The 144,179-nt window shown below is 39.9% G+C and overlaps 1 protein-coding gene and 2 long non-coding RNA genes across 10 annotated transcripts; 1 reads left to right on the top strand and 2 right to left on the bottom strand.

Moving 5' to 3' along the window:
* Positions 1–42,120: 42,120 nt before the first annotated feature.
* LOC131251948 (uncharacterized) lies at positions 42,121–51,972 on the bottom strand. Of its 5 annotated transcripts, none has more exons than XR_009174061.1 (6): positions 51,153–51,972; positions 50,766–51,068; positions 50,537–50,641; positions 42,761–42,964; positions 42,479–42,600; positions 42,121–42,339 (listed from the first exon to the last, which is right to left on the bottom strand). It is a non-coding gene; the product is annotated as an uncharacterized LOC131251948 (long non-coding RNA). The 5 variants fall into 5 exon arrangements; XR_009174068.1 differs by having other exon boundaries at positions 42,121–42,600; positions 51,153–51,245; positions 51,336–51,971; XR_009174067.1 differs by having other exon boundaries at positions 42,121–42,600; positions 50,766–51,019; positions 51,153–51,245; positions 51,336–51,969.
* Positions 51,973–52,471: 499 nt separating this feature from the next.
* LOC131252908 (uncharacterized) lies at positions 52,472–54,498 on the bottom strand. The gene is made up of 3 exons (XR_009174752.1): positions 53,281–54,498; positions 53,059–53,150; positions 52,472–52,789 (listed from the first exon to the last, which is right to left on the bottom strand). It is a non-coding gene; the product is annotated as an uncharacterized LOC131252908 (long non-coding RNA).
* Positions 54,499–66,236: 11,738 nt separating this feature from the next.
* On the top strand, positions 66,237–141,628 carry LOC131251914 (dihydrolipoyllysine-residue acetyltransferase component 1 of pyruvate dehydrogenase complex, mitochondrial). 4 transcript variants are annotated; one of them, XM_058252909.1, is made up of 19 exons: positions 66,239–66,501; positions 84,689–84,745; positions 85,101–85,155; positions 85,234–85,267; positions 85,519–85,571; positions 86,305–86,349; positions 86,861–86,934; positions 89,317–89,386; positions 89,638–90,051; positions 116,978–117,038; positions 117,117–117,161; positions 117,276–117,359; positions 135,351–135,427; positions 135,897–135,959; positions 136,530–136,600; positions 136,728–136,788; positions 140,851–140,911; positions 141,014–141,094; positions 141,183–141,628. In XM_058252909.1, exons 1-19 carry the CDS (start codon positions 66,392–66,394, stop codon positions 141,239–141,241), a joined length of 1,575 nt encoding a protein of 524 aa, XP_058108892.1. In that variant the 5' UTR covers positions 66,239–66,391; the 3' UTR covers positions 141,242–141,628. The 4 variants fall into 4 exon arrangements, with proteins under 4 accessions (XP_058108903.1, XP_058108892.1, XP_058108909.1 ...); XM_058252915.1 differs by having other exon boundaries at positions 66,244–66,501; positions 85,522–85,571; XM_058252920.1 differs by lacking the exon at positions 84,689–84,745 and having other exon boundaries at positions 66,237–66,501.
* The last annotated feature ends 2,551 nt before the right edge of the window (positions 141,629–144,179 follow it).

Genomic DNA, 144,179 nt, shown 5'->3' with positions numbered 1-144,179 from the left:
ACCTTTCATTTTGGTGGATAAGGAATCTCCACCTTAGATTTTGATTTGGTGGTCCCACATGTAAAGGGACTCACTCGATGTATGATTGAATGCATGAAAAGGGAGGGCCCACAGTGCCAGGGTCCCTCCATCATGCGTGTCTATTTCTCTCTCTCTCCCTCTCTCTTTCATATTTTTTTTGGTGTGATGATGTGGCCATGTGGCCCACCCGGATGAACCCCATCTTGATGTATGTCTTATCCACACCACCTAGCCTTTTGGTGGCCCACCTGGACAGCAAGTCTATAGGTGGGGCCCACCTTAAATGTATGTGTTATGCCCAAACCGTCCAGCGTCCAGGGATGCTGGACGTGAACTGAAAACAAAAATATTAGCTTGATTCAACAAGCTTTGGGGAGGGCCACTCGTGCAGTCCCCACCCTGATGTATGAACCTTATCTACACTGTCCATTCCATTCCCCATTTCATTTTACGCGTTAAGCCGAAAAATGAAGCAAATTCGACTATCTGGTGGGCCATATCATAGAAAGCAGTTGCTTTACCAATGAAATTCACTTTGATACTTCTATACACCGAAACATGCCGAATATTGGGCTCCTTCGAACTGTCTTGAGCAATAGCATCCAATGGGTGGAGTGGATCCACCTAATGCGGGCCCTACCATGGAAAAACCTTTGAAAAACATTTTTTTAAAAAAATTAAAATATATATATATATAAGTAGCAGGTGCTGCTGCTAACGTCAGGGACACGCAGCAGCATCCTGCATTGGGACGTCAAGGGAGAGGGCAGGGACCGTGGGTCCCAGCCGTGGGCCCCACCATGATGTGTGTAGAACATCTACACCATGCATTAATGGGGCCCCTTTTGTTGTGGGGCACCCCCCAAAAATCAGCCATATTTGGAACTCAGGTGGCCCACACGGCAGGAAACTGTGGGATTGAGCATCTGTCATTAAAACCCTTTTGGGTTATCACAGAAGTTTTGGATCATCATGAAATTTGTTTTTCCTCTCTATCCAGGTCTGTGTGACCTTATTAACAGATTGGATGGAAGAAAAACATTATGGTGGGCCCAACGTGGGACCCACCTCTGTGGAATGGACTGGTTAGTGTACCTTACACTAGCTATATAGCTACTATACTTACGAAGCAAGTTCTGTGAGTATGGTCACGAGGTATGTGTTTCATCCCACCGTCCATCTGGACGGTGGGTACCACCTTGATGTGTATGTTTTATCTACACCGTCCATTGTTTGGACGGTGGGGTCCACCATGAGGCAGTGTTATTTCCACCATCCATTCATTTGGTGACGTCAGAAAGTTTTGTGGACCCCCACTGTAATGTATATTTTGTATCCCACGCCGTCCATCTGACGATGGGCCCCACCATGATGCATGTGTTGTATCCATACCGTCCATCCTTTTGGCAAGCTCATTTTAAGGCTTGAGGCAAAAACAAGATAGATCTATTTATCAAGTGGACCATATTGCACAGTGAGGATTGAATGTCTACCACTGAAATTCCTTAGGAGTGTAGAAGTTTTGGATCAGTAAGAAATTTGTTTTTCCTCTTAATTCAGGTCTGTGTGACCTTATGATCAGATTGGATGGGAAATAAATGTTATGGTAAGCCTTGGGAATTTTAATGGTGGAAATCATTATCACCACTATTATTTGGAGTGCAGTCCAGACAATCTTTCAATATAACTCCTTTTGGAAATGCACTAAAATGAACTCTACATGGGTTATGACCCATTGCAATGTATATAAGGCCCATTGATTCGGCCCATTTGGTAAGGCCTGTTGTTGAGGCCCACCTTGATGTGTACAAGGCCTGTTGTTGAGGCCCACCTTGATGTGTATAAGGCCCATTGTTGAGGCCCACCTTGATATATATAAGGCCCATCTTGATGTATTTCTAGCCCATTGTTGAGGCCCACCTTGATATATATGAGGCCCATGTGATACGACCCATTTGATGTATTGGAGGCCCATGGGTTGAGGCCCAATGGGATGTACATAAGGTCCATCGTAATATGTGATTTCACCATGGTTTATGTAAAGATGTTTATGGCGAGCTATGCCTTGGGAGCAATGATGGTTTGACATCCACATTGTAAGAATAATGTTGGTTAAATGTCTGCATTGTAACTCTTCCTAAGGCCCATTAATAGGCCCATACTCGTTGTATGTAGGCCATCTAGGCCTATCCTCATTGTAAGGACAGTTCATCACCATATAACATGGCTAGTATAACTCCATGATTTATGTCCATACACATCATATGTATGCTTGATATGAGGAATTTTGATCATAGCATAAGCGGTTGGGCTGAGACATTTATGGGACTCCTTATGAGACAGAGTGCCCCACATGATCGCGCAGTACGCGCATGACTGCTGCAAGACTGGACGGTGTGAATCATGCATATATGTGACATGATCGTTGTATGCCCTAGCGACATCAGGATCGTGGCCTCCACAGGCATGTCGTGGATGGCTAGATAGGACACTGAAAATGTTTGGTTCGAGCATCTGGGCACTTTGGATGTCCGTGGGTGAAAGTCCTTAAACCTCCGAGGCCAGGAGACACCCCAACGTCTAAACCGAGTGGATACAAGAGCGCCCGAGTGCTGAATACCAGTAGGACGCATATCCCACTGTGTCGTGGTCAGTTGGGAGGGGGTGTGGCCTTATCCGCCCGAGTGAGGGGTCTGTAAGCTAGGCTGAGTATGACCAGCTCGTAAATGGCTCCGCTATCGATGAGCCGGGTAGGTATTGAAAAATTGCTGGCTAGGTGAATAGTGAGGTCTTTTTTACTTGCTGGTTATGTGACTAGAGAGGCAGCAACCACTGTGGAGTGTACTAGATCCCGGTAATGATCCCAAAGAGGAACCGTACTGATATGTGGACTTATTGAGCAGGAATTGCATACTCATTCATTCATTCATTCACTATCCACTCGGGCTGGTGGTGCGTAACTATTTGTTACGTGTACCTTCGCATGACTAGGATTTTGGTTGGGTGCGTGACTAATCTGAGATCAGGAGTTTACTACATTGAGTCTGACTATCCAAATTTAGGTATGAGACTAGTTTGAATAAAAGTCCCCTATGATGGACCCCGTGCCTGTGATACTATGTACTGTCATCCCGACCTCACACTCCAGCTTGGTCATTTCATTCACATCGCATATTGCATCTGCAAGCATATGGCATTTTGGGTTGTTATGTTTTCTGTACTTATATGGCCTAGACAGACTTAGCAGGATCTGCATATTGCATTGCATCCGTAGTATATGATATTTGGCTCATTTTGATCTGCATTGCGTACTCTGATATTATATGACTAATGGACGTACTAGTATATTTCCACTTACTCTGATATCGTAAGATTCATGATCTTGCCAGTATTTTTGCTTATTCCGATGATGTATGATTTATGGGCTTTATTGTATACTTAGCACTTACCTTACACACACTTTCACCACCCTCTCAGCTTTTTATAAGCTTATGCATGATAGATGCGTGCAGGTGGCGTTAGGTTACAGCAGCATTGAGCATGGAGTGTGCAATGGTCTTCTGGAGCTTTGATTTCGATATATGTATTTCCCTTTCAGCACTGTATTCAAATGTTTATATTAGTGGATATGTGATGATGATGTTGCCTTTGTGATTTGGGTAAACTTGTGGTTATGCTTATTATAAGATAAATGTATGTTGGAAAATCCTCCTTGTAGGATCCTAGGATCGAAATCTGGCGTATGCGCATTGGGAACCGAGAATGAGGTACTACAGAGGCTGTCGGCACCGGATTCGGTGATCGGGAATTTTGTGAGCCCGATTTCTGGGTTTGGGGTTTGACAGTTAAAGACAAAATAAACATTCAGCTATTCAAAATACCAACTAATATAGGTGTAGCAATACCAACTAAATTTGTGAAAACAGAATAGATCAACCATTTCAGCTAAATTAAGATTTCACTGAACCTATGATTTGTCAGTTCACTTGATGAATAAAAGTTCAATAGAATGTGTAAAGAAGACAGTCCCTAAGGAAAATTTGCAAAGAGTGTGAGAGAGCAGCAAAAGTATCAGGGTGATAGGTAAAATAAAATTAAAATAATCAAGTATTTCTAATATTTGAAAATCTGTTTGTTGTATTTGAATTGTAGTAAACCTTTTCATAATGACAGTCCATTTTATGATGAGGTCTGGTCCATCAGAATTTTGGAATGAACCCTGATAAAAATGATCCATGTAAGACTCGTGTCCTAGTCCGTACCGTTCCGTTAGTTTCCACGGTCCTTCCGGTCAAATTCTGGCAACCTTCGCACCATATCCGATGATTGTGCGCGATCCTAAACCAGGTCCCGCATGTCGAAGTCGGTTCGAACTGAAACTTGTATCTTAGCGACTGCATCATCACCGCGGTTCCAACGCAGTGACTCGTGCACCGAACCGATACCAAGGCCAGGAGATGTAGGCCAGCGTTTGTTTCGAAGAAACGTCGCGCGTTGCGAATATCGAAGGAATCTCTACGATATGTCCCATCAATCAATCAATCAATCAATGTCAAGTACAAGCCTTACCTCAAGTACAACAACCCATCCCTACTTTTTTCAAAAGTCCACTCTCTCTCCACCTCACCATTCCTCTTTTTCCCATTTTCAACTACAACCATACCACTTTTACAAATTTTTAACCCAACCCATCACCCATCACACCTCACCCATCCATATCACTCCCATCATCTCTCTCTCTCTCATTTCTCAAATCTCCCAAGCAACTCAAAGCCTCACACGTCCAAGCATTCCCAAGTTTTCCCAAAAAACATCAAGTGTGGCCCACCCTCTCATCTCTCATCCACACCATCAAAATCTCATCAGCCACCATCAAAAGGTAAGGTAAGGAGCATGAAGGCTAAGGGAGCAAGGAGGAGGCCTAGAGGTGGGTGATCTACTGTTGTTTTCGATTTTAAGGGCCACTTGTTGTGGGACCCACATGATGTATGCATTATACAAGAGAGGGTCCATTAGTGGCGGGGTCCCTCCCCCCTCACATCTCTCTCTCTCTCTCTCTCTCTCTCTCTCTCTCTCTCTCTCTCTCTCTCTCTCTAGCTATTTTGATGGGAGTGGGCCCCACAAATGTGTGTTATAGATGTCCATCAAACGGTGTGGCCCATCCTATTACAGGTGGTGGTCCACACCATCCATTATTTGGGAATGTGAAAGACCCCCACAGTAGACTAAGGGTATATGTCATATTATATTAATATAAATATATATATGTGTGTATATATATGTACACATATAGGTGGGCCACATCCAAGTGGGACCCACCACAATGCTTGTGCTACATGTAGACCGTCCAGCGTCTCTGGACGTTGGACGTGGTGTGGTAAACAGAGAAGCGTAAACTGACACTGGTGCACAAGCCAGCTTAAAAAAATAATAATAAATAATATATTTTTTGGGCACTCATGTAGGCCCCACCTGGATGTATGTATAAAATCCAAGCCATCCATCCTCTTCCTCAGATCATTTTAGGTGTTGAATCGAAAAATGAGGTTGATCTGTTTTCCTGGCGAGCCATGGTATAGGAAACAGTGTTCCTACCTTTGATTTACTCCCTGATGCTTCTGTATATCAAAAACAGCCCAATATTGGACTCTATGGGATTGTATCGAGCTATAGGGACCAATGGCTGGAGTGGATCTTGCTGATGCGAGCCCCATCTACTAAAAACCGCAGAGAAATATTAAAACAAAAAAAAACAACAGACAGCAGCAACTACTGCTGTCAGAGCACGCACAGGCACTGCCTGCGGCGCTGGCGGACGGGCAGACGGGCTGGGCCTCACGACCTCAGCTATGGACCCCACCGTGACGCGTTTTGAACATCAAGTCCATGCATTTGATGGGTCCCCTCAGACCAGTAGGCTGCCCCAAAAATCAGCTGTATACGTTAGTGTGGGCTCCACCATGATGCATGTGTTTCATCCAAACCGTCCAACCATTTTGGAGATTATTTAAGGCCCATTGTTGAGGTCCACCTTGATGTATTGGTGGTCCTTGTTGAGGCCCACTTTGATTTGTATAGGGCCCATATTATGAGGCTCATTGTGATGTATGCAAGGCCCATGTGACTAGGCCCATGTTGATGCATTTGTGGCCCATCATTGAGGCCCACCTTAATGTATATATACGAGACCCATGTATGAGGCCCATTTGATGTACTGGAGGCCCATGGGTCAAGGCCCTATAGGACGTACATAAGGCCCATTGTAGTATGATTCCACCATAGTATATGTGTTGATTTTATAGCGAGCTACACCTTGGGAGCAATGATGGTTTGATGTCCACATTGTAAGGATGATGTTGGTTAAATGTCCTCATTGTCACTCTCTCCCTAGGGCCTATTAATAGGCCCATACCTGTAGCATATAGTCCGTCTAGGCCCATATTCATTTGATCAAAACCCATCACCACATAACATGCTTAGTATAGATTCATGATTCATGATCATACGCATCATATGTATGCCTGATATGAGGATTGATTGATCATTGCACATGCCTTTGGGTAGATGGTTTATGGCCTCCCTGATAGGCGGAGTTGCCCTACATGAGCGCGCGGTACGTGCAGGATTGTTGCATGTCTGATGGTATGATTCATGCACTTACATTCGTGTGATTGCGCTCATTGTATGCCCTAGTGACATCAGGGTCATAGCCTCTACAGACACATCGTGGGTTGCTGGATTGGATACCGAAAATGTTTCGTTCTAGCATACGGGCACCATAGATGTCCCTAGGTGAAAATTCCTAAAGTCGATGGTACTAGAGGATGACTCCAACGTCGAGACCGAGTGGATATATGAGTGCACGAGGGCCAAATACCAGGAAGCTGCGTCTCCCACTGTGTCGTGGTCGGTTGAAAAAGGGTGTGACCTTACTCGCCCGAGGGTAGGGGGCAATACTAGGCTGAGTTTGACTAGCTCGTGAATGGGTCCGCTATCGACATGCCGGATAGGTATTGGCAGATTATTGACCAGGCGGATAGTGAGGTTTCTTACGCTCACTTGGACTGTGCAGCTTGGAGAGCGGCAGTGCTTCTTGGAGTGTACTAAACCCCGGTGATTATCCAGAATGAGAACTATACTGATATATGATGAAGATTAGCATGCTTGAGTTGCATCTTGCATCGTATGACCTGTTATGGCCGATAGCATTCATATCTTGCATCGCATAGCCTTGGTATGGCTGATTGCATTCATGTACTCATCGCCATGATTCCGCATTACTCTGACCTTGCATTCTGAGCACGCTTATATTGCGCACACACTTACACCACCCTCTAAGCTTTCTATAAGCTTATGCACGATTGATGCGTGCAGGTGACGCCAGGACGCAATCGCAGCCATAGTCTCGCCATAGTTGGAGCGTGCAGCTGAGCTTCTAGAGTTTTTTTACTTTCGTTACATTGTATTTTCCTTTCATACGCACTGTATTCAAAAGTTTTTGATCATAGTGGATTTTGTGATGGTATTCTTATAGTTATTGTTCGTGGGTTATGCTTATGGTTATGCTCATTACAATTAAACTGATGATTTGAAATCTTCTTTGTAGCATCCCAGGATCGAAACCTGGTGTATGGGTGCCGAGAGCCGAGAATGGGGTACTACAAAGGCTGTCGACGCCAGATTCGGCGATCGAGAATTTTGTGAGCCCGATTTCCGAGTTTGGGGAGTGACAGTCCACCAATCAACATATCTTACAAAGAAAAGCTAGGGGACATTTGAGAACACTTGAGAACATTCATGCCACAGTCTTCATTTAAAAGGTAATTTAACTCCCATCCTATAAAGGAAAGCTAAATAAATTTGACAGTAGCATACCTTAATTGATATCACAAAATGACCTCCATTTTTCAAAAAATATGAGGCATTCAAACCTAAGATCCTCGCCTGCAGTTGCAAACTCCCATCTGACCACCCCAAGAACCGCGCATTGCTTTCATATTGCAAAACCAAACTTCATCAACATACATCAAGTGTGCAACAGTTATGCTAAAATGCAAAAATGCAAAATGTCAAAGACAATCCATATGTTAACAATATATACCTTCAGGTTGCTCAGCATTTTCACAGTAGCAGGATTAAAATACAGCTGTATAGAAGGAAAATTAGGTAATTAGATAGCAGGCAAAAAAGAAAAAGAAATAGGTAGGAAGCAGGACTAGGAGCCAGAGTCTAATGCACAGCATACTCAGGTAGGTAGCGTTGTTCTTCTTTCACTCAGACTGGGAATTAGAGGGCCAGGTGGTTCTAAATTTACCTAATTAGGAACTAGAGAGCCAAGTTAGTAAGTTTTGTCAACTGCATGATGACGAACAGTAACTCTAGCTAAATCTTCATCTATAAATATTCTCTCATTTCCAACAGTTCCTCCAAACATGATACCCGCTGGCTTTGGATATGCTTCATATCTCCCCGTAGGATGCAGGTGGCTATATATAAAATTCTTGTCCTTCCCAGTACAGTGACAGAATAGATGCTCAGTTGAGCTATAGAATGCCAGTACAGGTAGAAAGAATTTGTTCTACGTACCAGAAGGTGGAAATACATGGGAAATTGGGCTTATAGCATAGACATATGCAGAGCTTCCATAGTAACCTTCAATGTTAGACTAGAATCTATTTAATCCCTTCCCATGAAGAGAAGACCTAAAAAAAAATTCAATCAAGTATACGTTCAAAAATAGAACTCAATCAAGCATGAGAATCACAGAATGGTTATAGATTCGATAGAGAACTAATGATTAATGATTAATCTAATACGCCAGCAAAGACTAAACAATCGTTATGGCTAAATCCATTAAACTAATTTTATTTAACCATCCATCTTGAACCTCTTATTCAATGGCAAGGATTTTCAAATCGACCTGATTTTTTTATACGGACACCTCCATGGTGGGCCTATGTGATGAGTAGCTAGCATCTTGCACAAAATAAGGGGAGAGAAGATCAGAACCACCGGAACCCTCTTCAGTAAGGATTTATTTGGGAGATGGCAAAGGACTGAAATGCAATTTAGGGCAGGCCTGCAAGTACGACACCTAAACTCCGTATTTATAAAAACCTTGTGTTCCACATCAACTCAAATGAGAAACTGAAAATTGAATTTAACATTTTTTTCTTTCTTTTTTTCTCAATATTCATATAGATTAGATATGGAAACAACTGCGCTGAGATGGTTCAAGATGGTTCAAGATGATCTATCATAACTTATACAAAGTAGGATCTATCAAATAGATGGTTCAAGATGATAATTGGACTTATTTTGTTTATCTACTCAATCTTAACTGTCCATTTTCCATGTTATTGATCAGATGCTTGGGATCATTCTTATGGCGTGATTTTTTCACATGGTTAGTTGTATGAAAGAATGGTTGGTTCAAATTGATGATTGGTCCTCCCATGTGTCCATTAAAAGCTTTGGGGGCATTGCTCACGTACCCATTAAGGATTAGTGTGCACTTTATCGGTAAAGAAAAAGAGTGCTATCTTTTCACGGGATGATACCAACATGCTATTTTCCCTTTCAATAAGCTATCTTTTTCAATCCAAGTAAAATACATCTAGGACCCTTTGTTGTCTCTAAACACCCTTCTTCTCTGGGATGCCTCGAGTGAATCATTAAATTTCTTGAATAAGCTATAGATACCCAACCTGGGGTTCTTTCCTTGTCAATATAAATAATATGCAAACTATATTTAATGCAAAAAAACCATGATGCTCCGATGTTCGAGAACACAAACTATAAAATAATGCTGCAGTTTTCATGCCAGTGGAAAATTCAGATTATCTGCCACTGGCTCCCATCATTTTTTGGTCCACTCGGAGAGTGAAGCATTTCATTTTTTGTAGGAATATCAAAATTCATTAAATTAGATTTCATAATAGCACTTGCATGTTCAAGAAAATGCAGATAATTCAAACTAACACATTTCTTTCAAACATAACTGGTCAACCTGGAGGTTTAACAACGAAACTCAGGACCCAATTAACAAAATTGCCCAAGTTACTTAGCAACTCGCTGTTTAGTTTGTCCTGCAAGTCTGCCCATGTAAACAGTGTGTCTGAAACCTGATGCACACATAAGCAGTAAGCATTTTCCATCATTCCAACACATACAGCAATGTCAGCAAACAAGTAAAAGGCAAACCAAACTGTATAGTTCAGTGATAGAACTTGCCTCTAGCCTATTAGTCAGTAAGTAGTACCACCATACTTCTGTTGGAATTTTTTTTCTTTTGCATCATTACCAAAAACTCCCACACCCTTGCTCGTGGAGAACTTCCCTACATATATGATTCACAGCAGGATGCCAAAGAGAAAAAAAAACACTTAGGAGACTAGAAAGTCAACAGACACAACATGGATATACTATGTGGTTAAAACATTCAAACTATAACATAGCAGTCAATACTGAAAAGGGAAGATGACAGTCGTGACACTGCAACAACGAGACATAATTTCTCCATCTTTCAAAAGTGAAAACCACTACATTAGTGCCAATGCTGAGAACAATGACAGAATAGCTAAAAAGATCTAATTATTTAATGTAATCTTTTAGAAATCCAATTGAATGGTGGAGTGACACTACTAGACAGGTTAGATGCCATTTATTCCTAATAGTGGACGCCACTGCCTCGCATCTCAAACAGAAGAGAGGTGTTTGTAGTAATCCAAAACAGAGCAGAGGTAAGTATAAGCACCATATAACAGATGACATATAACTATAGTACAGTTGTACATGATGTTTGAATAACCGGCCTACTCCCCAATGCCCTGGCCGTGTCCAGGTCCTAGCCCTAATAGGACTAAAAAGTCACTGGGGCTCGGGCCAGATACATCTAAAAGAGTCAAATGATCAAAATTTGAAATGGTCTAAACTTAAATTTATTTATTTTTATTATTATTATTATTATTTGTTTGCATTCTCCATCCATGGTCATGCTTAGCATCTTCATCATCCATCGGTGATGAGTCCCTCACATAAATGGTTTGGATCATTGAAACATGACCCTAATTCCAACGCATTGAATGGGAGTTGCTAGTGCCCTTAAATTAACCACTCATTACAGATAATGGTGGCCCACTTGATGATTGGATTGGGCAATTCACCAAATGCAGCAGCCCTAGATTTCAAGCCCGAGCCCATAACCCCCTTACAAATAGTTATGGAGAGAGAGAGAGAGAGAGAGAGAGAGAGAGAGAGAGAGAGATCCAAACCAAAGAGAAAGACATCAAGGGTAGTGTTGGGTAAGTATTCATGATGAGTAGCTTCTCCACTCCGTCAATGCAGCCAAAAAAAAAAAGCCTCACAAGATTTCTATGTTGAAGTTTTGCAATCAATCCTACTTCATTCTTCAACTCCTCCAGGCCTTGTCTAGAGCTTCTTAAAAGCCTTTTTACTGTTATTTCCTTGCCATCAGGTAACACGCCCTGTTTGAATTTTCATGTAATAATTCCTTGTTAGGGAAGTTAGATTATCCACCAATGATGGTATTAACCAGTCCTTGCAAGTTAGGTTGAAATTTTTATTACCTTGTAAACAGGGCCAAATCCACCTTGTCTAAGCTTATTTGCCTCCGAAAAGTTATTGGTGGCAAGTCGTATGGTTGCCAAATCAATCCACGACAATTCATGACTGTCTACTTAACTTTCTCCATCCATCTGTGCATGTGTGCTATTTGGAGGGCCCAAATCATCCAACAAAGCTCCTTGCCAATGTCCCTGCATTGCTGGAAACGACAGCAACTATCATTGCAAGTTTGATTATGAAAAGACTGTTCTTCTATTATAAGAACTAGGAAATGCGATCCTTTGGTACCAGTATCCCTAGTATTCTTATAATTAGATTTTTTCAGTAAAAAGAAAAAAAAAGAAAATCTTTTTAATAATCACCGATACCATCAAGGATGAGAAATCACAATGGTACTTTACATGTATGTGAAATCAATGGCTATTCATTTTTAGCAACGAGATTGAAACTGAGCCATCCATTTGGTCCATTATAGATTGAGATCTTACAAATAGAAATAACCATTGATGCCTTTTTAATCCCCCAATAAATTAAAGCTTGTTATGGATGTTTTTTTTTCCCCAAATTTTTTATTTTTAAATATACAACTATATGAATTTTAACATGTCTTGAAGTTTTACTGAAAAAATCCCAACATTTTTCCTTCTCTAATGTTTTTCTTTTTAATATCAACGATATTGATACATGTAAAGATACAAATACTATGAAAACTAGCGAGTTGCAATATTCAAGTGCCCAACATTTGCCACATGCATAAATATGTGCATGTGTTATAAATGCTACATATGCCACCATTCACATTAAGCTCCACACATGCGCTACAGTTTATCTTTACTTGTGCTCGAGGGGATTGGTGCTTAACACAGTGAACATAATAGTCAGTTTAGGATAGCATGACTTGGGTAGCCTGTATAAGACATGCAGACACAACTTTTCTGCATCCAAACAGCCCCAAGAGTATTTCTGACTTTAGGGCCCACCTGAGGAGTGTGCTACTCTGCTTTTGGACTCAGGGCATTTACAGCAAGGTCCATTTGATGGACAGGCTCAAATGTTCCATGTATGCCATCCATATCATTTCTTGTGTGGGTGAGTTCATGGCTAGAATGGACTAGTATCCATTCCACCATTTGTTTGGAGCAGCCTAAAAGAAGCCTCCTCAAGTTTTTTATTTTTTATTTTTAGGAAGGTAAGTAAATTTATACAAATTATAGGGAAATGGCATTTCCATAATACAAGAAAGGTTGTGAAGACCCAACAACCACCAAGGCTACCACAAGTTCCACCTAAGTGCTTCCATCTAATCTCATCAACCCTTGGTGTGGAATCATGGGCTTTCCCGAGAGCTCGCTGATACATCCATGATCAAAAAATCATAAATTCTCCATGATAGAATCTGGCAATTTGTTAGATTCAATATTTTCAAACCCCCTCTTTTAAAAGCTCAAATCCAATGATCTTTCAAACATCTTTGTGCTAAGTGATTTGACAATAATGATCATGACCATCGATCCGGTGGCCCCACAATCATAGTGATTTGACAATGTTGGCCACGAGATCATTGTGACATTTTGTTTTTCTAGTGGGAACTATGGCCCATCCTTCTACTCAACTTTAATGTGACTATACATGTGCAGCCCACCATTGGATGGATGCCATGTTCTGATTGCTCTGATTTTTTCGGCTAAGGTCCAGAAAACCAATGGCCTTGATCATTAGATACAAGTGTCAGATATACAGTCAAGATCTTTTGGTGCACACTTAGCACAAAGGTAGAGTGATTAAAGGCTTGTGTAAATACTAAGCTCCACTTAATACATTGGTGGAAATACTTTCAGAATACACTACAAGAAATTGGCCTTTTACCGATGAACTTTTTAGTGACGAACTAAATTTCGTCAGTAAAAAGGACTTTCCCCAACGAAATATGATTACGTCAGAAAAAGATCCCCGCCAACTTATATTGACGAAATTATTTATCGTAGGTAAAAACTATTTTACCAACAAAAATTTTTGTCAGTAATGAGTGTTTTGAATTTTTTTGATAAAATTTTATTACCGATGAAAATTATTTTTGTCGGTAAAGTTGTTTTTACCGACGGACATAAACCGTCAGCAAAAACCTGATAAAATGTTATTACCAACAAAATTAATTTCGTCGGTAAAGATGTTTTTATCGACGAACATAAATGGTCAGCAAAATTGCTGATAAAATGTTATTACTAACAAAATTACTTTCGTCGATAAAGGTGTTTTTACCAATGAAGATAAACCGTTGGCAAAAATCTAATAAAATGTTATTACCGACAAAATTATTTTCGCCGGTAAAGATGTTTTTTCTGACGGACATAAACCATCAGTAAAAATCGACATACAGAATTTTTTGATTAAAAAAATAAAATTTAATAAAATGTTATTACCCATGAAATTATTTGCGTCGGTAAAGGTGTTTTTACCAACGGAAATAAATCATCGGCAAAAATCTGATAAAATGTTATTCCCGAAAAAATTAATTTCGTCGACAAAGGTGTTTTTACCGACGGACATAAATCGTCAGCGAAGAAGTTTTTACTGACGGCCATAAACCGTCCATAAAAATCAGCATATTGAATTTTTAATAAAAAAATAAAATTTGATAAAATGTTATTACTGACAAAATTATTTACGTCAGTAAATGTGTTTTTACCAACAAAAATAAATCGTCGACAAAAATCTGATAAAATATTATTCTCGAAGAAATTAATTTCGTTGGCAAAGGCGTTTTTACCGACGGACATAAATCATTGGTAAAGGTGTTTTTACCGGTGGACATAAATCATCAGCGAAAATGCTGATAAAATGTTATTATCGACGAAATTATTTTCATCGGTTAAGGTGTTTTTACCAACGGACATAAACCATCCACAACAATCTAATAAAATGTTATTATCGACGAAACTAATTCATCGGAAAAGGTGTGTTTACCAACAGACATAAATCATTAACAACAATCTGATAAAATATTATTACCGACGTAATTAATTTTATCGGTAAAGGTGGCTTTTTTACCGATGAATCAAAACCGTCGGTAAAAATGTTATATATTTTTAAGTGGAAGTATTTCGCATAATGTTTTTTTACTAATGAACACACTGTCGGTAATAATATGCATTTTACCGATGAACAAAAACCGTTGGTAATAATGTGCTTTTACTGACAAACAAAAACCGTTGGTAATAATGTTTTAAATTTCTAAGTGGGAAATTTTCGCCTAATGTTTTTTTATCGACGAACAAAAACCGTCGGTAATAATGTTTTATATTTTTGAGTGGGAATTTTTTGCGAAAAATTTTCACCTAATGTTTTTTCCGAGGAACAACAACCGTCGGTAATAATGTGCTTTTTTACCGATGAATCAAAACCGTCTTTAATAATCTAAATATTTTTAAGTGGAAGAAATTCATATAATGTTTTTTACCGATGAACAACCACCATCGGTAATAATGTGCTTTTTTACCGACGAATAAAAATCATCGATAAAAATGTTATAATGTGCTTTTTACCGACGAACTAAAAATGTCAGTAATAATGTTAATGTTTTTAACCAACAAACAAAAACCGTCGGTAATAATGTTATATATTTTATGTGCAAAATTTTTGCCTAATGTTTTTTACCGACGAATAAAAACCGTCACTAAATAGGATCGGAGAGGCTATTTTAGGGCATGGTAATGGTAAACGCCATTCTCAAATCATATCTTTTCTTAGCTCCCCTAATGAAGTGACGTCACTACTTTCCTTGGGCGCCACCATGATGTATGTAATGTATCCACACCGTCCATCCATTTCACGAGATCATTTTAGGACATAATCCAAAGAGTAAGAAAGATCCAAATTTCAAGTGCACCCCACTGCAGAAAACAATGGGGATTGAATGCCTACCATTAAAACCTCTTTAGGCCACAGAGGCTTTCGATCAAGTTAATATTTATGCGTCACCTTATTCCATATCTTTTTTAATTGTATGGGAACAGACTTTTGGCATTCAACCAATTGTATTTCACCACGTCACTTCAGTAGCCAATCAAGCATTCAGTATCTAATCCGCTCGTCACTTTAGTAGCCAATCAAGCGTTCAGTATCTAATCCGTTCCCCAAAATGTAGGCGCGAGTCAACTTGATTCGGTGGGATTTGTCACGCCCCGAACTCGAAAACCCGGCTCACAGAATTCCCGATCGCCGAATCCGGCGCCGACAGCCTCCGTAGAACCCCATTCTCGAATCCCGGCACCCATTCACCAGGTTCCGATCCTGGGATACTACAAGGAGGGTTTCAAATCATCAGTCTGATTCATAATGAGCATAACAAAAGCATAACCCACAAACAATAACCACAAGAACACCACCACAAAATCCACTATGATCAAAAACTTTGTACAATGCGGCAGAAAGGGAAAATACAATATAACAAAAGAAACAAAACTCCAGAAGCTCGGCTGCACGCTCCAACTATGGTGAGACTATGGCTGCGACTGCGTCCTGGTGTCACCTACACGCATCAATCGTGCATAAGCTTATAGAAAGCTTAGAGGGTGGTGTAAGTATGTGCGCAATATAAGCGTGCTCAAAATGCAAGGTAAGAGTAATGTGAAATCATGGTGATGAGCACATGAATGCAAGCAGCCGTACTAAGGCTATGCGGTGCAAAATACGAATGCCATCGGCTCATATATCTCAAACCATGGGCTCATATATCTCAAGTGGGCCTTAGTGGGCAGGCCACAAATACATCAAGCTGGGCCTAAACACACGATTCTTATATGCTTCACAATGGGCCTCATAATATGGGCCCTATACAAATCAAGGTGGGCCTCAGCAATGGGCCTTAAATCATCTCTAAAATAGTTGGACAATTGGATGAAACATATGCATCATGATGGAGCCCACTCTAATGGAGGGTATGGTTTATAATACATACATAAGTGGGTCCCATGCGAGGCCTACCATAATGTTTATTTCCCATCCAACCCATTGATAAGGTCATTCAGACCGGGGCCCACAGTAGTGTTTATTTTCCAAGCCACCTAGGGCCCAACATAATGTTTATTTTCCAACCAACTGTTCATAAGGTCATGTGGACCAGGGTAGGGCCCACTGTAATATTCATTTATCATTCAATGTATTCATAAGGTCACGTGGGCCTAGATAGGGCCCACTGCAATATTTATTTTCTGTCCAAAATGGGCCCACTGTAATGTTTATTTTCCATACAACCCGTTGATAGGGTGGTGTGGACCAAGGGCCCACTGGAAATCTTTATTTTTCATACAACCTGTTCACAGGGCCACGTGGTGGAGGGGCCCACCGTAATGTTTATTTTCATCCTAACCCGTGGATGAGTTCACGTAGGCAGGGAGCCCACCGTGACGTTATTTGGCGTCCAACCTATTTATAAGGTCATTGGACCTTGGGGTGGATGTGGGGCCCACCGAAATGTGGTACACAAATCCAGCCCACTCATTATGTGAGTCCCACCTGACTAACGGTCCATACCAAGTTTCAGCGACATCCAAAACTCAGGTAGGCCCCACCAAGTGTTTTATATATTTAGGCATGTCTTCACATGATTTTAAATGGTGTGGTCCACATGAGTTCCGTATAAGTCTGATTTTTGGTATGGACGGATGGTCCGTGGGGACCCATCAAATGCACAGTGTTGATGGTCGAAAGGAACCAAGGTGGGGCCCACAGCTGGGGGCCATGAGCCCAGTCCGTCCGTCCGTCAGACGGTCCAGCGCAGGCAGCGCCTGCGCCCGTTGTCAGTGGCAGCAGTTGCTGCTGCTGTTTGGATTTTTTTTTTTTTTGAAATATCAGTTTTTCTCAGGCGGGGCCCACATCAGCAAGATCCACACCAGCCATTGGCCCCTGTGGCTCGATACAATTCTATCGAGACCAATATTGAATAGTTTCCTGATGTACAGCAACATCGGTGTGTATTTCAATGGTAGAGAACTTGTTCGCTATACTATGGCCCACCACAAGTTCAGATTGAGATCATTTTTCGGCTCAACGCCTAAAATAATCTGGGGAACGAAATGGACAGCTTGGATTATGCATATACATCAAGGTGGGGCCTGCATGAGAGGCCCACCACTTCATTCTCTTTTTTTTTTATAAAGGTACACACCCATGCCAGTATACCAATCCATAAGGGGCTCGCCCGTCCAGCGTCCAGTGACGCTGGACGGTGTGGATAAACACATGCCTTGTGATGGGTCCCACATGGACGTGGCCCACCAAATATATACATATAATATATATATCATATTATGTATATAATACATATTATGTTATATATATTATATAAAATATAACATATATATATATACAAAAAAAATGCATTGGGCCCATCCAAACAGTGGATGGTGTGGATCATCACCTGTACTAGAGTGGACCACACCGTCTGATGTAGATGGACGGGGTAGATGTAACACATATTGGTGGGATCCACACCATCACAACGAAAGAGAGAGAAAAATACGGTGAGATAGAGAGGAGGGACCCCGCCACTATGGGCCCTCCATTGATACAACACATACATCAAAATGGGTCCCACAACAAGTGGGCCCTAAAGATCAAGATTTAACGGTGGATCACCCACCTTATCTTCCTTCTTCTTGGTCCCTTAGACTCCAATGCTCCTTAGCTTCAACTTTGATGGAGGTTGATGGGGTTTAGATGGTTGAGATGGAAGATGAGAAGGTGGACCACACTTGGGAGGGAGAGGAAAGCTTGGATGTTTGAGAGGCTTGAGTTGCTTGGAGATTTGAGAAATGAGAGAGAGAGAGAGAGAGAGAGAGAGGTGATATGGATGGGTAAGGTGTGATGGGTGATGGGTTGGGTTGAAAATTTTGTAAAGGTGGTATGGTTGTGGTTGAAATTTGGAAAAAGAGGAGTGGTGAGGTGGAAAGAGGGTAGACTTTTGAAAAAGGAGGAAATGGGTTCTTGTACTTGAGGTAAAGCTTGCATTAATGGTTGATTGATGGGACTAATTGTAGAGATTCTCTCGAAATCCATAACGCGCGGTGTTTCTTCATAATAAACGCAGATCGGCATCTTCTTGCCTGGGTATCGGTTCGGTGCGCAAGTCATGGCGTTGGAACCGGGCGACGACGCGGTCGCTATGATACAACTTTCGGATCAAGCCGACGTCGGTGCGCGGAACCTGGCTTAGGATCATGCGCAAACGCCGGATACGGTGCGAAGGTTGCCGGAATTTGACCGGAAGGACCGCGGAAGCCAACGGAACAGTACGGACTAGGACACGGGTCTTACAGCTCTCCCCTCCAAATAAAAATTTCATCCTCGAAATTTACATAATCATCGCAACCAGACTTAACTCATGATAGAAGAGGAAACAAGGCATCATCATATAAATATTAGAGACAACATACAACATACAACATACAATCAATCATCAAAAAGATGAGGATAGCGCTCTCGAATCTCAGCCTCGCGCTCCCACTATGCCTCATCAACAGAATGGTGACCCCACTGAACCTTCACCAAGGGAATGACCTTGGTTCGGAGGACCTGCTCCTTCCGATCAAGGATACGAACTAGCTGCTCGATGTAAGAAGCGTCTTCACAAACTTCCAACGGCTGCCAATCGATAATAGGAACGATGTCTGACCCACACTTCCTTAACATAGAGACGTGGAAAACGTTGTGGACGCCAGACAACTGAGATGGTAAGGTAAGCCGATAGGCCATAGCGCCAATGCGCTCAATGATCTCGAAAGGTCCTATGAATCTCGGGGCAAGCTTGCCCTTCGCTCCAAATCTAACTACGCCCTTCATGGGCGAGACCTTGAGATACACATGGTCCCCTACATCAAACTCCAAGGGACGACGCCGGCGATCAGCAAAACTCTTCTGCCGGCTCTGAGCTGTGCGCATCCTCTGCCTGATGATATCAATAACCTCTGATGTCTCCTGCACAAGCTCGGGACCTAGGAGACGCCGCTCTCCAACCTCGGTCCAACAACTCGGAGATCTGCACGGTCTCCCATATAATGCCTCAAAAGGAGTCATGCCAATGGTCGCCTGATAGCTGTTGTTGTATGCGAACTCAGCCAATCGCAGATGCTCATCCCAGCTACCACCGAAGTCAATCACGCAGGCCCGAAGCATATCCTCAAGGATCTAGTTGACCCTCTCGGTCTGGCCATCGGTCTACGGATGATACGTGGTACTGAGCTGCAAATCAGTGCCCATAGCTCTCTGAAAGCTCCTCCAAAACTGAGAGTGAACCTCGGATCTTGGTCAGAAACGATCGAGACTGGTATGCCGTGCAGTCTCACAATCTCCTCAATGAATAACCTCGCAAGCCGGTCCAAGGGCCAAGTCACACGAATCGCAAAAAAATGTGCCGACTTCGTCAGACGGTCCACGACAACCCAGATGGCGTCATGACCACGCTGAGTCCTCGGCAAACCCATAATAAAATCTGTAGATACGTGCTCCCACTTCCACGTCGGGACGCTCAACGGCTGCAATAGACTAGGGGGTCTCTGATGATCGGCCTTGACACGCTGGCATGTGTCACACTCGGCCACAAAACTGGCAATCTAGCGCTTCATCCCCGCCCAAAAGTACTGCCTCCTCATATCGCTGTACATCTTCGTCGAGCCAGGGTGGATGGAAAATCGCAATCGATGTGCCTCGGTCATAAGATCTCTACGCAACTCAGGAATATCCGGGACACACAACCGGCCTCTAAAGCGAAGTCCACCATCAGCACCAATCTGTCAATCTGTCTGACTCTCAGATGCCGCTTCTGCTCGGTAATCCTGTAACGACTCATCTGTCTGCTGAGCCTCGATCACCCTTGCCACAAGAGAGGGTTGAATCGACAGGCTCGAAAGCTGAACGATAGAAGACTGCAGACCAAAATCAAAGTCGTACTCTGCTATATCCTCGAGCATCCTCCACTCCTGAATCATCATATGTGCCACCAGGCTTTGTGGCTGACGGCTGAGGGCATCCGCCACCACATTTGCCTTGCTTGGGTGGTACTGGAGGTCAAAATCATAATCCTTCAGAAGCTCCATCCAGCGTCTCTGTCTCATGTTCAGCTCAGACTGAGAAAATAGATACTTCAAGCTCTTGTGGTCAGAGAAGAGCTCGAACCTAACCCCATAGAGATAGTGTCTCCACACCTTCAGTGCGAAGACAACTGCTGCCAGCTCCAAATCGTGTGTGGGGTAGTTCAGCTCATGAACCTTGAGCTGACGAGACGTAAATGCTACAGGTCTACTGTGCTGTATCAGGACAGCACCCAATCCAATACGCGAAGCGTCAGTAAATACCACGAATCCATCACTCCCAGAGGGAAGAGTGAGGACAGGAGCGGACGTCAGACGGTCCTTCAACTCCATAAATGCTCGCTCACAAGCGTCACTCCAAATAAACTTTGTGCCCTTCCGAGTCAACCTGGTCAACGGGGCTGCAATACGGGAGAAGCCCTCAATGAAACGCGATAATATCCCGCTAAACCAAGGAAACTGCGGATCTCGGACGCAGTCGTGGGCTGGCCCCACTGATGCACTGGCTCAACCTTCAAGGGGTCCACTGCGACACCCTCCCTCGTCACCACATGACCGAGGAATCTCACCTCCTCCTGTCAGAACTCACACTTCTCCAGTTTCGCATATAGTTGGTGGGCACGAAGGGTCTGCAAGGCGATCTCTAGATGCTGCATATGGTCCTCATGGGTCCTCGAATATATCAGAATGTCGTCGATGAAGACCACAATAAACTGATCGAGATATGGACGAAAGACCTCATTCATCAACTGCATGAAGACTGCGGGTGCATTGGTCAGTCCAAAGGACATGACCTGAAACTCAAAATGACCATAACGCGTCCTGAAAGCTGTCTTCGGGATGTCCTCCTCTCGGACACGAATCTAATGATAACCAGAACGCAGGTCAATCTTCGAAAAGAACTGTACACCCTGCAGCTGATCAAATAAATCGTCTATCCTCGAGAGCGGGTACTTGTTCTTAATCGTGACCCGGTTGAGCTCGCGGTAATCCACGCAGAGCCTCAACGAGCCATCCTTCTTCCTGACGAAGAGTACTGGCGCTCCCCAAGGTGAACTGCTTGGACGAATAAATCCCAACTCACGCAACTCGTCCAACTGACGCTGCAGCTCTCGCAACTCCATCGGTGCCATACGGTACGGGGCCTTCGAGATAGGCGCGGTACCGGGCACAAGGTCTATCTGAAACTCAATATGACGGCGCGGAGGCAATCTTGGAATCTCCTGGAACACGTCAGGGAAGTCACAGACCACCGGCAACCGATCAATACACAAGGCAATAGCTCCTCGATTGCGCAGGACATCAAGCAAGACAACGGCTCTCCTCTGGGCTCGGCGATGAACTGGAACTGCGGCAAGCCTGGTATGCAGAATGTGACTGTCCTCGCAGAACAGTCCAAGATAGCGTGGTACTCGGCAAGCCAATCCATGCCCAAGATAATGTCAAAATCTGTCATCGGCAGCACAAACAAGTCAGCGGGCAAAAAGATATCACCGACAAGAATCGGGCAAGATGGACAGAAACGGCCCAATACTATGGTCCTCCCCAAGGGCATCGATACGGTCAATCCCTCACTAGTAGACTCTATCGACAATCCAGTCGATCGGCAGAAACCCTCGGACGTGAATGAGTGAGAAGCGCCAGAATCAAATAATACTCGGGCGATGCATGAAGAGACGGGAAGTATACCCTCGACGACTCCTCCGGATGACTGCGGGTCCTGCTGAGCCGCGTAGAACCTAGCCTGAGCCGGGCCGGGAGGTGTCTCGTCCCTCTCGAGGTCCTTGGTGCCGCTCGCCTCGCGGCCCTATACCGCCGCTCTGCCTGGGGTCTCGGCGGCCGAGGTGGCGTGGTCGCGCCGGTGGGGTCGCATCGTGGCCGGAGGATGCTACCGAGGTCGCCAGTCAAGGTCGCGTGGTGCTCTCGGCGCGTAGATGAGGTCGTTGTGATCCTCTCGACTATCGCAGATGAGGGCGAGGGCACTCGACTACGATGCCCCGTCCCACCACATCCAAAACAAGTCCCCGCAAATGGCTGCTGGGGTGGGCTGAAGACGCTTCTGGTGCTACTGGTGCTCTGGCAAGTGGGTGACTCCTATACCTCTGTGGTGACGCTGCCGGGAGCTACCGGAGGGGGTCTCGCCTCTTCGATCCCTCCTCCGATCTCTCGCTGTCGCGCGCACCCCACTCGTCCTCGTAGATCCGAGCCCTCCGCACTACACGAAAGGTCAAAAGCTCATGCCCAATCACACGGCCTCGAAGACCGTAACGTAGGCCGCTCTCGAAACGGCGGGCCTTCCGCCCCTCATCATCAATCATATATGGCGCAAACCTCGACAGCGCCACGAAACGAGCCGCGTACTGTGCCACGGTCATGTCTCCCTGCACCAAAGTCTCGAACTCTAGTGCTCTCTGACGTCGAATATGGTCAGGGAAGTACTGCTCCTCGAATCGATCTGTAAAATCATCCCACGTCCAGACGTAGTCAGGCCCTGCGACGCGGGTAACCGAGGTCCACCAGTGCTCGGCCTCGCCCTGGAAAAGGAACACTGCCAATCGAACTCGCTGCTCGGCCGTACATGACATGGTATCGAAGATCTTCTCCACATCAGAGCGCCACCTCTCAGCTACTATCGGATCTGGCTCGGAGGGTCAAACTGTCGGAACTCTTGAAGTAGGGCACTCGCGCGCTCCTGCTCTGCCTGGGCCGGTGAAACAACCGGGTGTCTGCTCTGCCCCTGAAGTGCGGCCATCACAGCCTGCAGCATCTGCTGTAACTGGGAAGCACTCACGGATACGGTCGGATCCGCACCGGTCTCTGGTGGAGGAGCAGCATCCTCAGGATGGGCGGTATGAATCTTTGGTAGAGGAGCGACATCCTCAGGCTGGGCAGTAGGAATCTCTGGTGGTGGAGCAGGAATCGTAGGTGGTAGTACAGGAGCCGCAGGTAGTGGAGCTGAAGTATCCGGTGGTGGTGCGGGAGTCGATCAGGTCACTCTCCTGCGCGCCATGTCCTACAGGAAAGAGCGAAGATGCCTATCAACTTTGAAAACTCTCGAAGGCACGCTCGTTAAGGGTCGGTAATAAAAGATCGCTAGGCTATTCGAACTTAGGACTTAATCATTCATAGCAGACATGTAATGTTGTTCTTGGTTATTCCCGAGTTATGCTCTGATACCAACTTCTGTCACGCCCCGAACTCGGAAACCCGGCTCACAGAATTCTCAATCGCCGAATTCGGCGCCGACAGCCTCCGTAGAACCCCATTCTCGGATCCCAGCACCCATTCACCAGGTTCCGATCCTGGGATATTACAAGGAGGGTTTCAAATCATCAGTCTGATTCATAATGAGCATAACAAAAGCATAACCCACAAACAATAACCACAAGAACACCACAAAATCCACTATGATCAAAAACTTTATACAATGCGGCAGAAAGGGAAAATACAATGTAATAAAAGAAACAAAACTCCAGAAGCTCGGCTGCACGCTCCAACTATGGCGAGACTATGGCTGCGACTGCGTCCTGGCGTCACCTGCACGCATCAATCGTGCATAAGCTTATAAAAAGCTTAGAGGGTGGTGTAAGTATATGCGTAATATAAGCGTGCTCAAAATACAAGGTAAGAGTAATGTGAAATCATGGTGATGAGCACATGAATGCAAGCAGCCGTACCAAGGCTATGCGGTGCAAGATATGAATGTCATCGGCCAAACACAGCCATGCGATGCGAGATGCAACTCAAGCATGCTAATCCTCAACATGTATCGGTACAGTTCTCATTCTAGATAATCACCGGAGTTCAATACACTCCAAATGACACTGTCGCTCTCCTAGCCGCACAGTCCAAGTGAGCATAAGAAACCTCACTATCCGCCTGGCCAATAGTCTGTCAATACCTATCCGGCACGTCGATGGCGGACCCATTCGCGAGCTGGTCAAACTCAGCCTAGTATTGCCCCCTACTCTCGGGCGAGTAAGGCCACACTTCTTTTCAACCAACCACGACACAATGGGAGACGCGGCCTCCTGGTATTCGGCCCTCATGCGCTCATATATCCACTCAGTCTCGACGTTGGAGTCATCCTCTGGTACCATCGGGTTTAGGGATTTTCACCCAGGGACATCTATGGTGCCCGTATGCTAGAACCAAATATTTTCGGTATCCAATCCTGCCATCCACGATGTGTCTGTGGAGGCTATGGCCCTGATGTCGCTAGGGCATATAGTAACTATAATCACACAAATGCAAGTACATGAATCACACTATCAGTCATGTAACAGTCTTGCGGTACCATGCACTTATATAGGGCAACTTCGCTTATCAGGGAGCCCATAAACAGTCCGCCCGAAGGCATATGCTATGATCGGTCACTCCTCACATTAGGCATACATATGATGCGTATGATCATGAATCATGGATCTGCATATTATGTGGTGATGGGCTCTGATCAAAATGAAGATGGGCCTAGACGGCCTATATACTACAGGTATGGACCTATTAATGGGACTTAGGGAGAGCAACAATGCGGACATTTAACCAACATTGTACTTGCAATGTGGACATCAAACCAACATTGTTCCCAAGGCACGAACCATGATAGAATCACATTGTAATGGACTTTATATAAATCTTGTGGAGCCTTGACCCAAGGGCCCAAATACACCAAATGGGCCTCAAACCATGGGCTCATATATCTCAAGTGGGCCTTAGTGGGCAGGCCACAAATACATCAAGCTGGGCCTAAACACACGATTCTTATATGCTTCACAATGGGCCTCATAATATGGGCCCTATACAAATCAATGTGGGCCTCAGCAATGGGCCTTAAATCATCTCTAAAATAGTTGGACAATTGGATGAAACATATGCATCATGATGGAGCCCACTCTAATGGAGGGTATGGTTTATAATACATACATAAGTGGGTCCCATGCGGGGCCTACCATAATGTTTATTTCCCATCCAACCCATTGATAAGGTCATTCAGACCGGGGCCCACAGTAGTGTTTATTTTCCAAGCCACCTAGGGCCCAACATTAATTATACATTTGCTTGGATTTTAGGATCCTTACATCCACATCTCACGACAAGAGGGACTTCCAATCTAGGTGAGGGATGTCCCACATGGCTTCTTCATTTCATTGAATTCCATGTTGTTGTTAAGCCTCGAGGGTAGGATAGTGTAAATTTTAATTTCATTCCTTTCAATTTCTAGTTAATGTTAAGAATCTTGAATGAATGTTTAAGGCCTCATTACTCTAAATTATTGGATAAGATCGTGCTTTAAACCTCTTATGCCACCCTGTGATTTCTCAATATGGGTACATTTCTATTAATTATAATATGAGGAGGAAAGTCTTAATTACATTCATAATAAGGAAATTCCCCATTACTTCCTACATTTGCTAGTTTAACTTTAAACTTGATAAATGTTAAAATGATTAGACTTGTAAGTTATTTCATTTCTAATTGTTAAGGGTAAACATGAGGTAACGTTTTAATTATTCAAATCGCATATTTATTAATCTTGGGAATAGAACTTAGCCTTATATCCATTATGTCAAAATTGTAATTGCATGATTTCCCACACATTCTTTTATTAATGATAACAACAGCCATGAACTCTCACTCCCTCGTATTCTCCTAAGTGTACAATGAAAGTTATGAGTGGAATGCCCTCCTTTATAAGGAATGTAGAATGAGTTTACTAGTAGTTGACTATACTTGATATGTCACATTGTGGGCCCTTATTGGGCCAGGAGAAAGTAAATGGACTTATATCAAGCTCGTGTTGGATGATTGATATCCTATTAAAGGACCACAAATTTTGACAATATTCATAAGAGAAATCTTTTTAATCCTATGGAATATACATAAGTATCCTATGGAATATACATAAGTATCATGGTGCATGACATCCACGCATGACATGTGAGCTTTTTCTAGTAGTCACACTCTGTCGATTTACTACGAGTCCTACCACTTCAGTTAAACTCCTAGAGCATGTGCATTTGTGTCACTTTGGGCGCTCTTTCTTTTCATGAGACTTTTTCGAGATTAGACACTCTCGAGCGTACCCCGTGTATTTTTCCAAGAGATATCCTTGGGCACACTCACCTGCATGGTCTTTTCCGGGTGGCTAGCTCTCCTTGGGTGTACCTATCTGTATTTTTTTGGGTGGCTAGTCCTCCTTGGGTGACCCTTTATTTGGACAGTTGGATGTGCATCCCCAGATTTGTGACTTGAACATACATTCATACACCCATACATTTACATTTAAGTTATATTATCCTCATCATGACTGAACATCTATGGTTTAAACTACTTTGGAATGACATGATATGCATGAATCCTTACGGGAAATTCTCACTGAGTTTTCACTCACACAATAGTGTTGTTGCACTAAATAGATACAGGTATGATGGAGGGAGATGGCGCCTATGATAGGACCCCTGGTGCAATTGAGGAGGAATATGGAGAGGAAGGACAGTATGTTGATACGGTTGAGCTATTGGAGCTTAACTGATGATATAGGATCTATTTATTTTCACATTTTCAGACATTATCTTCATGTTGCTTATTTTGAATTTTGTAATTAAAAATCCCCTACTGTGGGATCTTGCTTTAGTTCTTAATATTCCATTTATGTATGTTGAACTCTTCTTAACAGTTTATAGAATAGTTACATTTCGGTGTTATGAAATATGTTAAACGTTTGATGAATGGTTGTTATATAGTATGACGTAACCCCTTAGGATTCTCGTACTCGAGCGGTCATCCTAGGGTTATGAGATTCAGGGTGTTGCATATTCATTCATTCATTCATTCACTATCCACCCGGGTTGGTGGTGCATAACTACTTGTTGTGTACCTTCGTAATGGCAAGGATTTTGGTTGGTCGCGTGACTAACCTGAGATCAGGAGTCTACTACATTGAGTCTGGGTATCCAAATTTAGGTATGGGGGATAGAAGTCCCTTGTGATGAACCCCATAGCCTGCGATACTACGTACTATCATCCTGACTTCACTCCAGCTTGGTCATTTCATTCGCACCGCATAATACATTACATCATCAGCATCTGATATGTGGCATATTGTCCCCGCATTGCATAGCTGATTTATATTGCTTCATCAGTATATGATATTATTTTTGTTATATTTTTGCATCGCATAGCCTGGATAAGGCTGATGGTATTTATGGGTCTATCAGCATGTTTTCACATTACTCTAATATCGTATGATTTATGATCTTGCCAGTATTTCTGATATTGTATAATTTATAGCTTCTCAATATTTCCGCTTACTCTGATTACTCTGATATTGCTTACTTAGCACTTACCTTATGCACACATTTTCACCACCCACTAAGCTTTCTATAAGCTTATGCACGATAGATGCATGCAGGTGGCGTTAGGTTGCAGCAGCGTTGAGCTTGGAGCATACAACGGACCTTTGGAGCTTTGATTTTGTCATGTGTATTTTCCTTTCAGTATTGTATTCAAATGTTTATATTAGTGAATATGTGATGATGATGTTACCTTTGTGATTTGGGAAAACTTGTGGTTATGCTTATTACGAGTTAAATGTACGTTGGAAAATCTTCCTTATAAGATCCCAAGATCGAAATCTGGCGTATGGATACTGGGAACCGAGAATGGGGTACTACGGAGGCTGTCGGCACCAGATTCAGCGATCGAAAATTTTGTAAACCCGGTTTCCGAGTTTGGGGCGCGACAAAAAGTGTATTCTGAAATTCTGAAGTCTATTTTTAAAAACTGCACAATGTGAAGACTATTTTAATGAAACTGTGCAGCGAGAAGTCTATTTTGGGAAACTGCATAAATTTGAAGTGATTTCTAGAGTTTTCCAACTTTGTACGAAAATTGGAGTTCCCCACTTATAAATATGGCTTCCCAGGGCATTCCTAAGCATCATTCAAGGCATCCCAAAGTAAGATTTAGAGTCTTTAAAGAGTTTTTAATTTTATTAAAATTTTATAAGTTATTTTTTTATTTTAGATCTTTTCTATTTGCATTTATTTCTTTCTTATTGCTTTTTATTTCTTCAATTTAATTATGTTTTTCTAAGTTCCCTCTATTCCAAGGTAGAAGGGAAGCAAATGGGTTTAATTATTCTTTAAGTTATGATGATTGATTATTTTAATGATGAAAAGAATGGTGTATGCATGTTATCTATTGTTTAGGTTTAGTTTTTTATCCTAATATGAGATCCATATGTTTCCATCATATGAGATCTACATTGATGGATAGGCTTACCCTAGATCAATTAGATTTCCTAGATAGGAGAGGTTCTCAACCTGTTATATTTCTTTGATTTTCATTATCTCATTGATATTGAATTCTTAAAATCACCGGCGCTTGAGAATATATATCAATGGTGCAAATCCATGATTTTCTAATCTTTTATATCATTTATTAAAATATTTAAACTGTTTTATTTTCCGATTAGGCCGACCATAGTGCTCGGATCCTAGTTGTGTTATCCAAGTCATCATGATTTTGAAACATTAACCTATGTGTGGAACTTTGAAGCTTGGGTGTTGTTTTAATTCAGTTGAATTACATCTATTCAAAACTCCTAAAATCAAATCATCAATTTAGTTTTTTTATTACTTAGTTTGTTTTACATTTGATTTTTTTCATTCTCACAATTCATCTCCCTATGAGATCAACCCTGTATTCACGGGATATTACTTACGAACCTCTGCACTTGGAGGCAAGCAATCACTCCTGCGCAACTTGTTGCCTTCTTTAACTTTTTCTTCAATTTCTTTATTCTTCACTTCTATTCTTTCTTCTTTAATCAATTTTTATGCTCCAACAATTGAATCATATATTCATAATTCACATTTAGCTTATACTTTTAAAGCTTCATTTTGATACTATAATATTGACTTAATGATCATTAGAATGATAGGAATCAACTCTGGAGAGTCTGTCCATCATGTTCAATTGAAGAAGGAATATAAAGAAAAGAAAATAAAATGAAGTTGTACCTAGCTAAAAATAGTATTATCGTAAAGGGCTACCTATTGAAAATATTCATGAAAAGACTGTTCTGATATAGACAAAAAGAAAAAAAATGAAAGATGGTGATGAAGCCGCCGATGGAAAATTTTAAAGCTAGAAGAAGTGAAATATTGAACTATAAGGAAAGCTTTGGCTTAGGCTTTCGTTGATCTGTTCATTTTGCTTGATTATCAATGTTAACATGATTGTAAAGAGCTTAACTTTATTTATGAAGTCTAAATTCCACCGTGCACTCATGGAACTCAATGTTTGGATTTATTCAATTGTACGATTTATAAATTGAACTTAATTAGGACATTTACTAAGTATTAGAGTGTTCACAACCCCAAGTGCAGGGTCGCAATATAGTAATAACTTGGTAAGACCGAGGTCGAATCAACAGGGACTAAACTTATATGTATTCTGAAACTAACTAGAACTAGAAAAAGATCTAAATTGCAATCTAAATAATTGAGAGTAACGGTGAATAATGTTGATTAAAACTTATGAATTTAAAGGTGGGAACTAGGGTGCCAAGGATCCACTTGTAGCTATCAAGATACTACCTTACTTGATTCAAGACAATTGGAATTGGATTCTTATCCTATCCAATTGGAAAATAAAGCAATTTAAATCAAATATGAATTTTTCATTGACCTAATTCTCAATGGAGGAGAATTGTGAAGATTGGAAGGGATTCCATCACCCTACCATGCCCAGGAGACGATGATGAACAATGGGATTTACCAATCTCACTATCTCAAAACTGGAAAAGAAGATATTTAAAGCTATCACAGCATCTATTGTAATTTGAGTCAAAATAAATCATAGAAAACTAAAAATATTCCCTTAATATCAAACCAAAAATCAATAAAGTTCAATAAGAACAAGAATTAAAGCAAAATAAACATTAAAACACGCTACAAGCTTCACCTCTTAGCCTTAGCTACTAGGTTTAGCCAACCATAAACATGATTGAAACCAAATCTCTTAAATAAAGCACGAAAAATAAATTAGGGAAGAGGAAAAACTCTTTAGCAGCTGCTCCACCCTTGTGTATGCTCCTCGAGACCTTTTCAAACTATAGAAGATGCTTTGGAGCATCCTAGGAAGTCCTATTTATAGTTGTGAAACTCCAACTTTCGCATCGAGTTGGAAAAATCTAAAAATCGCCTCAAATTTACACACTCTGCATAGTTTTTCAAAATAGACTCAGAGTTTAAACCACCTCAAATTTACGCACTCTGCGCAGTTTTTCAAAATAGACTCAAAGTTTTAAAATATGCTTTTTCAGGATAATTTCAGGAATATGTTTGTTTTCATGACAATTTCGGGAATCCTCTTTTTTTTGTTAGCTTGTTAGTACACCCACTGTCAGTTCACACTTCGTTGTTAGCCACCCCCACTAGGGAATCGATACCAAGACCTCAGTTTTGAAACAAGGTATCTTTCACTCAGTCTACCACTTGAGTTATGGATTAGGGTGTTGAAATAAGGATTCATTTTCTTTACTTCAAATCTTTGATTCTCTTCATTCCTCACTTGGTTTTCTTGGATCTTTGGTATGTGAATTCTTCATTAATGACTTTCAAATCTTCATTTAGTAATCTTTTGAGTATAAATCTTTCTTTTGGGATCAATTTCACCTTATGCTCTCGAAATCACATTGCACATGAAAACATGCATAATTAAATTGATTAAGCATTATCATGTTTATAAAACTAAGGTATAAATGGGAGGAAATATGCAATAGTTCATACTCAACAGGGTGTTTATTTTGAAATTATCAATTTTTTTATCTTTTTGACTTTCTTCATCACATGAAGTCTTTTCTTCTTATAACATTCTTGATATTTTCACTTGTGTCATTATGAAGCCTTGCTTCTGTGAAGGAATGGTGTTGAGTGTGAAATATTGTATATTTCCCCAAGATAATTTTGGTTATTTTTTTATCACATCGAAGAACACTTCAATCCCATTGAGCAATATGCGAATTTTGAAAATTAATTGCTGGACAAAAAATAATTTTTTGCTTGATTCATCGAGTGGATCTTCAATGCTATTGACAAATGTTCGATAGGTTTCGATCCTATCGAAACACCTATCAATGAAAGCGTAACTCTGTAAATTCAAAGTTAGTTTGTGATTTTCCTAGAAGAGTGTGAAAGTTGCTCTAAAAAAACTATATAAAGGGATCCCTACGATGTTCCTTAGTATCAAGTTAAGGTTTTAGGGGTAATTTCAAGTGAGGCAAAGCTCTTCCAACATCGTTCTTCCTCCATTCATCCTCCATGATTTGTTTTTACTTTTCTTTTGTTTAAGATGTTAGCCAGGTTAGGCTAATCTCTTAGCTAAGGATAATGGATGAACCTTTCAATAGATTATTGATATTTAATTTATTTTTTATGAAAGTTATTTGTTTTTCATGTTGAATTGTGATTGGTTTTGATTGAATTATTAGATTGGAGAAGGAATCAATCTGTAAAATTGATTAATCTTTTGTTAACTTCAAGTATAATAGATGTTTTTAATTACTTATATCTTCATGAGAGATCAATGCCTTTCAATTCTCATATTGTTGGGTGATTGTTAATTGCTTTTACTGCATGATTTTCCTATTAGAATGGATTGGAATCGGGTTCTAATTAAGCTATCAACTTGAGAAGACGAATTGAGTTCAAGTTTTATCATTTGGGAATTCCTGGATAGTAAATGCTTTTAATTAGTTGTTTAGCCCTTTATTTTATTTTTCGCTGGATTAAAAACCTAGAAAACTCGAGTAACTTTCGTTATGCTCTCACCAATTCCTTGTGGAACGATCTCGGTTTTGTTGAGTTTATTACTACAATGCAGTCCTACATTTGGGATTGTCTAACATTTACCAATTAATTCAGTTAAGTGAGTCCTAGATCATATACTATAAAGATACAAGTACATGTGCAAAGAGTCTATGATGTAAGATAGGATAGGAATATCAAGTGTGTGCGCACTAAATTAAACACCTAGCATACAATATATTCATGCATCTATAATGAACAAATCGAACACAAGCATAAACAGATTTACATATACATAAATAATCGCAAACACAATGATATGTAGTGGTTCGGCTAAATCACTACTCTACTCCCAAATCACAAACTTAAACTAGAGTTTTTCATATTTCACTATCTTGATGGTTTTTTTATAGGTTCGCGATTAACCTTTATAATGGTTTTCTATAGGTTCACTACAAACATTTACGATCCTACACAAGGACTTACGTAGACTCTCACTGGAGGATCACACAAAGATTGTGTACTCCTGCTTGAGGCTCATATAGAGACTTTCATAAGATTTTCTATAGGCTCACTAATAACCTTTATGTACACATCTGCCGATGGCCCACACAAAGACTTAATCGAGTTTAGATTATAAACTCAACAATCAAATCTACACAATACTTGAACATACAATGGACTCTAAATTAAATTCTTACAAGTTTGGAAGAGTCCCATAGATAGTGCCTTTCATGAGATGATTAATATTGATGTGACTTCTCTTCAGCTCCCCCAATCTTTGATGTTGGTTTTATTCAACTCTAACGATCAACCACCTTGCAATGATATTCCTATTGAGTATGCCAAGGTAATGAGAGAGAGGGATAAGTGATAGAATCTCCTACAACTAAGGTATAGTTAGTTCTAAATGTGGATTCACTTAGATTGGCATTCTAGAGGGTAATAGATAAAAGGGTTTACATGTAAGATTAGTGTTTAACCTTTAGAAAATGCAAGAGAACATGTACATTTTCAAATGATGTTTGGAATGCTCATTAAAGTAATGAATTACAAGGAAGATGACATGAATCTCTTTGGATTAGATCCTCGAAGAATTGAAAAGAAGTTATATGCATAAAATCCCTAAAACCATAAAAAACCTCTTCATTTACCAAGTTTCAAGTGCCAAATTTATAAGAAAAGGCCACCAATGGATCTTTAACAACTAGTTGTTTAGTCGGACCTAAGAAGGTTCAGACTGAATGTATCTTTCGGTCAGACCAAAATGAGCTGAAGGTTTAATCGGTTGGACTGAAAATGTGCTAAATTTTCTGATTGCTTGGTGGACTTTTTTAGTTATTTACAGTTGGACCAAAAATGGTCCAAGTCGAACCAAAAAATCCTGGAATACCTCTAAAGCCTAGTTGATCTTGATCGAATTAATTCCTGAGGCTTGGGATGATAAAATAAGGTTTTCCTATCGAATTGAAAATCATTTAGAGGTAGGTTGTTTTGGAACTAAATAGGGTTTAAGGCTAGGTTAAGCAAGGCACCTCAATTTACCTGTGTCTTCAAGCCTTGATGTTGCTAGTCTTCAAGTCTTCGATCGTCTTTGTCTTCCAATGTGGGCTCAACCGACTCAAAACATACTAGCACACATTATTGACAAACCGAGACACTTACAGATAACCGTTGGACTTGATTTATGGATCTCTAATCTAGGGAACCACAGTCCGAGCCTATGATCGACTCCCTCCAAAAAAAAAAAAACCCTAACAGTACATCTTTAATAAAATTGAGCATAGGTATCACAAGAAACGTTAAAAGCCCAAATGAGGAAAGCAATATAGAACCTCGTGCATTCCCTAAAGGCATCGAACAGTTATGATTGGGAGATATTGACCCGACGCAACAAAGTTTTGAGCGGAAAAATGAACAACAAGGTTTTGAGCTAAAAAACTAACTCCTTAGGGGCTTGGAACCCCTTAAGCACGACAGAAAGCATATAAGGGGGAGAAGTAGACCGTCAGCCATCATATACCGATGATCACCTGGCATCTTTTTATCTAATCAAGATATTGCTCCCCTCTCTCAAATGCTGAAATCATGAGGGGACGAACAAGTGTCACACTATCGGCTCACCATACACTGATGGACTCAGTATAGAAATATACACAACAATTGTCATTCAAAAAGAGAAAGGACCATAGAAAGGCAGAGAGACAGAGGGAGAGGTCAAGCAATAAAGGGAGAAATTGAGAAAATGTTAGGATATGTCCTATTCTCCAAATACCTCAGAAACTTTTGCTCAACACCGAGGCCCTACCCAAAACTAGAAGTTAGCCTAGAGAAGGAAATAATCTACTAAAGAGTTAATGAGGTCAAAGAGTAGGGTCAGAATTAGGATATCTGGCGACTTTTTTTAAACAAAAATGGTGATTGATCTCTTCTTTTCTTTCTCACATCTTAGTTAAACTTAGATTGCACTCCAACTTCACACTTCTCATCCTACATATAACATTCAAGCTACACGTTCTCAACCTACCTATAACATTCAACCTACATGCTATTTTCTTCTTCCTACGTTTCTTTACTTTATTGCATTTGCATGCTCCGGTCCTAAACTCATGAAGTAAGGCTAGGTTTGCATTTTATTCTTATTTACTAAGCTTCCATTTTATTTTGCATAATATGTGCCTACTCAGGGTCATTTGGCTCTACGAAGTAAGGCTAAGTTCTTTTTATTTTTGCCACTCTTCTAGTCGGTTATGCAAAGCATGACTAGATACGCGTTGTAAAGCCATTGTTAAATCTCTCTGAAAGTCAAAAATCCCTTGGAATAGAGATGACACACCATGCGATTAGAAGAAGGTGCCTACCATTTTCCTCTTCTATCACTGAGACCTATACCTAAAACTTATGATTGCAAACCAACCATAAGAATTACTTGAGTAAGGGAACATCGTGGTTCCCTGACTCATAAGTAATTTTACAATTTCTAGTCGATCTTAGATTTTTAAGCTTGGTTTAACTCGTGATGACTTTAAAAATTAATTATACTTTTTATATTTTAGATACTTTTACACCGCATCTGTGCAATAAAAACGTAATTGGCTCCCGCCTCTCATGTCTTTAGTAGAGCTCGCTTCTTCCCTACCTACAAGCGCCCTATGCTGGTGCGGGTGAGCTTTGCTCCTTAGTACGCGCCTTTGCTTGTTACCTAATCAAGGGTATATGCTAGAGCTCTGATTTTGCTTGGATTGCAAGCTATTTCCTAATTTGGAAATGTGGGTTTTTTTTTTTTTCTTTTATTCTGTATTTGCCAGGTTTAGGCTCTTCATTGTTTTGGTAAAATATTTTTGAATTGCTAAAATTGCTATTATCTTCCAAAAATTAAAAACAAGTCCTTGGATCTCTCTCCCTACCTCTAATCACGTGCCATATCTCATGCTTAAATAAAACTATAAAGAAATTCTGACCGCGCAATAATTGTTTAATTAAAATAGTTAGTAGCCCTTTTCCAACTAAAAAAGAAAAAATGAGGGACACATATTAGCTATTGGGAGGTTGAGTGACGAGTCTTGCCCCACCGTTCATTCATTTGGAGAGATTATTTTATGGCATGAGCTAAAGAATAAATCAAATCCAAAGCACAAGTAGACCCACCACAGAAAATAGTAAAGAGAGTTACACATGCCCACCTTATAAACACTTCCAAAGGCCACAAAAGTTTTCGATCAGCTCATATTTATGTTTTCCCTCCTTACCTGTTTGTGTTTACTTATAAACAAGTTAGATCTCAATTAAGCATCGCGGTGAACCTTGGGAAGGTTAATGGTGGGCGTCACTTCTCCCCACTGTTTTCTGTGGTGGGGTCCACTCTAGTTTTAGATATGCCCCGTTCTTTTGATCATGCCTTATAATTATCTGTCCGTGTGGATGTACAGTATGGATACCATGCATACATCATGGTAAGCATCACATGACTTGATGACATCACTTCAGTAGTCTCGGTACTCAACCCGTCGGTAGCTAATCCGCGTCGGAGGGTGATTGGTAATGGATGGTCCAGATGGCAGTAAAACTATGCCACGTATACCGTGAAGAGACCATCGTTTTTCAAAATTGTGATTTGTAATCATTAGTTGTACCCGTGATCTAATACCGTACACTTGTAAAAAGGTCATTGGATAGGTCTGTGCGGCCATCCAAATGTCCCCTATTGATGACTGACAATAGATCCCACCTCGGCATTGAAAAGTTCGGTAGGCTAAAAAAAAACGTGACCTTAGAAAGGATGAACGACCCTTCCTCCATGTGTCAACGCTTGTACGGTACCGTAGGTTCGTGCGACGCGAATTTCCTACGGCCATATCCTGAATCCGAGTAACCGAAAGCTTCGTAGGGCTGATCGTGCTTTCTGTGTAAAATCTATTCCATCCATCCGTGAAAAAAAATTGGAATCGGTATGCCTACCATTGAAACCTCCTTGGGGCTCGCAGAAGTTTTGGATCAGGATGACATTTAAGTTATCTTTTCATCGTGATGTGAATCATCTCATGGACTGGCTAGATGGCATGTAAACATTAAAGTGGAATCAGAAGGGTTTTGAGTGTGGCCCACTTGAGTTCTGGAACGGCTTCATTTTTTGGCCCACGTCCTAACATGAGCTGCTGAGCTGACGGACGGATGGACGTTTCACGGACATTGCAGTAGCTCCACAGAGCTTTTGTTTTTACACGGACTCTCTGTGACAGGGTTTGCAGGCAATTCGCGTGGAGTTTGGTGAGCTCTGTCATGGATGCGGGTCAAACATTGTTAACCCTCTCGATGGTGGTTTTCAAAAAGACGACCAAACGTCCAATTTCAAGGAAGAAGCGGACGGCTGTGATTATCTACTTGGTAGCGCGGCTTCTCTGGTTGCTCAGTTCCATGCCATTAGTGTTGGAATCGGCTTGATTCAAACTGACCAACCCTACGCGGTGAAATAAGTAAACAAGTATACGGTTTGAATGTGAGAAGATCGGTCACCTATTCAACCACTTGCAAAATATTTATAATAATTATGTGGTGGTTAGATAATGGGATTCTTCTTGGAAAATGAGTTGTGCCCTACCTTTGTCTTTCACAAATTTTTTTTAAAAATATACTGGTGCAGTCAAACAAAAAAAAAAAACTCAAAATGGGAGCGACAACAATAATGAATCTCTTGAAAAAATTGTTTAATATTAGATAAAAATTTAACGGTTATGACATTTGAATCAGTTTTATAGATTCTTCGTTCATTTCTATATACATGTTCCTTTGACCGTTTATCTTTCATTTGATCGCTTTCTTAACTTTTCGACCGCATCTTACCTCTCACCACACATTGTTGGATGCCTCTCGATTGCTTGGTTTGCTTTTAAATACCTCTCATCGTGCCTCTTGATGTCACTCGGCCACTTATTTTGCTATTAAATACTATTGATATGAAAATCTGGTTCACCCTCGTCAAGCTCCGGGCACTCGTGTCGAGCCCTACAAGCCTGCATAGGAGAAGGACAAAGGAGACCCTAGCTAGAGTAGGGGACCCTCCGATGCCAAAGTCACGTAAGGAATCTAGGTCTAAGTAGTGTGGGTAGGTTTCGGGAGAGAGATTTTTCGTACCTGTTCCTTTGCATGAGTCCCCTATTTATACCTTTTAGTTAGACTGACCTCTTTAGGCAATCTCAACACGATCTCCTCCATTAAGTGAAGAACACGCGCCCATTGATATCTTCAGTTACACTACGAACGTGGAGTAATGGCCGATCTTATCGTGCATTGCCAGGTTAAGTCGAGTCGAGCTCGAATGGTCTAAGCCCATGCATAATAGTCGTGGGTCGGTGGTCCGAGCCCATGCGTAACAGCCACGGGTCGGTGGTCTGAGCCCATGCGTAGCAGCCATGGGTCGTTGCCATTAGTCCTTTTGGAGTATTTGATGCATCTAGTCGTTTGGCCGAGCAGACCCTTGAAGATCGCTTAGATTAGCTAAGTATCGATGTGGGTGTTTCAGATTGGCCTCGCTTGTGGTCAGTCCAGATTTTCCCATAACAGAAGCCCCCTATTCCCTGAGTTCGAGTAAATGACTCAGGAGATGGACCTCCGCTCCCTCCATGATGACAAACTCAGGGAGTAAATGACTCGAGAGATGGACCGCCACTCACTCCATGATGACAGGCCAACAAGGCTGAAACAAACAGTTGTAATCACTGCTCTCCATTATCAAGGCGTCGCACTTCGGTGGCAACATTTTGGGAAGACGCTTATGAATGACAAGCATGTGACGACGATCGGGGATTCGAATCGTTTAGGCAAGTAGGGTGCTACCGCATGGTCATTGAGAGGTGGAGGGTCGTTTGCGCATTGAATGTCATTCAGTGCTAGCAGCGTGTGACTCGGAGGGTGTCAGTTCGGACGAATGATACACTATCACGTATGCAGCAGGGCTCGACGTCACGTCGTTTCAGCTTCAGATACAGCTGTCTGCAATGATTATAACTGACCAACTAATGTTATAAAGATCGCTCTCTGCTTCCCTTTGAGTCCCCTTGCATTTCATTTCCTCAGAGCGTTTGCGTTGCAAGCCATCCCCCAGAGAACAATTTCCTGTGAGTCCCTCTCAACCCTTTCTCAATTTCCTTTAATGTACTTATGTCGAACGATTCAGACGAAGTTCAAGTAGTCCGAGCAGTCAGAGATGAGTCTGAGCCGAAGAGTACGGACTCCGGGCACAGAGGCTTGGAAGGTCCCTTTGAGGCGATACCCCTCCGACCTCCTGTAAAGAAGATTGCGAGCTCAAAAGAAAATGGTCGTGTCAAAGGATCAAAGAGAATACCTTGGGATCTGGCTAAAAGGGTCGTGGCTAGGCCTTCGGGAGGCCGGTCCACGGATGTCGTCCTCGGGGGCTCGGTCTTGGTCGAGTCCCAAATGGCTCAAATCCGTGCCGAGTACCAGATCCCTGACTCGGTGCACATCAGAGCTCTTTCCCCCCTTGACGCTCTAGGAGATCCAGCCAGTGGAGATGTTTCTATCTTCATCTGTGCCCTCCAATGCAGGCTTCAGTTTCCAATTCATCCTTTCGTGCACGCGATGACCGCATGTCTGAGGCTGGCGCCGGGTCAGCTCGTCCCTAATGCCTGGCGAATCCTAATCTCTTCGTACATCATCTGGTGTTAGCTCAAGAACCAGGATTTGACGCCAGACGAATTTCTGTCTATGTACCAAGCCAAGCATGACTCATCTGAGCCATGCTGGTATTATTTCTCAACAAGGAGCCAATGTACCCCAGGCCTCATGGCCAGGCTCCCTTCTTTCAATAAGGATTGGAAAGGCAAATGGTTCTCGGCCTCAGGAGAGTGGGAAGCACCTGCACCCGAGCTCGGGAATCTGCAGGCCAGAGTGCCCACCAAGTTTTTCAACCCAAGTTGAATCTTTTGAGATTCATTCTACATTTTAGATTTCTGTCATGTTCTTTGTTCTGATCTGTCTTATGTTTGTAGATTATCCAAAAGGTCCTCTGAATTATCTCCCTTCCTCCGAGCCCAAGTCGCTAGAGCCCAGGTACTCAAAGAAGAGTAACGTGTCTGGCACAGTATCATTAGTCCGGACACCCTTTTTCAATACGGACTTTGCAGATTCAAGCCCTTCCCCACTGCCCTGGGTAAGTCTCATAGTTTTTTTTATATACAATTTCAGTTTTCCTTGTAGACACATTTCTGAACTGAACCTCTTTGATCAAGTATGGCCTAGGCCTCTGATTCTAAGAGGAAGAGGGCGCCGCGCCCCCCTCTTAGTGTGATGATGACTTCAAAACCTCGTGTCAAGATCACGGTGAAGAAGAAGAAAACTATCCCTCCCGCAGCCGAGCCTGTTGTAGTTCCCGTTCCAGCCCCCGAGGCTCCTCCAACTGCCCCACACCTCCCACCCTGGATCGAGAAGGAGGTGGTCAGAGAGACTACTGCCCCGAGTCTCTCCCACGATAGGGATATCTTGGACGAGCACGTGGGCATCAACTCACAGCTGCTGAGGTAGATTTTTTGGCCGACAGAACAGACATCTTGGTCGGAGGTGCTGCCATGCCCGAGGTCGAGGCTCAGGCCTCAGCTGTTAATGGTGTCGGGGGAGCCGCTAATCCAGTTCCTCCCTCGGGATCGGAGGTCTTTCCGCCTGGCTATCACATGTCTCTCCTGGCCGACTGGGCAGCAAAGCATACACCCAAGACGTTGATCGCAAATACTCTCACCCACCTTCCCGAGTCATTCGTTAATGACTATACTTCGGTCTGTTACATGGTAAGCTTTCAACTTTACTTAACTTGCTGGCTCTGATTATCGTTTTGTATTTTCTAACCCCTTTCTTTCTCAGGCGTTGCCGATGTTTCTATTAATTCGGGAGAGACTAAAGGCGATGACCAAGATTGAGGGAGAGAAGGCGGAACTTAAAGGGCTCCTAAAGACCTCGACCGAGGAATAGGAGAAGTTGAAAGGTCTGGTCGGAGAAGGCCAGTTAAGGGAGCTGATGCTTCAAGGGGAGGTCAATGGACTTCAGCCTCGCTTGGACTTGGCTGAGTCCGAATTGACGAGCACAAAAGCTCTTCTTAAACGGGTGGAGGATCTGGCTGCACAACGTGCCGAGCTCGAGGCCTTGGCCACTTCACGGGCTGTCGCGGCAGTTGAAGAGTTCAAGTCTTCGGCAAAGAGGTCTATCGAGATAGACAGAGTCTATTACTGTGCCTATAAAGTCTATTTAGGTGATGTTAGAGGACTCTATCCGGACCTCGACCTTGATGTTCTGGCTACCGAGGAAGCTAAAGATGCTCTTGCCGTCGTCGCGGCAGAAGACACTCCTGGCGTTCAACCTCCCAACTCCACGGTCTATCCTCCCCCTTAGACTGAATGATTTTACTTCTTTTATGACTAAACACTATGGCGCTTTTGCACTTTATACTTTTAATTTGCTTTTTGGTTGATGATTCCATTGGTTGGTTGTGGATTGCATTTGTAGAGGTTGTCAAGTGACGAGCCAACTTCTTCTTTAAGAGTTAGCTCGTCGAAGGACTTCATTTCTGCATATGAGAAATGGCCCCTCGTAGCGTACTTACACTATAAGAAAAGGGGGTTTTAGCCTTGGTTCAAAATTGTGGCTAAAAAGGTTAAAAACTGAGGCTAAAGCCTTTAGCCTCAGTTTTGCCTCAGTTATCCAAATCAAGGTTGAAACCCCTGTGGCTAAAGGCTTTAGCCTCAATTTTACAAGTGAGGCCAAAAACCTTTTTAGCTTCAATTTTCTTGAAATGAAGCTAAATCAAAATTTTAGCCTCCATTGTTTTCAACTGAGACAAAATTCAAATTTTAGCCTCAATTGCCTCCAACCAAAGCTAAATCTATTTTTAACCTCAGTTCTCAACAACCGAGACTAAAGTTTTTAGCCACGGGAATTTCAACCTTGGTTATCAACAACCGAGGCTAAATTCAAGCCTCAGTTACAAATTGAGGCTAAAAATGTTTTTTTTTAAAATATTTATTCAATCCACTCATGAAACAATCAATCATGAAAGCCACAATACCAACAAAACAGTTAACAACCATCTATTTAAAGTTTAACTACTTTAAATCAATCAAACTGTTACACAACATTAGGTTCCACAAATAATACAAAGTCATGGTCGCGCCCGTCATCACCAGTGCCGTCGTGCTTGGCGGACCCTGAGATAACACTGCCCGTCCATCTTCTGCTGCTTCCAGGCCAATGTCATCATTACCTCTACCAGCATTCTCAATTTGAATTGTGCGTAGCAAGCCCCTCCAACCTCAACAGGTAGCTCTGGCCTGCTGGTTGCAAGACATGAAATGAAACTCTCAAACAAGAAAGGAAATGCAGATGGATGTGTATGGATGCATAGCAAGCCCTGCAACCTAGCTCATTCATTTGTCAAGGACTGAGCAAGACAACAAATGATTGACCAACCACTTACCTACAAGATGGGACTAATCCAATTTTGTATTAGTTTCAGTTTGGGGTTTCTTCATGATAAGAGGATTGAAGTCAAGTTTGAGATGATCAGAGAGTGATGCCCCCAAGAAAGCTGTGTCCTTAACCATTGCATTCGGTTTCACCGGCAAATTGATGTAGTAGTCATAACAAGAAATAGAAAGTGTAGCTATATTAATAATGCAATTGAAAAAAGTAAAGAACTATTTAAAAAACATATCTTGGTTAGTCACATTTTGGCCTAGGTATGATTCACCATACCTTTCTCCCAGATTTCTTCTGCTCCTGAATAAAAGACTCTGTCAACCTAGCTGGAATGACCTTGTCAGCTGTGCTGTACAGATACAGCTGAGGGCAGGGAGGCTTGTCGCTTGTGAGGATGGAGATGATCTTCCTCAACCTCATATTTACATCAGGCAAGTTCAGAAACTTGGAGAAGAACTTCTCTAAAATTGATAGGAGCACCTTCTCAATCAACAGGGGTTTGTTATTAATATCGAGTTTAGGAGTTGGTAAATTGTAAGTGCTATACTTTATATCCCTGTTTGTTGTCAAATTTGTGATGCCAAAATCACTGTTATGTTATATATAACCTGCTTAAGTGAAGCTCTCTCAAGGATCAACATACATGAACAAGCTAAGCTCACATCAAGCAAAGCTCTCAAGTACAAGACTCAAGATCTTGAATGACTCAAGATCTTGAATGAAAGAACTGCTCACAAGACTCAAGCTGAAAAGAAAAAGAAAGTACAAGGCAAGACTCAAGCTGAACTCAAGACTCAAGTTGAAACTCAAGCCACTTTCATGATTGAGCTACTTCAAGGTTTAGTCTACATCAAGACTTCAAGGCTCATTCTTCATGGTCTCTTGTTTCAATGTCCATACTTCATGATTGAGGTTTGTTTGACCATAGGATGACCTTAGAAAGTAGGTCATTTCGGATACATAAGTCGAATGTTATTTTACATGTGATTGGTCAGTTCTTCGACCATCCTAGGCCTTCTCCGACTAGTCCTAGACTTGCTTCGACCCGTCTAAGAATTTCCTGGATCGATCGTAAGTTTGTTACAAATTACGGATAAAATCTGTTAGCCTTCGACTAGTCAAGGAATCTATTCGACCAGTCGTAGGAGCAGTGTTTCTGCATCTTCGACCGATCGTAGAATCTACGACTCGAAGTCAGCGGTCTTTGCGGGACCTACGACCGATCGTAGGAGGCTACGACCGGTCGTAGAGCAGTCAAAGCATATCCCGCCGGATTTTCAAATATACTGTTAGAGCTTCGACTAGTCGTAGAGCACTCTAGACGATCGAAGACACGATCTTCTCACCTATAAATAGAGCACGAATCTCAAAAGAAATCATCGATTTAATTATAGTATTCAAGCCAATCTTCGTCGAACTTCCGAGAGATAATTTTGTGCTCCATCTAAGCTAAGTGTGCTTATTTAATATCTTCTTTCCTTAGCTTTATTTTAATTGATTTTGTTTCTTATCCAATTTGATTTGAAAAGAGGAATTGTTATTCCCTTTCTTTGGAATCAAAATCAATTAAGGCAAGCCCTGTTTGGTTTAATTTAAAATCAATTAGAACTAGAACCATTGTAATCAAGTACTGGACATTGAACTTAGACATTCAATCATCTACTTTGATTTGGTTCTACCGGGCTGCTACAACGAAGGAGATATTCGGGTATTTTACATATTGTAAATTCCTTTCTATTATTTTGGTTTCTTTCAAGATTTGCCGGAAAAATCTTGTTATATTGGTTATCTGAGGAGAGCCAGGAAAACTCAGAAGTGGGGGTTTTTAATTGTGTAAGCCCACATACAAAGACACAATTGTAAGGGTTTTGGGTGAACCTGGGAAAACCTATTTTTAGTGAACGCTAATATCCCTGTGTGAGGATATTAGGAGTGGAGTAGCTTTTTGTGTGGCTGTTGGATAACAGTTGGTGAACACACAGGCGAACCACTATAAATCCTTTGAGTTGTGGTTGATTGATTTATTCTTTTAATTGTTTTTATTCTTTTTGTGGGATGTATGTATGGTGGTGAATGTTGTAATTATTTCAAGCTTTGTGAGAATGTTGTAATAGCTTAGAATTTACTTTCTGCTATTCCTTTATAAGCTTGTTTTTCAATTTCATTTTGAAAGTTGTTCAGCAAGGTTGCCTGCCATTTTTATGGTGTATGGCTGTCCCTAGAACAATACATCTTTAATTACAAGTTATTTCAATTCGGTTCATATTTGTTTTTGTATTCCTCTTCGATTTGAGACTTGATACAAAGACCTTTCTAGAAATAAGGTTGTCCTACCATAAACTCTGTTTTGGTGTAAGGTTGTCCTTAGAACAACGTTTGTATCAACCTCTCAAGATCTGAATTTTGAGGTCATTTTAATTTACTATGTTGTGATTTACTTTGGCTATCATTTTCTTTATTATTCCGCTGTTATAAGTTTTTATTTGGCATTGTCCTATTCACCCCCTCTAGGACATATAGCTTGGCCTTTTCAAGTGGTATCAAAGCCTAATAGCTCCTTTTAATTCTTGGATTTAATTCTTCGATGATTATTAAAATCTAACTCTGATGTCAAATTTTGATAGCCTTTCAGTCACTAGGCCTCCACCCTTTGATGGCTCCAACTATGCTTATTGGAAAGCCAGAATGAGGATCTTCCTCAAATCAATGGATGAAAATGTGTGGCAAGCCACAGTGACTGAATGGAATCCTCCTATCATGGAAGTTATTGGGGTTGATGGTTCAAAGTCTATGAAAACCACACCATATTACCAATGGACCACCCTTCAAAAAAGTGAGAGTAGTGCAAATGCTAAAGCACTAAATGCAATTACTTGCGCACTATCACCGGATGAGTTCAAAAGAATCATTTCCTGTGATACTGCAAAGCAAGCTTGGGATACATTAGAAATGACACACGAGGGTACTACAATTGTCAAAAAATCTAAAGTCCAACTCCTCACAACCAGATTTGAAGAAATTCATATGGAGGAAAATGAGATGTTTATGGACTTTTACACTAGATTGAATGACATTGTAAACTCAATGTGGGGTCTTGGCGATAAAATCCCAGAAAGTAAAGTATGTGCAAAAATATTACGCTCACTTCCTGAACGGTTCAATTCTAAAGTAACCGCAATCCAGGAACTTCGTGATACGGATAATATGAGGGTTGAAGAACTAGTTGGTTCTCTACAAACCTACGAGTTAAACTTTAAAGCTCCTAAAGGTAAATCTATCGCGCTAAAATCTTCTAAATGTAATTCAGAAGAAAATTCTGATTCAGAAGATGATATGGCTCTTTTGGCTAAAAAATTTTATAAGATTTTCAAAAGCAAGAAAAGGGTTGATTTTCAAAAATCAAATGACAAAAAGAAGTTTAGACCCAAATCTCGAAAATCTTTGAAAGATAGTCAATGTTACAATGTCAGAATATGGGCACTTAGCAAATAGATGTCCTAAAAGGGACAAACCCAAGAAGAAGGGTATGTTGGCTACATGGGATGAATCATCGGATTCTGAAGGTTCTTCTAGAAGATTCTGAAACCAAGTCGGGCAATGAGGTCAAAGCTCTTATGACTCTAGCCAAATTCACATTTTCCAGATAATGACTCTACAAGTGAAGAAAATCTGAATAGTGAATGTGAAAATGAAGATGATCTTCAAGATGCTTACAATGCCCTATATAAGGAAAGTTGTAAAATTGCTGTCAAACTTAAACTTCAAAAAGAAAAGTTTTCTAAACTCAAAAATTGTTTTGAATCGCTTGTCTTAGAAAAATCACAAATTTCAGATAATTTTGAAAAATCAAAATGCGATTTGGAATTTAAAAACTCTCAAATTGTTGATTTAAAATCTGAAATTGAGAAACTTAACGCTGAAGTGTCCTCTCTTCTGAGTTTAAAGGACACATGGAAATATGCCCAAGGTGATCCAAAGTTAGAAAAATTGTTATCCGGATCAAGAAAATGTGGCGATCGATCCGGGTTGGGCTATGATAAAAATCAACCTCCTAAACAAAAGTATACTCCTCCTATGTTTGTTAAAGGAGAGTCCTCAAACTCAAAAGGGAAAAGTACTTATCAAGATTTTTCTAAAAATTCAAAAACTTTTCAGAAACAGCCATATCAACTTTAATCAGAATCGAAATCCACTAGCTGAAAAGATAGTTGATTTACTCAAGGAGCTATTAAAATCTAACTCTATAGGTCATTCCTACAAGTATACACAAAAGAAGACCAACTATGTTCCTAACCCCAAAACAGTTATGAAATGGGTTCCTAAAGTCACTTGCTTGGTTGCTCACACTGCTTTCAAAGCAACAAGTCATTCAAAGTGGTACCTAGACAGTGGATGCTCCAGGCATATGACAGGTGACAAAGCCTTATTCACCGATCTGAAAGATATGACTGATGGTTCAGTCACATTTGGTGATGGAAGCAACTGCAAGATTTTAGGCCAAGGTACGGTTCAACTTTTTAATCTTCCAGTGTTTAAAAATGTTTTATATGTTGAAGGCCTAAAGCACAACTTGCTTAGTATATCACAAATATGTGATAATAACCATAATGTTCGGTTTTCTAATCAAAGCTGTGAGATATTAAATAATAAGGGTTCTATAATATTAACTGGACGTAGAACGTCTGAAAATTGCTATATTATTAGTGAATCCAGCTCATCTAATCAAACATGTTACATGGTCCATACAGACGAGACTGATTTATGGCACAAACGTCTTGGACATGTACATTATCGAAATTTATGAAAATTCCTGTGAATGATGAGGGTATTCCAATTCATAATTTAACTGATAAACCCTCAATGGCTGAAAAACGCATGCTCACTAGAGACTTGTGTAATATGGATGTTCAATGGACTCAAAAAGGGAATGCGCTCCCCGCAAGGTATTTGTTACCCAAATACAGAATTCTTCACAGAATCTTTGTGTCTAATTTATATCCTCGATCGGGTAATAAATCTGATTTAACTTCATTTATGGTTCGTGTTATCCATGCTATCTCAAATGGTACTCAGATTTGTTTGCCTTCCTTAATCTGTCATTTCATTCTTCAGTTTCGACTCCATCCTGGTCATAGTGACATTCCATTTGCATACTTTATGATCGTATTGGCTACTCATATGTTAGTCGATATGCTGTTGATGAAGCACCAATCCATCATCGATCTTCAACAATACAAATATTAATAAGATGAAGTTGGATCTGCTTCCGAACAAGGTGGTGGTGGTGGTGGTGGTCTGATCAAGGTGGTGTTGATATTAATATGGATGACATTTTTGAGGAACCGGATTCGACTCGGCTAATGATCCAGATTTTGTACCATCGGATTTGATGCACGTCGAGTGCATTAGAAGATAAAGTTGAGAATATTAATGTTAAGTTGGAGAACATGTCTATTGCTCATGATTTGCAATTCAAATACATGCGCAAATACCTAAGGCGCTTGAACAAAGGCATGCACCAACTTGATCCTTCTATTCCTGCTCCATCTTCAAGTTCTAATTCTGACTAGTTTCTATGAGACTTTTGGTATGTAATAACTTTATTTCTTTGCTCTTGTTTGATTGAGTTTGAGTTGGATTCTATGCTGGATGTTTGTTCTTAATGTAATATTTATGCTGGATATATGTGATGCTATCTTGAGTATCTCTATGACTCTTTTGCTATACTCTATTTCCTCCTCATGTTTACTCTCATTCCTTTATTTAGTTCTCCTTTGTCATATTGTGACAAAAAGGGGGAGAATGGTTTGTTGTTAATGTGATTGTGAGAGGAGTAGCATTGGTTATGTTACTCAGGGGGAGTGGGGTGTCAAGAAGAATATATGTTAATGTGATTGATGTTGAAACTGGTTGAATGTTGAATGTTGAATATTGATTTGCATGTATTAACCGGTTGTTTTACTTTTGTTTGGTTTTGTGTTTTTTCACTAATTTGACATAGGGGGAGATTGTAAGTGCTATACTTTATATCCATGTTTGTTGTCAAATTTGTTGTGCCAAAATCTCTGTTATGTTATATATAACCTGCTTAAGTGAAGCTCTCTCAAGGATCAACATACATGAACAAGCTAAGCTCACATCAAGCAAAGCTCTCAAGTACAAGACTCAAGATCTTGAATGACTCAAGATCTTGAATGAAAGAACTGCTCACAAGACTCAAGCTGAAAAGAAAAGAAAGTACAAGGCAAGACTCAAGCTGAACTCAAGACTCAAGTTGAAACTCAAGCCACTTTCATGATTGAGCTACTTCAAGGTTTAGTCTACATCAAGACTTCAAGGCTCATTCTTCATGGTCTCTTGTTTCAATGTCCATACTTCATGATTGAGGTTTGTTTGACCATAGGATGACCTTAGAAAGTAGGTCATTTCGGATACATAAGTCGAATGTTATTTTACATGTGATTGGTCTGTTCTTCGACCAGTCTTAGGTCTGCTTCGACTAGTCCTAGACTTGCTTCGACCAGTCTAAGAAAATCCTCGACCAGTCGTAAGTTTGTTACAAATTAGGATAAAATGCATTAGCCTTCGACTAGTCACGGAATGCATTCGACCAGTCGTAGGAACAGTGTTTCTGCATCTTCGACCAGTCGTAGAATCTACGACTCGAAGTCCAGCGGGTCTTTGCAGGACCTACGACCAGTCGTAGGAGGGCTACGACCAGTCGTAGAACGGTCAAAGCATATCCCGCCGGATTTTTCAAATATCTGTTAGAGCTTCGACTAGTCGTAGAGCACTCTAGACCAGTCGAAGACCTGATCTTCTCACCTATAAATAGAGCACGAATCTCAAAAGAAATCATCGATTTAATTATAGTATTCAAGCCAATCTTCGTCGAACTTCTGAGAGATAATTTTGTGCTCCATCTAAGCTAAGTGTGCTTATTTAATATCTTCTTTCCTTAGCTTTATTTTAATTGATTTTGTTTCTGTTATTCCAATCTGATTTGAAAAGAGGAATTGTTATTCCCTTTCTTTGGAATCAAAATCAATTAAGGCAAGCCCTGTTTGGTTTAATTTAAAATCAATTAGAACTAGAACCATTGTAATCGAGTACTGGACATTGAACTTGGACATTCAATCATCTACTTTGATTTGGTTCTCCCTATTACAACGAAGGAGATATTCGTATTTTACATATTGTAAATTCCTTTCTATTATTTTGGTTTCTTTCAAGATTTGCGGAAAAATCTTGTTATATTGGTTATCCGAGGAGAGCCGGAAAACTCGAAGTGGGGGTTTTTAATTGTGTAAGCCCACATACAAAGACACAATTGTAAGGGTTTTGGGTGAACCTGGGAAAACCTATCTTTAGTGAACGCTAATATCCCCTGTGTGAGGATATTAGGAGTGGAGTAGCTTTTGTGTGGCTTGTTGGATAACATTTGGTGAACACACAGGCGAACCACTATAAATCCTTTGAGTTGTGGTTGATTGATTTATTCTTTTAATTGTTTTTATTCTTTTTGTGGGATGTATGTATGGTGGTGAATGTTGTAATTATTTCAAGCTTTGTGAGAATGTTGTAATAGCTTAGAATTTACTTTCTGCTATTCCTTTATAAGCTTGTTTTTCAATTTCATTTTGAAAGTTGTTCCAGCAAGGTTGCCCTGCCATTTTTATGGTGTATGGCTGTCCCTAGAACAATACATCTTTAATTACAAGTTATTTCAATTCAGTTCATATTTGTTTTTGTATTCCTCTTCGATTTGAGACTTGATACAAAGACCTTTCTAGAAATAAGGTTGTCCTACCATAAACTCTGTTTTTGGTGTAAGGTTGTCCTTAGAACAACGTTTGTATCAACCTCTCAAGATCTGAATTTTGAGGTCATTTTAATTTACTGCATTGTAATTTACTTTGGCTATCATTTACTTTTAAATTCCGCTGTTATAAGTTTTTATTTGGCATTGTCCTATTCACCCCCCCTCTAGGACATATAGCTTGGCCTTTTCATAAATATTAAAAGATATTTACAAACAGGGCCATCATATACCTTCCATCCGGTGATCGATGAACACTGAGAAACTGAAACAGATGCTTGCACTGAGGATAGGAAGGATTCTGATTATACGTGGCCCATATTAGGATGCAAGTCACACTACACAAAGTAGAAAATGCAAACACAGCAATATACTGTTCAAAAAACTATACACAAAAACTTTAATTCGTGACTGAGTAAGCTGCATTAACTGAGATCATCAAAAGATACAATGGTCGCTCACCTAAAGCTTTGTTAATATGTGTGCAATTGTATTGTCTCTGGCTAAACCAATCAGGACTCGGCATGCTAGAGCGCGTAGGCAGTCGAGAGAAGCTGGAGGTGTAAATATCCTAGGATGGAGAAGATGCAAAAGAACCTTTATACCATTATTGGCATGCACAACATCCCTTGCTTGGCGATATCCTAGTTCTAGCTGTGCAACAAGGCCAGCACAACCTGCTCCAGGACCTAAAAATATCCTCCGATCTCCAACTACTGCAGGAGCAATAATAGGCACAACAGTCTGTGAACTATTACAAGTGTCCTAAATAAACAAAGCAACATCAAAACCACACAACCATGGGATTTAAATGATTATGGAGGATCTTTTGTTCACTTGGTAAAATACCTTGAAAAGCATATACGGTGTTCCAGTTTCTATCTGTGATTTCAGAATTTCAAACCATAGGGTCTGTGCCTAAACAACTTTTTTTGCCTTGCCCTGAGTCCAACAAATACAAAGACAATTTGTAACATTTTCATTGAATGAAAGTACCAAAATTTTCAAACTTCAAGCTCCAGTCAAGCTTACCTCTCTTTCATATCTAGTGTACAGTTCTTCAAATTCCTCACCCCAACAATCAGATAAACTTGGAGCCTCATTTGGGCAAAACAATGACCACTTCCCATTGCCGTTCACCCTTTTCATGAAAAGGTCAGGAACCCAAAGGGCATAAAATAGATCCCTAGCTTTGTGCTCTTCCTGCAAGAATGCAGCAAAACAAACATTGATAAGGCAGCTCAGACCACCACAATAACCCTCCCAACAGTTAAAAAAAGAAAACTCCAAAAAACATTCATCAAAGCCTAGAGCAGTATGTGTAAAAGAGAGGGCTCTACCACAGCAGACTATCCAACTATGTAGCCATACAGATCAACATAAATTAGGTAGACAAAAATGCAGAATAAGTATTTCAAAATGAATAAATATACTTCTTGTTGAAACACAAAATCAGGCATTCTAATGAAGCACTTTGAACTGATATATCCATGCTTGTGCCATACACATTACAGGTGTCATCCAAAGTCAAAAAAACAACCCAGTCCACATGCAATTTTAAGTGCTGAAGTATCAAGGGCTCGACACCTACAAATTGAGTTTTCACAACAAACATACAATAAATTCATTATATTTGACTAACTAAATCATACAAACATTCAGCTCAAAAAATGTCCATCAAAGTAAATGGGTTACATAACCAATATATATATATATATATATATATATATGCAATACAGAACAAAAATGAGAACAATGTAGGAACAAGGTGAGTTCGGCAAAGAACTGAGATGTCAATGATTGATAAATTTCTACATACAATAACATGAGCCGACTCCTCGTTCACAACACTCCCATCTTTCTTCCGATGGGTCGTTATGAACAATGTTGCCCGATCAGGAGACTCTCCACCAAGATTCTTTGCCCGCTTTTTCCATGTAAAAACAAATGAGTTGGTAACACATAAAATATTTTTTCTTCCCACTTTCACCATTGGGGGAAAAAAATGATTGCAGGTGAATCAGTAATGCGTACAAATATAAATGTATAAAGCACACAAGAACTTAATTCAAAATCTTTTTTTGTATAGAATAGTTGTAAGCAATCCTTATTTTTCATCATATGAACTACTAGAACCTAGTGTGTTAAAGCAAAAGAAAAAGTGTAGAAAAATCCCTCTACACCACTTTATTTATAATGTTGCAGGTGAAAGAACCACTCTAATAATACAACCCAGGCCCACTTAATCCAGTCAAAAAAGATCCACAAATATATAATAAATAAATAAATTTATTTGCAGCAAATAACAACAATGATGTTCTTTATCTTCAAAACTTAAAGAGTGGAAATAATATTGATAATAGAACTTGCAACAGAGTCTATCTTCTGTACTAGTTGGCTGGGTGATGTTGGTAGTAGGAGCTGGTTCTTCTGAGGCTTCTATACTTCAGTTGCTGGATCATTTGACAATAAAAGGAGATGGAAACCTGAACATCAGGCGACACATTTAATTAAATTAGAGTAGACATTCTCAATTCACTTACCCTAATATTGGCATCGTCATAACTTCTTGTAAGAGAAATTCAGCATTTCTATCCGACAATTTTAAAATAGCCATATCACAGCATTGTCTAGTGTGTATGTGAATCTTTTTGGTATCACATAATTTTTTTTTAAACATAAAAATAATAAATAATAAATTGGCATTTGCAAATATTTATTTGGTTTGCTATGACAAAGGAAACCATGGCCTCACCTGACGAATCCACCAATATACATAAGTTGATATTTTGTACCCTTTTGAAGAATCAAATTTCTCTATCCCACACAGTAATCCAATCAAACCTCCTAACATTCAGAAAGGAAGTTAGCTGTGAGATGGACCCAGGAACAAAAATCTGTGTGGCATGTTAACAGTCTAGAAAGAGGAATAAGTTCAAAATGCATTGGAGATGGAGTTAGTGGTAAGAGGTATCACCTGAACAAGGACAGCCATTTCGGCCCCCATGTTATCATATTTTTGAGCAAAATTAGGGCAGAGACATAAACAGAGAGTCGGGGCAGGGAGAGAAAGATGGAGATACTATTGTTACAATGTTGGAGAACACAATCACACCCTAAAGAATGGGAACATGTAAAACAAGTCGCAGCTTGATGCCTTTTTCTTAATTCAAATGAACCATTGAAATCAATTACCTTAATTGGATTGACTCTATCATGTGATGCATTTTCCTGCATCCTATCATGTCTACTCAGCTGGTGAACATCAATGCCACAGGAAGCCAACTCTGAAGTAGGTGTTGTCCCCTAATACTCAAAATTGTGGCATGTAAAGCAAATTCTAGCCGTATTCAAACCTCTAAGAGCATACAAATCCCAATAAAGTGGTGCCTGAGAAGCCAAGTTTACTTATTAGAGGGGGGAAAAACATCAGAAATTATTTATGAAAAGGAACTAGTGAAATTCTAACTGTTGCCAGTGCATACAACAAACGCTGTTTGCCGGTCATGGCGATGGATTATATCTGGTTTCTTGCCAACTCGAAGAAGCAATTCAAGTGCTGCATGACTAAAGAATGAAAAATGCTTGAAATCATCATTCTCTCCATTAAACTGTCCTCTCCAGAAGAATTTAGCCAGATGATGAGGCTCAATGAAATAGATAGGAAGACCTGTTAACAATTTTAATCAACATGAATCATAACATCATTTGCAAATGGAAGCTAAGAATTAATGAGGAACTATCGCTGACCTTCGACTGTTCCAACCCAAATTTTATTTCGGAATAGCTTATCAGCTGTTGGAAATGAATCTGTTTCTAGAAGACGAAGACAGTGAAGAACATGGAATCAAAAAGCTAATGATGCGCCAATTTGGTCCCTTGCAAAGGCATAAGTAAAAGCATACTGATGAAATTCTAAAGACAAGATGGCAATATATTCTATATGAAAAGTAAAACAGGCCTACATAAGCAAACGCTAATACTAAACAATGTTGTATATTGGAGGCATTTCATTGTACCATTATTGTGAAAACCCAACATCATTACAAGAGGACCTTTTTTTACAAGTATGTTCAAAGATGATAGATCAATTGACACTTGATGTAAACTTAACTGATGATCACTTTACAAAAACATTATCATGAAAATTGCACAAAGCGGATGGGAAGAACACTTAGTATCTGGACTTCTTGAATGTAATGAAGCATGTCAAAATGCAATGAAGTTCAAATTCAAAATGCAATGGAGCACATAATGATCATTTAAATGAATGCTTGATACATAGAAAATTTTTAGAGGGAATGCTGCAAACCTGAAATAAATTTTGTCCTTTACATCTGGCCACAGCTCCTTCAAGAAAACAATCATCATGCATACTGGGTCTTGATACCTGTCCAAAGATAAAATAAGTAGGATAAGAAGAAGAAGTGAATGATTTGAGTCCTAGCTCATCTATTTTAGACTGAAGCATTCCTTTATAAATGAATAGGAAAGCTGAACAAGGAAAATCATGGAGCATGCAAGAGGTAAAGACAGGATGCAAAAGGCTCATGGATATTTCCTAAGCCGACATTCAAGTTAAAGTATTAAGAGAAGAAATTCAAAGGTTTTATAACAATGTTTTGACAGAATAACAAAACTATCAGGCTACAAGTTGAGCCCATAGACAATTACATGAGCAGAGAAATCATTTTACCCCATATTTGCATAGTTTCATGTTATTTCATCCTTGTGATAGACAGTTCTTCCAAAAACTTATTTCTTTAATATTCAAATTGGGTTCAAAGGTGACTATTACATGATTTGATTGATGCACCATGGTTCATGCTATTTCCAATTCCAGCAAACTATTGGAGAACATTTTTTTAGTGCACATAGGCAGGAGGATCTTCAAGTGCTTGGGTTTCATCTCTTTCATTGTTTCACTGTTTACCATAGTAATGCATGCCAAGAATATTTTACTAACATCTATAAGCTAAGAAGATATCGATTTAAAAAGTTCTAAAACATGAGATGGAGGATACAAGACTTGAAGGCACACAAGAGGGTTTGTCTGTAACAATCATAACTGTGACAAAAAAAAAAAAAAAAAAAAAAAAAACAACACGAACTGTCAGTATATTAAAGGGAAGACTCAAAATGCATGAGTTACCTGATAAAAGAAGACACTCTGCCTTCTAACAGCACTACCTTCTGAGAAAGTAATGTTGAAAGCAAGCTCATATGGCTCTTCTAGATATAGACTGATCCAGCTATGTTTAACAATATGCAACAACAAAACTACGGTGCATACATGAATATTTCGAGATGTTGAGGTAAAAAGATTGGTCCTGCTTTTGGTGAATTTGGTGTGATAAGAACAAATAACAGAGAGAATTCAGATCAGATGCCATAGCCAGTTACTATTTGTGATATGGGTGTTAAGAATTTTGATGGTGAGGATTTAACTTACAAAGAGATCTGGATAGACTTCATTGCTGATGCTCCTGTCCTTAGAGCATCTATAGTTTCTGTTGTTGCCTTTGCACCTTCAAGCATAATCATCTACATACAGGATGGTTATAAACATTGTTTCTGGCACAGAAGAAGCCCTTCATTGAGATTATGACATGCACCAATATGATTGCATTATCAGTAGTAGACATAAGAAGACGAGGAAGAAGAAATTAACAAAATAAATAAATGAATGAAATTTCAAGGAAAAAAGAAACAACACAATTGCTATCTTTAGAGAGTGCATAAAAAATTGGCAGAAGCATCATGATATAACTTACAAGTCGGTCACAATAAGTTTTTCTTTTCTTTCTTTCTATAATATGACTGTATAAAAGCTAAAATGATGGAGTTCCTTTTTTTCTCTTTACTCATAGCTAACAAGAGTTAAATGATTAGGCAACAAAATCACAAATGCTGAACATGGAATCCAATAACAATGTATCATGAATATAAAAGACATCCTATGCAAATGAATTGACTAAATGTCAGCTTGCCAAGTTTGAACTGCATGACCCATACATGTATGTAAAAATGCAGTATATCTGATTAATGTGTCAGGATTTTCCCTTAAGAACAGCTATGTCAAATGATCACATTAAGGTCTGGATTGTTGAGAGCCTTTGGGTTCAAACCTGGGAATGATTTTCCTACCCCGAGTTTGTTCTGTTCTTCTGTTACTTTATGCTCCAAAGAATTATCTGCTCAATTGAAAGAGAAACAAAGACTGTGATGAGGATTGCATATGAAGAAAAAGAAGAAGATGAAGAAGAAAACACCATTAAAAAACTCTCTCTGCATGTTTGTTTTAGGCTTAAAATGTTGCTCTGAAGTCGTAGAAAGAAACCCATGAAGATTGCTTCTTTTTTATGTTTAAATGCAGTTATAAAATAATTGAAAGAAACCAACAAAGAATTTTCTTTGCATGCCATTTTCAGTTTTGAAATCCTAGGAAATAGGAAAGTTCCATCATCCATCTGTTTTGGACTTAAAATGCAGTTTTGAAATTGGTAAAGAACCCACAGGATTTTTTTTTCATGCATGTTGCTTGTGGGCTTAAAATGCAGTTTTGACATCACAGAAAGAGACTAGTTCTTTCTTCTTTTTTTTTTTTGGGGGGGGTCTGTTTATTGGGATGTTGAAATGCAGTATTGAGTCATAGACAAAAACCATGAAGATTTTTCTCTGTTGGTTTTGAGCTTGAAATACATTTTTGAAACCATAAATGTTTGTTTGAGCTTACTTAAGAAATCAAAACAGTCAGCTGCTCTAGATTTAAAACGAATTCCTATTTTTGTAATCCGCACTCAAATTCAAATTCAACAGTATGTACAAACCCCCATAAACAATCACAAACCTTCAGAAACGCTAAATCTACAATCATCTCAAAGCAGAAACCCTATCACCGACTAAAGAAATGATAATTCATACCGATCATGCAAGCTTTCAAGTTTGTCTCCCTTGGATAGTTTATGCATTATGCTCGAGAGGGTCCGAGCTCCAGCATCGCCATCTGCTGAACTTCTAGATGGGAGAACCCGACCGGGGCTTTTCCGGCGGAGTCTCCATCCTAAAGACCTCCGGCGAGAGGTCTCTTGCAGTCGAAGCAACGGATTCCACTGCCATGGAAGGGTTCTGCTTTAGCTGCTTCGGCGGAAACTGCACCAGGCGGCAGCGTTGGAGAATCTCAGTATAGGAAGAGGAGCCGGAGCTAGGGTTTTCTATGTAAAAAAAAGGAGGGATGATCGAGGTGTGAAAATCCCAAGGGAAGACCCTAGAAAGAGAACAAAGATCTCTCTCACTCACTCGTAGCGAGTAAGAAAAGGAGTCGGGTGAAAAAGTGGCATGCCTGTGAATTTATATTTCAGAATTAGACTTTAGGCCTCGGTTCCTATGCTACCAAGGCTAAAAAGTAGACGTTGGGCCTCGGTTCCTATGCAACCGAGATTGAAAAGTCCGATTTCATTTCAACTTATTTATTTATTTTTTTCAAAATTTTCAATTATTTGAAATTTGTCAATTTAAAAAAAATTTCCAATTTTTTTCAAGATTCTCAAGTTCAAAATTCTTTTTTTTTTCAAAAATTTCAAAAATTTTCAAAATTCTTAATTATTTTAAAAATTCTCAATTTTTTTTAAAAAAATTCATACTTTTTCATAATTATCATTTTTTTATTCTTAAATTTTCAAAAAAAATTCTTAATTTTTTAAAAGTTCTCAAAATTTTAAAAAATTCTTACTTCTTAAAAAATTCAAAATTCAAATCTTTTTCAAAACTCTCAATTTTATTTTTTTTTTCAAAATTCTCAATTTTTTCCCAATTGTCTCCATTTTTTTCCAAAATTCTCAATTTTTTCACAATTGTCAAAAAATTTCAAAATTATTAATTCTTTCAATATTCTCGATTTTTTTTTAAATATTCTTAAATGCAGACTTTTGGTCTCGGTTCTTATGCAACAGAGGCTAAAAAGTAGACTTTTGGCCTCGGCTACTATGCAACTGAGGCTAAAATGTAGACTTTTTGCCTCAGTTCTTATGCAACTAAGGCTAAAAGGTAGACTTTTCGCCTCGGTTCCTATGTAACTGAGGCTAAAAAATAGACTTTTTACCTTGGTTCCTATGCAACTGAGGTTAAAAAGTAAACCTTTCGCCTCGGTTCCTATGCAACTGAGGCTAAAAAGTAGACCTTTCGCCTTGGTTCCTATGCAACTGAGGCTAAAAATTAGACCTTTCGCCTTGGTTCCTATGGAACTGAGGTTAAAAAGACCTTTCGCCTTGGTTCCTATGCAACTGAGGTGAAAAAGTAGACCTTTCGCCTTGGTTCCTATGCAACTGAGGCTAAAAAGTAGACTTTTCGCCTCGTTTCCTATGTAACTGAGGCTAAAGAGTAGATTTTTTACCTCGGTTCCTAAGCAACTGAGGCTAAAAATTCGACCTTTCACCTTGGTTCCTATGCAACTGAGGCTAAAAAGTATATTTTTTTTACCTCGGTTCCTATGCAACTGAGGCTACAAATTAGACCTTTCGCCTCGGTTCCTATGCAACTAAGGCTAAAAAGTAGATTTTTCACCCGGTTCCTATGCAAATGAGGCTACAAATTAGACATTTCGCCTCGGTTCCTATGTAACTGAGGCTAAAAAGTAGATTTTCCACCTCGGTTCCTATGCAACTGAGGCTACAAATTAGACCTTTCGCCTTAGTTCCTATGCAACTGAGGCTAAAAAGTAAACTTTTCGCCTCGGTTCCTATGCAACTGAGGGTAACAATTAGACCTTTCGCCTCGGTTCCTATGCAACTGAGGCTAAAAAGTAGACCTTTCGCCTCGGTTCCTATGTAACTAAGGCTAAAATGTAGACCTTTCGCCTTGGTTCCTATGCAATTGAGGCTAAAAGGTAAACCTTTCGCCTCGGTTCCTATGCAATTGAGGTTAAAAAGTAGACTTTCTGCCTCGGTTACTATGCAACTGAGGCTAAAAAGTAGACTTTTAGCCTCAGTTCCATAGCAACTGAGGTGAAAAATGAACTTTTAGCCTCAATTCCATAACAACTGAGGCTTAAAAACACATTTAGCCTCCATTTTTTCAACCGAGGCTAAAAAATTGAGGCTAAAGGCCTACTTTCTTGTAGTGTTAGTTGACGAGGGGATCATCTTTTAGGTGATCGGCTCGTCGTCGAGATCTTCCTTCTTAGAAGGAGTCCCATGTAGACGTCATGTAAAAAATAAGATCCTTTATTTAAAATGTTGTCATGACAAACAGTCCCGACCCTTACATTGTCCCATTTTACGAATAGTAGATCTTGAGGTGCTCGGCATTCTAGAGATGCGGCAGTGGTCGTCCTTCCAAATCCTCCTGGCAATAGGATCCCGGTTTAGTCGAGCCAGCTACTCGGTAGGGTCCCTCCCAGTTCGGGCCTAGGGACCCCACTCCGGGTTCCATTGTGTTCTGGAACACATGGCGAAGCACAAGGTCTCCTCTTCAGAATCGCCTCGTCTTCACCCTGGAATTGTAGAAACAGGCGACCTGTTGTTGCCGAGCCGCAACACGGAGTCCGACGCGTCACTCAATTCTTCGAGCAAGTCGAGGCTTGCCATAATCTGCTCGGTATTCTGTTCTTCTTGATATGATCGTACTCGAGTGGTAGGGAGTCCTATCTTGACTGGGACGACAGCCTCCGAGCTATATGAGAGGGAGAACGGGGTCTCTCCTGTAGTTGATTGAGCCATGGTTTTGTATGCCCACAGAACAAATGGGAGTTCCTCGGCCCAATTGCCCTTAGCCTTCTCGAGCTTTGTCTTGAGATGATTCTTGATGATTTTATTCACAGCTTTCACTTAGCCATTGGACTGAGGACGACGAGGTGACAAGTAGGCGTTGACGATGCCGAGCCTTTGGCACATACCCCTAAATCTGTCATTGTCGAACTGCTTTCCGTTGTCGAAAACAATGGTATGCGGGACGTTGAACTGGCAAATGACGTTCTTCCATACGAAATCCGTTATTTTCTGCTCGATGATTTTCGCCACAGGCTTAACCTCTGCCCATTTGGTGAAATAGTCCACCGCTACTATCGCATATTTAGTTTATTCTTTACCTTGAGGCAGGGGCTCAATGATGTCAATCCCCCATTGAGCAAACGACCACGATCCGCTCATGGGGGTCAGTTCCTCCGTCAGTTGCCTCGGAACAGTAGCGAATCTTTGACACTTATCGCATCTTCGGACGAAATCCTTGGAATCCTCTTGGATCAATGGCCAAAAGTATCCCTGACGGATAATCTTCTGAGCTAAGGCCCGGCTGCTAGAACGATTCCTACAAATTCCTTCTTGCATCTCTCGAATCACACAATCCACCTCATCAAGTCGTAGACATCTTAAGTACGACTGGGAGTACCTTTTTTGTACAAGGTATCTCATATGATCATGTACTGAGCTACTCTGACTCTCAGACGCCGAGCTTCCAGCTTATCCTGGGGAACCTCACCGTTCGTGAGGTATCCGATTATAGGATTCATCCAACTCATAGTCGTATGTACTGGGTTGATGGTCTTTTGGTCGGCTCGATCAATGCTTGGCTTGTCCAGGAACTCCATAAGGACAATCCTCGGGATATTACATTTAGTTGCCGAGGCCAGCTTTGCAAGGGCATCGGCCCATGAACTTTCGGCTCTCAGTATTTGACTCACGATGCATTCCTTGAATTTTCCCATGATCTTCCGCGCCTCGTCCAAGTAGGCTATCATCCTAGCTTCATTTGCCTCATACTCTGTTGACACCTGATTCACAATGAGTTGGGAATCGCACCGGACATCAATGAACTGGACTCCTGGGGTAGCAGCTAACCTGAGCCCAGCTAACAATGCTTCATATTCTGCTTCGTTGTTCGATACTTTGAAGCCGAACCTGATCGCATACTGAATGGTGGTTGCATTGGGTGTGACTAAAATAATCCCTGCTCCTCGTTTTGAGTTGGATGACCCATCCACGAATAAGATCCATTTATTAGTTCTCATCTCTACCCTGGCATCCTCAGGGGGTGAAGGAACTTAGGGAACATTAGGATTTGTTGCTGAGCCTGTAGGCATCCCTGGATTAGGTCCTCCGAGCTTGTAGTTTTGAATGGGAACTCTGCTATGAAATCAGCCACTGCCTAGCCCTTGATCATAGTCCTTGGTCAATACTGTATGTTAAATTCCCCAAGCTTAACAACCCACTTAGTTAGGCGGCCGGATACTTTAGGCTTCTGGAGCACCTGTCGAAGTGTTGAATTAGTGATGACGATGATGGAATGTGCTTGAAAGTATGGACATAGTCATTGCGTAGAGACGACCAAGCCCAAGGCAAGCTTCTCCATGCTCAGTTACCTCGTCTTTGTCGGGACCAGCGCCTTGCTGGTATAGTAGACAGGATGATGTTTTCCCCCAGCTTCTTTGATAAGAGCAGAGCTGACGGTCGATGCAGAAACTGCCAAATAAAGGAATAAGGGCTCTCCTTCCTCTGGCTTGGACAACAGTCGTGGTGACCCTAGGTACTGCTTCAGCTATTGGAAAGCCTTCTCGTAGTCTAAAGTCCACTCGGCCTTCTTGTGACCCTTCAATTGCTGGAAGAAAGGGAAGAACTTATCTATGGCTCTAGAGATGAAATGGCTGAGTGTGGCGACTCTTCCGGTGAGGCATTGGATTTCTTTCACTATCCGAGGCGAGCTCATATCAAGGAGGGCCTTGATCTTGTCAGGGTTTGCTTTAATGCCTCTCTGACTAACTTAAAAACCGAGGAATCTACCTGATCCCACGCCAAAGATGCATTTGGCCGGGTTTAGCTTCATACGATACGTCCGAAGGGTGGAGAAGGTTTCTTCAAGGTTCAAGATATGATCTGATGCTCTGACGCTCTTTGCGAGCATGTCATCGACATAGACCTCCATGGTTCGGCCGATCTACCAAGCAAACATCTGGTTTACCAACCTCTAATATGTTGCACCTACATTCTTTAGGTTGAAGGGTATAACTCGGTAACAGTAAAGCCACTTGTCAGTGACGAATGTCGTCTTCTATCTATCTGAAGAATGCATCGCTATCTGATTGTAGCCAGAATATACATCCATGAAAGTGAGAAGCTAGTGCCCAGCTGTACTATCAACCAGTTAATCGATCCTGGGGAGAGGAAAACTATCTTTGAGGCAAGCTTTATTCAGGTTCGAGTAATCCATGTAAGCCCACCATTTCCCATTAGCCTTCTTCACATGCACCGCATTTGCGATCCAATCTAGATAATGAACTTCTTTGATGAATTCGGTGCTGAGGAGTTTAGTGACCTCATCAACGATTGCAACATACCTCTCAGGCTTGAAGGCTCTTCTCTTCTGTTTGACTGGCTTATGCTCTGGGTCCACGTCCAGCTTGTGAACCATTATCTCGAGAGGGATACCTGACATATCATGATGAGACCAGGCGAAGACATCTCTATGCTGCTTTAAAAAGTTGAGCATTAGTATCTGTTGACTATCGGATCGCGACGATCCGAGCTGAACTGTCTTGGCAGGATCCGTGTCATCGAATGGAAGTGTGACAAGGTCCTCCATGGAAGGGCTTTCTAAGGCAAGTTCTCTGGGGTCGAGCATGTTGACTATAAGGGCTTGTTTTGTTGTGCCCTTCCTAACTACCACAGAGTAGCAGCGTCGTGCCTCTCGCTGATCTCCTTGAAAGTATCTAATTCCTCCCACCGCAGGGAATTTCATCATCAAGTAGTATGTAGACACCACTGTTCTCATGGAGTTGAGGGAAGGTCGTCCAAGGATGACATTATATGCCAAGGGCATGTTTATTACCAGGAAGTCGACCAATAGGGTGACCTGGTTCTGACCTTCTCCGGCTGTGATTGGGAGGAAGATTGCTCCCTCAGAGATCACCTTATCACCAGCAAAGTCGCGTAATGACTCTGAATGGGTCGGAGGAGTGCTCTGTCGATCCCCATCTTGTCGAATGCTTCAGAATACAAGATGTCGGCCGAACTTCCTGTATCAATCAGAATGCGATACACTTTTCGATTGGCCATAGTCATTATGCCTATTAACGCATCATCATGGGGATGTTGAATCCCTCACGTGTCGTCTTCTGTGAATGTCAAGTTGAACGGGCTCATCCGAGGTTCTTTGTTTGACCTGTCGGTAAGATAGATGTTGTAAGGCCCGTATCCTAGTCCGTACCATTCCTTAAACTTCCATGATCCTCCCTAACGAGTTTCGACAACCCGCAATCTGTAATTGGCATTTGCTCGCGAACCTGAGTCGTGCCCTGTCAACCCGAGTCGACTCGACCCGAGACTTGTACCTTGCGACTGCACCGTCACCGCTGTTTCAACGCCGCGTCTTGCACACCGATGCGATACCCAGGCTAGGAGTTGTGGGCCCGCGTTTATTTCGAGGAAAATGTCATGCATTACGAATCCCGAAAGAATCTCTACCATCCATCACATCAATCAATCAAGTACAACCCATCCCTCTCTTACCAACAATGCATGGCAACCCATACCTATCTCATTGCCAAAGTCAACCAAGCCCATACCTCTCATGTCACTTCCCTTACAACACCCATTCCTCCCATCTCCCTTACAACAAAAATCCTATTCTCTCTCTCATTCTCTACCCATTCTAAGAGAGAGGACCGTCTAAGTTTCCAAGAGAGAAAGATCCTAGTGTGTGGTCCACTTCCTACCCCCATATCTCACCATCCAACCCTTCTATCTTCATCATCCTCCATCAAAGGGAGAGCTTAGGAGTCAAGGATTCCAAGGAGCTAAAGAAGAGGACCATCGATGGGTGTTCATAGCGCTAGATCTTGATTTTGATTTAGGGCCAACACGATTTTGGGGCCCATCTTGATGTATGTATTGTAATTGCTTAAAGAGCTCATAGTGGCGGAGCTCCTTTACTACACGTCTCTCTCTCTCTCTCTCTCTCTCTCTCCCTCTCTCTTCCCCCCCTCTTTTTCTGGTTTATTGGCCCATGCGTGGGTTATCCAGACCGTCCAGCAGGTGGGACGACTTTGCTGTCCACCCTGCTGGACTGTCTGTCCAGTTAGATGTTTTGGATGACGGGAAAACACAAATATTCACGTGATTTAAACACTAGTGGGCCACACTGTCATGGACCCCACCTGACTGCATGTATAACCCACACCGTCCATCCAAATTCAAATCCCAGATGGGCCAGGACCTGCTGGACGAACTGATGTCCAGACCGTCCAGTAGGCCTGGACGCCGGTATAAAACAAATATCAGTTTGGTTCATCACAGGTGGGCCACACTGACGTGGACCCACCTTGATGGATTGTATCCTATACCGTCCAACATTAGGTGTGGGCCACACGGATGAGGCAAATTCAAATATCAGGTGGAGCACACCACCGTTCAAACATCTAGACGTGGACCCACCTTGATGGATTGTATCCTATACCGCCCAACATTAGGCGAACAACACGCATCCATTGATATCGCCAGTTACACTATGAACGTGGAGTAACAGTAGATCTTATCGTGCATTGTGAGGTTAAGTCAAGTCGAGCTTGGATGGTCCAAGCCTATGCATAATAGTCGCGGGTCGATAGTCTGAGCCCATGCATAACAGCCATGGGTCGGTGGTCTGAGCCCATGTGTAGCAGCCACGGGTCGTTGCCATTACTCCTTTCAGAGTATTTGATACATCTATTCGTTTGGCGGAGCAGACCATTGAAAATCGCTTAGATTAGCTAAGTATCAATGTGGTTGTTTCAGGTCGGCCTCCCTTGTGGTCAGTCCAGAATTTCCCATAACAAATATCTCTCGGCCATGTCTCTCCTTCTTATCATTCTGTTAGCCAGGATTCATAAAAAATACTCCAAGTATTCTTTAAGATATTTAGTAAGTTATATTTAAAATACTCTCAGTATTCTTTAAGATATTTAGTATGTTATATTTTTTCCTTTCTATAACAAATGTTCGTTCATAATTGGTTATTCAAAATCGGTTAAAATTAAAATAAAATAGGTACACATTGAGTTACTATGAGATGGTAAGTTCAGACCTTGGCCTAAAAACATCCTCGGTGAAATAATCCTCACCCTTGAAGATGGACGGTCAACGTTTGGAGCACTTAACTATGGCCGTACCTGTCCAAAATTAAGACCCGAGGATCATCTACTTCATAATTAGACGATGTCCTCGATCGAGTAAGTAGATATTATCCTTGGGTTTTATTCCGATCCAGACTGTTGATCCGGTGGACCCTGGTAGGATGTAGGGATTTCCCAAAAATTCCCTATCGAACTTACCATAACCCTTCTAACTTTGATCAGAAATAGATGGACGGTCTACATGGAACGGAAGGAAAGCCAAAAATTGCATGGACAAGGGGTTCGTACATGGTCAGCCTTTGGGGACGATCATTTCCCGTTGAATACCATCGAAACAACGGCCTCGATCACCATTATATGGGCCCACCCATCCAAAGTGAGGGATCGAGGATACCGTGCCACATCATTTGGCTCGCTGATCATGCAATTCTTCCGGCTGCTCACCATTCCGAGGGAGTGACTTTGATACTCTGGTAGAGTGTGATGAATGATACGCATTCACTTAGAAATTGCATATTTGGCATAACATTAATTTAAATAAAACCGTACATATGATAGGCAGTAACTAGTTTAGATGTATCGTGGACCAACAAATTACTCTCCTTTGAGGTTTTAACTATAAATTTGGTGGACATTTATTGGATGGTTAGAAAAAAAACCCAATCGCCTTATTTCAACAAACAAGTGTCCACGAATCAGACTTTCAGATTTGTTACACCAATCTATTCCTGAACTGTAACTTAGGGATAGCGGTGTCCAGAATTTAGCCTGTTTAATCGGGATATATACGACGGGCATACCATTTCTAAACGCCTGCGTATCAAGCGTCACATGCAGCCAGAGTATCAAAATAACTCCCCGTTCCAAAACCCAGTCTCTCCCTCTCTTCCTCTGGCCTCTACGAAACGAAATCAACGGCAACAGCAACAGCAACAGCCGCATCACATCGTCAGATCTCTCAGAGAGAGAAAGAGAGAGAGAGAGAGAGAGAATGGCGGCCCTTTCTTCACGCCTCCGTCATCTCGTCGCCTCTCGCACCTGCCCTTCTTCCTTGTTCCAGATTCGGCATCTTACCAGCAGAACCTTCGGATCTCTCACGCGGTACTGTTCCTCTCTCTTCTAATGATGATGATGATTGAGCTATGATCTTATTAAGATGAGAATTTGCACGTGGGGCCCAACTGGGCCACCTATGATCTCGGTGGACCGTTGGATAGAAGGGGTTCAACATGAATTGAACATGGTCTCCAATATCATCTTGATTCGATGATTACATCCGTGCAATTAAGGGCCTGAAAATTGGACAGCAAGATCATGTTGTTCCTACCGTTCATTTTGCCCGGACTTAATTCTATCACTGTGATTATCCAATTATGGTTGTTTTTTGGATCATGTGAAATCTACAGGTGGATCCATCCCATCCAATTTCCTTTGTTGATCATGGTTGGGACCACTTGGGGGCCCTGCATATGAATTTGCCAACAACAACAACATGACCCCACGTATCTTTACTGAGGAAAAAGAGATTCTGTTGAGTTGATAAGAAGAGGAGAGAGATATGTGATAAAATGTGTTGGTGATCTCCACCTTTAGGAAAGACTAATTTCATTCATTATACCCATTGCAAGCATAAAACTCCCATATGTATCATTCAAATCCTAAACTACCTAAAAGTAGCTTTTATATTCTTATTCCCATATCTAGCTAGATTCCCAGGATTTCATACTATGGTGACTGACATGCTGACTCATCACTTCAGCTAACTACAACAGCGATTCACATGCTAACTCGTAAGTCATAACTACAGCCATTGCATGGGTAACAAGGATCATATCAAACAACAACAACAACAACATCAATACTCTGGCAGAGTGCGGCAGTTCATACACTGACACTTAGAAATTGTCCAAGTGATGTATGTGCCATGCAAAATAAAATGCCCGGATGGTGGGCCCGACTTTACATGGTTTATAAACTGAAATGATGAATTAACCAGTGAATTAGTTGATAATGGACATTCAGCATAAAAAGTAATCCACGGAAATCTGAGTGGTATTCGTGATGTCTTAACCAGTTGATTTGTTGATATCTGGTGGACAATCAACACAAAAGATAATCAATGGAAATATACCTGAAGATCAGGTTGTAGGAACTACGTTTGGTGTCTTGGTGGGGATTCAACATCATTAGATGTGGACATGAGGAGCGCAGGGGTTCGAGAATAAATTCCAGCATGAAGGGATTCAGCGAGTTTGTTGATAGATGAAGGTTGATAGACCTCCCTCTTCAGAGTGGGAGTTATACTTGGTCGAACAAACCAGAGGTGCTGGTGATGATTTGCCTTGATAGGTTTCTTATCTCAGCATCTTGAGAGGATATTTTCCCGAAGTTAACAAAACATAATAGAATGGGCAAATGCAGCTTACTTTTTGGCTGTTGATCAGTTTCCAGTTAGTTGGTTACAGTTGTAAAGTTTTGTCATGCTGTTTTTTTTTTTTTTTCCTTCTTCTTTGCTTTGTCTCTTTTGTATTCTTTGGCGTTTGTCCTTTCTTTAATACATTTCGTTATCATCATTTCAAAATTCCCCCGCCCCCCCCCCCCCAAAGTTAATCAGAATGCTCTTCCCAGGTGTATGTTTGATTATGTAGAAGTATACCTGGTCTAACAAACAAGATGTTCTAGCGATGAATCGCCTCATTAGGTTTCTCATATTGGCATCTTGAGAGGTTATTTTCCAAAAGGTAACCAGAATGCTCTTCTCAGGTTTATGTCCAACCATAGACCTATTTGCCTTTCATCGAAATTGGAGTTGTGGGGTCCCATGCCTTTTCGTTTCGAGGTCATGCAGTTGGATCAGCTCAAGTTCCTCACTCCAGTGATTGGATGGTGATCTTCATTCAATGTGGTGAAGATAGTTACCACTTTTGTCCTAAGCTGTCTTCTGAAAAAGAATACGAAGGATTGCAATACATCACTTTCCAATGACCTGTGGATAACTAAGGTGATTTGCTTCAGTAGATTGAGACTCTTAAGAGAAAGGAGGGCTTTGGACTCTTTCTTCGAGTGATGTGTCTAGAAATGAAGAAGTGGAGAAGCTTCTCAGCGGAACTCTTTGGAGAGAAGAAACACACTTGAGACAAAAATCTTGAAACAAATGGATCAAAGATGACAGTAATACGACGTATTTTATAAGATCCCTAGTCCTAGAAGGGAAAAATACAGCTATGTGATTAGAGACGGCTAGGCAATGCTATTGAATAAAGAGGAAATTTGCAACTGCATCGTAAATCGCTTTTGGTTGGCTTTCTCGGAAGATATCTCCTCCAGAACTCTACTCAGGGGAGTCTGATTTGATGAAATTTCTGTGGAGCAGTCGACAGAGCTTGAAGCTGAATTTTTAGAGGTGGAAGCAAAGGCTCCTATTTTCAACTCTAAGGGAGATCGTGCCTTTGTGCCAGATGGTTTTCCTATGGTATTTTCGCTGAAAGTTCCGGAAGGTTGTTGGGGCTGATCGATGGCGATGTTCAGAGAATTTCACAGCATGGCAGTACTCAACATCTCGATGGGGAGCTTCTTTCATACCTCTCATCGCAAAGAAGGATATTGTTGAAGTTGTATTGGACTATAGATGTAATAGCTTAATCAGTAGTGTCTATAAAATCATGGCTAAGTTTTGGTTAGGAAGTTGAGAAGGGTGGCTAGCTGTGTTAACTTGCAGTATTAGAGTGCTTTCGGGCTGTGCCAAACAGTGCTTGATGGGTCTTTTATTGCGAATGAACTTGTTGATGAATAAACCAAGAAAGGGCTGAAGGGTTTTCTATTTAAGTTTGATATGGGAAAGCCATATGACTACATCAATTGGAACTTTCTTATTTATCTTGGGTTGCATTGGTTTTGGTAATAAGTGATAGCATTGGATTAAGCCATGCACATTGATTTCTTGCTTTTCTATTCTCATCAATGGGACCCCTGAAAGTTTCTTCGAAAGAAATTGTAGCATCAAGCAGGGTGATCCCTCGTCCCCCCTCTTTTCCATTGTTGGCGAATTCTTATTGAAGTTACTTCGGAATGCGGTGAATGCCAATCACATCAGAGGATTGTGGGTAGGGGGCAGTGTGGTGAGTGCTACACATGTGAAATATGATGACACAATGTTGTTCAGTGACTGGTCGATTGACGATGCATGGATGCTCAAGGATATCCTTCTTCTGTTTTGTTTTGTTTTGTTTTGTTTTTAAGTAGTGATTATCTCTACGAGTAGTGTGTACTGTATCAATATCGACAGTACATCTCTTTGCTTTATCGCAAGGGAAATAAGTGTGGCGTGGTTGAAATCTCTATTTATCACCTTGGCACCCCTTTGGTGCTGGGCAGATTTGGCATTTAGTGACGTGGACAAGAAAGCTGTTGCCCCTTGTGGAAGGATAACTCTTATGAAGTTTTTCCTTGTTAATCTCCTCATATATATTATCTATCCTCAGATGTCTCATGAAATGTGCTTCTAAATTTAAATCTATTCGGTGGATTTTTTTGTGGAATGGCTTGGAAGATGTGCACAAGTTCCACCTTGTTGCATGGGATGATGTATGCGAGCCTATTAATAGAGAGGGTTTAGGCGTCAAAGATGTCCATATATAATATTGCTCTATTAGGAAAATGGTGGCAACAGATGGCTTTAGGTGAACCTATAAAAAAAGGGGATGGATTTTGGTGCACCTTCACTTTTGAGGTCGATTTTAGTCAAGAAATATGGTGATGCTTGGAATGCTTGGGATGTGGCAGTTGCTTCGAGAACAACTGGTTCTAAAATTTGGAGAGCAGTGTTGTGGGCTCAATCTTTTTGTGATGAATAGTCCAAGATTAGAGTTGGGAAAGGGTTAATGGTTCTATAAAGGTATCTTGTGAATAGATGTTCCTTTGTGTGACGAACTTGAAGAGTTGTACTTAGGTGCCGTTTGGTAAATTGAAAAATAAGGTCTAAAAATTAATTTAGCCACTAAAAGCTTAAACTTCTGAACTTATGTACTTATGAGTACTGAAAAATCCGTTTGGTAATTTGTTTGAAAAAAGCCCTAATATTTGAAAATAAGTATTTTTTTTTTCACAGAAACCTTTTGGGTAAAAACAAACCACAAATGTATGAAAATTGGCAATTTATCATATTTGCCCCCATTGTCTCAATTTCTATCTTTTTGAGAATATGAGTCAAAACATGCTATTGTCTTGCCACCAAATTTGGCACACCTTTTCCCCATCCACATACATCTCTCAAACATGACCCCTTAATTAATGGCCCATGTGCTGTACTCTTGTTGATAGAATAATCATAACCCTTCGATAATATTAAGCTTTGGGTACTGTTGAATTAAATAAATAAATGAAATAAACAAAAATTATCCACTATCTTATGGTAAGCTTTCAATCCCCACTACTTGTGGCGTGGTCCACTTGAGCATTCAATCTGCCTCATTTTCTCGCTCATGCCCTAAAATTATTTGTCAAAATGGATGGATGCCATGGATAAAACATATACATCACAGTAGGCCCCATAGATCCCCTGACAAAACCGTTTGACTTTAGCTACCCAATCTGCAGATTGCTTGTGACCTCAGCACAAATATTCTGGTGCTCGGGGCTGTGTGGAGCCCATAGAGATGTACGTGACAAATTCACTCCGTCCATCTAATTTGCAAGTCCACAATAGGACATGAGTCTAAAATTTAGGTTGATCCAAAACTTGTGTGAGCCATACCACACAAAACAGTGGGGACTGAACGCCTAGGGTGACAGAAGTTTTGTATCAGTACGATATTTAATATATATTGTTTTTGGGTTCATATGCTATAATGATCTGAAAAAATGGATGGAAGGTGTGGATCTAAGAAATACATCAGCGTGGGGCCACGTAAATTTCGCACTTAAAGAAATTTAATTCCGTTGCTTGCTGTGTGGTGCAGGGGAGCGAAGTACGTGAGACCCCGACCTCACCCAAGACGGTGCATCTTGTACTGTGGGGCTCACCTTGATGTGTGTATTCTGTATCTATTCTGTCCATCCATTTTTTCAGATCATTTTATAGCATGATACCAAAAATTAACAAGATCCAATTATCAGGTGGACCATACTCCAGGAAACAGTGGTGATTGACCACCCTACCATTAAAAATTTCTTAGGGCTCACCTTAATGTTTCAGTAGTTTTTATTTGCCGTCCAATCTGTTGATAAGTTCACATAAGCATGGATGGAGAGTAAAAACAAATATAAGCTTGATCCAAAATTTTGTGGCCCATTAATGGTCAATCACCACCGTTTCCTATGGTATGGTCCACCTGATAATTGAATCTACTTCAATTTTTGGATACTGCCCTAGAGTGATCTAGAAAATCAGATGGACGGAGTGGATACAGAATACAGGCGTTAAGTTGATGATGTAGGGTGATGAAGACTATCCCAAGATGCAATATGAGAGATCAATTACACATTAGTTTCAACAATCAACGTGTAAAATCAACATAATAGATTCAGAAATTTAGATTTATAACATGAAGATCCTAGGTTATCACATACGTGGTGCATAGAAATATAAAATAATTTAAGAGTGGTCCACTTGGAAGTAGGGACTTGCAATCTAGCGTGGGTAGTGCAACAATCACGCGGATAGACAAAGATGCAAGCAAAATTCTGGTTTGGGGAAAGTTTCATAAAAATTCAGATTTTCATTAGGGTTTTGTATTCAGATTTAGGAATGAGGTTTTTTTCGGGATTTAAAGGATCTAGGGATTAGGGAGTTTTGGAGGAAAAATCAAAGAGGGAAAACCCCAAACGGGGCCCTACTCGTGTCTAGGTAAAAGAGAAGAAAGAGGGAGGATTGAGTGGGGTTTTGATGGGTTTAGCAGGTTGTAATGGAAGGGAAAAGAGAAAGACAAGAGAATAATAATACATTTTGAAGAAGAGAAAGAGGAATGATGTACCTTTGAGAATCTACCACCAAACAAGCTTCTACCATTCCATAATTTAATTGGAAGGGAGGGTTTCTCACAAACCTTAAAATACAAGGAGGAAAATTCATTTACACAAGAGAGCTTCTCTTTTTTCTTTCTTCTCAATAACACCACTAGGGTTGGACCTCCAACCCCCCTATGCTTTTATAATTAAAAATTCAGAATTAAAAATTCCGAATAATTACAACTATGCCATTCACTTAAGTGAAAAGGCTCATCATCCAAAATAAGAAAACTAAAACATTTATTATCAATCTCAATCATAAAATAAATCCTAAAAATAACAAAAAACATAAAGAAAACAAGATTAGAGCCCAATGGGTCCAGATTTGGAAGATCTGGTGGTTCGATTACCTAATCGACAAGATCCAACGGTCGGATTGACACGAAATAAAAATCCTATGATTAAAATGGTCTCCTAAGCAACTCACATGCATCATCCTAAAGTGGGGTCTTCCTGATGCACATCTAATGTATGTGAGGTCTTCAAAATGGCCCAGCGGCCCCATCTGGAACTTCTCCCATCCACAAAGAAAGCTGCGCTAATGTGGGTGGTCATATCCGTCTCTGGTACACCCGAGTAGGTCCTTTGATGTCCCCATTAGTTGAGCACCACGGTAAGGCCGCACTGTCACGGGTGATGTCGGGGTCTCACCTAATCCGCTCTCGTGGTGCAGCACATTCCAGTTCGAGTGAAGAAAAGCGGGAGTTTTGACATGTGGAACTTCCGTGGGACCCATCATGATGTATGTATCAGATCCACACTGTCCATCCATTTTTCCATACCATTTTATGAAATGAGACAAAAAATGAGGAAGATCCAAGGCTCAAATGGGCCACACTACAAAAAAAATAGGAATTAGACGCCTACTGTTGAAAACTTCTTGGGGCCAAAGAAGGCTCTGATCAAGCTGATATTTGTGTTTTCCCTTCATCTAAGTCCATGTGACCTTATGAAGAGGTTAGATGGTAATAAACCTCACAGTGGACCCTTGGAATGTTTCAATGGTAGTCATTCAATCCCCACTGTTTTTTGTGGTGTGGTCCACTTGAGCTTTGGATGTGCCTCATTTTTGGGCTCATGCTCTATAATGATATGTAAAAATTGATGGACAGTGTGGATCTAAAACATAAATCATTGTGGGGCCCAAAGTTCTACATGTTAAAAGTCATGTTGTGTAGCACGCAAATGATTTTGGAGAGAAATCCGGCATATCTTGTTAACTTGAGTCATTGGCCATGACGAGGACCAATGATAAGCGATGCCACTCTATCTGAAGGGTAATCTTGTCATTTTTGAAAGTTGACAGGGATATTTTGGTCAAAATTCAACAAAACATTTAAAGGGAAATGACTTAACACATTCCGCAATAAGTTTTAAGCCAAGTTGTTGTGGTTGAAAAAAATCCTTAAAATTCAAGTGATTTTTCCAATTAAGCACTGAATGTCTTTTGGTAACCAAATGGTTTGAATTGCCAAAATCACTGAAAATACCATTTTTCAATGATAAGTTACGGAATTAAGTTTTACCAAACGCACCCTTAATGATTTAAATATTGTTATCGCATGGGGCTGATACGGTATACAAAGGGAGTTATCAAATTCCCTTGTATTTTACAAAATAGCGCAATGTCTCGCCAACATATTATTATATTGACACCCTACGATATGTTGTCAAAAACCCTTTACCCCCCCCCTAAGGGCGTGTTTGATTTCCAAGAGCCTGGGTAAATACCCAGGAAATGCGTAATTATTACCATTTCCTCCGTTTGAAAATCCACGGAAACTTTTGCATTGGGAACCGGTTCAAATAACTATTTAAAATTTTTGAACCTCAAGGTAATATATATGATATATCAATTCCGTCCATATATTTTACCACAATATTTTGAGGCATGAGCCAAAAAATGAGGATGATCCAACACTCAGGTGGCCCACACCAAAAGAAATAGTGGCCTCACAAAGTTTTTAACGGTAAGTATTTGATTCCTGTTTTCGTATGGTGTGGTCCACTTGAGTTTTGGATATACTTCTTTTTTTTGCTCATACTATAAATTCAAAAGGCATAATGGATGAACAGTGCGGATAAGCGAAATGCATCACAATGGGACCCATATATATTTTATAATGTTTTCAACTTCCGTGTCAAAAAGTAAGCAGTCAAATCAAGTGCCTTGTAAATACACAGGGAAATAATTATTACCCTTTTGCCCGGTATTTACCAGTGCACTGGAAAATCAAACAGGCCCTAAAAAAAATCCATTTTCTCCCAAATTTGTTTGAGGGAATCTGTTTTCACACTTGTATTGCATCATTTATGAATTATGTGAAATCATTTTGGATATAATTGCATCACTTCTATTTGACAACTCATAGTTTAGGACCCTATGCTAAGGAAGCTTATTATGCATACTTGTTTTTGTGATCTTTTGAGTTTTAAGTGTGTCACCATGTCTCTTTCAACATATCCTAAAGTTTCAGTGAAAAAGTCCATCATTTACTCAATGTTCCCAATATTTTCCTCAAATAGCAATGCATTCTCGATACATGTGATGTTTCCCATGTGATACCATCATGTTTCCATATCTGGTATCCCAAGGGTGCAATATGTGCATTGACACCAACATTTAAAACATCGGTTGTACTCAATCACTATGAATAGAGGGGCCTTTATCTATCAATGTTACAAGTGGTCAGGTACTAAGATCATTTGGGATTTGTGTTTTTGCCATTATGTCAAGGACAATGAATCGACTTGTCTTGCCTTCTCAACATTCTGGATGGTTTGTTAAATTTGAAGTCTAAAGTCTGAATCTGAAATCTGAAGCCCGAATCTGAAATCTAAAGGCTGAATCTGAAAGCTGAAGTCAAAAAACTTGTTTGGTAATTATGGATGAAGTCTGAAAATTAGGTACTGAATTTGAAACAACCTGTTTGTTAACAAACATCTGAAATGTCTGAAATACATTAATTTGACGCATTTGCCCCTATTTCCTATTTGGAAATGTTTTACATTATAAAGACATTATTTTTTAATTAAATGAGAATAAAATTATTCTATTTAATTCAAATAAACTGAAGTACTTGAGAGAATTAAAATATCATTATTCCTAAAAAACGGATAATATCATCATTCATAAAAAACAATAAAATAGATAAATTCCTGATGTTGCCCCAGGAATATTTCAAATCAGGATGTTCAATCCTTACGTTTTGGTCCCACTTGATTATCGGATCCACCTCAGTTTTAGTCCCATGTTCTAAAATAAACTCACAAAAAGGATGGGCATATGGACGTCACATGAAGTTCTAGCACAAGGATTTTGGGTGGGGCCCACTGTGATGTTTGTGAGAAATCCAACACGTCCATCCATTTTTCGAGCTCATTTTAGGACATTCAACCAAAATGAGGAGTATCCAAAACTCAAGTAGGCCATACGAGCAGGGTGTGCCGAATCGGTTACGTATCGGCCGTATCGGCCGATACGTAACGGTAACGGTGCGAACCGTTACCCGTTTCGGGGCCGTATCGGCCGATACGATTTTTTGTACCCGTATTGGCCGATACGGGCCCGTTACGGGGTGTAACGGCCGTAACGGGCCGTTACGGGCCCGTAACGGGCCGTTACGGGCCCGTAACGGGCCCGTAACGGTAACTTTTTTTTTTTTCATTTTTAGCTCATTTTTTGCTGTTTTTTTGAAACCTTTTGCTTCCAAACTGTTTTTCACTCCTTCTACTACTAATTTCGACCAACCTTAGCTAGGTATTTGAGATAAAAACACATTATATCACAGATTTTTTTGAATCAAAGCTCGGTGGGCCATTTTTCAGAAATTCGTCAAAAATAGGTATTTATACTTTTTTTAATATGTTTTGCTGTTTTAATCATGTCATATGATGTGTTAATCATAGTAGAACATGTTAATGTACATTTTACAGATTTGGGGTGCCATTTAATAATTTTTTAATATTTTTTTCTATTTACGCATGAATTTTGGCCCCTTTTTTTAAAATTCGAAAATTCAAATTTTAATGGTTGTTTTGCTGTTTTAATCATGCCATTTGATGTGTTAATCATAGTAGAACATGTTAATGTGCATTTTACAGATTTGGGGTGCCATTTTATATTTTTTAATATTTTTTCCATTTACTCATTTATTTTGGACCCTCTTTTGAAAATTCGAAAAATCATTTTTTTATGATTCTTTTGCTGTTTTAATGACATCATATGATGTGTTAATCATAGTAGAACATGTTAATGTGCATTTTACAGATTTGGGGTGCCATTTTATATTTTTTAATATTTTTTTCTATTTACGCATTTATTTTGGCCCTTTTTTTGAAAATTCGAAAAATCATTTTTTAATGATTCTTTTGCTGTTTTAATGACATCATATGATGTGTTAATCATAGTAGAACATGTTAATGTGCATTTTACAGATTTGGGGTGCCATTTTATATTTTTTTAATATTTTTTTCTATTTACGCATTTATTTTGGCCCTTTTTTTGAAAATTCGAAAAATCATTTTTTAATGATTCTTTTGCTGTTTTAATGACATCATATGATGTGTTAATCATAGTAGAACATGTTAATGTGCATTTTACAGATTTGGGGTGCCATTTTATATTTTTTTAATATTTTTTTCTATTTACGCATTTATTTCGGCCCTTTTTTTGAAAATTCGAAAAATCATTTTTTAATGATTCTTTTGCTGTTTTAATGATGTCATATGATGTGTTAATCATAGTAGAACATGTTAATGTGCAATTTACATATTTGGGGTGCCATTTTATATTTTTTTTATATTTTTTTCTATTTACGCATTTATTTTGGCCCTTTTTTTGAAAATTCGAAAAATCATTTTTTAATGATTCTTTTGCTGTTTTAATGATGTCATATGATGTGTTAATCATAGTAGAACATGTTAATGTGCATTTTACATATTTGGGGTGCCATTTTATATTTTTTTTATATATTTTTTTCTATTTACGCATGAATTTTGGCCCTCAAAAATAATTGCAAACACCTAAATGTAAGATATTTTCATATTACATTCATTCTAATATATCTATCATTGATAGTAGATAGTTAGAAAATTAAATATATGAATTTTGTAGTCAAATTCAGGTTATCTGGTTCATAAATTCATCAGATAGTCCGATACAACTTCTCACCAAAGAGTGGACCGTTACACCACCATAAACATGTTCCAATTTATAAATGAATGCATATTTGGAATGCTTAGAATATTCCGGATTTAATCCATATTTTTTCATATTTTTTTGACAAAAAAAAAATTTTGCACCGTTACGGGCCGTTACGCCCCCGTATCACCGTTACGCCCCCGTATCCGTATCGGTTTTGGAGGTCACCATTACGCCAACCGATACCGATACGGGACACCTTGCATACGAGATGAAATAGTGGGAAAAGGAATGCCTACCGTTGAAACATTCCTAGACTCCACCTTGATATTTAAATTCCATCCAAACTATTTATAAGGTCATTTTGACTGAGATGAAGTGAAAATGTCGTGAACTTAAACCTATACAAAACTTTTGTAGCCATATAAATGTTTCAACGGTGGTCACAAAATCCCCACTATTTCCTATCATGTGGCCCAAGTTTTGGATACATCTTATTTCCTATCATGTGGCTCATTCAACACTGTAGATTTAGGCTTTAGATTTTAGATTTAACAAACGTGACCTAAGTCATGGCCCCAAAAAGTTTTTAATGGTAGACGCTCATTCAACACTGTTTCTAGTAACGTGGTCCACTTGAGATCGGGATATACCTAATTTTTGGTCTCATACAGTAAAATGATCTAGCAAAATAGATGGACAGCATGGATGAAACAAATACATCATGTTGTGGCCCACATAGCACCGACCACTAGCCATTGGCCGGTGGCAGGGGGAGTAGCCAATCCGATTGGCTGTTGTACCACGCACCAGCTATAGCTAGTGTATTGACATCAGCAAGTTCTATGGGTCCCATCATGAGGTATTTGTTATATCCAAACCGTCCATAAATTTTTTGAGCTCGTCGTAAGTCTTAAGCCGAAAAATAAGACAGATCCAAAAATTAAGTGGACCACACTGCAAAAAGCAGTGGGGGATTGAACGTCTACCATTGAAAACCTTTTGGGGGTAAGAAGTTTCGGATCAAGGGGATATGATTCATTTTTTGGCTAATGCTCTAAAATGATCTCGAAAATTTGATGAATAGTGTGGATATAATAAATACATCATCGTAAGGCATGTAACTTTGATCTCCTTTTAAACATTCGTACAAGTGGGAGAGCCAGGAGCGTCAGACGCGGATTTGCCGCGAAAGCCTTTCGCAGGAAGATCCTGCACTGGGAACCTGGGTGGGGCCCACTGTCATATTTGTGAGAAATCCTCTCCGTCCATTCGTTTTTTGAGTTCATTTTAGGATATGAGGCCAAAAATGAACCGTATCTAATGCTCAAGTGGGCCGAAAATGTGATAATTGAACGTCCACAGTTGAAATATTTGTGGGGCCAAAAAAGTTTTGAATCATGCTATTATTTGTGTTTTTAGTTCATCCCAGCACAAATGACATTATTAACGGTATGGATGGCATGTAAACATCACTGTCGAACCTAGGGAGGTTTCAACGGTAGAGATTTCCCTAACCACACTTGAGTATTGTATCCTGCTCGATTTTGGTTTCTTCTCCTAAAATGAGCTCACAAAACGGATGGAAAGAGTGGATTTCTGAAAAACATCACGGTCGACCCCACCTAAGTTTCAAGCGCAAGGCTTTCGCAGGAAATCTGCGTCCAGTAGCGTGTGCGTTGCGTCTTCGCACGACATCTATCGGAAACTGATTGGCTACTCCCCGACATTTTAGTGCTCTGTGGGCCCCACCATAATGTATGTGTTTCATCCATTCCGTCCATCTATTTTTACAGATCATTTTATGGTATGAGACAAAAAATGAGGTATATCCCAATCTCAAGTGGACCACATTACAGGAAACAACGTTGAATGAGCGTCGACCATTAAAAACATTTCGTGGCTCATAAAAGTTTGGGATCCAGCTGATTTTTGTTTTTTCCCTTCATCTGGGCCTATATGACCTAATCAACATATTAGATGTCAAATAAACCGTACAGTAGGCCTTAGGAGGATTTTTATGGTGGATATACAATCACCATTGTTTTCATGTGGTGTGGTCCACCTGAGATTTATATCTCTCTCATTTTGGTCATAAATCCCTAAATTGATCTTTAAAAATGAATGAACGGAATGGATGAAACACATACATCATGGTGGGGCTCACAGAGCATTGACCATCAGTCACGGGGCTGGTTTCAGGGGGAGTAGCCAATCCGTAGTAACTTAAAAGGGGTAATTTTGGAAGCAAAAATTTTTGTTTAATAAAAAATTCACGGAGCGCATTCCGCGTTCACCATTAAGCCAGACTCCTATCACGGAAAGAATTCAGTGAAAAACCACTTAGCGCTTTCCTTCTTCAGTGTTAACAACACATTAACAAACACCACTAAACACGGAATATTTTCTCAATTCAGCGTTAAGTGCAAAAATTCAGCGTTAACAAACAGGCCCTAAGGAAGCTTATAATGCATATTGTTTTTGTGATCTTTTGAGTTTTAAGTGTGTCACCATGTCTCTTTCAACATATCCTAAAGTTTTAGTGAAAAAGTCCATCGTTTACTCAATGTTCCCAATATTTTCCTCAAATAGCAATGCATTCTCGATACATGTGATGTTTCCCATGTGATACCATTATGTTTCCGTATCTGGTATCCCAAGGGTGCAATATGTGCATTGACACCAACATTTAAAACACCGGTTGTACTCAATCACTATGAATAGAGGGGCCTTTATCTATCAATGTTACAAGTGGTCAGGTACTAAGATCATTTGGGATTTGTGTTTCTGCCATTATGTCAAGGACAATGAATCGACTTGTCTTGCCTTCTCAACATTCTAGAGGCTGTCTTCATTCCCCAAAATCTCTTGGACAGGAGGATCTAGTTTTTGGAAGCGGAATGAGAGATTTTTCATCATCTCTATCTAGTTTCCTCTTAGGTGATGATCAGACCATTTCTTCCCCTGATGCAGGACATGAAATTCAAATATGATGTGTGAGATTTCAGGCTTAAGATCACGTTAGTTCCGATACACAAATTCCATATCCCGCATGAAAGTCCAAACATTCAATTAAGGGGAATCTATGCAGGTCCAGGCCTACACATGTTGGGGCTGGATCAATAAAAATTATGAACCAAACGATACTCAAAGATAAAAAATAATCATCCACACATGCACAGTAATCAGTCCCTAATCCAAGGGATTCACTAATTTCAACTCAAGGAACCCTAGGGTGAAAAAAGGGCAAATAAATTAAGGATAATGCAATCTAGGGTTAAGGTTTATGAAAATAGGTATGAAAAGGGGAAAATAAGAGAAAATCTGAACCGGGAGACAAATCCCGCGAGCGGATAGCGGGCCAGGGCCCGGCGCACGTGCACACGAGCCTGACTGCACATGCGAGCGGGGCATGTTTCCCAAAACAGACTCCTTGGCCATGGTGGGCCAGGGGAGGTCTCCAAACCCTCCAAGTTTTGTGACGATCTGACGTACGGTCGAGGCGCAGTGCTTCGTCGAAGTTTCGGCCCTCCTGCAGGGCCAGATTCTGGAAACTGGTTGTAGAAAGACGAACAACTGCAAAACAAGCGGATTTGAAGCGAGGATGGTTGTGGAATGCATAGAATAAGATGGAGGGGCGGATTGGGTTAAACGTGGCTTCGCACCACGGTAGTTAGCCCTTCGAAAAGGGAGGGCTTCGCACCCACTTGAATTTAGCCTTTCGAACAGGGAGGGTTTCGCACCCACTTGAATTTTCCACAACTCAGAAACTTAGAGAGCAGAAAAATACGTAGGAATTTTTTATTCAACTTCAATGAAAAAAAGAACTATAAGGGGTGCCTATTTATAGGAAAACCCTATACCCCAAAACTTGTGCCACGTGCGCAACCTATTACTTGGTGATGAAGTAAATCAAAATAAAAACTAATCAAAGAAATCTAAAGTGTTCATAATGTTCTAAATAACATAAATACTCAAAACCTAAAATATGAAATCAATCCGACTAGTGGGCCCCGACCATGAGATCCCATGATGGGCTTTACTTGATTATCGGGCTCACTCTCTTTAATCAAAACTCCGTCTTCTAACTAGGAGGAAGAGGCCCTCTCTGTACGTCGTCATCAAGCCAGATCGATGGTGGGACCCTCCTTCTTCGTACATACGTGCGTAGGGGGGGCGGCGTGCGTGTGCGTGTGGGTGGCATGCACGCGTGTGTGCACATGATGTCCCCGTCATCCCCCTTGTTGAAAGTCGGGGGTTTCTGCTATTCCTATGAAGTTGAGGGCTTTCATGTGGATTGCGTGCCTCAATAATATCTTAGCCATCCACATAGGTGGTGCAATTCCACCAGCGTGAGTGTGGGGTGTGTGTGCGTGTGTAAAACAAAAAAAAAAGTAATTTAAAAAAAAATAAAATAATATCTTAGCCATCCATCACCTCAAGAGCAAAGGGATGGCTATTCCAAATTGTTGCTGCATGTGCTGCAACAGTGAAGAAACAGTGAACCACCTGCTTGCCTTTTGAAAAAAAAAACATTGAACCATTGCTGATCCACAGTCTTATGGCTTCTAAGATTATGGTCAGTTATCACGGAAAAGTTCAATATGGTTTGGGTCCTTCCTAGATTGGTCCTAGCGGTCATCAGTAGCTGCTCAGTGGCTGTGTGAGGCCCAATGAGCTGCATAATTTTGGGTATGAAGGTTTTTGCCATGTTATGGTTGATATGGATTGAAAGGAACATCAAAATCTTCGCTGCTAAGTTCTCGCCTTCGTCTTAGTAGTCCAAAAAATTGTCTTATTGAGGTGTGGGTGAAGGCTGATCCTAGAATGAAAGGGATTCCTTCTATATTTGAATCAAATTGAATGTGCAGCTGGAAGCGGGCAAAGCAAGTCTCCATGTTGGAATCTCCTCCACCTAGTAGCTTCAAAGTGAACCTTGATGGGTGTTCTTTCGGGAAATTTGGGCCAGCAGGTATAGGTGGCATCGTTGTGGCGTTTGGTTGGCTAGTGGGAAGGAAGAAAGTCCTTACTGATGATAACCTCTATAAAAGGTATATGGTGTTGCCCAATATATGTATTTTGCGCATGCGTGATGAGGAGACGGTGGATCACCTCTTTGTGCATTGCCCTTTCATGGGGCCGATTTGGGCGGATCTCTTGAGTCGATTCTGTGTCTTGTGGTCTTCGCCAGGGTTGGTTATCACTTTTTCATATGCTTGGCATGGGATGTGGCTTGGAAAAGTCAAGTCCGTGTTATGGAGAATGGCTCTGATAGCTTCTTGGTGGGATGTGTGGGAAGAGAGGAATGCCAGATGTTTCAACAATGTCAGGAAATCGGCGGATATTGTATCTTAGATGGCGAGGTTGCTTATTGTTGAATGTGCCTCTTGTTTTCCAAAATTAAGGGATTGTAATCTTGAGTTTCTTGGGTAGGTTTTGGGTCATCCCCTCGGCGCCCCCATGTTGTAGCTTTGTTTTTTTGCTTCTTAATAAAATTTTCGTTATCTTTCAAAAGAAAACAAAAAAGGAACAGGTGGTGTCGTTTATGAGTGTAATGGAGTTTTGGTGATTGAGTTCTCAGGCCCTACGGCATTCAGGGTTCAAAGTATGCGGAGGCAGATGCATTGCTGTGGGCTGCTAAGACCGTCAGTGCTTTCAATTTACTCCCAGTCATCATAGAGGAAGATTCAAGCAATGCTGTTGCTTGGGCCAGGATTGGTCCATACCTGTGGAGGTAGCTGATTTGGTGGAAGAAGTTAGGGACCTGTGCACTGGCAAGCTAATTTCTTTTTCAAAAGTTTCTAGAAAGGTTAAAAATGTGGTGGATGGCCTGGCCAAGAGTGGAGCTTTGAGGACTGACATTCTTGTTGATGGCAGAAGGGCTTGGATAGATTTTTAGTCTCCATTTTATTTTTGGTAATTTTCGTTTGGTTTTGGAGTGTTTGGGTGTTCAGTTGTTGTTGGTTGCCTGGTGCCTGTGGGCTGTTTGTATCTTGCATTTTCGGTTTTGTTAGAGCATTGCCTGGAAATCATTTTACCAACAAAAAAAAAAAATAAAAAAAAATCAACAATTTTGAGTTCAACAAATTAATTTTCATGGAAGAGAACTGCAATCATTCAGTTATTATTTTTTAGGTTTATAACCTATCTACAGTGGGTTGCATGATTTGGATGGGCTAATATGAGTTACAGATATGCCCTATGCACAAATGCAAGTGCCTGTTTAGCATCCATTGCACTTTGCTAGAGTATCAAATAACTGCTCAATACTATAACAACAATAATAATAATTTTCTTGTCATTAATCAGAATTTCCCCTCTTTTGCAAAAAAGGGGCGTTGATCAGATTACCCACCTATTCTTCTTCTTCCTCTCTCTCTCTCTCTCTCTCTCTCTCTCTCTCTCTCTCTCTCTCTCTCTTCTCTCTCTCTCTATTTAACTTTGGTTGACATCTTTTTTATTCCATGTTATTAGGAAAGTATGGATGGAGAATCTGAGCTTCGGTTTCTGCTTTATGCCTATATCATAGGAATTTCTTTTTGCAGGGACCACACTTGATGTTGAGTTCAATTTATCTTCTTTAGACTAATTCGTAACTGTTTTAGTAGCTCAAGCCATTCATTTCTAATCGCAAGCAGTTGCTGAATAAAATAAAATTAATGAACTCAAAAGATTGGATTCCAGATATGCAGTTAGGAACTGAATTCATGGTAATTTTTGGTATAAATTGACCCTCTTTCTCATATTTTATATTCTTCAAGTTTCTAAGCTCAATAGAGTTGGGAATATGAAACTGCTACTGCATTCCTTTTGCATGCAGGTAATGTCTGTTCTGATCTAATCATGTTAAACTTGCACAATGCATTATATAGTTTTCTATTGATCGCAAGAGAATAAGAAGAAGAAGAAACTAGAACATCATGACTACCATTTTGTTGGCTGTGTAACCATGTCGGTCAGTACTGCCAGGTCATCGGAGATAATCTTGCATACATGCTGTTGAAAATGATGTTCTGAAGCCTCGTCACTGATCATTGCTCATGTTCTTAGATGGTGCCTAAATTCAGTTTCTTTCTTTAGATTCCTATGTTTTTATGCTGCTGCTTGTGTCATCGACTCTCCTTGACTTTGCTTGCGCAGCTTGGCCAATGCACAAAATTCTTTAGTGGAGACCATTGGTAATGGAGTTGTGTTCAGGTTTGCATCTGATAGCTTCTCTCATCTGGTTTATAATAGATCTGTTTGTCATAGCAGGCGCCATCCGTCCCTCCAATATCCCATATATGATAGTGCTCTGGCGTAAATGTAATGCTGATTCTGGTTCACTTATAAGACAAAGAATGCCCTAATAATTTTCGAACCCGTTGTAGATTTTCTTGAAGGGATTGAATATCTTAACCATATCTCATCGTTTTTTGGTAGAGAGATCTATTTTCTTCAAAAAAGGACCTGTTTTCTTTAACCTGGAACTTGCTCAATATTCATGATGCTCTTACGGTTTCAATACTTATAAAAGAAAATGCAATCATGGATAGTGTAACTTAATTTTCAGGCCGTCGCCAGTATCTTTGGTCAGTGGATTTCCTGGAAGTCGTTCACTGGACAAGGTTAGTCATCAAAACGTATTATTGAATTTGAGTTTGATCCTAAAAAGGGTTTTACATAATGGGGACTATTACTTGCAGTTACAAGTTGGCGTCCGATGTTTCTCATCTGCCGGTACAGAATCTTTCTTCCCTATTTCAAAGTTCTTCATATATTTGTATGTGAATTTGAAAAGCGTTGCTTAAAAGAGCTTGCAATTTTTTTGCTTTCCTTCTTTGATGGTAACGGGAGCTGCTTACTGCACATATTTTCTTATGCATGGCTAGTTTGCTTTCTACAGCTAACTTAATGATTTTTGCATATTCAAAAGATTTAACTTTTTTTGCCTATCTTCTAAAAGTTGCTGTTGTGTACTTGTGTTAAAGCAGAAGTTCCTCCACACATTGTTCTTGAAATGCCGGCATTGTCACCAACAATGGTAAGAAAAATACAATGTTTTAAATAACGAATAGCATGTAGCGTAGCATTCACCCCTCTAAAGTGTGAGGTCTAAGCTACATAGCATGTAATGTATGGTACATGCTACTTCTAGATTTTTAATCAAGGCTGCGATTGGTTGCACCAATTTCATGATTTCTGCACCAAATTAGACCAACTAATAATGGAATTTAACAAAATTTTGTGATATTTGGTGCAACCAAACGCAACCTAAAGTAATAGGAAAGGGCAATGATCAAGTATAAAGGTAAAGAAAGAGCAAGAAAACTGATTTAATACTGTTAGTTATATTATTTTACTAAAAGCATTAAAAAAATTAACTAATTTTTTCGTTATTATTGAAAATAGAGAATGTAACAAATCATTGAAAACATTATTGATTCTAACATTGTAGTGAAAAATAACTCATAACATGAGCTACCTAACATGTAGCGTAGTCTATGTAGCATGTGGCGTATGCAAAATATCATGTAGCATAGGCTACAAGCGACTTAAGCTATTTTCATGAGCTACGTAGTGTTAAGGCTACGCTATGCTACGTAGTGTAAGCTACACGCTACATAGCATAGCTATTTAAAACACTGGAAAATTTGGAAAAGGGTTTCGGTGCCAACACCAATGGCATACTCTATTTGTTCATTTAAACAAAATCATGCCCAGTTTTCTCCTTCTTATCTGATGCTGAGGGATGGATGTTATGTGATCCTTTGCAGAATCAAGGTAACATTGCAAAATGGAGGAAGAAAGAAGGGGATAAGGTCAGTTATGTTTGATTTTCATATTGCATCATATTGCATAATGGTTGTTCAATCCTTCAGCTACAATTTGTTTCCCTCCCTCATTTATGGAAAAGTTGTTTTTTTTCCCGCTCGGCAGAAACAACCGAGCATTTTTGTCTGGACTCTTAATTAAAGAAACCTCCCCGTTTCTTCGGGCTGAAATTCAACACATTTTCTTATATATTTTCCAAAATTTGGCCATTTTAGCTGGCATTTCTTGTTGCCCTTAGAAGTGCTTTGGATAAAGAAAAGAATAACCCCCCATACCGTGATAGGTTTAAAATGTGCGAAATCCTCAGAATTAAGGGTTTCCTTTTTCTTCATTTAAAAATCTGAAATGGAACATTCAAAGGGTCAAAACATTGAGGCATTCTGTTCCAGCTGGAAAAACGAAATGATGACCAAAATAGAATGAACAACCAAGGTGAAAACTGATTTGTAATCTTATCTGCAATTCCAGTTTTCTTGACCATCTACTTTTTTCCGACAGATAGAAGTGGGTGATGTGATATGCGAGATAGAAACAGACAAAGCAACACTTGAATTTGAATGTCTTGAAGAGGGGTAATTCTGTTGACCTAATTCTTGATTTATACTTTAAGACATAACTGATGCATACGGAAAAATATGTTTTATACAAAAATAAAAAAGGCTCCTAGGATTATCAGGATCAATGTATATTCAACAATTACTGCATTTCTGTGAAGTTACTTTCACAAAATAACTTTGCTTTGACATTACTTTTAAGGATATATAGTTTTAGAGATAGGATTATCGACAATTGTTATTTTTCTATTTGTTATGGTTTTAGTAGGTTTGTTTGTCATTTTCATTTCCATAGTTTAATAGTTTCGTATTTGGGGTCAGCTGTTTGAGATAGCTTCTCGCATTCTTTAAGTTCTCTTATATTGATAGTCAAATTCTGATCATGTTGGTTCTTTACTTGGTACGTTCAAGGACTTTTAGAAGATTATTGTGTTTGGGGTAGAGTTGCATAGAGATGAATGCTTCTTTTGGATCTAATTTAAGGTGGCTTCCTGGCAATTGACACATCTCTCCAACATCAAGATAAAGATCAAAATGAAGATTCATGAAGAAACCACCATATTTGCACAATTGTAGTGGATTCCCCACATTTCATGGGTATTGCTAGTTAGACTGACCAAAATTTGACTCAAGCTATCACTTTTGAACACCCCATTTTCTTTATATATTTTACTCTGTCACAATATGTGAGTGCTCTTCGCTATTTGTCATTTTCCATGTTATGGCGATTGGTGAGGTTATGACAAACGCACAGACATGAATGGTGTTTTAAATAGCTCATGCTATGTAGAATGTAGGTTATGCTATGTAATGTAGCTTCGCCTTAATGCTACATAGCTCATTAAAATAGCTCAAGTTGGGTACATGCTAATTTACATAAGCTGTACACTATGTAGCTTACGCTATTAAGTTATTTTTTCACTAAAACAAAAATCAGTTAATGTTTTCAATGATTTGTTACATTTTTCTATTTTTCAATAAAAAATACTTAATCTTTTCAGCAATTTTAATAAAATAATAGAAGTAATAGTTATGTTGCTCTTTCTTTATCTTCATAGTTAATCTTTGCTTTAATTTTCCTCTTTTTTCAGGTTGTGTTTGGTTGCACCTGATATTGTGAAATTTCTTGTCATTCAGTCTATTTTGGTGTAAAATATCATGAAATATCATGATATTTGGTGCAACCAAGCGCAACATTGATTAAAAATCTAGAAGTAGCTTGTAACTTATGCTACACATACATGCTATGTAGCTTATGCCTCATGCTTCAGAGGAGTGAATGCTAAGCTACACGCTATTCGCTATTTAAAACACTAGACATGAATGCTTGGCACCCATGAATGCGACGCACACACACACATGAAAATGTATGACAAGTTCATGGAGTAGAAAGAAGAAGATGGAATTAGGATCTACTGTATTTCTTATTAGGGATTTTTCCATATGAATGCCTATCCTTCAGTTTATTTCCTAAAACCGCCTACTTTAGAACTTTTTAAATAAACTCTTAACTTCTAGGCCATTAGTCAAGAAAGCCCATACTGCAAAAAATCCACACATTCTGTACTAGATTTTCTAGATAAACACTTAATTTTTGGCCATTTTGGGCAACATGCAGAATATATATATATATCCAAAATTAGTTTAGGAGAATGATATGGATATAGGTAAATCGTCTGTTTCCTGAACATAAATATACCATCTATGTGCAGGATTCACTTATGTGTGTATTTTTGAGCCATTTCAGCCTCTTTTTTTTTGGCAATTTTCTGTTTTTCAATTTTATCCAAAATTCCTTAAGGGAATCTTGTATTAGGTAGAATGGTAGATCTATCTATTGTCTATATGCTGATTTTAATTATGTGTGTATTTTTTGGCCATTCTTGGCCAATTTTTTCAAAATTTGTTATTTGTTTAATGATTATGTTTTTAGTCTTTGGTGTTTTACTTTATACATCATGAATATATAATCATATTAGTAATATTTATATATGATATAAATTTATGTCATATGCCTAAAAAATATATAGCCAAAAGACTTAACATCACAGCTTACAATAGGTCAACCCGACAAATAGCATTCTTACCAAAGATTGGTCCAATACACCTTTGGATACATATTCAAAACACACGTGAAAAAAAAGAGAGATTCTTGGATATCTCATTTTTCCTGATAATTTTCCATAATTTTTGGGCTAAAAAAGTTTATTGTTTGATGCAGACCAATACGGGGCCAATAATAATACATGACACTGTATTGTATAGGTTTTCGGCCAGGCCAATATGCCCGCTAATACCGATTTTCAGAACCATGATGCCAATTTTTTTAGGTCTGCAGTTTAAAAATGATAAGTTTGGGCTATCCTTGAGTGCATGTCTCAAATTTGACATTTTCTACAGGTACTTGGCAAAGATACTAGCACCTGAAGGTTCAAAGGATGTGCTTGTTGGTCAACCTATTGCCATAACGGTAAGCTTGTGATATTCCTGGTACATCTGATGTATTTCTTCGTTTCTACTTTTCATGGAGCACTGCTTGAAATACGTTCATTCACTCGTTTTCCCGTGCAAGTAAGGGCTAGGTAGATTCATGTCTTAATAATTAATATACAGACAAAAGGTAGATTTACGTCAACAGGATTTTGAAAATTGGCAATATGCTACCATTCTGGGTCCTATGAAGACGCTTTGTTTATTGAAGACATCCTGTGGGTTTTTTAGGTTGAGGATCCAGATGATATTAAAAAAGTTCCATCAACCATATCTACTAAATCCAGTGGTTTGGAGGCCAAGGAAGCCAAATCAACTCAAGGTCATGTGGAAAATGAAGGGATGGCCCAGAAAAAAAGTTTCAGTAGAATCAGTCCATCAGCAAAGTTGTTGATTACAGAATTTGGATTGGATGCATCTTCACTCACTGCATCAGGCCCTCGTGGTACTCTTTTGAAGGGTGATGTTTTAGCAGCAATAAAGTCTGGGACAGGATCTTCAAGAACTGTGGATTCTTCTCAAGGGAAGACATCTGCTTCAGCTCAAGCTTCACAGAAAACTGTTCATACTCCGGCTTCAGAGTCAAGGTCTTCTTCACAGCCTGCCAATACTCATGAAGATCTGCCGAACAGTCAAATCCGCAAGGCAGGTTTCACTTTACTGCTTCATGCATTTGAGTAAGGTGCTTTTGTTCTTTTGCGGATTATGGATTGAATGATTTTCTGTCATGATTCTTTTCATACGTTTCCTATGAAATAATCTATTTATATATGTTGTGGATGTATTGTCTCTTGTTTGAAACAAAATTGGAAATGTCAAGTAGCTCTTGGCTGAAAGCTTTGATAGTACTGTAACTCCAGACCACTTGCTCTTTCAAAATAAAAAATAAAAAATCCAGACCACTTGAATCATGGAATCCAAAGGAACAATGCATTGCAAGGAGAAGGAAGAAGGAAAATTAGGGAAATTGGGCTGGGTTGTGGTTTGACAATCCAAACACTTCGCACACTCACACCAAGGGGTAAATTCTCTCAATTTCTTTTACAAATGCCAAAACTATGTGAAATTCTAGAAAATTCCCTTTTATAGACCTTGTACAACTAATCGTAACAATCTCTTGCAATCCCCTAACTAAATCACTTACTAATCCTATGTAAGTAGTCGCTAATCGCAACAAACTCCAACAAACCCAAAATTAACTCTTAACTACTCTCAATAACCAAACCAACACAAGAAGAAGATTATGAGAATACCCCCCAAAACTCAAAATTACAAAATCACTAACACGACCATTTCATGACAGATGGGCCTGGTCACGTGTCGTGCGATCCAGGCCGTCCAAGTAGTTAATGGCCAAGATGTCCACAGAAGATAGTTTATTTTGGTAGCTTGATTCTAATTCAAGTATCCTTTTTTTTTTTTTTGGAAGATTGCTGAATATATTAAAAGGCCTGGAGGCAAAAGGGAACAAAGGAAAGAAAAAATACAAAAGCAGCAAAGAAAGAAAGAAAACCTATACAAGCTATACAAAGGGAAAGAAGCCCAAAACAGGCTCAGCTACACAGAACAGAGCACCAAGAAACTAATCTAGTTGATGAGAGGTCAACGGCAAGTCTTCTGGAGCTAGCGCTAATAACCATTCGTTAGTGTCGCGAAGGGCAAGCCCTGAAACCCTTGCCGGAGAGGAGGCGAGATTGCGAAAACAGCGGTTATTTCTTTCCCTCCAGATTTCCCAGAGAGTGGCGAGAGCAGTCAACCTCCAAGCTTTAACCAGGATACTCTCAGGGATAGGAGCTATGCCAGGCAGAGAGAAAGGAGGGAATAGAAAGTGCATCGACTAGTAGACATTGAATTTGGAGAGAATCGGAGCCCACATGTTGCGAGCAAAACTGTAGTGGAGGAAGAGGTGGCTGATAGTTTCTTCCGCATTCATTCAGAGGAGGCAAATGCTGGGGAGAGAGAGACCTCTTCTTTGGAGATTGTCTAATGTCAATGTTCTTTCTCTGACAAGGAGCCAGGTGAAGGTCACAACCTTTGGGGGGCATGTGTAGGACCAGAAGAAGTGATGATATCTGCCAATGGAGGATTGTTTCCCCTGATGATCTGGATGAAAGATTTGCAAGAGAAAGTTCTGGAGGAAGCTAAAGACCAAGACATCGAGTCCGGGTAGACTGGGTTGGGCACAGTGCCTTGCAGCAGCTTGAGGAGATCCAACAGTTCTTGAAATTCCAAGTCTGACAGGGGTCTTCTACAACCTGTACTCCAGGAACCTGATCCAGAGAAAGAGAATGAATCTGCCACGATGGTGTTAAGATTGAACAAACATTGGCAAGGTTGGGAATGACTAAAAGAATGGGTCTGTCCAGAATCCATTTATCTGACCAGAAACAAATTGTAGTCCAACTGCCAAGGCTGAAGGAAACTCCTTGAGTGAAAAGAGGCTCAATGGCCATGATATTTTTCCAAGTGGAGGAGGCCAAACCATCCTCATGAGTGAAGGCCATATTTGGCAGCCATGATGGTTCTCCACCAAGAGGTAGGTTCAGCTCCAAAATGCCAAAGCCATTTTCCCAACCCAACAGAGAGATATTGACAACTGACAATTCTCTAATGCCAGCCCCACCTTCGACATAAGGTTTGCAAACCTCTGATCGGCTAAGGAAGTGAAATTTGAATTAGTTGGGGCTGCCATTCCATAAAAAATCCCTTCTGAGCCTTTTAATTTTGGCTATGATGGATTTAGGACATTTAAAAATTGATAGAAAATAACCCCCCCCAAAGGAAAGATAACTGCACTTCTAGGGGGATAATTTCCTTTCAATTCTTTCTAAGACCGAATCTCATAGGTGGATGGGAGGCCTCCCAATGCAGACAGCAAGACCGAGATAGGTTGAGGGAAACGAAGCAGACCTGCAGCCGAAGGTATCTGCAAAAACCAGAAGAGAAGATTTAGGGACATTAATAGATAACATTTCGCTCTTAAAGAGGTTAATCTTTAGGCTAGATATTGCTTCTTAGCATCGAATGATTTTTCTCAAATTGGTCACCTCCTGGGTTGAAGCATTACAGAACAACAAGGTATCATCAACAAACTGGACGTGAGAAACAGAGGGATTGTTGGGGGCTACCTTGAAACCGTTGATTAGGCCTATGGATTCTCCCCATTTCAACATCAGGCTTAGACCTTCTGCAACTATGAGGAAAAGGAAGGGGGAGAGGGGGTTGCCCTGGTGGAGCCCCCTGGAGGACTGAAAAAAAACCCTTGGGAGATCCATTCACCAGCACAAAGAAGCTAGCCGAAGAAATGCAAGAACAGACCCAACATCTCCATTTAGAGCAAAAACCCAGACAATCTAAAATGTAATCTAGATAGTTCCAATTGACATGATCAAAAGCCTTTTCAAAAGTCCCTTGGAGGATTGAGAAAAACCCTTGCGAGATCCATTCACACCCACAGAGAAGGTAGCCCAAGAAATGCAAGAACGGATCCAACATCTGCATTTAGAGCCAAAACCCAAACGATCTAAAATGTAATCTAGGTAGTTCCAATTGACATTATCAAAAGCCTTTCCAACATCTATTTTGCATACAAGGCCGCCAATACCCTCTCCGAAGTCTGAGTGAATACATCCATGCGCTACTAAGGCACAATCCATAATTTGTCTATTTGCCAAAAAAGCTCCTTGGGCCTCAGAAAGCAACTTTGAGAGAATAGGGTGAAGCCTTGTTGCAAGGATTTTCACCAGGATTTTGTAAGGAAAACCTAACAGACTAATTGGGGGGAAAAGTCCTTGAGGTCTGCGACGGATCAGAGCAATGAAAGTGGCACCCATGGCTTTCGAGATGGTCACTTGGTTGGAGAATTCAGAGATGAAATCGACAATTTCCTTTTTAAGAATGTCCCAAAAATGTTGGAAAAAAGCCAAAGGGAATCCATTGGGGCTAGGGGATTGATCTTTCCCTAGGGAGAAAACTGTCTCTTTTATTTCATCCTCCGAGAAGGGGGATTGGAAGTGTAAATTATCTAGTTTTGGTCTTTATCCAGTTATTATAAGCAAAGAGGAGTAAAAAGAGACAATGTGATCGCATGCCTGATTTTTGTCAGAAAAAATGGAACCATCGGAAGATATGGAACTTATCTTGTTAGATCTCGCCCTCGAACTGGCTATGTTGTGGAAGTGTTTAGCGTTTCTATCTCCTTTCAGCCAGGCAGATCTAGATCTCTTCTTCCAAATTAATTTCTAATTTTCTGACTGCTAAAGCATTGGTCTGTCTATGAATCTCTCTTTGGGTCCGATCATATGTCGAAAGAGGGGCAGCTTCTTCTTGCACATCCAACTCTTGAATAGCTGATAAGGTATTAGAATTAATAACTTCCAGATCATCTTGAGTTTCCCTCTTCCATTCTAGAAGGACCGCTTTGAGGAGGCAAAGCTTGCAACTCAGAATAAAAGCAGGGGAACCAGAAACTGAAAAGGAAGACCACCAATTAGAAACCATAGTGGAAAATCCTTTTACTTGGAGCCAAGAAAGTTTGAATCTAAAAGGTTTCGAACCCCAACTTTCATCCACTAATTTAGAAGAATGGGGTTATGATAAGAGATGGGCTTGGATAATCCTCGTTGAAGAATGAGATGAAAAGTGTCACGCCCCGCATTTTGAATGCAGAGTGTGCACCCTCTGACTCGAGTTATGATCTGCGACTCGTACACTAAGTGTACATCATTCCCATCATCAAACAATTGTTAAGAGGCATAATTTAGTGTATTCTGTGTTTTCACCACATTAACATCCATATATCCACACAATTACATACCTTTCGCTGATACTTATTCCATCACATCCACAACCACAAGATAAAACTCAAATCAAACAATGTCCACCCATTTGGGACTTTATTTAACTGGAATATCGAATATTGTCTTTAATGAAATCATAACTATGGGTAATGAAATGTCAAATCTAACATCAATAATTAAGGAATAGAAAGTAATCTCCTATCATTGAATATCATGAACTAGTCATCCATCCAATGCGGCAAGTTCATCTTTATGGTCATTGGTCTGAGTCTCATTTGCTGACCCGACCATATTCTTCGGTACTAGATTTGGTTTTCCTGTTTCGTTCATTTTTGTACGGTTGTCAATCCACAACGTTAGCTGGCCATGTGTAACGCCCTGAAAATCGGGGGTCGAGTAGAAGTCCAACTCCCGAGTTCCAATGCATCAATTATGCAACATATTTAATGATGATTAAATGTTGTCTGTATTAGTACATAAAACATGAATAAGATTAAGCCAAATTAGCAAAACATAATCCAGGGACAGTTGTAATACGCAAGTGGAAGACTGAAACGAATATGTATAACTTTACAAATCAGTATAAGTCCCCAAAGTATGTATGCATTGCCAGGTCAATAATTACATGTATTGTTTCAAATTGCAAAATGTCAAAAATGTAATAGTTCACTACAAGTATAACCCTGAAGCCCCGCCGATCAGAACGGTCTATGTAAACCCGCCAGAATACTGCATATATGAGAAGGCATCCTCATCGTCTACGAAGTCCGCCTCTGCCTCATCAATCGGGTCTCCATCTGAAACTAAGATAGAGTCTGGTTGGTGTTTAAAACACCGTCTTGTAACGTGAGAGTGAGTGATTAACTCAGTGGAACAATAAAGCAAAGGTTAACGTGTTATCAATTCAGTCAAGCAGTAATGATAAAGCAATACAATCAAACATCCCTAAGTACTCTGATTAATGCAGGAATGGTATGTATAAATGATGCATGCCCTCGCCTGCACTCCCTCTGCGATCTTCATTTAACGGTCGCGCATATCAGTCACTTCCTCAGTGCTCTGCCCAACACCAAATGGCACATGTAGTGCGGTGCATGATCGTGATTACCAAGTTCTTATTAGTCATTTTCATACAGCAGGATTGGGAAGCTAAGGTACCTCCCTTATATCAATTCCCAAACGATGATCCATTCTAGGGTCGTCAATCCTAGTAAATCTCATACGATGTTACGGTTCTAGGTCGCTACAAAGGGCTCGTCACCTTATCAGTGTAGGCCTAGTTTGTACTCTTGTTGCTACGGAAAGGCTCGTCGCCTCTACGCAGTCTTAGCGTACGCTCGAGGTCACTACAAAGGGCTCATCACCTTATCAGTGTAGGCCGACAGCTCGAATACAGTGTCCCATACCACCGTATTCGGCTCACGAGACTGTGTTGTTCACTGGACACTACGGGGAGGCTCGTCATCCCAGTGTAGGCCGACAGCTCGACCACGGTGTCCCATACCACCATGCCTGGCTCATGAGTCTTAGCAGATCGAGGTACCAAGGTTAAAGGGGTTTTCACTGGTAAGTTTGGTACCTTAGATTCAAGCAGTAGCGTCCATACATGGTGAACATACATCAGGTCAATCGGGTTACTTGACGGGCTCGACTAGTACAAGCGCACGTTGAGTTGACCGACATGAAGTGCGTAAGCACTCTGTGTGGCCTAACTACTGCCAACATCCCAAGTACGGCTCGGATTCATCGATCACGTCCTATGTGGCGAAACAATCTCAGCCACCTATTCAGTGCCTGTTACCGATTGCCTGGACTATTCCGTGGTCCCAAACACATTCAATTATAATAGATAATCATACAAGATAATCAAAACAGTAATGGATGAACAATTCCAATCATACAAGCATGTGAGCATTTGATGGATTTCAACTTAAACATAAATTCACACATATGCAGTCTCTAAGTAAAACAGACAAAGAATATAAGTTACATGGAGGAAATCATATACATCATTAAGGTAGTTGAGAATCTTATCTCAACACCCATGTAAAGTATAATTATTGTACACTTGTTCATTCAGACATTTCTACAAACACTTAGACTACATATTCCAACATACATGATGTATGTTGGTGATAGCACGTATTAGGGCAAATCCTTTCACTAAGGATTGTCACGTATACCTCAACCATATGTCTACAACAGTTAATCATGGCAAATCCATATCCAGAATCCATACTCATACAAACATTTCAACAAACACAAGAATACACTATATTCAACATAGTTCATATATATGTGTGTAAAGTGCGGGAACCAATATGTCTAAGCATGTGATAGCAATTTAAGTCAGTCACAAATCATTAACTGACATTGAAAGCCTTGAAAACCATAACCTAAACATTTATAGTCCGCACCTTTCGCCGGTAGACTCGTAGCGAACTCAGTTTTAAAAGCTAAGTCTTGTCTACGGCACCACAATAACCTATAACAGGGAATAGGTTAGCTAATTCATCTATTACGCTAGTCGGTAACCTTAAGACAAGTTAGGGTTAGGTTTTCTTACCTAAGTATGGAGTCAGAATCGCCTGTATAGCGATACAGGAATGACGGTTGAGTGCGTGGAGTAGCGGGATCGAATCCCAGGAAGAATCTCCAACTCTCACTCTCACTTTTTTTCTTTTCCCTTCTCTTTTCTCTCCTCTCTCTCCTAGGGTTTCTCAAATTCGTATGGAATATGTGAGAGAGTGTTTAAGGTCCTTATATAGGCCCAGGTTTGATGGGAATGGCCCCAGGGCCAAGGTATACTTAGGTTATATCCAAAGGGTGTCTGTTTCAGCCCAACGGAGCACTTCTGGTGGCCCCTTTTCCACGTGCGGTCGGACTTAAGCTCCCTGACCATAGATCTAGGTTAGGCTGAGTTTTCGTTCCGATCGGGTTTGCAGATCGACCGTGGCGGACCCGTTTCAGTTCAACGGTCACGGTCACTCGAACAGGGTCACAAGTACACCGATATGTGTGGGACATTTCTCCTGATCCGAGGGTGTATTTGGGTCAGATTCTGACGATCTGAATCCTTATATTCGGCCCGCAAGCGACATGACTTAGATTACTTAATTTTGGACTTTATTTCTAAATATTTTCACATTTCTCACACACTTTGTTCAAGTTGTGTATTTCTAGACACAACTTGATTTCCGAGGGGGTTGTCAAGTCCAGTCATGCGGTCATAACTGTATAGTTTTGCGGTTATCGGACTTTCGACGTGCGGTCCAGGTCCGATACGAAGTTTCAAGATGCTCCCGTGAGCAACTGGGTTTTGAGATGGATTCTAGATTTCAGGGTAATGTAGCGTCGATGATACTGCACGGTTTGGGTCCTGCAGATCACATTTAAAGTGATTAGTGTTAATTTCACAAGCACACTAGTTTAGCACTTGCTAATACTAGCCTAATTTCTAAAGGTTTTGGTCCCGGGTGATTTCTGCCTGAGGTGGTACTTGGGTCCTTGTACGGATTTTTCCGAGACGTTACACCATGTTAGTGAGTGAACCCAACATTGTTTATACGTAATTCAATATAAGATAGCACAATAAAAATGAAATGGTATGTATGCAAGCATGATATGGATGATGAGATGTCATGAGATGCATGTCAAGTGGGATGATCGTCCACTTGCTTGGGTTGGATATCCGTCAACCCTAATTTGTACCTGTCAGACATCCACCATAAGTAGGCATGGGCAATCTGTACCCGTCAAATATCCACCATAGGTACTGCTTTGTTGCTTTCACAAAGTCCAACATCTCCCATTCTCGAATCATTAGCCTAGCTATACTTTGTTGCTGGTACTGCTTACTGCTTAGAACATCCGCTACTAAATTTGCCTTGCCAAGATGATAGGATAGTTCAAAATCATAGTCCTTTAAGAATTCCACCCATCTTATCTTTTGTGAGAACAAATATCAGAGGCTCTTGTGATTGGTAAGCAGATCAAATTGCTCGCCATATAAATAATGTCGCCAAATCTTAAGAGCAAAAACTATGACTGCTAACTCTAGGTCACGCATTGGGTAGTTACGCTCATGATTCTTCAATTGCCGCGATGCGTACACTAATACTTTATCTTCTTGCATCAATACACAACCGAGTCCCAAAATCGATGCGTCAGTATAAACCATGAACTTCACTCCCTCACGAGGAAGGGTAAGGATAGGCGTTGAGGTTAATAATTGCTTTAGCTCAGCGAACGCTTATTCACAGTTCTCCGTCCACTTGAATGTTATACCTTTTCGAGTCAAACTTGTTAGTGGACTGGAAATCTTTGAGAAGTTCTTGATAAACCTTCAGTAGTATCCGACAAGTCCAAGAAAACTCTTGATATCTGAGACATTTGTGGGTTGCTCCCACTGAACCACTGCTTTTACCTTTGCAGGATCTACTGCAACTCCATCCTTCATAATTATGTGCCCGAGAAATTTCACATTCTCCTTCCAAAATTCGCACTTTGAGAACTTAGTGTACAGTTGATTTTCTTTTAGGGTTTGTAGCGTCATTCTTGAGTGCGCCTCGTGATCTTCGTTGGTCTTAGAGTAGATTAATATATCATCGATAAATATGATCACAAATTGATCCAAATACAGCTGGAATACTCTATTCATCAAATCCATGAACACAGCTGGGGTGTTAGTCAAGCCGAAGGGCATAACCAAGAACTCTTAGTGCCCGTAGCACGTCCTGAAAGTCGTCTTATAAATGTCTTTTTCCTTGATCCGCAATTGGTGATACCCTGACCTCAAGTTAATTTTGGAAAAGTAACAAGCTCCCTTTAACTGATCGTATAAATCATCAATATGAGGGAGTGGGTATTTGTTCTTGATCATCACTTTATTTAATCGATGATAATATGTGCATAACCACATACTCCCATCATTCTTCTTTGTACATAATACGGTTGCTCCTCATAGTGACATACTTGGTTGGTTGTTCAGCTCTACTAACCGCTGCTTAAGCTACTGCAACTCAACCGGTGGCATACGATAAGCCTGCATTGATATAAGTGCAGTTCTTGGTACGAGCTCAATGCTGAAATCCACTTCTCTTTTAGGCAGCAATCCAAGTATATCTTGAAAATCTTCGGGAATTCACGATCAAAATTTGGTTTAGTGTCAACTCCTACGATTCTCCGTCATTCAGCACCATGATGCGTTCTACTCTATCTTCCTTCTACCGCCCTCGGATTTGGAAAAGGCTCTTCCTAGAATAGAGAAGGTAACTGTCTTAGCATGACAATCAATATTGGTGTGATAGGAGCCAATCCATCCCTAGGATAACATCATACCCCTTCTTCTCCATCACTACTAAATCTACAGGCATTGGAATACCTTCAATTCTAATTTCACAAGATTTGCATATTTTGTCTAAAATGATGGTTTTCCCCACAGGTGATTATATTGAAATTAACTTGGTAAGAGTTACAGGTTTCATGCCTAACTGTTCAACTACCGCAATTGCAACAAATGATAACAAAGCTCTAGAATCAAACAATATGGCAATGAGTTGATTGAACATGATAATTGTACCTTCTATGACATTATTATCCACTTCCGGGTCTTCGGTAGGTGCGATGGTGTAAACCTTGGCCTGTGTAGGCTGTCTGAATGGTTGTCCTCCTTGAGAATTCGCAAGTCGCGATGATTGTTGGGGTTCATTCTACTAATTCGGAGATGGTCAGGGAGGTGCGGAATGCGACGCCTGAGGGTATGAGTACGACGGTCTGGATGCCTGAAGCGATTGAACGAACTGCCGAGTTGGTGCAAGGGATGGTAGTCGTGAAGATGTCTGTTGAAGTGGCGACAACTGTGCAATGTCCCTAGTAGAGTCTTGCAAAATTGTGCCTTATGCTCTTACTTCCCACAATATGTATAATTTCTTGCAAATAGTCGTTTTCCTGATTATTTGGTGTCGCGGTTCGGTCATTGTTGCATTGCCTCTTTTCCGACAGTTGCTACTGAGTGGGTGCATTTCTGTTATGATGTTCTCTTAATTGCGTGCGGGTTAGTTCATAGTCTTTTTCAGCTCATAGGGCCTTGTCAACAATCTCAGAATACTTCATATCCACATAGTAAAATCGATCTCTAATATTCTGGCAAAGGCGTTCTTGAAACTTCTGGATTTTGTACTCTGTCTTCTACCACCTTTGGGGCATATCAGGATAACTCAGCGAACTTCGCCTCGTACTGTGCTACTGTCATGGCCCCTTGCTCAAAATTCGAAAATTCGACCATCTTCTGTAGATGATAGGCCTCAGAGAGATACTTCTCATGAAACCTTCTCTTGAATTCGCTCCAAGTCCGCACATGCGCTGCTGTGACCATTCTTTTGCTGATCTCCACTACATATCCACTTCTTCCTGAAGAGCGAACGTCGTCTTCATGACCATTTGGTTCTCTGGACAGTTCATTGCTTCGAGAATCTTCTCCACTTATGTCAGCCAGTTTTCTGCTATCATCAGATTGGAAGTGCCCTTGTACATTGGCAGTCATAATTTTGTGAATTTCTCCAATAGATCTACTCTACCTTGTTGCTCGTGTCTTACAAAGGCCAGATTCCGTTGGCCTTGAGGTGCTTGACTCATGTTTACTATCATGTTCAATTGGGCCGTAAATTGATCTTCTTGTTGTTTCATCATTACTGCCACGTCAGTCACCAATCCAAATGAGGCGTCCCATGGCTGGGGACTAGATCCAACAATTTGAGCGCGCATAGTAGTCAGTGATAAGGGGAATTGCGCACTAGGCCTGACACCATCCAAATTTCCTACTAGAGTGGCAGGACTTTCTGTCTCCTCTCCTCCAACGTTCTCATCTTGTTCTCCATTCGTTGTTTCAGATTCTATTGGGATGTTCGAATCAACGGTTGGCGCGGGAGGGATAGTGACACTAGTCGCCGGGACTATATCACGCATACTGCGCGTCTTCTTTGGGGCTATCGCATCATATTAAAAGAGCTAAAGTTTAGTATGAGAGTGATGTCTATTGTCCATCTCTATTTAGCAGAATATGGCAAATGATGAGTTAAGGTTTCCAGTTATCAGTTAACAAACCCTACTCAGGGTGTTAATGACACCTAAACTTGGTTTCTACGTTCTTGATCAATCAACCCAATCCAGGGGTTGATCCTAAGTATCGAGTTTTTAATTTCAAGGATCAATTATGTAAGTATGTGGGAACATGACCTATAGGTCACTCTAAGTTTAATGAAAGCCTCTCTCTGATACTATTATGTCACGCCCCGCATTTCGGATGCAGAGTGTCTCCGGCCCGAGTTACGGTTTGCGACTCGTACACGAAGTGTACATCATCACCATCATCAAACAGTTGTTAGGCGTAATTTATTGCATTCTATGTTTTCACCACTTAACATCCATACATATACACAATTACATATCTTTCGCTGATACCTATTCCATCACATCTACAACGACAAAATAAAACTCAAAATCAAACTATGTCCACCCATTTGGGACTTTATTTAACTGGAATATCAAATATTGTCTTTAACAAAATCATAAGTATGAGCAATGAAATGTCAAGTCTAACATCAATAATTAAAGAGTAGAAAGTTATTTCCTATCATTGAATATCATGAACTAGTCATCCATCCAATGTGGCAAGTTCATATTCTGCCAGATATGGCCATTGGTCTTGAGTCTCATCTGCGGACTCGACCACATTCTCCGGTACTAGATTTGGTTTTCCTCTTTCGTTCATCTCTGTACGGTTGCAATCCACAACGTTAGTTGGCCAGGCTAGTGAGTGAACCCAACATTGTTCATACGTAGCACAATATAAGATAGCACAATAAAAATGAAATGGTATGTATGCAAGCATGAGTATGGATGCTGAGATGTTATGAGATGCATGTCAAGTGGGATGATCGTTCACTTGCTTGGGTTGGATTTCCATCAACCCGAATCTGTACCCGTTAGACATCCACCGTAGGTAGGCATGTGCAATTTACACATCTACTCCGTGAGTAGGCTTCAACTAATGTGGGCATCCGGCAAATAATCTATTAGGAGAACCATCTAGGGAGATCCCCTAGGAACCTAGGCACAAGGCGTGCATGTAGTCATCTAGAGCTTGCCTCTAGGAATCAGCGCAGGAGCGCTATGGATGCATGTGGTGCATGCTCAATGTCTATGATTTGTCATGCGTGACCAACATATACATCTTACTGAGAGGAAATCATGAATCCATATCATCTACGCTTTGGATGTCCCATAAATAATTCATCTTAATAATTATTCAGAATGTAAATCATACAACATGAATCATAGTCAAATAGCACCACAATCAATTACATCAGTCATGGCAATCATAGTAATCATATCATCTATTTTAACTGTACATGTATGAGACATGTTGGGATTCACTCACCTATTCATATTTTAGAGTCGAATTCGTTGAATAGTCTAACGCTTTGGAATTTAGAATCCGAATCCCTATTAAGATGATTTAACAACTCATGAATTCAATTAAGGTATTCCATCAAGTGGGGTCCACCTTTGATCAAACCAAGATGATACACCATTATTCTTTTAAACTAAATTTGAAAACCAAAGAGGGAACTGTCAATCAATGCAGTCGATCGATCGAGCCAACTCGATGGCCCTCGATCAATGTTTCGATCGATCGACTATAGATCGATGAAATTCAGGATTTAACATTTCAAGTCTTTGGACAATTTGGCCACCTTTGATCGATCGAACTTGCCCGTCGATCAATTGAAACAAGTTAGATTTAATTCAATTTAGTTGCTGGACAGTTTTGGTCATTCTTGATTGGTACCCTCGATCGATCGAGCTTGGACTTCGATCAAAAGGACCACTATACGATTTTTCGACTTGGGTTGCTGGACAAAAATCGACACGTTTGTCGATCGAACGTTAGCTTTGATCGATCAACCGAAGTCAGTTAGGTTCTGTTACACAATCCGATTTTTCGAAATTCTTAGGGTTTCTCCTCTTACTCTTAGCTTTTATGAATTCAATCGATTCTTGGATTGGGTCCAACCCATCCAATGGTTTTCTCATCGTCTGATTCGGAATAGCCAAAGAATTGCTTGGATCTGAAATATCTGGGATCTACAATCGTTGGTTAAAACTGTTTGTTAGCATATTCAGTGTTCGAATTATCGGTATCACTACAAGTTTCACTGGTCGGGGATACGGAAATAATATCGATATCGCTGATAATCAGAAATGCGAGAAAACATGACAAAAACGATAGAATTTTCAATAAAACTTCAGGAGATGCTAAAATACACATATTTACATATTTAGGAATAAAAAATTTACAAAAAAAATATATACACACACACACACACACACACACACACACGTGCGTGCGCACACTGACACCCCCACACACTCATGCCGTAGCGGGATTTCACCACCTATGGATACTCGAACCCTTGACGGGGTGTTGAAACTCTTGAGAGTCTACCACCGGAGCAAGAGTAAGGATTGTATACACAATATGTTTCCATTTAATGGGGGCTTAAAAGCATTTGTCTTTGTAATAAACAGTCTAACCATCCCATCCATCTCATTTAACCACCCAATCATCCATCCAACCTTCCATCCAAACATCTATCGATATTGCAGAATATTGACAACTCATGATATTTTGCAAAGAAATCATCAACAACAGGAAAGGAAACAAAAGATTGTTGTCTTGATATCGCGCATGTTGCGATAATGATAATATTGAGATATTATCAATAATGACAAATTGAAAACTGCATACAATAATGCTCTCATAAAAAAAAAATGAAATAAATTTATTTTTATTTTTATTTTTTATTTTTTATTTTTATTTTTTTAAGAAAAAAACTTTCTGTGAGATCTCTACGTTGGCGATATTATTGAAATATCGCCGATGCACTTGTGATACAAGCGTCACCTAGAATTTACACAGTCGAAAATATTGGCGATATCGATACATTAGCAATACAAGCGACGCCTGGGATTTACACAATTGAAAATATTGGCGATATTGATTCGATGGTGGTACTTAGTAATACATTGTCAATGTTTGGAATTTCTAATATTACTGGTGTTATCGGTATTGCTACTGGTGTTATCGGTATCGCCAAGCTGGAGATAACGATAATATCGGAGATAATTCAAACAATGAACATATTCTAACATCATCTAAACTATTCGTAGATCGCTCTCCGTTGGATCACCCTAGGATTCGAGGTTTTGACACAATTCGGCTTAAAGGTCCATTGATTCGAATCTTCCTAGACTGATACGGCTGGATTTCTCCATGTCGATCTCCTATAATAGGAGATCTCACTCAAAAATCAATTTCTTTCATCAAAAGTTCCCCACAGATCAAGACAATGATTGTAGGATAAATCCGCTTCGTTCATTGTTTAGGTCTGGGCTTTTAGATAGAAAATTCAGAAAAGGAATAAAATGATTTGATGGAAAACTTACCCGCAGAAGCTTCCTTTCTCTTCCGGCTGCTCTTTAGCTTTTAGGGTTTTCTACAGGAATTTTTTGCAGTTCTTCCCTTTATATAGAGAAAGAGCCCTGAATCTAGAAGATTTCACTAGGGTTTTGTTAAATTTGGCGAAAATATAAAATCTATGGTGTTAAGAATCGATCCATTGACCTATCCTTCCACCAAGAGTACCCCTACCAATTAGTCTACGTGCTTGGTTTTGTTAATAACCACAAAACTAAATTATTAATTTGGTTAGTCTGGTTCTCATATGGCTCAGAAAATTAGTGTCGTTACAAAAACTTCTAGCTAGTTGGGAGAAATGAATCTGTCAAGTTTGGCCATGATATGGGAGGAGGATTGATTATTGGTCCAGGTAAACTTTACTCCCAAGAGAGGAGGATCAATGAGGTTGTTATTCCCTACCCACTCTGAAAATAATCTCATATTCCTAGAGATACGACAAACATTCGATTTTTCAAACGAGAATTGAATAACATGGAAGTCTCCCCCGAGACACCATGGGAGATCCCATTTGAGTTTGATGGTGGAGAGATCATCCCATAGAAGGTGTCTTTGGGAGATGGCGCTGGGGCCATGAACCGAGGAAAAGGCCCATATAAAAATGGAAGATAAGTTTTTGAAAACTACTGAGACAGAGTAAGCTCCTATAAAGGAATCTTCCTTGATCCAGACACTGGTGTCATCGGCAACCAAGATGCCATCTGAGGAGCCTTTTGAATCTAAGGCCATCCAATCCTTGTGACGATCATACCAAATAGAAGAGAGATTTAACGAGCTTATCGATTGAAGCTTGGTTTCCTACAACGCAGTGATTTGGGGTTTGAACTTCCACAATAGCTCCTTGACCTAAGCCTTTTTCCTGTCACAACCTAACCCATGAACATTCAAGGATATACTCTTCATTGGTTAGTTGACTGAGCCCTTCTTCCCTTTGTAAAGGATTTGGAGATGGAGCCCGCCTCGTAGTTGATCAAAGAGTGAAGATTAGATAGCTCCCTCCAACCCCTTGGGGATTAAGGGGCTTTCTTTAAGGCGAGGGCAGCTTGGGATCCTCTAGCCTTGATGAAGTGATATAAATCTATGTAATCTTCCTCATTGTCCTGAACGACATTTTGACTAATATCCCAAACTCGATTACTGTTGCTTTGGCCCTTACGGGATCTTTGTAGTTAAATAGGAATGAGGCGGCAAATTGAGTTCAAAGAGATGGTAGGGATATCATCCACATCCGACTAGAGGGGAGGGATGTCTAAAATCTTAGGGATGGGAGAGTTGGAGATTATAGAGGTGGAGGAGTGTAGATTCTCGCTCCCCGCAAGAATTAAAGCCCAAAGAGCAAGGCGGCAGATGACGAGTAGATTAAGATTGGGTTACAGGCAAAAGGCGAAGAGAAGGCTGAAGAGAGAGGAGGTGAGATCGAGAAAACAATTGGTAGAATAGGGGGTTGATCATTGAAAGATCCACGGGAGAGGGAAATGCCATGTGTTGAGAATGGAGTGGCTTTGATGGTGGGTGGGCTAGGAATCTCATCCCTCGAAGGGTTGAGTTGGTGGGAAAGCATGAGGTGATTCAAAGATGGTGAGAGATTGATGATAGGGGAAGGAACATGGGGAGGTAGGGCTAGCTGAAGGCTAGTACTTGGCGAATGGATGGGATTTGGATCATCGTCCAGTTCTCGTCTTGGGAACGGTGGGGATGCAAAGACATCATCCCCTGAGTTAATGATGCTAGGGTCATCATTCGTCTTGAAGAATGAAGAGGACAGAGAGGTGTCCGAAGGTGTCTCTTGCGGGGCACGTGTCTCACGGAGAGGGGAGGGGGGGATTTGACGTCGGTTGGTAGAACTCCTGATAGACGATCCTCTTGCGGCTTGAGGATGGCGCCACGTAGCGACTTGAATCCCAGAGGAGCACAGGTGTTGTCCTCCATCTGAGGTGACCTGTCTTTGGAGCCCTCGAGATGGGCAAAAAGGAGACTGAGGGATACGTGTCTCATCTTGAGAGCCAAGGTGGTTCTCACGAGTGGTGCATGGGCCACCTGAGCCAATCGTTAGATGTTGAGGCTCAATGGTCGAGATAAGAGGCACGAGATTTGCTTCTTTGCATGTTCGGTCATAGTTTGTTGCTCGTGCGAGGTGTCACATGTGAGCTCTTCCGCTGAGGGAGTTCCTTCTCCGATGGCTTCCGGCAACGCGAAATTACCATGGTTTTCGGTCGTCTGTAGATGACTTTTTCCCTTGGAGATGTGGATAGAAAATTTCACCCATTCCACTGAAACCGGGATGTAATGAATTTGGGGGCTGAATCTATTTCTTCGAATGCGAGCCAGGGAAAAACGGAGATCCCAACCTGATTCCGTGGTGGGATAGAATTCGATAACTTCTCGTAAGCATGAGGCCACAACTGATATGAAAGAGGGGTTCCATAGCTCGAGGGGGAATACCTGAAAACCAAAACTAGGTTTCAAATGGACCAAAGAGGGAGAAGTCTTCCCATTTCTAGATGGTCACTGGGGCATTCCGGTCCATGTCTCCTAATTCTGGAATGGAGGTCATGTTGCAGTCGGTCCTAACATTTAGAAGGATTAGATCCTCACTCAAAGGCTTGAGATTGAAATCGGCCAGATGGATATTGCAATAGGATGACAACCATAATGCAATAGTCTGAGTTGAAGAATCCTTCTTACGATAGAGAATTGAACTTCAATTATAGACTGTAGCAGCTTCCATGACCAAAGAGGGGTCCACTCGAACCTTCGGCCCTATCGAAGAATGGGATATCTAGATCCATCTATTGTGTGCGTTAGGGGAGGTTGAGGGAGTAATCTCTTGCTGACACGAGGCTCCCATGGAGGGTTCATGATTGAACACATCTGAAAAAGATCGCTGAACTTTGGAGTTGGGTAAATCGACGGTGGACATTAGGGGCGTCTTTTCGATCTCCCGAACAAGCTGAGGAGAGGAAGGGGATAGGGCGGGGGTGCCAGTGGGTGAGGGTATGGGGCCGAATTTGGTCATCTGAACTAAAATGCATTTGCCATTGTATTTGGATCTGTGAAGAGCTGGTGCTTCTGCCATGCCCAAGGATAGAACTCTACTGAAGGCGAATCCCATTTTCTTCGACAAACCTTTTTTGCGTGGAATGATGACCTCCTTAATAGCGGCCACTTTTGAAAATAACCGGGGTAATCTTGTATTTGTCCCACTCTTCCGGTATGTTGGAAATGAAGAGAGTAGGGAAGGAGCAGGGGGCGTTTTTCCTGTTATCTGACGACTTCTTTCTTGAAACTCTAATCCACCGTTCGTCGACTCTGATCCAGTTCTGGCGACTAGAACAGGGGCTTTTCCTAGAATACCTTGATGACCTTCTTGGAACTGGTTTAAAAAGTTTCTCCCATTCTCAGGGGAAAGATTGCTGTAGAGGAGGTGATTGATCATTGTCTCTGTTATTTGGCAGGTCTTGGGTGAAGGTCATGACCCATCCTTCCCATTCTTCCTTCGAATGAGTAGCAACCATCGATCCCACACCATGGGGTCATGTAAGAACTATATGTTCTCCTTCAATGGATGTTAGTGGGGACGATGATCTCCTCTTTGTGGGCTCATGAAGTCTCTGGCGGGTTCTTTTTTCCACCCCCTTTTCCTTTCTCCGTGAAATTCTTGCTGTATGAGAGGAGTCCTCACGTAGTAGTTGTTGGGATTGCAACGTGGGTCTCCATGCATCCCTTCTCGAGCCTGGCTTTGCAGCTCACTTTTCTTCTCAAGCCTTTAATTCAAGTGTTTTGTCCCTTGTCTAGATCTAGTTGCCAAATTTTGTCAAACTTTTTAAAAAAAAATCTATTTAAATCATTTTCCTTTTTTTTTTTTTTTTGACATCAGTAAACAATAGGAGCTTCTGTCGTTTTTATGTAAATCTAATATCTAGGACCAAGATTTGAGTTCCAAGTATCCAAACAAAGACAACTTATAGGACCAGTTTAAAAGAGTTTATAGGTAAATCTTTGACGAAGCACAGGGTAATCCTGCCTGCTATTTTGCATGTGATTCCTTGATCTGTTAATAATCCAAATTCAAATCATTCAAAGTAAATGAATCCCAATGATAGGACCCAAATCTTACCCAATGAGGCACCTGGAAGAAAAAAGAACTGGCAAAGCTCATCACATTGGTCAATTATAAGGGGGATGTTCACCAAGAGCACTAAACAATACCTTTCTGATTCTGGTGCTTTGTCCATGGAGGTAGATTGTTTTAGAGGGATGTTAGTGAGTCGGGAAATTCTTCGAGGCATCCGCGATAGAGGGGCTTGGTATGAATTGCTTTGTTTCTGGCCTTTAAAAAAAAAAAAAAAGAATTGTCCCACTTTTGGAGGGGTTTCATGGGGCATCATCTTTAATCTAGCATTTGGTGTACCCTTCTCTCTCTATTTTATTTGTTTGACAAAAGAAATAAAATTACCTGAAAAATGAAGGATACTACTATATTATCTATTACCTGATCACTTTCCCCTTTTATTATTGGTAATGAGAAATTTTATTAGAACCGAAAAAAGGCTATAGAGCAGAATCTGGATAAGGGATGATGAGAGATCATCCATCTGCAAATTGCTTCAAGGCAGCTCCCCAAGGGGGCAGCAAGATCCTCTTTAGTACAACCTACAATAACATTAGATCCTAATGCACATTCTATCACGTTATCATTTGCTCTCTGGAAGGTTTTAAATGATAACGCCTCGTTGTTATTAAAATTCCTGTCGTTTCTTTCCTTCCATATCATCCATATACCCGCAAACAAAGTCACACAAGACCTTTCTCGTATCTACACTTCTCCTGTCCCAAGTTTGGAACAACACTGCAATCGATCCAAGCATCAATCAATTCGTTTCAAATAAGGCTAAGAATCTCCTCCAAATTTGTCGTGTATCCAAAGAGGGTAAGCAAAATACTGCACTATTTATGCATTACTCAAGCACATTATACATGCATTTGTGATTACCTTCTCCTTGCTTCTTAGATGATCAATGGTAATGACTTTGTTTTACTTTTTACCAACCAACCATCTGAACACTGTAAGTCTGTAACTCTGGCTGAACACTATAACTCTAGCTGTTCCTAGTACAACTATATCCTAGCTATTGGAGCTTTGGTTTTATTACGAACCCCAATCCTAAGGAGATTGTAGTACATTCTGAAAGATATTCAGGCTCTCGACACTAAGGCGTAGGAAATTGAACTTTCGGAAAATGAGAAACTTCTCAGGGTGAAGCTATCCCAAGAGTACACAAATCATATTTATGAGGAAGAAATTAAGTACAAAAATCGTATTAATGAGGACGGAATTAAGTGAAGCCAACATTCAAGGATCACCTGGCTTAAGGAAGGGGACAACAATACAAAGTTCTTTCATAGCATCGCGAGTGCGTGGGCAAGGAGCAACAAGATTAGTAGCATCATGGTGGAGAAGTGGGATATTTCATAGCATCATGGTGGAGAAGTGGGATATTTCATAGCATCATGGGTAGGAAGATTGAGGAGAAAGACCAAATATGCAACTCAATGATTAACTTCTATAGCTCTCTTCTAACTGATGAGAAGTGGGATAGGCCTTTGTCCTCGTTGAGTCTACGACTGCGGTGGTATGCTGAAACCCATTGCGGTGCACATATTTACTTATTACTGTAAGAAAATAACCATACAAGTCCATACTAAGCAAGCAACTAATAAAGTATTGAAACCTATACAATTTAAATCTAATTACTTGCCAACCTTGTGAAGTGGGTGCTCGAGAGTCATATCTCATCAGTTATCAATGATTGCATGCACCCATTTATACACCTTCAGGGCTTTAGCCTTGATGGTATCTTTTGTGTACCGCATGGACTCATACATTGAACTCATCGATGGATACGTCTCGTTATCCACCATCCTTAACATTGTAAATGGGCTCCAAAATACCCACCACATTGTGTATGCGGTCTCGGAGAGAGCTGCTCACAACAATCCTCTCAATCGTCGTTATCAAAACATTGCTACTCTGATTTTAGTTTTGCGTACTCTTTAGAATCAAACATGTCTTTGGCACCATGCTTGTGTTTTAAGAGGCTTTCTAAGTTGATGAAATTAGTTGCGAACCGTGTCGCCCCAGGCCGCACCATATCGCATAACACCTCCCACACATTTGGCTAATAGCTAGGTGTGATGGTAAATGCAATTTTTAATTGCTCGAGCATCAATGATCACACTCTGACTGCATGCCTATCCTCGATTGCCTCAAGCATCAAATCAATGCAAAGGGTTGTGCACAGGGTCCAATACAGATTGTACTTTGTCATTAACTCCTTCCTCATCTTCATGAATGCGCTCCCATTGTTTGCGGAGAATTACACTACATTCTTCTTCTCCACCTTCATCAACCCATATATGTAAATTTTAAAGTTTCATTCGACGCATCAATGGACTTTAGAAAGGATCCTCGCTCTACTGCAAACAATAAAATTTATGATAGACAATTTCGTCGGTCCTGTCCATTCATCACACATCAGCGTGACCTCATAAGTTTTGCTTAACGGCCTCAACTCATCGATATAACAGTTTGTTTCAACAACCTTTTCATCTAGGTAATGCTCCAATTTCATGTGGTGTAGGTGACACCATACCTTCGCCCCCTGGTTGCACTTTAGTAATCATATTCTTGAAGTGCAAGCTCGCAGCTGCCTTAGCTAGCATGTGGTCATATATGAAATACTTGGTCACATGTTCCCCTCTTTCTGACATCCCCTTCACTACAAAGATCCTTTAGCCGCTTCTGCTTCCCCCTACTCTTCCCTATACATTGCCGGATTTGAAGGTGCATCGGGTGTCCATACGCTACTACTACGACACATAACTAGCCCCTAACTTCCTCTCCTACCACCATCACCCCCCCTCCATTTGTTGTCTCCTCTCCACTACCGCCTTTAGCTTTTCGCGTGGATCCGTCAAGAGTAGGCCCAGTCACTTCCAACCGCCTGATCTAGTCCCTATCCCACTCCTCTTGTAAGGACCACTCAACTACTCGTTTATACTGGCTTCGTCCTCCTCTTCTACTCCCCCAAAACCCACAACTGACACGCTAACTCTTCCAGAAACTGCCTCTCATGCCTAGTGTGCTCATATCTGTCCCACCCCTTTATGTAACAACTCCATCTGTGTTCTCAACTCTTTCAGAACATGTGGGTATTCCACATTTGTGTTCTCATCTCTTTCAAAACATGTGTGCATCTAGAGGTGTAGACGAACCGAGCTAGCTCGGTTAGCTCGACTCGAAAAAGCTCGATTCGACTTGGTTTGAAGCTGAGTTCGAGCCGAGTCAAGCTGATTTTTTGAGCTTGAAAATGAGTTCGAGCCGAGTCAAGCTGATTTTTTGAGCTTGAAAATGAGTTCGAGCTGGCCCCAACTCGACTCGGATCGAACCAGTTCAATGACTCGGTTACTTTGATATTGATGTTGCTCAACAAGTGTTTGATGAAAAGACTCAAAGAAGTATGGCTGGTGGCAAGGTAGGTATGTATATGAAACCAACACCCTTTTTTTTTTTTCTTGATTTTTATGTTGCTTAGAAGATGTTTGATAAAATACTTGTAAAACCATTGTTGCTGTCTCAAATATAGTGAGATTTTGAAGGTGCAGTCTAAGTGCTTGTGAAAATGCTCCAATGGAGAACTTGGCTCGATCTTGGCTTGAACTGGCCCAAGCTGGCCAGTCAGGCCCGAGGACTGAGCCGAGCCGAGTTCGAGTTGAGGCTAGCTCGACTTGATGCACAAACCCCCCCCCCCCCCTACAGGTGTTGCTTTAAATGGGACACTCACTCCACCGCTACATGCGCCTATAATAATTACACCTAGATAGTGTCCATTATCGAGAAACGAGGTCCCGCACTGCCAACTAATGTCGGGCTGCTTCCCCTTTTTAGACATTTTCCACCTGCACGACTGCATTATGAAAAAAGAATATTAGGAACAACCAATAATATCATTCCAAATATTTTCCCAATTTTAATTAAATAATAAATATAAAATCACTAATATTTCTATAAGGCATACAATTTACTAGCACATTAAATGTATTAATTAGTTGCACTAAATTTGGCCTATAATACACGATGCATTTATTTTAAAAAATATTTTAAAATTTTTTATTATTAATTTTTTTAAATTATTTTTGAAAATAAATAAATAAGTGTGGTTGATATTAACATCAACATACACTCATCAATACACAAACCGGTGTTTCAAATAGCTATTGTAGCGTACTAAATAGCATAAATCCCCTATAGCGTATGCTACAGGGGTCGTAGCATACACTATGGCTACGTAGCGCGTGTAGCGTACGTACATAGTGTATGCTACGATGTACTATTTATTTATTTTTACATTTTCTTTGTATCTAATGTTGAGGAATGTGATACTTTTATTATACTTGATACTTTTAACATGTGAGATTTTTATTTCTTTTCATATTTGTGACTTGTGGTTTCAATTAGACATTATTAATTAAAGTGGTTTGCTTAAAAAGTTGTTGATGTGATAATTATTTGATTTGGTTTATATATATGGATTGGCTCTCATACTTGAAAAAATTAATCATCTTTTAGGCATTTTTATATTTTTCCCTTGTTTTAAAAATATTTATCATATTTTTTCCATTTTTAAATTAAAAATAGAAGTATCTTGTAGCTTACGCTACTCGTTATGAATGGCTGAGCACTACACAACGTGCTACCGCTGTTTAAAACACTAACACAAACATTACAAACAAATTTTGGGTGGTCAGTGTAATTTTTTTAAAAAAATTATTTATTTATTTTTCAATATTTTAATTATTATTTTTTTTTTCAAAAATTCGAAGAACTATGGTCAATCTATAGTTCAGCCTACAAGCACTCTTAAATGATTCTTCCACTCTCTAATTGCAAGTTAAATGGGCAAAATTACGAAAGTTTCGGTTTCTCTCCAAATTCCCCCATTTCCCCCGAAATAAAAATCAGAGCTAATTCCAATTGAGCATACAAAACATACAAAATCATGGATTACTAAGTTGGTTCCATGGATTCTAAGAAATTTAAACAAGAAAATGCACTTTAAATTTTTATTTATTTATTTTTTTTAAAAAAAACACCGATTGGGCTCTAGACCACCTCTGCCCTTCGATCTCGATTTTCCCTGTCAAAATTATCTTAGGAATGTAATTCCCAAAAGAAATTAAGAGAAAAGTTTAAGATTTTTTATTATTATTATTTTTTTTTGTCGTAAAGGGGTTGTTTTTGTTGATATCATAGATACATATCTCATGTATCGACGATATTAGAGACTTTTATACTGCAAGATATTGAAAATATGACTGTATTGATATACTGTGATTCACTGGGATATCGTACGATATATTGGGCAATGCGGGGGAGTTGTGAACTCCCCTTTGGTTTCATATCGACAGCATTCAATCCCCTACCAATATTATCGATATTTGAATTATCAATTCCAACATCCAGCTCCATTGTGCTCCAAATCCCATCCTCAATAGGTAGTCCAAAAACTTCCATTGAAGGTTATCATAGGCATTTTCCATATTAAGCTTGCAAATGATACCCATCATTTCTACTAATGTGCCAAGCGCTTCAGCTGTGTTCAACCTTCGTTTTTTGTTTTTTGTTTTTTTGTTTTTTTTTGTTTTTTTGTTTTTTTGTTTTTTTGTTTTTTTGTTTGTTTGTTTTTTTTTTTTTTTTTGTTTTGTTTTTTTTGTTTTTGTTTTTAAAAGAAGTCCAACAGGTTTAATATTAACCATCACATAAAATAATTTATATTTAATTACTAATATATCGAGTCAAGTCGAGTAAAGATTTGGTCGAGTCAACTTGACCTGGTTAGGCATTGAGTTAATTTGAGTTTTGGGGTTTTTGAACTATGATCAAAACCAAAATCTTTTCAGTGATAGCAGTTAGATTTCAAAGTAAAAAGAAGCCTTGGGTCTTGTACCCTCTCTCAACTTGTATGCCATCTTGGTAGGGAGCTTAGTTTCCAAAGAGGCACATATCTCACATTTCCTGCTGAGAGATTGGAACAAAATGTATAACATGTTTCTCCACATTCGTCTCAACTTACAATAATGCAAAGTCTAGCAGGAAAGATGTGACGCCCCATCACTGTTGCACATGTGGCGGGCACACGTGGGCGGACGCTGATGTGGGCGGGGCCTAAGGGCCTGGGCGAGCTACCAGTGGTTGGCAGGCTACTGTTCTGGCAGGCTACTGTGCACGCAGTGGGAGGTTGAACTTGTCCTACATCGGAAGCGCCATCTAGAGTTGTGGTGGTTATATGTGGAGGCTCTCCCTTAACCGGTGTGACGCATTTTAAATTTGTGAGCTTCGGCAAAGCGGACAATATCACAATGGTGGGGTGGGTCGTTACAAAAGATCTACCTGACTTTGATGAATTGCCTTGAAATTGGAAGTATGGAAGTTTCTACAAGTAGAGGATTGCAGATGCCGATCCTAGAGATTGTGTTTCCCACACTTCTCCCTAGTAAATCCTCTACCCAATGTTATAATGAAAAAGTTCCTCTGCATTCCCCATTGTAAAGAAACTAAAATCAGAGAAGTCCCTTTTACCATCAGGGCTAATCAAGCAGGGTTTTGCTGTTTTTTTTTAGTCCAATCTCACAAAGAATATGAAGGCAAGACCTAAAACTTACTACCATAGGATTGAAGTTTCTGCACAATATGTTTCCACATGTTTTGACAACAGACTGTATTCCAACACCATAACTGCCATTTTGAGTAAAGTTTCTGAACCAGACTGCCTCCACAAAAGACAACTGTTGAAAATCTTGCTTGGTAAGGGAACAGATCTGATAGGACATTTGCATGCTCTAATATTTGGATGATCATGGCAAGCCCCCTTGCTGCTCAGCAGAATGAAACGACTCCATGGAGAAGATGTGAGGAAATTTTTTCCTATGATGAAGCCACTTTCTGAAGAGGGAGGATTGTGCTAGAGAATGGTGGTGAATCACTAGGGTTGCCCTGACTCCTTGTCTCTTTCTTCAATTTCAATCATTGTATGATGCAAGGAGAACATTTCTAGTGCTTGAATCTTTTTATAAACACACGCTTCGTGAATAGGTAATGTATCCACATCATATCATTTCTGATGCTTCAATGATACTTGTAAAATGCATATCCATGCCATGTGATTTCCATATCATATTGCTGCCATACCTGGGTATCAGAGCTTGAATGACTCTCAATTCCCACTTCAACGTTGAAGTGAGCTTTGATCTTTTGAGGTGGAGCACCATATTTTTGGGTAATAACAATGGATGGGTTCATATCCTGTACAAACTTCAATATCTGGCATTTCAAAGGTAGAAATTGTGGGAAACATGGACAAATTCCTTATCTATATCACTTCGATCATAATTTGATCATGTCATGATCCTCCAATCCCCTCCTCAACCCACCCGCCTACCCCACTCCGGTCCTTAGTTAAAAAGTATTATAAACATGAGAAAATGCTAGATACCATAATCATTTCTGCCCCTCATCGTCCAAAAGTTGTAAAAGCTTCCCAACTTGATTAGGAGCCATGCAATACTGAACTTCTTTTAAAAATAAATAAATAATACTGAACTTGTTTTCCTTCTTTTTTTGTTGTTTCTGATTAGGAGTCATGCAATACTGAACTTCTTTTCCGAATCATCAACAATCAAAACCCCTAAATATTGGACTGAAGAGGGTCAAGAGGTTGCTAAATATTGGACTGAAGAGGGGTAAGAAGCTCCCTAAAAATTAAGGATAGGAAGAAAAAGCAGAGAGACAATATACTGGACTAAGATATTCATCAAAAAAGACGAAGAATAAGGAGAAGAAAAATGAAAACATTCAGAAAGAAGCACCAGATCATGGTATACTAGATGTCATTTGGTTGTAGAAAGGTTCTATGATATTGGTTTTCTTCTGTTGACCAAACTAAACACTCCAGGCAGATGTTTCTTGCTCCACGGCTGGATTTTCATTATTTGTTTCTCTGAGGTTGTTAGATTTCTAACAATGGGCTTGTTATAGTTCTACTATTGTAACTGGCATAAACAAGTCTCTCTGTTATATTTATGTCTGTGGGCCAAAAGGCTTTCAAGTTATTATATCCTTATATTTAAGATGAAAAATATATGGTGAATGATGCTCCAAGGGCTAGTTTTTCAGGTGATAGCAAAACGGTTGTTGGAATCAAAACAAAGCACACCACATTTTTATTTGTCTTCAGGTTCGACTGGTTTGCTTGAACACTTTGTTAGCATAAACTCTTTTCACGATTTCTAAAATATACAGTGGTTGCTATCAGATGTTATACTGGATCCTCTACTTTCTTTCAGAAAGGAACTGAAAGGTGAGGGTTATGAAATTTAGAACCCTACCCTCTCATTTTCATCATATTTCCAGCTTTTTAGGCTTTTATTTAATATAGAAAGTCACCACTTTTCCTGTGTGCCTGAACTTGCAGAGCAGCATGACGTTAAAGTTTCAGTAAATGACATTGTCATCAAAGCTGTTGCACTAGCTCTGAGAAATGTCCCTGAAGCAAATGGTAAGATTTTATGGAAAAAAATTAAATTGTTAAAATAAAAATAAACAATAAATTCCTCGACATGGTTGTGGTTCATTGAGAGTTTTTTTTTTAATGTACAATGGAGACCAAGAACTGCACCGGTTAGGATTGGGTACAAGTTGAAGGTTCTAAAAGGGCAAGGAGAAGGCCCAAAAGGATGTGGGTAGAGGTAGTAATAAAAGACTTGATGACCTATGGTCTAACCGCAGTTATGGCCCTTGATAGAGTGGAATGGCGGAAAAGGATTCATGTAGTTGACCCCAATTAGTTGGGAGCAGTGTTTAAATTATCGGCGATATTATCGAATTTTCGCCGATAATTTCGGTATCGCTGGAGTTCCGACACTGAAACTCCCTTTTTTCGTTTCTCTTCCAAATATCACCGATTTTTCAGCAATTTTATCGATTTTTTGCGAAAAGTCCAGTTGTCAGCGAGAAATCGCAGGATAACCATAGCGAACAACCCATTTTCAGCGATAAAAAGGACCGATAACATCGGAGCGTTGCGTAAATACGAAAAAAATCCCCAAAAAAAAGGAAAAAAATGGGGAAACTTGCGGATTTCCATACCTGTAGAAGAGGAGGGCCAATCGTAGAAGATGATGGGTGAACGGAAATTGCGGTGGGCCAATTGATTGATCGGTGTGCCGCAAGTGCCATCCAATCTCTACTTTCCACTTTTTTTCTTCGAATACTCAAAAATTCCAAACCTAAAGATGATTTCGGCGAAGAATCTGCTGAAGATTAGTGATTTGGAGAGACTTTCTTTCGAAATTTTAGGGTTTCGAGGGTTCTCTTCGGAAACCCTCTGTCGTTTCGAAAATAGCGCGATGGGTTTTTACGGGCGCGGATCGGCTATTGACAAGTTGAGTAGCAAGACTGCTACTGAAGTGATGTCACCAAGTTATGTGGGCCCCACCATGATGTATGTTTTGTATCCACGCCGTCCATCCATCTGGAGAGATCATTTTAGCATACGATCCAGAGAATGAGTTACATCCAAAGCTCCAGTGGACCCCACGACAGAAAACAGTGGGGAGAGTGACACCTCCATTAAAAACATCTAAAGGCCACAAAAGTTTTCGATCAAGCTAATATTTATGTTTTCCCTTCTGTAATGTTTTTGTTAACTTTTGAACGGGTTAGATTTCGATAAAACATCATGGGGGGCCTTGGGGAGGTTTCAACGGTGTACATCAATCTTCCCGTTGTTTTCTGTGGTGAGGTCCACTAAAGCTTTGGATTTGCCTCGTTCTCTGAGTAATGCCTTAAAATAATATCTCCAAATGAATGGACGTTGTGGATACAACACGTACATCAAAGTTGGGTCCACAAAACTTGGTGACATGTAGGAGTCTTACAACTCAACCGGTCAGTTTCTAATCCGCATCCGGGAAATCAGATTGCGTACTGGTTACTCAGCACGCTCTTACCGTACTGAGTAAACTCTATTAGGCCCACCGTCAATGTATTTGGTCTATCCACGCCGTCCATCCGTTTTTCCATCTTATTTTAGGGGTTGAGACCAAAATTTAAGCATACCCAAAGATCAAGTGGACCATACCATTGGAAATAGTTGGAATAATAACATCCACCGTTGAAACATTTCTTGGGCCCACAATGATGTTTATTTCTCATCCAACCTGTTCATAAGATAACACAGACATGGATGAAGAGAAAACACAAATACAAGCTTAATCCAAAACTTCTGTGGCCCCCAAGAAATTTTCAACGGTAGATGTTCAATTCACATTGTTTCCCATTGTGTGTTCCACTTGAGGTTTGGACATACTTCATTTTTAGGCTCAAGCCCAAAAATTATCTATTAAAATGGATGGACGGAGTGGATAAAATACATAAATCACGGTGGACCCCACAGAGTTTACTCAATATGCTTAGCCTATGAGTTACTCGGTACGCAATCTGCTTCCTTTTAGCCTCGTGTGCGGGTGCCAGCATTTGGATGTCACCAAGTTCTGTGGACCCCACCACGATGTATGTGTTATATCCACATCATCCATCCAATTAGGGAGATTATTTTAGGTAGTGAACCTAAAAATGAGGCAGATCCAAAGTTAGGGTGGACCACACCGCCAAGGCAATGGGGACAATGATTCCTACCGTTGAAACCTTCCTAGGCGCTATGGCCCACAGTGGTGTTTATTTGTCATCGAAGTTGTTCATAAGATCACATGGAGATGGATGAAGGTAAAATACAAAAATGACATGGATCCAAAACTTTTGTGGCCCCTAATGATTTTTCAATGGTAGGCATGTTCAATTCACATTGTTTCATGTGGTGTGGTCCATTTGAGCATTAGATATGCTTCATCTTTGGGATCAAGCCTTAAAATTATCTTGTAAAATGGATGGATGGGGCAGATAAAATACATAAATCACAATGAGCCCCACACAGTTGACTTAGTACGATAAGCGTACTGATTTATACAGCACCACATGTCACTTCTTTGTATCCATGGATTGATGGGTCGATGTTATGTGGGGCCATCATAATGATAAATATTTTATCAATGTCGTCCATTTATTTTAATAGATAATTTTAAGACATGAGTCCAAAATGAGACAGATCTGCATGACTGCATCTAAGGTGGACCACACTAAGGGAAACAATGGTGATTAAATGTCCACTATTAAAAACTTCATAGGGCCATTGTAATGGGTTTTTTTTTTTTTTTTGTCATCCAACCTCTTGATTAGGTTACACAGGTCTTGATGAAGCAAAAACACGGTTTAGATTATATTAGAATTTGCCACATGTACCATTTTCAAATGCTAGGTATCAAGTGTCATACGTAGCCAGAGTATCAAATACCACACTGATTGAATAATCTAATCCATCTTGATTTGACATCTTTGAGTTCATTTGCTTTTACATGTCTTAATTACTGTATGCCAGTTGCATTTGTATTATATAAACTCATTTTGGTTACTATTTGAGTGATATCTTACGAGAACGAATGTCTTTTGGCCCCGATTAAATGGGAACTTCTAATTTAATGCATTCTTTTTGTAATTTTTTTCATTCCTGAATATGTAAATATGTGTATTTAGGCATGTCCTAAAGTTTCACTAAAAAATTCCACCATTTTCTCCATGTTTCCCCCCTTTTCCCTGCATTTCCGGTTATCGGCGATATTATCGGCGATAACGATATTATATCTTTATCTCTAGCCAGCGAAACTTGTAACGATACCGACAATTCGAACACTGGTTGGGATAAGGCTTAGATGATGATAATGATGATGATGCTGATGTAATGAACTACTGGGCCATCTTATTACCACTTATTCTTTCTTTTTTGCTTAGTTCTCATTTTTTTGGAAATAATGTTCTGCATTTTCTATGCATTCTTCTTGTCTCTGATGTCATGTATTGGAGCATGTTTCTTTGAACTGTTAGTTAGTTAGAACAGGTGTGCCCACCAATAGCAGATGTAACCATTTAAATCGGTTTATTAGTTTGCTGTACATGTACAAATTGCTTTGCATTTTCTGTAATACATGTTCGGATTTGTGGGTGAATACTATCACCCAAAATCTAGTGCATATGTGCTTCTGGATGAAGCAGGTAGATTGTATGCTCATTATGTCTCACATCTGGCAGTAAAATTTTAGCACCCCCATCACATGCATGCTGAAAAAAAGAGGAAAGATAATTGCTCTGGAGAGAAATCTTTCATACATGTTCCTTTGTCCTCAAAGAAAATGCTTTTCATAGCCATGTCAAGGAAGATGTTTGAACAATCTCCTGAGATCCACAATGCTACTTCCCAATATGTGTCTGTAACCTCTTAGAACTTTCGAGGAGATGCCATCCATGTTATTTCTCCAGTCCAGCCTACTACTAAATGGCGTGAACACCCTGTCTTCTTGGTGATACCATTGACTAGCTGATGGAGGTTTTCAACCGAAAGTTGACATGGATTGGTTCACTGGTCAGCTTACTACCTGGCCAGAGGACTGTGACACTGAAACTGGGTCAGTTTCTTACTACAACATAAAAGCAAAATAAATTAACTTGCATAGCATAGATATCAGACATACCTGCCAAAGAACCTGGTGAGTTGGGTTTGGGGGCAATGTAAAACTGGGTATGCAAGTACTGAGCTTGAGCTTTGCCACAGTTGGGAGAAAACCAGCAAATGTGCTGCCAACTACTACTGCAGGTGTACAGAAAAATGGAATTCAAACTGGTATTGTTTACCATGCAGCTTTTCAAATATGGTATTTTTTTTTTATGTCTAGTAAATTGCCAAAGCGCCAAATTCCTAGATTGTTTTCATTTCTACAGTCTTTCAACTTTTATTTACACAATCATGCCAAAATTTCGTGTGACCTATTATTGTATCCTAGTTTTAGCTTACAAGCACTAGACGTTTTAAACGCTTTCTAAATTTTCTTACTCCATTCAGTTTGACAGGAACAATGTTCAAATTATCGGTATTGTTACATGTATTGATGACTTGGCATACAGAAACATGTATTGATATCGGTGATAATATTGCAGATACCAGGTAAGATATTGCTGTACGAAGGAAACATTGGGGAAAGGTTGGAATTTTTCAGTGAAACTTTTGGAGATGTTAAAAGACATGTTTACACACTTAGGACTCAAAATATTATGATGTTATTTCTCCTGGCTATGTTCTAGGAATAAGAGTTAGGAGTCTGACTATGAATGAGGTGCTGTTAGGAAAGTGGCTGTGGAAGTTTGGGGAAGAGGAAAATAGCCTCTGATATGGTGAAGAGTGGGGAGGATGGTTCCCAAGGGCATTGGTGTTGTACAGGGTGTTTGGCATATGGAATGCAATCTCCATAAATGCTACCAGATTCAGAACCGTCATCTCCTTTAAACTGGGAGATGGGACCTGGGTGAAATTTTGGATGGACGGGTGGTATGGAGACATGCTGTTGAAGGACAGGTTCCCAAACCATTCACCTTGTTGAGAAAGTGACTGAATTGCAAAAAAATTTAAAAAATAAAGTCCCAATGGTCATTGGGCAATATGCAGTATACCATGACATACTTGCCACGATTGTATATGCCATGATGGCATATGTGATCTCTTCACATATATGCGCACATGCAATTGCATTTGACAACAGTGCTTTATACAAGTCGAGGAAACGGAATATGGTGATCCCGTATGGTTTTATGTCTAAGGAGCGAGGAAACAATTGACCACTTATGCTTGCGTGTGCATCTATCTGGCAGGTTTGGTGGGGCGTGTTTTGTCAGATTGGGGTAGAATGGTTTGTGCCAAACTTAATGGTAGCTTTTCTATTGGCTTTGGCATGATGAGGTAAGAGGAAGCAAGAAGAGAGTGGTGCTTTGGAGACACTCCTGTCTGGCAACATCATGGCGTTTGGAAGGAAGCACAACGACATGGTGTTTCATTTTGCGTTTCGTGATAAGTCTCGTCTCCCAAATGTTGTTTCTCTCAAAGTCAAGGTCTCTACTGTAGAACGAAATCAGACGGCATAAGATTCTAGGGGCTTCCTTGCGGTTTGTTGTTTTGGACTGACTACTTGTCATTCTTTGGACAAAAGCAGTGCAATTATATCCAAAACGAGTTCATATTATGAAACTTTAAATATCATACAATAAAAGTGATGCGGACACCAGGACATTCAAAGTATACCAACGCAGGAGACGTGCGTTACCCATGTCAATGTGGTTAGATGATGGGTACAGGTTGGGTCTCTAGAGGTTGAAGACTTTACACATGTGTTCGTGACATGTATAAGTTGCTTGAAGGAGACATTTAGACTGTTGGATCGCAAGGATGGTGTGATCGGGACCGTTGGATCGTCACGGCCCGCCTTCATTGCGCCACCTTCATGACGCTATCATCGGGGCCCATCGGGCATCTTGAATTTGAATTTAATTTATGAACATTTGAGTTATTTAAGTTTTGAGACAGTTTGCGCACAATTTTGTGCGATTTTTTTTTTTTTGGAACTTTTTTTAGTAGGGGTATTGTGGTAATTTCATGTAATTACGAATTTATAAGGGTGTTTTACCTTAAACCTAAAGAATGCTATGTTATGTTTGAAGAAAAAAAGAGAGCTTTTGCTTCTAACGATTTCGTCTTCGACTTCCAGTGATTGGAAGAGTGCGTGAGGCCCAGGGAAGTGATTTCTCATCCTCTACTTCTGATGCGGACACAAGCGCATTCAAGGTGTACCAATGAAGAAAGCGTCAACGACAAGTGCCGTCCTTGTGGATAAGCGACTATTGAGGAGCTGAAGACCTTTCACATGTGATTGGACATATAGAAGACCCCACTCAGGGAAGACACATGTGAAAGAAGATTGGAGAAAGAAGACCGAGCGCCCAAACTTTCCCGTACTTATGTTATTTGCGCATTTTTGACTTAGTTAGGTGTCTTTTAGTAATTTTATGTCTTTATTTGCTTATCCTAGGGGTATTTTAATAATTTTATGTCTTTATTTGCTTATTTAAGTGGGCTAAAACCCTAAACTCGAATTTTAACTATTGATTAATGAAAAGCAAGCCCTTTGGTTGCCTCCTTCCTCTCTTCTCTCTAATGGTGCTTCTTCTCTTCCCTTGATCTTCTTCTCCTAATTTCTTCTTGTGCCCCTCCAACTTCTTCAAGGTAATAATTTTCTTCCTTCTATTTTCCAGTTTTGGCTAATCCTTCTTTGATCAAAATCTTGAGAACCAATCAAACCCTAAACCCCCAAATTCTCAAATCCATAATCCAAAAAACTTCTTGGTTCTTCGGACTAGTGATCTTCGTTAATCGATTGGGTGTGACCATGCAAGATCGGGAGGTCTCATCCCTCGCCGGATCCAACTCAAGTAGTAATTGAATTCCATAATCCATGGTTGTGGTGATGGCCCGCTCTATTGCATGTTTCCTTTATGATTTTCTCAGTTATGATGATTACTGTTAGAATTTTAGATCATTTATTCCTTTTATTTCCGCTGTTTAATTGTGTCCATGAGCATGCATCATAATTAGGGCTGTCCTGCGTCAACTTCTCTCTCATTCTTTCTTTTCTTAAGGTACTCTTTTCTTTAACCCTGTTATCTTCCTTTTCTCATAAAATCTTTAGATTTAGAAGCCAATCCTGTTTCTTTTTTATCTAAATCATTAGATCTTAAAAGATTTTCATCCCCACATTTACATATTTTGACATGCTTCAAATCCCATCGCCTATAGCCTAAATTTGAAAAACCACCAGTTATTATTATTATTATTTATTTTATTTATTTTATTTTTTCCTGAAATTACCAGATTTCCCAATCCAGAAAATTCCTATTTTCTTGATTAGAAAATCCACTTGGATTGTTAGACGGACCTATTGCAAGACGAAAGTTCTATCTTTCGTCGGATCCGACTAAATTCATATTTTAAGATTCAATACTTCGTGTTTGTGATGTATGGTCATAATCATTGCTGCATTAACCTTTTTTCTTTCTTGTGTTTATGATGTATAAGGCTGATTTTTTGTATTTGTTTTTAAAGATTGCATAAATCTGCCCATCTCAAATACCACGTTCATTTAAGGTTGGATTAGGCCGTCCTACATCAATTTTTGGTATCAGAGATTGGTTCTTGCATTGGGTCGTCTTAGATCGAGTTATTGAGATTCTAGATTTTCTATTTTCTAGGGTTTCATGCGTAGCATATAGAGTCTAGATCTGAAATTTTCAAATTTGCATAAAAAAAGTTTAGATCTGAATTTTTTCCACATTTGCATCATTCTAAAGGTTAGGATCGTCAACGTCCATAGTCTTGTGTTAAAACAATCTCCTAGAGTCGTGTTTTAGGAAACTTAAGTTGAGTCTTATTGTATATGCCCACTCGGATTGGTAGAGGGTTTGGTCTACACCCGATCTTGAACATGGAATGGTTGACTGATATGATGAACACGATCAACCAACGTTTGGCTGCCATTGAGGTGCAATTTAGGAACACGAATACCCGTATGGATCAGATAGAAGTGTCTCTAAGAGAAATCTCCGACATTAGAGGGGATGAACAGTCTCATGTAGGGGGAGTAGTTGAGGAACAGGTAGGAAATCGTGGTAGAGGTCGTGGAGCACGTGGCCGAGGGGTAGGACATGGAGGGGTGCGAAATCCGCAGCCCGCTATTGAGTATCAAAACTGTTATAATGCCGATGAGAGGGTCTTAAAGAGTGTTAAAGTAGATGCTCCTAGTTCTAATGAGCGTCTTGACCGAAAGACATTCCTTGATTGGTTAGCGAACATGGACCATTATTTCGAATGGTATGAGATGTCTGAGAACCATCAAGTACGGTTTGCAAAGATGAAACTTGTGGGTCAAGCTAAATTGTTTTGGACAAATACGGTGCGTAGGATCAAGAGATCAGGAGGTGTCCCAGTCGCGCATTGGGTAGAGATGGAGTTATTAAATGAAAAATATCTTCCTCTCTCTTACCGTCAAAAGCTCCTAGATCAAAACTAATAATAATCATCATTATCATCTAAGCTTTATTCTGATAGAAGGGGTTGGCTACATGAATCCTCTTCTGCCATTCCACTATATCAGGGGCCATACCTTTAGTTAGACCATAGGTCATCAAGCCTTTCTTAATACCTTCGTCCACATCCTTTTGGACCTTCCCCTTGCCCTTTTAGAGCCTTCAACTTGTACTAACTCCAAGGTGTTCTGTATCCGTTACGATACGCCCGTAAAAGCAGATGCGTATAGGTAACGACCATGACCATTACGCGACATGGGAGTGAAAAGGGGTGGTTACTTTTTTGAGACTGTATCAGCTGTTACAGGGCATAACAACCGTTACTCCCGTAACGGTCGAAAAACAATCACTTTTTTTTTTTTTTTGGTCCTATTTAAATTCATTTCTCCTCCTTTTTACTTTTCTCATTCCAAAAACTCTCCTATATCATTTTACAACATATTTCGACCACTCTTACTATAGCTTGTAAGATTAAAATTGGGGATTGAAGTGATTTGAGCAAATAGAATCTCCGAGGGCCTTTTTTTCAAAAAATTGAAAAAACGGTATTTACGCCTTTTTCTGATTTCTAGTTGTAATGCTTGATCATGATGTGTAAACATTAGAGACATAATCATGTTAAACAATTCACTAGACAACCCGTTACAACACTCTCACCAAAGAGTGGACCGTTACACTACTATAAACATGTTCAAAACAATAGATGAATACATATTTGAAATATTTACATTATTCTTGATTTTCTAGATATTTTTTCAGAATTTTCCGGGCGAAAGAAAATTTTCAACCGTTACAGGGGTCGTAATGGTCGTTACGCCCCTGTATCGGCCGTTATGGCTGATACCCATATCGGTAATGGTGGTGACCATTATGGCCACCGTTACCGATACAGAATACCTGACTAACTCACTCCTAGCCAGTGTGGTTCTTGGTCTCTGTTGCATATGAACAAGCCATCTAAGTCTACTTTCCCTCATCTTATTACATATTGGTGCTACACCTAAGTTCCCTCAAATGCATTCATTTTTAATTCTATCCTTCCTCGTCTTGCCACTCCATCTCAACATCATCACTTTAGCTACACTCATCCTATGAATGTATTGTTCCTTACAATGTTTGCGACATCGACATTATTAGCAGATATATTGGGCGATAGTATTGGTATTGCACCTGGCTGATACGATATACATAGCTATTGTAAAAAATTTCTCGTGTCGTGGAAAATATCATGAGATATTGATGATATCACTATATCGTGCGAAATATCGCAATATCCTATTTATATGTTTTACAATGTATTGACGATATCAATCAATACTGTGGGAAAAAATAAAATTAAAAAAATAAAATTGATTTTTTGAGAGAGGAGAATGAAAAGAGAGAAGATAATTTAACAAAACTTGGGTTCACGATTTCTTCTTCTTCTCTTTCCTCTGCCGTGCCCCGCTCTCCCTCTCTCCGACTCCAAGAGTCTTTTCGAAATATGAAAAGGAAATAAAGGGGCTTGTTTAGCACGCACATCACTCTATGCTAGGAGTTGGCTACTCAGGTGGGCCCCACTGTGATATTTGTGTAATCCAAACCATTCACTAGGTGTGTCACCCCATGTTAGGTCCAGGGCCCAAAAATTAGCCCATTCGTGTTTTAGGTGGACCACACAATTGAAAATAGTGTGCAGGAAATGTTCACCCTTCATACTATGTTCCTTGGTGTGGTCCATGCCATCTAATGGTTGGATTGGATTTTATATAATCAACATGGTGGGCCCTGTAAAATTTGAGGGTGGACATCTCTTTACCAATTGTTTCTTTTATTGTGGTCCACTTGAATCACAGGTCAGTCTGATTTTTTGGCATTGGTCTGAAAGTGAGATTACACATCTAATGGTTGAAGCGGATTTCACATACCGCATCAAAGTGGGCCTTAAAAAATTGAAGGTTGGGCGTCCTTGATTTGAGCTAATATATATATATATATATATATATATATATTTAAAAAAAAAAAAAATCTCATTTCTCATTGATTTTTTATGGGACCACCTTGATATGTGTGTGAGATCCACTCCGATCATTAGGTGTGTAACCTCACTTTAGGCCTTGGGCCAAAAAATCAGGCTGACCAATGATTCAAGTGGGCCACACCAAAGGAAACAATAAAGAGATGTCCACCCTTGATTTTTACAGGGCCCATCGTGATGTTTATATAAAATCCACTCCAATTGATGCCACAATAAAATTTAGAAATGGAGTCCAAAAATTAGGGCCATCCGTGATTCACATGGGCTACACCAAGGAAAATATTTTGGAGGGTGAGCATTGCCTGTACATTGTTTCCAATCATATGGTCCTCATAAATCATGGATGGGGCTGATTTTTTAACCCGGGCCTAACATGTGGTGAGACACCTGGTGGCCGGGGTAGATATGACATAAACATCACAGTGGGCCCACCTGAGCCGTTGAGATCCCTATTCTCTATTTAATGGCATGCACAAATTGTACGTGTACAATGCACACGATGCATGTACAACACTTAGGGCTCATTTGGGAGCTTGTAAATGGAGGTAAGTGGGAAATGGAATTGGAGATGAATGGATTGGTAGTAAATTGCTTACTTGGTTTTGTTTGAATGGGAGTAAATGAAATGCATTTGAATTCCAAATATTATGGGAGTAAATGAAATGGATTTGAAATCCCAACATTCTATTTGGATGGGAGTAAATGGGAGGAATTGGAATGCATTGGAAAATTTCAATATATTCACAAGAATATATGTGATATCCCAAATCAGCTTTGATATCCCAAATCAGTGTACATATGTGATATTTAACAAAATGTTTGTAATAAGCCCTTTGAAATATATGTCGTTTGTTAAAAATGAGGAAATTTTGAGCCTTGGGTGGGCTATAAACATAAGGATCACAAACAAGCAACTTGCCAACTTCTTTAACCATCCATTTAGATGGCCAACCTTTGAATGGTTTAGATCATTCTATTGGTGTGATTTTAGTGATGTAGCCGATAATTGGATTGTTTTGGAGTATCATCATCATGTCACATGTATGGTGGACATGTGCATAGCGGGACCTTTGTTTACTTGTGCAACTCTCCAAGGGAGCTTAAAAAGGCATTTCACCCCATTTACTTCCAAATCCTCTCTCAGAGAGGATTTCATTTATAAGCCCATTTACTCTCATTTCATTTCATTTCCATGTATTTACTCCCTTTCAAGCACACCTCAAATGCCATTTACCTCCATTTACTCCCATCCGAATGGCCCCTAATACGCATGCACTCAAAAATTGTATACATGTAACACGTCATATGTTAACTTAAATTAAACCAAATAAATTGTGGAACCATTTTTGCTAAGTCATGGTCCCAAAATCGGATTTTTTGGACGATCTTGATCTTTGATTCGTGAACACTTGTTTATTAAAACAAGTTCATTGGATATTTTTCATTCTTAACTGTCTAAGAAATGTCAACCAATCTCATCATCAAATGAGGGAATAAACCTAGTTTTAGGGTTACGAGACATAATATGGGTTGTAATTTCAATTGCTTGTACACCACGTTTGCAATTTTTAAAAATAATTAATCGATTGCGCTTTCATACATGTCTTCCATGATTTATAAATCATATCAATTGATTTTGAATATAGTTACATCACTCTGTTAGACAACGTATAGTTTAGAACCCTATACAAAGGAAATTTATATGAGCACTTATTTTTTGTGATCACGAAACATTACACAATATGTCTGATATTTCCCATGCGATAACCGATATGTTTCTGTATCCCAAGGGTGCGATACATTCATCGATACTGTTATTGAAAACATTGGTTCCTTAATTGCCCAACATTCTATCCCATAAAGCATGGTTGGTCATAACTATCCAATAAAATTCTCCTTTCAATGTGAGTGGTACACAACGATCACAATAAAACTCCTAAGGCACTTCTCCAGTTCTTCCACCCAACTTATGGGCATCATCCTTCTCGATTTCTTCACTCTCATGAATTATAGACCCAAGGCATCTAAAGTGGTCATTTTGGGAAACTTGTTAGTCAACAATCTTAACTAATTCTTTGTTTTCACTCCTATTGTTACTAAAATCGCACTCCATATAGCCTATTTTAGTCTGACTAATTTTATATCCTTTATATTCTAAAGCATCCCTCAATAAATCTAGCTTTGTGTTTACTCCTTGTCAATCAAAACTATGTCACTTGCAAACAACATACACTATGATCTCTTCTTGCCAATGCCTTGTTAACTCATCCACAACCAATGTGAAAAGGTACGGGCTCATTGCCGACCCCTAGTGCAAGCCTACAGTAATCGGTAACTCACTTGCCTCTCCACTAGTCCACAAATTTGATACTGCTCCCTCATACATATCCTTAACCACGTCAATATATCCTCCTCAAACTCATTTATTTCCCAATTGTATGCTTTCCCCAAGTCAATTAAGATTACCTGGAGATCCTTCCTCTCCCCATAATTTTTTTTTGAAAAGCAACGGAATTTTATCAGAAGAGCAATAAGCGCAAACGCTACAGAAGGAAGCCCCGAACGACTAAGAAAAGAAATCTACAGGGATATTCAAATTGGAAGCCCATTCTTTTACATAGGCCTTAACATACCCTAATAATAACGAAATCTATCTGCTTTTGTCTCTAAAGCAATGATTATTTCTCTCTCCAAATGGACCAAAGACTGGCCAAGAAAGAAAGGCTCAATAACTTCTTCCCATCCCTCTCATAACTACCAAAAAAAGAAGAGGAAAAACAGAAGAAGAAGAAGAAGAAGAAAAGAAAAGAAAAGAAAATCCTAGATGGTCCTAGCATCACCCATGGGATCTTGAATAACCCTAAGAAGCCCTCCCAAATGGACCTAGTGAGCGGGCAATGAATAAACAAGTGGTTTACTGATTCCATATTGTTAAGGCACAAGGAGCACATATTGGGAACAAACATTGATCTCTTTTGAAGATTATCAATGGTAAGCGCCCGATTCCTTCTCGCTAACCAAGCAAAAGTTGCTATCATTGGAGTGGCACCATAGCTCCACACGAACACCGATGGACACAGGCCTGAAGCTGCATTCTCTATGGTGAGTGGCCTCGAAGTTGCACACTCTATGATAAGAAACCTATAGAAAGATTGGACAAAAAACTTGCCCAACTTCTCTAAGCTCCACAACAAAGAGTCTCTCTCTCTCTCTCTCGGGGACAGGTAAAACCCATGAAGCCTAGCTGAGGCCCTTAAGAATTTGTCCAACACCTCATCTAAAAGATTTCTTTTGCAAGAGGAAGACCACACCATAGACTTGCCTGGGGAAGGGAAACATCTAACCACAATAGAATTGACATCAGATGCTAGCGTTGGCGGCCTAGCGAAATTAACACAGAGAGACCTCCCTCCGAACCAAGGTATTCTGTAATGGTAATGGTGGCCATAACGGCCACCACTGTTACCTTTAAGATATGGGTTGTGACAATTGTTAGGGCCCCCGTGATGGCCGTTATGCTCTCTCTCTCTCTCTCTCTCTCTCTCTCTCTCTCTCTCTCTCTTTCTTTTTTTCTTCTTTTTTTTTTTTAATTATAAAAAAATGAAAAATCTATATCTGCCCCGTTACATTGAAAAAAATAATATGAAAAACCTATATCTGCCCCATAACAGACCATTACAAGGTTGTTGCACCCTTAACAGGAGGTGTAATGGGTCGTTAACAGCGGTTACATGTTTTTTTTTTTTTTTTTCCATAACGGTTGTTACAGTCATTACGACCCCGTAACGTGTAACAGTTGCCATCTTACCTTTACGTAATTTCCTTTACGGCAAACCATGTTCCCAACCATTGTTCATAGTATCAATATCGTTACATGTATCACTGGCTGGAGATACGGAAACATGTATCTATATCGCTGATATTATCATTGATACTCGAAAATGTATTGCTGATTGAGGGAAACATTGGGGAAACATGGGGGAAATGGTGGAGTTTCTCAATGAAACTTTAGGAGATGTTAAAAGACACTTGTGCATATTTAAGAATCAAATAATTGCAAAAAAGACGTACATAATAAGTTTCCCCTTAATGGTGGAGTGTGAAACACCGTCTCAGGGAAAAATTGAGGAAAATGGTGGAATTTTTCAATAATACTTTAGTAGATGCTAAAATACACATATATGCATATTTAAGAATCGAATAATAGCAAAAAAGATACATATTTGTGTATTTAAGAATCAAACGGGAGCTTAAAAGCATGTATCGTTGACTTAGGGAAACTTTCGTGAAGCGTGAGGAAAATGGTGGATCCATCTATCCGTGCATGCACATACATACATACAAACAAACTCGTACATACAAACACGCTTGCATGATCCATCCATCCATCCAACCAACCATGCATGTGCATGCATGCATACCTACATACAATGACACATGCATATATACACACATGCATGATCCATCAATCCATGCATCCATGCATGCATGTATACACATATAATCCATCCATCCATCCAACCAACCATCCAACTATCCGTCCATGCGTGCATACATCCATGATCCATCCATCCATCATGCATGCATATAAACATGCATTTCATCACACAACCATGCACCCATTAAAAAAAAAATAATTCGAAATGATTTTATTTTATTTTATTTTTAATAAAAAAGTTTTTGGCGATATTGATGCATTGGCGATAGTATCGAAATATCATCGATACATTAGTAATACAAGCGACGCCTGAAATTTACACTGTCGAAAACATTGGCGATACTTAACGATATATTGTTGATATTTGGAATTTCTGATACTATTGGTGTTATCAGTATTGTCGAGCTGGTGATACCGATAATATCAACAATATTATCGATAATATTGCCGATACTTGGAACAATGGCTCTAGCCAAACATCTTCCCAAAAGGAGACCCTTTCACCATCCCCTACTGTGAAGATCACCTATTAAATTTCTCCCTCACTCCTTTAGCCTTCCAAATGCCAGAGGTTCTATATAAAGAGGAGCCCTTAACCAACCCAACCCACAACCCCGCCCTTAACCAACCCAACCCACAACCCCCCCCCCTCCCCCCCCCCCCTTTAGCCCATATTTAGAAGCAACCACCTTCCTTCGCCCCAAACCTTCACAACCATTTACCCAACAATGCCCTATTGAACGCTTCAAATCTCTTAATCCCTCTACCCCCTTCCAGGATCAGCCCACACAACTCCTCCCACTTCAACGGGTGAAATTTATGTGACTCTACTGATACTTGCCACTAAAAAATCACGTCATAACTTTTCCAATCCTCTCCCCACATTTCTCTATTAATTGTCCAAGTAGGAAAATAACTTTAGTTGTAGACCTCCCAAGCATGAAATGAAACTGGGAGGTCTCCCAAACCAAATGTGTTGTTTGTAATCAACCATTATAATAGACTATTAGATAGCGCTTGATTGCACTCAACCTATGTAATAATCTATTACATTGCACCTATGGGATTTTTGTGCTCTTATTGCTAGTGATAAAAGGAGGGTTGCGTCAGGTTGGCAGCCAACTTATTGCGATAAGCCCCATAACTTTCATCATGAATCTGAACAATATGACAAACATACATGTAGACATACATGCATGCGGACGGATCCATACATACAGATCTCCGTAAGTACATAACATATATACATTATTTATGAGATAATTATTATTTTTTCAAAATAAATAGATTTTCTTATATTTTTAACTTCTAAATAATTTTAAAAACCATTTTGTAAAAAGGAAATTTTTTGGCCAATCAATAGATCCGCCAACACTCATGAGTATATAAATTTTCCACATCATTCAAGACTAATCAACATCTAATTAAAAAACAAAAAAAAGATTTTTATATATTTATTGCCCCACCAACTTTTATGAATATATCAAATTTCTACATGTGCAATATCAATTAAGGGTAAAAATGGAGAAAAATAGGATTTCGTCAATTTCTTCCATTCTTTCACCACTCAAGATTATTTTTTGGTCTCAAATCCATGTTAATGCATGAGAATCATGCATATACATGGATTTCTATTGTAATCTATGCTAACATATCTAAGAATCTATTGATTTTCTCATCTTTTCCTCACCTTCGAGTTCCAGCCCATACTCATCTTTTCCTCACCATATGAAGGATAGCCCTCCTCCCCTTTTGTGATTTCTTCTTTTTTTCTCTCGATTTCATTGCTATTTATGCAGATTGTGTCAGTATAAACTATAATACTATATCGTTGATAACATGCATTTATACCAAAGGGTGTCAACCGATATCTTGCAATATTTAACATATTGTGAAATATCCATGATTCTATCAACTGGTTTTGCTAACGTCCTCACCTTCGTGGCAGCATTAGCAACATCCCAAAGCTTTTAAATGACACATGGGGTGCCTAATCATGGATTTGAACCATTCATTCATTCATACAACTAGGAGCAAGCCATGTTGCAAAAATCACGCCAATTGGATGATCCTAAAAGCCAATCAATAGCATGAAAAATGGACAGTTGAGATTGAATGGAGAAACAAAATAGATCCAATCATCATCTTGAAATTTGAAACATCTAGTAGATAGATCCCACTTTGTATTACTTAAGATTCCAATGAAGCACTTTGGTTTGATGATTCTGACCATGTGATCTATATCTTGTAAACAATGGACAGTCATAACAAATTTGCCCCGTTCATAGGGTGAGGATCATTTGATTAGTGTGATTCTTGCACCATGGCTTGCTCCCAATGGTACTATTGAATGAACTGTCCTGATTGATGATTGCATGTCCCACATGTCATTTAAAAGGTTTGCTAATGTCCCCAGAAAGGAGGGGACGTTAGCAAAACCCTTATCAATAATATCATTGATATGTTGTAAATTTAATTTTTCATTTGATATCTATATTGTTGACCCTGCAATGATATTGGCGATACCAGGAACACTAACCGGCACTTCAACTTTGGAGAAATAGGTCCAATTTGACGAAATAAAATTTATGTATTTTTCTAAATATTGTCATATGTAGAATGTTTATATTGATCCAGGGTTCAATCCCTGGTAGTGTTACCTTCGAAAAAAAAAAGAAGTATTATGGAACCTTTATTCCAGCTAGGGTTGTCAATGGACCAGGCTTGGGGCAAGCAAAATTCAAAATTTGAAAAGGCCTGTCCCATCAGGCCCGGCCCGAAGAGTTCAAAATCTGGGCCCAAGCCAACCCCAGGCCTAATTCCAGCCTCACACTATTCTGCATATCTGCTCCATTTTAAGCCGTTGTGATCCATTTGTTACCTAAGCCATCCTAAGCTCGTTGTCATGAATATTGAGCACTTCTGTTGGTTGTCTGAATTGATCTTGTGGTTATTTATTTCATCTTGCTTTTGCAGCCTGGACTAGGCACTGAAGTCTTATTGTTTTGCTACATTCACAGCTTACTGGAATGATGAGAAAGGAGAGGCCACCTTGTGCGATTCTGTCGATATATCAGTTGCAGTGGCTACTGAAAAGGTACTTTTGCTGGTAACTTGTTCAAACACTGGTATGAAAACATGGGAAACCTATGGTTTTATCACCTATATTTGATGACTTATCAAGCATACGTATCCATAGATTCCATACACGTGCAACACATATGGGACTGCTACTCTGTCTGTTGGGACCTATCGTGAATGGGGCATACCCCAAAATCAGACCATTTGCATGATCATAACCACTTGAGGATGTTTGAGGTTACAATTGGATGGTTAGAAAATGTTCGGCTAATCTCCAACATTCAATAGGATAAAGCTCCCCAATCAGGAGCTAGTGTCATCCAACTGCTGTGATTCTTGGGGTATGGCCTATCGACAATACGGACATAAATGAACAGTCTGGATCTGGTACATGCTTGCCATATATACGGATAGCTAACTTGTTGTATATGCTTGAAATACATGAACCCAGGTCAACTGACCTAACAGAAATTTCTGAGGTGCAGGGCTTGATGACTCCGATTGTAAGGAATGCAGATCAAAAGACTTTGTCAGCAATCTCCTTGGAGGTATTTTAACAAATCTGCAATAATTTCAGTCTAGATTCCTCTGTTTCATTTCCTTAATAAGTGGCAGAGGTTGATTTGAAGCTTGCCTCATCCAAATGATTTACTCGTCTGTTCTAAAACGTGCATTCTTGGATTTATGTCTTCGAGTGCAGCAATTGATAATTCAATAATTTCCCTGAGAAGCAAACCCAAACAAATTTAAAGGTTCTTTGGGTTGCTGATTTTGTATGGCAATCACTTTATTTGTTCTTTTCTAAAACATGAATTTTTAAACTTTAGTTTGAACCATTCTTCTTAAATTTATGTATTAATTGGTGAAAGTGTGTTTATTGATGATATGGCCTTTTTCCCTATTCAAAAGTAAATAAAAGCTACTAGTTAAATGGTGCTTGAGCAAATCCAGAACTCTTTATGGGTTGAAGTTCTTACCATCCCTTCCATGTTTTACCTATTCTGCTATCGAGTAATTTATCTCATGTTCTTCCTGTCGTATGTTTTTGTTTGTTCCAAATGTATAGAAACTAAAATAGTTTTGCTTTTTGCATATCATTTTTGTCTTTGACAATTTAGGTAAAGGCATTGGCTGAAAAGGCACGATCTGGGAAGCTTACTCCTAATGAGTTTCAAGGTGGTACATTCAGGTGAGTGTGCTGCACCATGGTTTTGTTTTTTTTTCTTTTTCTTTTTTTCCATCTCTCAATCTTCCCTCGAACATGACTACAAATATTTTATTTATTTATTTATTTTTGACATTTCCATCCCCTGCAGCATTTCAAATCTGGGAATGTATCCTGTGGACAATTTTTGTGCAATTATAAATCCCCCACAGGTACTCGGTTGTCTTCACTCCAGTGAATGATTATCTTTCAAACTATGTGAACTTTGGAAGCATGTTTAGAATGATTATCTTTCGAACTATTTGTGATTGGAAGCATGTTTAAGCTCGATTCCTGGCTTCTGACCTAATAATGGGTGCTTATGACTATTTATGGAGTTCTGCAGCTCTGCCTCTGACTAGCTTGCATAGTTATGGTAATTACAAGTAAGCTATTTATATTCACGGTGATTACTTCACATGCATAGCAAGTTCGAAGTATCGGTATTGCTACAAGTTTCGTTGGCCAGGGATATGGAAACAATATCGATATTGCCCATTAGGGAAACATGGAAAAATGGTATAATTTTTCAGTGAGACTTCAGGAGATGTTAAAATACACATATTTGTATATTTAGGAATTAAAAAATTACAAAAAGAACACATGCATAATAAGTTTCCATTTAATGGGGCCTAAAAGCATTTGTTGTTGTAAGAAATCAGTTCAGCCATCTCATCCATCCCATCTATCCATCCAACCATCCAACCTTCCATCCAAACATTCTTCAATCTTCAATATTTCAGAATAACGACAACATGATATTTCACCAAGAAATCATCAACAACTAGAAAGAAAACGAAATATTGTGGTCTCGATATCACCCATGTTGCAATAATGATAATATCACGATATTATCAATATTATCATCTTCAAATTGAAGACTGCATGCAACCATGTGCTCATAAAAATAATTGAAACGATTTTTATTTTTTTTATTTTTTATTTTTTTTGTAATAAACAGATTTTTTTGCAATAATATTGAAATATCGCTGATACACTAGCGATACAAGCAACAATTGGAATTTGCCTCGTCGAAAATATTAGCTGTACATTGGTGATGTCGATACATTGGCAATACAAGCAACACCTGAAATTTACACAGTCGAAAACGTTGGCCATATCGATATATTGGCGATACATCAATGATACCTAGAATTTCTAATACTACCAGTGTTATCGGTATCGCTGAGCTGGAGATAGAGATAATATCGGAGATAATTTGAACAATGCATAGAAGTAGGTGCACCAATTTTCACCATTGGTCTTCTACAATCCTCCTTTCTTGACTTTTGAATTGAGTGTCTTTAAATGGGAACTCGAAAATAAGCCTTTCGAAGTCTTAACCAACACAGAAGTATCTCTTCCACAAACTACACTCCTCTAACCAGGGCAGGTTTAAGATTGAGAGATTATCCTTTTGTCTAGAAGAGGTGTTGGAAACTGCAACACCATCCTTCAGATGACATTGTTGTGCTCTTTCCTGGAGGATAGCCTGGACTCCTGCTGGATAGACTTGCATCCCCATGGTCAGTCTTCACTAAGTCGTAGTAATAGAAGCATGCTGCTTTGAATTTGATTAGATTGGCGTTGCCAAAAGTCAAACTTGGTTCTTCTCATTCTAGTGACAATGATACCTTGGAAGCTGACACTGGGATTCTTTGGAAAATCTGCAACTTTCCTTAACCAAGTATTTGTTAGTCAGTGTGTTATATTATATGTAAGTGCTCGTCTGGGAGCTTGTAAATGGAGGTAAATGAGAAATGGAATTGTAGGTAAATGAATTGTGAGTAAATGAAGTGCTCAGTTGTGTTTGGATGGGAGTGAATGAAATGCATTTGAAATCCAAATATTTTGTTTGGATGGGAATAAATGGGAGGAGCTGGAATACATTGGAATTTTTCAATAACAAGAACATATGTGATATCCTAAATCAGTTTAATATCCCAAATTAGTGTACATATGTGATATTTGATAGAATAATTATGATAAGCCCATTGAAATATATACTTTATACAAAAATGAGGGAATTTCTAGCCTCATGTGGGCCACAAAAGCAAGGATCACAAATAAGCAACTTGCTGATGTTTTTTAACCGTCCATTTAGATGGCCAACCTTCGGACGGTTTGGATCATTCTATGGGTGTGATTTTAGTGATGCAACCGATAATTGGATTGTTTCAGAGTATCATCAGCGTGTCACGTGTACGGCAAACGTGCGTTAAGGACACCTTTGTTTACTCCTGCAACTCTCCAAGGGAGAGCCCAACAAGGCATTTGACTCCATGTACTTCCAAATCTCTCCTCCGAGAGGATTTCATTTACAACCGAAAAAGGTATTTCATTCCATTGACTTCCAAACACACATCAGAGGCATTTACCTCCATTTACTCCCATCCAAATGGTCCCTAAGCATGCTACAGTATAATTGTAATCATAATCTCTGGAAAGATCAAATACCAGTATATTAACAGCTTCTTGTAATCAGTTGCATGGTGGAGAAGAACGAATAAATAGAGAAGAAAACAGAAATTTTAGAGAAAGGGCTGTGTAGAGAATTATTTCTTCTCTCTCACCCTAATGATATTTTAATAACCCCAATGCAATGTTTTAAATATCGTTATCGCGTAATGTATCGCACCCTTGGGATACGGATAAATATCGGTTATCACATGGGATATATCAATTGTATCGTGTAATGTATCGCTATTGTTGGGAAACATGGGAACATTGGGAAATTGGTTGAATTTTTCAATGAAACTTCAGGGATTGTTGAAAAGGACATCAATACACACTTAGAAATCAAAACATCACAAAAAAAGTACACATAATTGGGGTTTCCTTTGTATGGGGTCCTAATATATGTGTTGTCCAACTAACTGATGCAAGTATGTTCATAGTCTATTCATATAATTTATAAACTTAAGAAAACATGTATGGAAACACAAGCAATACATTCAAAAGCAAAAGAAGAATCACTAGATCAGGTTACATACATGTTTAATCTTGTGTTTGGATACAAAGATTGCAACTGATTTGTGAGAAATTGAGAAATTTTTATTTTTCTCAATTTTCCGCAAGTTGACCCATCTCCCCCAAATCTTGAAATCAAAGTTCCAAATCCATGATTTTTCATGGAAAACATGAAGAATCATATATTTTTAACCACTTGACATTGGACACTGGTTTAACGTGATTTACAACAAAAACATAGATCGAAAATTGAAAATGCTCACTGGATCGAATAGGTGGGATGTATCTGCACTACCTGTGTGTTTTGTATCGCACATGTGGGATACAAGATATATCGTGGGATATATTGGCTGATATCGTTGATATTTAAAACACTACCCCAATGAACATAAAGGAATGGTGTCCCGAGGGAGCAGCAAAGTATGCACACACAAGCTTATAAATGAGACTTCACATTCATCTAAAATCCCAAACACTCAGACACATACATATGCATACACTACTCTCCTGACAATCCCCAACACCTGTACATGGATCATAGACAATAACAATACAGGAAAAAATAAATAAATAAATAAAATCATAGAATGTACGAGTGGCCTATCACATCCCCACGACTGTGCTACAATTTACTGTGATTTTACCATTGTTGGGTAACACAGTTCCTACCACATGTTGAGGTCCATGTTTCTTTAGCTATCAAAATGCACTCACGTGGCTATAAGTTGTGACAGAAATTTTAAGAGATCCCTCCCCAAACTGGTCTTGCTTAGCTATACTTAGAAATAATAACCAGGTTTTACTTTTCGGATGGTAGCCAAATTTTATTCAGGGTGATGGCCTTTCAAGATTTTACTTAATTCAATAAATGGGTTGTGATGACACAGTAAATGTAGGTGGCTCTACAAGTGATAATGTGAGTTGAAGCAGTACATATGACATACCTAATTATTGCTTTCAATCAAAAGCAGGGACATTTTCTTTCTAATTCAATAGTAACCAAACATAAAAATCATTCCGTTGATCTTTTTTCAAGTTCCTTTGATATTCTACTTTTGGTTTACACATTTAGTTTTTTTTAAAAAAAAAAATTTTAAAAGAAAGAAAGAAAGAAAGAAAGAAAATTCTAAGTGGGACATTGGTCTAGCTTTTTTATTTTCATGATCAGAAGATGCTTCAGGTCCTCAAATAGTTTTTCCTTTTTTAATTGTCCTGGTCCCCTTACCTGCCTCTTTTGACCGTCTCTCTTGATTATTACCTTGCAGGCCTGCATTTTGGCTGTAGGTAGAGGTAACAAGGTTGTCGAACCTATGGCCGGCATTGATGGTAAGATTCTGTATATTTCTTCTTTTTTAATTGTATTTATACTCGAAACTATTCAACTAGAATTATGGAGTGACCATCACTCGTATATATTTATTTTTTCAGGGGCAGAGAAACCTACGGTTGTCACGAAAATGAACTTGACCTTATCTGCTGACAATCGCGTTTTTGATGCCAGCATAGGAGGTATGATAGATAAAAGAAAGATGGCTTCTGTTCCATGTAATTTTGGGGCCATCATTAATGACGAAGTTAACACCCATCCATTTTGCAGGTAGGTTCCTCTTGGCCTTGTCTTTGAACTTCAGTGACATTCGGAGACTTTTCTTATGAAAAAACAACGGTAGTTTTGAGCTCATGAATCAATGAATGACACATAACGGATCTTCATAACAGGCCTTCTAATGCAGAAGGACATCTGTTTTGTCTCATCTGAGTTGTTTGAGGGCATCCAGCCCCATTTGATTTGCTTTTCTTTTCCTGTTTCTATTAACAGAATTTTGTTTTCAATTTAAGGCCCAGCTGAACTTGAATGGGCTATTGAAGTATCCCAAAATGTCAATTATATAGCTGGGGTTTCTTGTACGTAAAACTAAGATTCCCCTTTTGGGGGGTCCATGTTATGTGTTTTTTTTATTTTTTATTTTTTCTCAAGGATTGCGAGGGCATGCTATAAAATGGTTCTTTTATATACATAAATATAAATCTACATATGGTGAAGGGGCTCTCTAGTGATACTGGTAACACCCAAGCTTATGGTGGTACCAGGCAGATGTGGGGCTCAGTAATGTGATCACTGTGTCCGACCTGTCCATAGATGCGTCACCTCAGAAAATCCTTGTGGCCCAAAAATCAGCTTACGCCAAAACTCGGATGGGCCACAGCACAGGAAACATTGCAGCAGAATGCCCACCATCCATTATGGTTGGGACCCCCACATGTTTATTACATATAATCAAGGCGGTGTAGACTCTTTATCCAGTCTAGATGAAGGGTAAGGCCAACTTTCAGGCTATTTTGAGAGTCAGGTGGGTCCTGTGAAATTCGAGGGTGGGGATTCCCTTCCAACTTGTTCCCTTTTCTGTGGCCCACCTTAGTTTTAGACTTGGTTGAGTTTTGGGTTTCTAAGGTGATGCATCTAATAAATGGGGTGGATGATGTGAGTACATCACGTGGGCTCAAGTAAGCTTAGGGTGGTCCTGGTAGCACTGGAGCCCGTTCCTTTGGTAAAATAGTGTGATTGATTACGGAATTGAGTAGCAGCAAGGACAATGAAATGAGGAAGAGGCATGGCATTGGGGGTTGTTGATTTGAATCGTTGCTTTCTGTATACATCCTCAGAAAAAAAGAAAAGAAGGGTTTTTGACATATATCCCCTTCTTTTGGCCCATTTCCACAAAAATCCCTACCCCCTTGACTATTCTCAAATTAGCCCCTCAAATCTCAGCCATCAGTTATTTAGACCGACTACAAGCTTGTTTTAAAATGATGAAATTGCCCTTGTATTATTCCCACCATGCAACAAGAGGCTCTGAAGTCTCCATTGTAATGTCTGTGTTTTATCTGTCCATCTCTTGGATCAGGTCTATTGGGAATAAATTTGCCCTGAGGGCGGGCCGGGCTGGGCGCGAGATAACATGGATGGCCTGATCCAATCAAGTAGGAGAAAGTTGTACAAAATGAGTGGATGGTTTTAAGCCATTTTGTGGTAAAAAGACATTTTTCAATGATTAAAATCATTTACCAAATGGAATTTATGGATTGATGGGATAAGCCTAGAAATTATTAGACTGGGCTATTTAAACCTTTTATAATCTCACTTGTCTTTCTTCTTCTTCTTCTTCTTCTTCTTCTTTTTTTTTTTTTTTCTGTTATAAGTCTAGCATAGCTTGGTTAAGCCCCTGAAGGGCCAGGGCTTAGGGAACTAGGTTGGGCGAGGGCCAACCCTAGGCATGACAAAGGGTGGGACATACAGGGGCGTGCCTACACTTCTATGGGGCGAGCTATCTCATGTGCATGAGATCCACACCTTCCATCAGATGTACCACCTGATATTTGCTAATCCTATTAGAAATGACACCTAAAACCTGGTGTAACCCATCTGAATGGATTGGATGGCTTATATAAACCACGGGAAATTTGCGACTGTACGACCCATTTATGGCCCTATTTACGAGACCAAGCCCACCTTATTTTCTCTTGCGAGAATACGCCCCAGCTGTACGGATGGCTTGCCAAAGGTCGAAAATGCCCCTGCTTGTTCCTTCAAGCGGATAGGTGGTGCTCGAAGACGAGCGCTGACACTCCTCGAACTCCGAGTTGTACGAACGGTTCAAAAGATATCAAAGTTACATGGGCCCCACAGTTACGTATTTATTATATCCACAACGTTCATCCATATTTCGAGATCATTTTGGAGCATTATAAAAAAAAGATCATATCCAAAGATCAACTGGACCACACCACAAAGAGCAACGGGAAAATTGATTTTCACCGTTGAAAATTTTGTAGGGCCCACCATTACATTTATTTTCAATGTATTCATGAAGTCACAAAAGCCTGGATGAAGAGGGAAAAAAAAATTCATAATGATCCAAAACTTCTGTGACCCCTAAAAGAGTTTCAGTGGTAGACGTTCAATCCTCCGCAGCCTTTTACAGTGTGGTCCACTTGATAGCTAGATCTGTCTTATTTTTCGCCTCAAGCCTTAATACAAGTTCGTCGATTATATAGATGGTTTGGATATAACACATACCTCATAATAGGACCCACAAAAAGCGGTGGGGATTACAATAGTAAAAAAATAAAATAATAATAAATAAATAGGCCAGGAAATTATGGCTACGGTGTTTTCTATAGCTACGGATTATAACTGTAGCCATAGCCGTAGCCCCTGCCATTTCGATATGTCCTTTTATATGTATCGAAGGACTTTCGATTAATCGAAAAAGGTCCAGAACTGTCCAGCAAGTTTGCCTCAAAAATCCCGCAATTTTCGATACATATAGAAGAGTATTCGATATGTATCAAAGGTGATATGACCAATAGCTACGGATTATAACCGTAGCCATAACTGTAGTCTGTGTCAGTTTATGAAATTTTTTTTAATTTTTTTAATTTTTTACATGGATAAATTTACTCTACCTACAATTTTCTCTAATACATATTTATATAAATATGTATATATAAGCATAAAAAAAAAAAAAAAAAAATTCTCTCTTTTTTTTCATTTATTTCTTTATTCATTTAATGAGAATATCTCCTAAACCAA

This window comes from Magnolia sinica, chromosome 1, assembly GCF_029962835.1.
Source record: "Magnolia sinica isolate HGM2019 chromosome 1, MsV1, whole genome shotgun sequence".
Classification (NCBI taxonomy): Eukaryota; Viridiplantae; Streptophyta; class Magnoliopsida; order Magnoliales; family Magnoliaceae; genus Magnolia; species Magnolia sinica.
This window is presented reverse-complemented; position numbering and strand designations above follow the sequence as displayed.

Excerpts from the sequence above, each read along its gene's own strand:
- LOC131251914 (XM_058252909.1), top strand. The coding sequence starts at position 66,392 with ATGGCGGCCCTTTCTTCACGCCTCCGTCATCTCGTCGCCTCTCGCACC. Across the intron at positions 84,746-85,100 it reads GGTAATGGAGTTGTGTTCAG|GCCGTCGCCAGTATCTTTGG; the intron begins GTTTGCATCTGA and ends CTTAATTTTCAG. Across the intron at positions 135,960-136,529 it reads TGTCAGCAATCTCCTTGGAG|GTAAAGGCATTGGCTGAAAA; the intron begins GTATTTTAACAA and ends TTGACAATTTAG.